Raw genomic sequence first — 121896 nt, forward strand, 5'->3', positions numbered from 1 at the left:
ATTATCAATGCTTCCATGAATAATTTTTCTTAGAAATTAAACTTGGACTTACAAAAAAAAATCTTGTGATAAAAAGTATAGAGTTTCTACTAGATAAACAAAAATTTACAATTTATTGAACACATTGTATAGGAATTTAATTATATGTAGTTCTATATAATTATATATAATTTTTTTACCCGGGACCTTGGTTAAAATGGATGGTCTAGTAAATTTACAATACAGCATCTTGAAATTACAAATCATTTTCAACATAAATTGCTTACTAAAATTACAACATTTGTACTGTAATATATTAAACGAACTTTCGATAGATGTTTAGTAAAAATACAATGAATATGCTGTAATTTTTGTAAACTTGGTTAAAATAGTTTGTCTAGTAAATTTACAATACAGCATACTGAAATTACAAATCATTTTCAATACAAATTGTTTAATAAAATTACAACATTTGTATTGTGATATTGCTAAACAAATTTTCGATAGATGTTTAGTAAACTTAAACAAATATTTTGTAATTTTCCTAAATGGAGTTTGAATAAGTTGCATAGTAAATTTACAAAACGGAATGGTATTTTTACTAAATTGTTATGCGTTAAAACTTCCTACACTTTTGTTGTAAATTTACTATAGAAATTTTTAACAGTGATAATCTTGCACCAGAAATCACTTATATTAACGCATAACTTGCACCAGATCTGCTCAAGAAGTGTCATATTATATTATCTATCTCACTTCTGTCTCTGCCACTTTATCCCCTCCATCGGCACACGGTACAGGATCCTGCGGTCAAGTGGCAGAGATAGAAGTGAGATAAATAGATCGTGTAATATGAGACTTCTTGAGCAGATCTGCCGCAAGATATGCATCAGTGTCTGCAAGTTATTTCTGGTGCAAGACTCGCTCGAGATACGCTTAAGTAACTGTATTAATACATTTTGAGCAAGACTCAATGTTCTTTTGTACAATATCATGTCAGGGTCCTACAACAATCTTGTCTTTGAATCTTGCATTAATATCTTGTGACAGATTGATAGGTATGTAAAGACGTAGACACCTCGAGGTCTCTTGCAAACTACTTTCATAAAAATAGTATACAAGACTTTTACCCCTGATTAAAAGAAATGATTTTATCCATGCTAAGTATATTCCTATGTATTAGTCGATTCAAATTCTCTTAAATCATTTCAAATCATTTTACTTAATCAGGGACAAGATTATGTACGTCTTCTTGGACAAGTTCATTTATAGTATCTGTCAAAAGATTTTTGTGATTTTGACCAACAACTTAGGATGGATATTGTTACACGAGATATTACAAATTCTAGAACTTGAACATGACAGAATTGTTTTTTATATGAAAACAGAAGCAAAAGTTAAACGCATTACACCAGTAAAATATTCACAAACTTATCAGCTTATGACAATATCAAATTTAATACTTTACCAAATTCTTAGAGTGGGAAATTATAATAGCAAAAGATCAATTTGTTAGAACAAGTTTGGTAAGAATAACATTTTTTTGTTATTAATTAATGAGGTTATACTTAAAATTAATAATGAAAAAATATTATAATTTTAATAATAAAAAATAAATACGAAAAACTGAAAGCAAACTAATCTGAATTTACTTCCGATTTCTTGCAGTATACTTGCGGTAATTCTAAATAATGATAAAAATAAATTTTTCATCAACAGAAAGTAAACGTACAAAATTCTATTGCAAAAACAAAATCCAAACTAGCTATAATGTCAATATAATTCTGACAATCGTGCAACTGCTGAACTACTTCATCACGCATACGTGCTATACTAGTTCAACTTTGGCAGTAAATAACAGCACCGTGTGGGGTAGTATCATGATACGAAGTAATCGCGTTTCAGTAAGCGCCGCGACAGCAGTAGGAAAAGAACTATTATTGTTCAAATTTACTATTCAGGTGCAATAAAACTAAAATTAATATGAAAAAATCCAAATAAAATTTCAAATTAAATAAACTTTATAAATATTTAAAAATTTTATAAATATATGTATTAATTGAAATGTACTTAAATGGGGGGTAGTGATAATTATTTTCGTGTAACAGTTTCACTTAAAAAAGAACCAAATACTGGGCCAATTTATTGTAAAATGGAAAAATCAAATAAATATCGACAAAAAAAAACTGTTAAATTATTTTGTGATGCCGTCTACCGTTTCGATGTCAGCTTTAAACCACCTCAACAATTGCAGTAGGTAGAAATAAACATATTCTATGTTGTTGTTGTTATACATATATAACGTATAATTATAAATACAACCCAATATAAAAAATATTAAACCACATATTTAAATATCGACAACCAGGCCAGTAAATAAATTACCGTAGTAAACTAAAATGAAAATTATTTAAATTTTCTGAAGATATAATCAAAATTTATGGTCTAATTATATAATTAAAAATATTTATGAGATTCATCAAATATTATTATTTCATATATTTAAATTATAGTGTTGAAATTTTTTCTGAATATAAATAAATGCAATAGTATTTATGTACTGCCTCCAACGTTCATTTATTGTTCAGCCATTAGTTTTTTTTAAATTAATTAATAGAACTTTTAATTAACTAAGCTATGAAGTTTTTTTATGTATCAAGCATGAGTTGATTTTAATATCGACAATTTGCTATAAAAACAATCTACTATTACTTGAAACAACTAATCAATGTTTTTATTTGCATAATTGTTTGCTATTTTGTCAAGCGTTTATTTTATCGCAGCTTAATATCCGTTCGTAAAGTTTTGTTTGATTTTTATTGTTCACGTCTGATGAATTATTTAAATTATAATTGTGGTTATGCATGTTTCATAAAATAAATAAACAATTACAAAAGAATATTATTACTATTGTGTCACGAATCACGCATAAATTTATTATACTTTAATAAGTTATAATGATTATCTATTTTTTCAGGGTATAGTAAGTAGTAAGTATGTTATAAGAACGTGAGAATATTGAATATATTGCTATATGCCAACTGAATTAGTGACCTAGAATTAGCTTGCGATCGACATCTAAAAATGCAACAAGCTTTTAAAACTCTCATCAAATTTTTAAACGGAATCAAACTTTTATAAATGTGATGTATTCACATACTTAGCTTACAGCTTTATGAATCTACTTTGTTATTATTTTGGTTTTTTCTATGATTTTTTTTATTTTATAATTTATGTATTATTAGGGCCAAGTGATGACTATAAATTTTCGTCAATACATAAGTTAAGAGAACTTTTAAAGTTACTTTATAAACATTACCAAACTACATGACTTTGTATATAAAGAGAAAAAAAATTTAACGAACTAAAAATTTCGCTTCTTCGAAATTGAATTTATGTTTTCTTAAATCAAGAAAATATTCACTTGCATTAAGGAGATACGCCACTGGACCTCTTTCTCACACTCAGAATAAATATAGGGGATTATCTTTGTTGCACTCGTAGAGTAAATGATAATTTTATAACAATTTTTCTCGCAGATAAATTAGAATTTTTGAAAATACGAAATTTTTAGTCTTCTATTAAGATTTTGAAAAACGCTAAAGACTCTGTTTTAGGTTTCCAGTGTTTGTCCGTGAATTGAATTGAATTAACCCTCGGAGTACACTGGGGGTCATTTTGACCCCAGAATTTTTTTCTATCCTAAAATATTTCTCAAGTTAGGTTTGATTTTAATTAGTTTTTTCACCATTAAAAATTAGTTAATTCGAAATAATGATAATTATATTCGAAAGAGCATTGTTTTACCTCCAAAAAACGTCATGACCTTCATTCCGATAATATGCATAGTTCTTGAGATATAACTCTTCAAAAATGAAGTGGGGTCAGTTTGACCCGGTGTGTACTCCGAAGGTCTATTCGGAGGTGTGTACTCCGAGGGTTAATAATCGGTTGACGTTACCCCTTAAGAACTATAAAATCCTCCCTCAAAGATTCCAATTTAACTTGAAGAAAATTCATTCTTAAATTAAGAATTTTAATATTTTGAACTCTGTTATTTCATTCTTTAACCAAAAGCGCGGTATTCTTGTCCCAAGAATATCATTCTCTTGATTGAATACACTAGCGATTTGATTCAAAACGGGACTTTATCATACTAAACGTGTATTTCTTTTTTAAATGAAAAAATTATGGCAGCGTTACTCAATACTTTTATGTTCCACCTAAATTTTGTAAAACACTGATTTCAGGCGGGATCGAAACCACGTCCTTTGAGTTAGAAGTCCTGTCTGCAATTTTCTAGGCCGGCATAGTTCCGAGATATTGGGATAAAAAACTTTAACTATACCCGAGTCAAAAAACAAATTCGTAAATACTATGAAAACATTGCAGGTCTGTCTATTCTCCACCGCTTGGATAGTCAGAAGGGGGTATTCTAAAACCAAGAGACCGATATTCTTGAACTGAGTTCTTACTAATCATAATATAATCTGAGTCAAAACTATCATATTTAAGAAAAACTATTCTTGCACCAAAAAAAATGATTTCTCTATAATGATATTCTTAATGGTTTAAGTAAATTTTTCTTGACTCAAGTTAGTTTCTTTTTCAGTGTATACACATTGAAAAAGTCTGAAAATCGATTTACCCTGCAGGCCAGCCCCGAAACTTTCAGCTTATTGTCACAACATGTTCGAGTTTTTTGAGCTCGACAATACCTTCAAATACTTTTTTATTTTCGATCCCTTCGAAAGTAATCTCAGAAAATTCGAGAAATTGATAAAAATCAATAAGAATCGTTTTTTTAAGTTTCACTTGATGAATCCAATGTTTTGAACAGAAATCGATAAAAATGATCGATAGGAAGAGTCACGTGAACTTTGAATTAAACCAACGAGTTAATACATAAATCATTCGAAAAAATATGTTAGAACTATGGTGATTTTTCATAATTTTTGATGTATTATCATTTTAACTAACGAACCGATTGCAATATTTTATGCAGCGATCATCGAAAACTATGAAACCAAAGGACTGGTATAAGTTTTAGAACATATGAAGAATTACAATATGCGTCATTCGAAAAAAATGAGGCAAATTATTATTATTTGAATTTTCCTTCACGGGTATCCTTCGAACTAATTAACCGATGTTGATGTTTGAGGTGGTATTAGAATCAATGTTTTGTGAGTTTTGAGTTCATTAAAAAAAACTCTTTTTTCAAATCCTTTCGACAACGATATCTCTTGAATTTTAGAACTTTTTACGCTTATAGAGCTTCGGAACTGATTAGATTTTGAAATCAATCCATAAGTATACTAAAAGTTATAAAAAAAAAAGAAAAACATTTTTCAAAAATTGTTATTTTTGTAATAACTCTAATCATACTAAATCGATCAAGCTCCGTTTCTCACAGTACTTAGGAATTAATGAGCTGCTTCGAATGCCACCTCAGAGATCTAAATCGGTTTATTCAACTCAAGCGCGCTATTCACGTTTTATCATGCCTAAAATGTGAACCTTAAATGGCCGTTTACCGACTGGTGAAAAACTATTTGTCAAAACGCAATAAAGATGTCTACTATCCCGGCCACTGTGACGTAATGAAAATAAACGTAACTATCTTTCGAGCTCTTACTGAATATGAGATAATTACAATTCCCTGTTGTTACCCATTGAGTAGCCAAGATTGTGATGTCGAATGTCTTTTTCCACCATGTCACTAAACAACTATTGAGATTTCGCTTTTTAGGCGATTAATAAAACGTGAATAACGCACATGAGTTGAATAAAATTATGGGCGCAACATGTAGGGTGTCATAATCCGTCACCCGCGATGTGTTTATAGCACTCGTCTCCGGTGCGCAGAATGCACTCGCTTCGCTCGTGCCTGCGCACCTGCGACTCGTGCTAAACGCATCGCGCTGACACATTATGAATCACTTACCCTACTAGTTACGCCAATAACTATTGTCCGTTCAAAAGTTATAGAATATTTACAAACATACGTACATGCACACAAACACAGACACATACTTGAACATCCTTTTAAAAATAGTCAGGATAGCTTTCTAAGGCCTTACAACATCGAAATCTTTTCGGAACTCGGTTTTCGAAAATCGGACCGAAACCAATAACTTCCCTTTTTTTGAAAATTTTCAATTTTCTTAGCAGAAAGTTAAAAAAACGATAACTACTACCATGTTGCAATGGAGATTGATTATCATATTGCATGTGATGGCAATCATTATCGTTTGTATATTAATCGTTTTATTTTATCGTATAGTAATATTCATTATTCCCGATGGTAACAGGAGCCATTTTAGATCGTGATATTTCCTTCATCGAAAAATTTTTTAATTCTGCCATCTGAGATAATTATGAATATTATCTCGAATAAAAAAGATTACCATCTCCAATAGGAAAACTTAAGAAAAAAGAATGAAAATCTTTTAAAAATAAAGATCAAAATATTTATTTTGTTAAGTTGGGAGGTACTTCCGTAATACGGATTACCACTTTTTTTTCAGCGTGTATGTTTTGACTCAATATACTTTTAAATTGCATTGTCAAAGGTTTAAGATATGAAAATAATAGAATAATATAACTCAATATAAATATTAATAGTTTTTTTTTTTTTAACTCAAAATATATTTTTACTAAAATAAAATTACTTATGAACATATCCAATTAATGGCTATACTATTTAATTAAGAGGAATAAATCAAAATAACAGCATTTTAAAATTTGAATAAATAATGAATTTTTAACAAAAAATTTTAATATGAATTTAAAAAAATCCGATCATAATATATCAACTATGCAGATTTATATACAATGCAATATATCTTATGAATATCCTCGTTTTGTATGAAATTTAATCTTTATATCTTTCGGTAATAATAGAAAAAAAATAAATAAATACATATTAAAATTATTTCTATTGTGCATATTTATAATTTTTTCATAATGCTCGATATTAAATTACAAAAGTGGTAAAATTATAAATTTTTTAATTCATTTTTAGGTATCATTATTTACTAAAAAAACTAAATAATTTATAGAAAATGTATATTTTTCAATTGAATTTAAATTGTCATACTGTAATCACAAATGAAAAAATGGTATTATAGCTACATACGTTGAATAATTGATTAATAAAAACTAGTAACACTGCATTGTACATTCAGCACCTGGCAGTACACCAAAGTATCGATCATACACGGCACGAGATTTTCTGACCTAAAAAGAAATGCGATTACCCAAAGAAAATTTAAATAACTAAAATCATGCTATAATTATATGCATGCAATAAAGTTATTAAAAATAAAAAAGACTACAAATGTTCATGTTAAATTCATATTAAATGCTTGAAGTTTTTATTTAGAGCATTTGTTCATTTCAACAGTTATTATATTAGTATTTATTTTTTTTTTTTTTCATTCTTGTTAAATATTATACTAAGTTGAAAATATTATCTGCTAATATTATCTTAGAAATACAACTGTTTTACTAATAAGTGTTTTAATTTTGAAAAATAAACTAGATTGTTTTTTATGTTAATTTATAACAGACATTTCTTTATTATCATTTCAAAAACGACGACCGTATACAATCTGGTTGTAAGAAACTTCCTCGAGATTTTCTTTCGCTCACCACGAAAAAGTACCCCACGCTTTCGCTCTGTTTATTCAAACGGACTCGAGTTCGGATGTGCATTCTTTTTATAAGCCATGCACAGAAAAATTTAGGGTAACAATTACAATTTATTTTAAAAATGATTCCCATATCATCTGGTAACTGGTTTTTTTTAAATATCGACCATAGGAACGACACCTATAGAAATTATGGTAACTATTTTCATCTATATAGTTTTCATTCCTATACGATATGGCAATAGTTCCTATAAAATTATGATCATAACTCCCATGTCATTATGGTAATTGTTCCTATACTACTGTAGTAATGATTACAATAATACTACAGTAACTATTAATATATATTGTAGTGACCATTGCTATAATATTATAGTTACCATTACAAGGTATTATGGTAATGATTCCTATACATTGTGGGAATCATTGATATAATATATGGTAACGTTTACTGTAATACATAGTATGGTAACGATTACTATAGTAGTATATAGAAACGATTACCATGATTATAAATATTATGGAAACGGTTACTCTGATACATAGGGTTTATTTCGATACGTGCCTGGTAACCGTTACAATGTTAATATAGAATCTATTCCTATATGTGATTGTATGAACTATTTCCAAGAATATGGTAATTATTATCATAATTCAGTTATCATACGATATAGTAACTATTAGCATAATTATAGGAATTGTTCCTATAATTATAGAAATTTTTCCCAGAAATTATAGGCATATAGCTCATAATTCCTAATAATTATTACCATAACATTACTCTCTAAAATCGAGTTATCAAAAATCAGGTGACAAGCACTATTTGGCAGTGAATAGTCACTTATCGCCAGTGAAAAGTATACCACTATTTGAATCAGTGACATACTTTTCACTAGTAAACAGTGAATAGTCACTATTTTCACTATTTCAAATTTAAGAGAGTACCATGTCATACTTATGTCATTTTTTGAACATAAGATTCATCTGAAATTTTTTAAAAATGCGTATATCATTCGATATATATCTCAGTCTACGCGTAGTTTCTGTTTCTTGTAGACTTTTAAGAATATCACATTCTATGGCAAAGAATGAAACAAGAAGATTTCAGACGCGAGCGAGATTGGCAAAATAATTTGTGTATTGAAAACGGTTCAGACAAAATTTAAGTTGTTTTTCAATCAAAACTATCCAAGTTGAATTTTAACACTAAATTAATGTTAAAGTTTAAACACAAAATTCTTTCAGTATCAGAAGTAAATTCAAATTGATTTGAAATATTCAAATGTTTTTATTAATCACAAAATTAGATACCACCAACCAGCCAACCCAAATATGCGAATAACCCTTTTTTAAAAAATTAAAATGAAGTATTGCTTTTGTTTCTATTAAATTATTTAAAACAATTACAATGAATGAATGCAATAGTAAAATCAATCAACATCCTTACATTTTTTTTTAAATTGATTTTTTACAAGGAAGATCATATATAGCTCGTACTCACTTGTGCTACCCCTTAAGTAACTTCAAATTTGAATAAAATAATGTATTAAACGATATTTTATACCATTAAACATTTCAATATATTGTAAAATAAATTGACGAGTTTTTAATGGATATTTCAAATCTCTTCTTTTTTTTCAAGTAGGCCACTTGTTGCTATTAATTCCATCCATTTGCAAGTGAATCACAATAAATATATATATATATATATATATATATATATATATATATATATATATATATATATATATATATATATATATATATATATATATATATATATATATATATGTATATATTATGAAAAAAGGCCATTCGGCATCTGAAATGGAAGTAGATTTCTCATTATTCATTTATTTTGGAGTTTTAAGATAAAATTGAATTAAAAATTAATTTGTATTTGCGTTTCTAAAGAATTTTGAGGTCGAAACCCGTCAACGATAAGATACTAAAATTTTAATGATAATACAAAAATCGAGCATGTAACTTTAAACCTTTATTAAAATTCAAAAAACTATTGTAAAACATAAAGTAAAAAAAGTAAAATACATAGCTTATTTTCTCAGCTTTGGCGTACTTGTTACATAATGGAGATAGACGTTAGAAAATTATTTGAGAAAAAAAACGGTATAATAGTAGCGTTGTTTGTTGATTTGAAAATTTCAAATCGCCACGATTTCTAAACTAGTTGACCGATTTTGCTAATCTTCAAACTTAACAGAAATAATCATTTATTGAATGCGAGTGCTAAGATTCATTAAGATCTTTTTAGGTACTATCGTTACAAGGTGCGTTATATTATATTTATATTTATATTTATATATATCTACAAACTTTTGAACCAATAGTATTTTAGGAATCTACTTGACGAATAATGATAAATTATAGCGAAGTTATTTGAAAATTCTACCATAAGGACAGATGCAATAGATCGATTGTTATGAAATCTACTAAAAACACAAAAAAAGAAATCGTGTTTTTGCAATACAGATAATATGCCAGTTTTGCACAGAAAAACTAAACTTTCAACAAATTTTGTTAATTAAATACCAATATTAAACTGAGTATTAGAGTTAGAATATGAGAGAATACTCTTCTCAATTCAGCCCCAAATAATTGCAGGAATCTATTCATATTCATTAAGCGGAAACTGCAGTTGGCATGAATAAGCTTAAAACTACGAATTTGATGTTATTCGTCGCAATTTTAAGTACTTTCGAATTACAACCCAGTAATTTTGTATTGTTGAATAAAACAAATAAACTTTCTCAAAAAGTAATAATATAATTTCATATAGAATTATTAATTTTAATAAGGTCACTCAGCCACCAAAATGGAATTAAATTTCTCATCATTTATTTATTAATTTTCAAGCTTTCCGATTAAAGTTAATTAAGAAAATCTGGGCATCGGTTGGCCCTGCCAGCCCTAAAACTTCCCGTTATTTTCGAGCTCGAAAATACTCTTAGATGCCAATGGTTTCTTACGAGCTTTTCAAACTCGAACACATTATAGTACATTATATCATGATTTATCCGGGGAAAATGACATTAAATATTATTTTTTCAACTCTTCATCGTCGATATCTTTTAAAATAATTGACGTATTTTGATGTTCAATGTAGCAATCAGCGTGTTTTACTGAGTTTTCGAGCTAATTAAATGTTGGAAATGATTAGTGCAGCTGTTTTAAAGATATTCGCGAAAAACCGTTTTTTACTATTTCTTTCTCCGACGATATCTCTCGAACGAATAAGCCCGATTGAGATGATTGAGACGGCAATCGACGCGTCTCTTATCAAGTTCTAGAGCTGATTAGATTTTGGAATCGATCGTTGGAATCGTTTTCGAGAAATTTAAAAAAAACAAATTTTTTTCCGTAATTCTCAATTATCTTCGGGTCTACTTGTTAAAATGATCTGAAATTTTCAGGAAAGTTGACAGCCAATAACCTCTTTAGATTGCCGCAAGAACGATTTGAATCGATTAATTAGTTTAAAAGTTATAAACGATTCACATTCGCACATATACACACACACACACACACACACACACACACACACACACACACACACGCACGCACGCACATACATACATACACTCGGACATCATCTTGAAATTAGTCAGAATAGCTTCCTAGAACCTCAAAACGTCGACATCTGATGAAAATTCGATTTTCGAAAATTGAGGTAAAACAATAACTTCCCGAATTTTTGAAAATTTACAATTTTCTTAGCGGGAAGTTAAAAAAACAAATTTTTTAAATAATTTTATGTAAAATTAAATGCCATCAAAATTTATAAAGAAATCGTCTAAATGGCAAGTGGAGTGTCAGAAATGGAAGCTAATGAAAAAAGCTTTAAAATATCTCGAATGATAATGCACTATGAGTTTTGGCTTCAGGTTATTTATATATAAAACAGCAGATGATGATTTTTTTCTAAACTTGTAAAATTTCAAACACCTATAACTTCTAGACTAGCCGACCAATTTGGCTCATTTCTGAACTTGATCTAGTTATCGAACCAAAAAATATGTGTGTCAAGTTTTATCTATATATTAGTCGATTCAATTTTTTTTAAATCATTTCAAATTGTTTCGAATCATTTCAAATCATTTTTCTTAATCAGGGTCATCTGCATTACATCCTCATCAATTTCTCATCTGAAAATACTGATTTACACCTTATTAGATTATAAGGTGAACGTATGAATTCTATAGTCGTATATTTTAAAAAATAATTCGTAATAAAACGTTAGAGATTATTAATTTTAAAATAACCGCTAATGAAAATGTAAAGATTATCAATTTAAAAAAAAAATGTTTGATATTTCCGTAGAATTGCATTAGCAAAAAGTAATGCATTACTTACAACCCTATATATTATTTGAAGTGACATTTATTAAATAAGTAATTTAAATTTAATGTTTACAGATTACTAAGTATCGATGGAAAATTAATCGAGGTAACAGAGCAATTGAGGGATGGAACTGCATGTGCTTACAGCGCTTATTATAGCACAAACAATGCACAACCAAGTCCTAAAAGTCATCGTCAAGAATTACCCATTACAATTAGAGTACTTGGATCCGAAGATCTTAAAACATGTCTACAAATAAAATATTATAAATCCGATGATCATAAACACTGTGAATGGGGCTCAAAATTGCATTGCATCGAATTAGATTGTTCAAGTTTTGAAGGCAACCTTGCAACAGTAAACAAAGAAACTTATCGAAAAATAGGTGCTGAACCTTAAGATTAATATTCAGTGATACTTAATACACAAGATTAATAATATATATAAAAATAAAAAAAAAATTTACATAAAATTTATGATGTGATTCCTATGCTTCAATTACAACATTTGATTCTACCTCAATTTACGATTTACATTAATTAAAAAAAATATATAAAATTTTAAATGATACTATCCTAATTTATTGAAATAAAATTTAAACTTTCTGTGTATATTCTTATAAACAATAAAATTAAAAAGCAAAAAATATATATATATATATTCTTCATTATTAAAAAAAAAATAATTTAATCGAAGTAAATATATAGTGATATACTTGAAAGTTAAAAAAAAAGTTATGATGTTTTTAAATTATTATATATCATAAGTATAAAATTTAACCGAATTTATATTTGTTGCATGCTTTGTCTGTAAGCCGTCCAGTACAAAAAAAGTCGATATTTCATTTGTTCACAATAATAAGTCATCGAAATAATAGATTATTTTTGTAATGCTCTACTGAATTACTATTATATTTATGAAATCGATAAGTGGAGCGATTGTTTGTTTTATTTAATAGATTATAAGTATATATTTGATGAACAATATAAATTGATAAGTTGATATTGATGTTTATTGTAAAATAATCAATGCCACTAAATCGATTGTAAATGTAATTAAAACTATATAAAAATATTATAATACTATTTTTCATAAATTATGTAAGAAAAGTGAAAGAATTTTAAATATTTTTATTTTTATAATTTTATGTTTTATAAATTCAGTATTAATTCTTATGAAGAAATTTAGAATAATATTTTATTATAAAAATAATATATTATTAAATAATTTATCAAATAAATTTAACATATGAAAGAATTAATTAAGTTTAAATTATAAGCTTATAATTTAAAAATATATTTAAATTTATACTTTTGTTATAAATAACGAGATATTTTAAATAGCAAATTCGGCTCCTTGTCTAATGTACACAACTTTATAAAAGCTAAAAAGTATTTTAGAACCAAGGAAAGCTAAGATGGAATTATATTTATGTGATATAAGTGTGTTATGTGTTTTTAACAGCCTAAAGAAACAAGCTCAAGTTGCTATAAGTACGTACGAGAAATAGAACAGAAATAGCTTTCATTACTATTTTATATGAATTGCTACAAACAATTTTCGCTGTGAATAAAACATTCTTATCAAGTATTTATTTTCTAAGGTCTACGATTTTTTTTTAATAAATAAGAAACGGTTTACTTAAAAAAAAAAAAGTTTTATTGAACATTGGATTCTTTGCAACAGACGTGAACATACTTTCTTTTGTGTATTTAAACTAAAAATGTAAAATAATTTTAAACGGTATTGTGAAGATATACAGATATAGTCCTACCTCGTTATAAGACTCAATTTGTTAAAAATTGTCGAGAACATTTCCCCCACTAATCACTTTATTTACATTTTGCGACCAGTCTTTCTTAAGACTAACTTAGTAAAAGTAATGAGGAAATGAACAATTTTTGAAGAACACATTAATAATAATTTTAGTCAATATTTTTTCACCATCCCTGCACTGAAAGTTTAAACTGCTGCCCTGTTTAGAGATAAGAAAGTCGTTCTGTTCTTTTATTAGAAAACAAATGATAAAAATTAGTGCATGTGCCATTTTTCCCCCAGAAATAAAAATTTAAGCTTTCAAGTGCAGATCTGGTGAGAAATATTATACATAACGCGGAGGAAGGTAAGACGTTCTAATCCGTGTGTTTGCCTCGCCTTAGGCTCGGGTAGAATTATACACGCGGGATGAAATGTTTTACTTTCCTCTCTTGATGTGTAATATACTACAGTAAAATTCTAAGAATTTTTTCCGCTACCCTCCCGAACAGTCTTATAACGAGATTGGGATATATTCATTACTTTTAGACAGATTTCAGCTTAGAAGTTATTATAATTAAGTTCATAATTTTCATAAAAATTGTACGCACGCATATTTTAAATTAATGAAATCCATGATTTTAAATTTCAAATTATTGTATCTTTCTTAATCTTACAGAGATCATTTTTATAATGAGTTTGTCCTACAATTTAAAGTATACTCGGGCCGAAAATAAAATATGAAAGAATAAAAACTAATATTTTTTGTTTCATTTTTTACTTGTTTTTGTTTAAAAACTACTTGAACTTGATTTTTTTTTATGACAATATTTTAGTTACCTCACTTTAGTTACAGTTGTGAAGTAAATTTTTTTTTTGTAATTCTCTCCATGTACTGAGTTAGATTTTTGTAACATCATAACAATAATTAATTTTCTAAAATTAAAAATTTTTAACAATACATTGAATTGATTGAAATTCTGATTTTCGTATATGCATTCAGTTATCTATATTATTTAATAACAATCCACGAGATGTATGAAATACTATTAAAATATTCCTGCATATTGTTATAATTTAAAACGGTATAAAGATTGAAATTAAGTGTAACATAAAAACGGAAAAATAAAATATATTAAACTTCATACATGGCATATTTAAAAATTGAGTATGAAATTATTAATGAACAAATATTGCAAATATTTTTTATACTCGGATTATTTTATTTATTTAGCATTATTTCATGGAACAAAATAAAGTTTGTACTGAACTGAACAAAACTAAAAATAAACAAGTTGAGTATAATGCTACCCTCGACCTAACATTTTGGTATAAAGTAGGCCATAATAGTGCTACAATTATTTATGACTATTCAGTAGCACTGTTAGATATCAATCTAAATGCAGTAAAATAATAATTGCAACAAAAATAAAATTTAAAAACAATCGGTTAAAATAAAAGTTATATTTATAATTTATAAATATCATCATGTTGCTATCAAGGAAATGGTGCATTGCTAATTCTTAAAGATCGTTTAATTTATAATTTATTTTCGAAATAAACTTTGATTTGTGTTTTCTATAGATTTTGAGCTAACATAGTTTATTTGCATTTTTTTTTACAATGTCCTTTGAGCTGTAACTCAATTTTAGAAACTTTTTCCGCCAATACGATATATGAAAGTGCTTTGATCTCGAATAAGCTATTTTATATAAATATCAAGTTCAATTTTTTTTCGCCTTTTTGAATGATCATAAAAATTGCTGGTAAATGAGATTCTGTGAACATTGTTTGAAGAAGTTTATAAATAAATAAGACAAGTTCTGAATTTAATCGTCATCGATTCATGCTATTTTTTTATATTTTTTTTTTTCGTTCATAATATATGAATCGCGTATAAAAAAGTGATGAATAAAAAAATTAGTACGCATATTTATTTAAAGTAACACAAATAAGTAATTCATCGAGTCTCGTTCTTCATTTAGAGTTTAGAATTGTCGTTTGAGAGAAAAACTTGGGCAAAAATAACTTTCGACCCACCTAAAATCTTTTTTAATCATAGTCTTTAACCAAGGTCGTGTAAAATGAAATTCATTTCACTGCGCGCCTCATTTGAGGAGTGAATTTATATTAAAACCTTGTTGAGAATGTATATAGTGGAATACTCGTGAAAGATTTGAAACTCATTAGTAATAAGACAAAAGTCTATGCTACTTCCGTCATTAAGTCTAGATGTACGTTAATAAGTGATTTTAATTGATGTCTTAGGGGTTAATAATGTGTACAACACTAAACTGATTCAAAACATCGACTATTGCACGCCTCGAACGCGAAGCGGAGAGGTTGTGCTTTATATCGGACTTGTCAAGGTCACGCGATTTTTCCGCATTAAACTGTATATATTATTTTCATATTACACTTACACGTTTTAAAAAGCACATTAATCTAAAGAGGAAACACTAATTAATAAGACTGATACTTTCATTAAGTTGTCCGATACGTATTATAATAAAAAAAAGTTCAATAAAAAATATGTATCGTGGACGTGAGTTAGTCTGTAGTTCAAAAAAAATCTGTGGCACGGATATCTCATAAGCGGCTTCACAAAATGACTATTTTTTTTGTTCACTGTCTTCAGAATTATGTAAAGAAGGTCCTTTTCGAAAATGAGTACAAAAAAAAGTTTTTTCGAAATGTGTGTCCACTTCGATTTTTTGAAAAAATTCTCGAAAAAAATTGGATAAATTTAGAAAATTTTGAGACCAATCCGATCGTGAGCAAACAATTCGTTCTATTTTTTTTCTTAATTCAAAAAAATTGTTGTTCCTTATATATTATTTTTCGACTTAATTTGACCAATAAACATTCTCAGATCGGTTTATTTAGCTGCTATGATTTTTTTTTAAATACTGTGCCATTCGGAGGATACTATTCATTGAAGTTTTTCTACTCATTTCCCTGATTAAAAAAAATGATTAAAAAGTATTTAAAATGATTTGTTTTTTAATCATTTTAAATACTTTTTAATCCTTCAAATCATTTCTAATCCTGTCTCTTATGGACATTTAACGTGTGAAATCATTTTTAATCATTTTTTTTAATCAGGGTTAGTAAATGAATTTTAAAAATCAACTAAGAACTACTTATGAGCTTATGAGTTATCTTTATGACCCAGGAGAGGTGGTACGTGGCCTTATTGAGACGATAGCCAATAATGGAAAAAAAAACCCCAGGAAAAGATAGTGAATTAAATTGATCCGCATTTAAACCCCAAAGTAATGAACGATGTTTATTTTTTCTGACGCTTAAACAATTTTTGAATTTTAAATTCAGTTGAATTTGAGTATTGTTTTACAAGTAAACTTCCATCTTCATTTGGTATCACACAACGAAGTTTAATAGGACAGCAACTACAAAAGGAACTCAAAAACTTCATTGTGTGATACCAAATGACGATGGAAGTTTACTTGTAAAACAATACTCAAACTCAACTGCATTTAAAATTCACAAATTGTTTAGGCTTCAAAAAAAATAAACATCGTTTATTACTTTGGGGTTTAAATGCGGATCAATTTCATTTACTATCCTTTCCTGGGGTTTTTTTTTCCTTATTGGCTATCGTCCCAATAAGGCCGCGTGCCACCTCTCCTAGGTTATAAAGATAATTCATAAGTAGTTATTAGTTGATTTTTAAAATTCATTTACTAAATGAATAGAAAAACTTCAAAAAATAGTATACTCCGAACGGCACAGTATTAAAAAAAATCATAGCAGCTAAATAGACCGATCTGAGAATGTTTATTGGTCAAATTAAGTCGAAAAATAATATTTAAGGAAAAAAAATAGAACGAATTGTTTGCACGCGATCGGATTGGTCTCAAAATTTTCTGAATTCATCCAAGTTTTTTTGAGAATTTTTTCAAAAAAATCGAAGGGGACATACATTTCGAAAAAACGTTTTCGTTGCTTAAAACTTCAAATAAACAATAAATGAATTGATTAAGAATAAAAACGTATTTTTTCCTTGAAAGTAAACTCAAGAACGAAGATTTTGAAAAAAAAAACGATCCGATTGGTATATTTTTCGCGAAGTTATAACCGTTTCAAAAAAAAACCTCGTATTTTGAAAAAAAAATCGGTATCTCAGAAACGAGTAGTAAAAAAAATTTGAAAAAATTCATGAGACCGTTTTTTACCAGCCTCCAAAACATAAAAATTTTTCAAAAATATCAAAGAGGGTGACTTCAAAAAGTGGCCGATTTGGTATGGAATGCCCCATATATTTTATTGTAATATGAGCGTTCGAGGTGTGCACTTTTGGATTTTCCAAACTCTTTCAAAAATTATACGGATAATATTGTTAGAGATGATGAAAAAAAAATTGTATTAAAGTTTGACTTCTTAATATTAATGTTAACAACCTCCTCATCGCAATTTTCGATTTCCTTTTTTAATATCATAGGAAAAATTTTTTTTAATGTTTGGAATTTTATCACTCACCAGGGAATCAGTGTATCGGAGAAATCAATGGGTATTTTTGTTGAAAATTGAACGCTCTACAAAAAGGTCTCTTATCATTTTTGATAAATTCAATTTTTGAAAAGTTATAAAAGGTCAAAGTTGGATTCACAGTAAATTTTAGCATTATTTGACTTTTTCGGCGAAACTATCAGACTTATCATAAAATATCATAGAACCTTCTTTGTAGATAATTTTATTTCCTAAAAATTATCTAAAATAAAGTTTTCGAAATTTTTGAAAGTTCTTTAGTTATTTGCATTTAAATGTTACTTCCTTTCAAGAAATCGTATTCTGGTTGATTTTATTTACTTGAAAAATTACAATAATTTAACTTTACAATAATTGCACACTTTTTACTTTATTCGAGATTAAAATATTTAAAATTTTATTTATTAAAGTGATGATATTATTCAAGTAGAGCTTACAAAAATATTATTCGTATAATAAATCATTAATATAATTTATTTTAATTATAGGTTAAACTTTAAATCAATTAAATACAATTTATTTTAGCGATATATTATAAATCTTAGTAAGAAGATTATGTACAACAAGTATATACAATAATTATCATGTTACTGATCAATATAGAGAATCAACAATAATATACTTTGATATTCGTAATTCAAATATCAAGAATTAATTGAAGTACTCACTAACTATTTCACATTGCACCAATAAATATATATTTTTTACAGTAACACTTTTTAAAAAAAATATTTATATCAGTGAACTCCAAAATCCGAGACAATTGTTGACTTTGATATGATAAATTTTTGGAACTTCGAAAAAATTAAAGTAAAAAAAATTTTGACTGAGTACTTTTTAGAGACTTTTTTCAAAATTTTTTTAGCAAAATTAATTCAGTTTACAATTTTTTCCGGTTTAGAAAACGTCAAAGAAAATACTTAAATTAATTATGAACGTTTTTTTTACCTTTATCCGAACTATTCAAACTACTGCTGAATATAAATTTTAAAAAAATTTTAATTATTTTTCGTCACAACTTAATATAATTTCGTCACAAATAAAAGTTTACGTCTCTTCAAAAAGACAGCAGTCATTGAGCTCTAGGAAAATGCAAAGCTCAAAATCTATAAGCTTGGGGCATTGATCCTTGAGTATAGTGTGATTGGTTAATGCCCAGTGTATAAACAGCAGAACTAGATGGACCTGCTGCTTGAGAAAAGTTTTGTAAAGTCGGAAAAGTTTGAAATCCAGAACTAGCCGCAACCTGTGATTGGGAGTACTGTCGCTGCTGATCTAATCGCATTTCCGTACGATTTTGAGGTTTTTCATGAATTTCTCTTTGAATTTTGTAAATTTTTTCTGCCAACAAATAATAGTAGTCTGATTTCGAACTAGCCATTTTGTATGCATCAACTTCAAGTCTTTGTGCATAAGAAATTAAGTTATTCAATCTATCTAAAAATGGTTCTGGATGACGATTTGAAAAAATTTCAAGAAATAATTTACAAACAAGATGATTTCTGAGACCTGGCGGCAAAAATCGGTGCCATTCTTTAGTTCCTTGTACTGCTTCAGCTGATATTTTTTTTATAGCAGCTGCCAGTTTAGACTCTTGCAAAGAATTTCTATTTGATGTAGTAGACTGGTCGAAGTCATTATTCCGAAGCAATTGATTCATAATGTCCAGTTGTTGTTGAGGAATTGCAGTTATCGCTGCTGCTGCAGTATAGTTTGAACCTGCCACTAAAGTAGCTTGATTGCTACCTACAGCTACAGTTGGCTGATTTGAAATAAATGGATTGGTTGCATTAGATAGCTGTGGATCATCAACTATCAATTGGTCTTGAGTTTGGGTATCGCATATTTGACGTCTCTCCTCAAGTATATTTAAAGATTGTTGCTGAAGATTAGTAGTCGCTAATGGTCCAATTACTGAGCTTGATTGATTGATATCAATAGCTTGACTTGTTATAGTAGAACTGGCTGGAAGAGATACATTGGATATATTTTGCTGTCCTTGACTATGTACCCATTGATGGACTCTTGATTGAACTTCAGATTGTGATTCTATATTTGACATACAAAAATTTATTTTATTATTTTACAAAAGATTTGATTAAGCTACGAATCAAGTATCTAAATTTATTATTATTACAAATTTAAAAATAATATTAAAAAATATATACTAACCCTCAAGAAAATTAATACGGTTATTTCTTGTTATCTGTCTTAATGATGAGCAAATAAGACAGTTATTATTTGGACATATCTTCCAATGATTGATAATACTTTTGAATGAATAGCAGTTTGGTATTGAACACGATTCGCCTCTTATGCAAGTTCTCATGTGAGTTAAAGTGTATTTGGTAGGACCGCATTCTCCTACTGAACATATCTGTAGGCCACCATTAGCGTGCTTGTCTCGTTGTAGACATTTGTGAGCGTGGAATATAAGTACGAGTTGGTGCTGCATTACTTGATAGTAGTTTTTAGCATTACCGGGTGTAGAACCTGGTTATTATACACCAAAAATTAATTACGATACATTAAATTATTTTATACTAAAAAAACTATTGTTAAATTTTTTAAATTATAACTTACAAGACTGCATGGTTGCACCAACAATTGGTCCCTGTGTAATTTGTTGAGGGTTCAGTTGGTGATCCATTGGTAAAATTGATTATAATAGAGCACGTTTTATAGTTTCTGGTGAAATTAATTCGTCAAGATTAAGAATTGTTGTACCCAACGCAGTTGGAATTGCTATGATACCTGAAATAATAATAAAAATAATTAGCAAAGTAAACTATTGTTTGTATAAAACAATTGTTGGTCACATTTTCTTAAAGGGGGAAACGGGTCTGATGTACAAAAAAAAAGCGGATATTTTTGGAATTTTTTTTGCAGAGTTTCTTCGTTATTAAAACTCTTAAAATTTGTAACATTATTAAGCATCATTCCAAGAATATTCTGCTAAATTTTCATAAAAAAATATTTTAAAATAAGCCAGTGGTAGTGGGGAGAACCAAGTCACCTTTAAAACAAGTATCCATGCCGTAGGTAGGATAACTCATGGCTGCTTCATCTGAAATAAAAAAACCAAAAAGATTTCTTTAGTACATAAGTTTCTTAGATTTGAACGAAGGATTTTTTTTTCAATAACTATTTATTTTTTAATTAAACAAAAGGAGTAATTTTTGACAAAAATCAGAGTTTTTTTATTGCACCTTTACCAAAAATTCAAAAATGAATATGTTGTTTATTCTTTCGTTCAAATCCAAGATAAACTTATGTACTAAAGAAATCTTTTTGGTTTTTTGATTTCAGGTGAGGCAGTCATAAGTTATCTTGCTTACGGTACAGAGACTTTTTTTTTTAGTTGACTCGTCTCTCCCCGCTACCACTGGCTTATTTTTCAATATTTTTTTATGAAAATTTAGCAGAATATTCTTGGAATGATGCTTAATAATGTCACAAATTTTAAAAATTTTAATAAAGAAGATACTCTGAAAAGAGAAATCACAAAAATACGCTGTTTTTTTTGTATCTGCGCTTAAATTAATAAAAATACAGTTCCGAATAATTTCTAACAACGTGACCAACAAAAAGTTAATAGAATATTTTAATCTTAAATATGAATATTTAAATAAAAATTATCATTTACTTATTTCTATGAAGCCTAATTTTTTTTAAACTGACAGTAAACAGACAAATTTCGGCGTTTATATCTTCTACAAACGGATATTCAAATATAATTAAATATAAAACCTACGTTCTCTTGTTTGCCAATTTGGGCCTAGTAAACGATGTCCTCCATTTTGCGTGTTCGATTACGGAAGGCTTATTTTTATATAATATAGAATATTTTAGTGATTTAATAAATAATTAAATATACAAATTTTTTTATATGAATAATTTCTTTTTTTGTGTTCTATATTTTATCAGGACAATGTTGAAAATTGTTTTTAAAAATATAAGTTGAAGTAAAATACGAACCACACACTACACAAGCCAAACAGGAAATAAAGCTGCAGTAGATGAGATAGGCTATTTATAAGTACACTCGTTGTCATTAATGCCTAGTCTCCCTGTAGGCGCCAGACTATGGAATCTTAATTAGGCAGGGCCCAGGTATTAATGACAACGAGTGTATATGAGGCATTCCACGCCAAATTGAACACCTTTGAACCCGACCCCTCTAGATTTGGCTGAAAATTTTTTCTCTTTGTCTACCCCATCAAACACGTTTCTCATAATTTTGTCAAATTTTTCCACCCAACCAAAGAAAAATTATAAGTTTTCCAAAAAAATGCCTTTTTTTATTTTAAATAGCTATAAGTTTATAAAAATTTTTGTTTTTAAATTTATTTTTCGAAAAATATATATAATACAAAAAAATTATTGCTACCTATCTTCATTGTTTTTTTGTAGATTTTTGGAAAAAATCAAAAATTTTTCGATGTTTGCCATTTTTGATTTTTTTTTTTATATAAAACTTTGACATTTTCTACAAATCTCCAAATTTTTTCAGAGTGGTGTTTTTCGATTTATATTTTTTTTTTCCAATTGAAAAAAAAATTTTGGTTCAACTAGCCTTATTTCTCATAACACCATGCAAAAAAGAATTATTTTGACCATAAAGCAATGAGAGTAGAAGAAATTTTTTTTGAACTCCCAGCACTTGTCCAAAAATGAACCAAACGAAAACTTTTTTTTTCATTTTCTTCGTTTTTGAATGTAGTTTTCAGAAAAAAATACGAAAAAATTTTTCAGAAAGTCCTTCTATTTTTCAACTTGATTTTTCGAACAAAATTCGAATCATATCGATGATTACCATTTAAATTTATTGTTTTTATTATTTTTTTCTAAATTTAAAAGTGAGCACTCTCAAAAATTTTAAGCATGGTGTTATGAGAAATAAGGCTAGTTGAAGAAAAATTTTTTTGTGTTGAAATAAAAAATTTTGGATGTACAAATTAAATTACTATATATTATACAATTGAAAAAATTCGATGATATGAATACAATAAAACTTGATATTATTTTATAAAAGTATTAGGTGGCTAGTCTGCCGACTCTAATTTACAATAAAACTGTTACGATAAAATTCGTTTCAGTAACTAGAGAGGACTATAGAATTTTGAATAAAATACAACTTTTTACGATAGTTCCGTGTGTTGGAAATGTTTTTGTATTTTAACATAAAATAAATTTAAATATTACAGTACCTGGATTCGCAGCAACTTGATTGTGGTAATTTGTTGATACACTGACTCTACTATATTATTCGCGTTATCACAATTCTATTTACTTTTAAATTTATTTATAAACAACGACGAAATGAGGCAATAAATCTGGACACTTGTAAAATAATTAATAACTTAAGTGTGAGAACACTTGTATGAACTAGTACGAAATTAGTGTAAAATAAATTTAGGTGTGAGGACACTTGTAAAAAAAAGTAAACTAGTGCGAAATTAGAGTAAAATAACTAAAAGGCACTGTCACTTGAACTTCACTGCCTCAATGGAACTCTTGTCCGGGACTAACTATTTTTTTGTTTAACGACCCTTTTTATGTTTTCCTATCGGATCCTATTTCGTCTATTGTTTGAGGGAAAACTGCATCTAATCGGAACACAGTTCCTATGGGTCCTTTCCCTTTTTCTATGATTTTTATCCTAGGAGAGCGTTAAGGGTACACCCCGATGTGGGCCTATGCACGTGCGCAACTACACATACGCTCACATATACAATATTTTTTTATTTATAACAATATCTTAAATTTATTTATAATATTATATAATCCAAAAATTTATTATATTTTAGAATTTATTATTGTTTATTGATACCATATTGCAGAATGACCGATTGCCTATTCGTTTATTAAATTTCATAAATTTTTTTTTTATTCAAAAATTACTCATTTTAGTAATCAATTATCATTTGATTTGTATAAATTTTATTACTGAATGGCGATGAGCCTATTCTTTTATTTCACTTATTTCGTTTATATGAACAAGATCATTTTTTCGTTTAAAAATTATTTTTATATAAAGAAAAATTTATTATTGAATATTATTTCGGCAAAACTATAATTTATTGAATATTTGTTCGGTTTAAGTTTTTATTTATGGAATTAACATTTATTATTTAGTAAATATTTTTTTAGTTGAAAGTGAAAATGATTTATTTGAATATTTTTTGTTAAAATTATATTTTAAAAAGTATTTCGTTTATAATTTTAAATTTTATTTTCCTAATGACTATTTCGTCATTAAAATCTATGTTCGTCTATTTGTTCTATGATACCGAGATGTCTCGACAAAAGTGGACTTAAATTGAAAGTAAGGGATTAAGATTGTGTAAAGATTACTTCATTTATTTATAAAAACATTATAAATAAGTTTATTTACTTCTTACCCATTATAAGTACGCTTTTACTGATGAATATTTGCGATTAATTTCTAAGTAAAGTATTTCCAGATCGCCTTTGGGCCTTTACAATTACTTTAGGGGTCATTAAAATTACATTGAGGTGGTTACTCTAGAATTGTAACGAATGTCAGAACAAACAACCTCGGCTTATTTGAAAAGCATACTCAAAATTACATTATGTCTTATCAGTCTAAATTTATTTGAAAGTAAAATTTGGTCGCCTACTAAATTTTTATAATAAAATAAAATTGAATATAATAAAAAGAAAAATACAAAGATCAGCGTCTGAGCTGGACGTAACAATAAATTTAAAAACAAAAATTTTGAAAAAAAAAACGTCCCAATCAGTCGAATTTTGAAAAAATTATAGCTATTTGAAATAAAAAAAAGCCATTTTTTTGAAAAATTTATAACTTTTCTTTTGGTTGGGTGAAAAAATTATGAGAAACGTGTTTGATGGGGTAGAAAAAGAGAAAAAATTTTCAGCCAAATCTAAAGGGGTCGGGTTCAAAAGTGGTCGATTTGGCGTAGAATGCCCCATAAACACCAGAGGGTTGCCAGTTTGGACATATTGCCACAATATGGGCGAATTTCAGACGTGTCGTGCGCTATATACAAATTTTTTTGGGTGATTTTCCACAATTTGGGCTATTTTGAAACTCGTCTGTATGATTTCTAATCATCTAAAAATGAAAAAAAATATTTTCTGAATTTCTTACTCTGTTCTCGGCTTATTCCCACGTTTTCATAATTTAATATATTTCCCAATCTCCAAATTTGGTCTCCAGAAAATTTGCATCTGTGAATTGCGATCAACTCGTCGACAACTCGACTAATTTATAATATTCGTCATTTGTTATTTATCAATATATTTTCAAAAATAAACTATTTAAAAATAAAAATGCCTATTTATTTAAAATTATTAACATTCGACGTTTTTTATTTTTAGTGTACGTTTTCTCGGTGAGATCGCGCTACTTTCTGTTGAACACTTCTGGCATGACATAGTAAACTCAGTGTTGAATAACTCACTTTAAGTAGTATCATAAGTTCGTAAAAGTACTTTCTTGCAATATTTTTACAATTTTAAGATATTTTTATTCGAAATTTTCTGAATAAATGAACGGAGTAACTAAAGCAGATAAGCTAATTCCGCAAACTTCATTGTACTAATAAAAAAACTATCTTGATTCAAGAAAAATTTTTTCTTCAAAATGTGATTCTTGTTTCAAAATTTTCAATTGTTTTAATTCAAAAAATAAGTTCTTGGATGGAAAAAAAAATTCGTACGAGAGTTTTATTCTTTAATGAAGCATTTATTGTTTCAACACAAAATACTGATATATTTCGCTCAAGAATTTCTTTTTGTTGGATTAAGATAGGCAAAATGTAAGTTTAAGACATTTATTACCGACTTGTTTCGAGAACGGCGCGATTTTTAAATCATAATGATTTATTTGCCTCAGAAAAAAAATTTTTTATTTTAAAAATTAAAAATTGTAAAGTGATTTTTTAGGATTACATTTATTTACTTCAGATATGCTAAAGCAAGAATTTATTGAAAAAAAAAAAATTTTTTTTTTCATTAATTTAAAAACATCTTTCATCAAGACATTACTACACAAAAAAAAACAATAAAATAGTGGCAACTCTCTGGGATAGTACTGAGTATGTATAAAAAAAATTTCAGACAGTACTGTATGCTATCTAGACTGTATCCACTACTGTCTGAGATAGTATGTACCCAGATAGCCACACTTAAAAGATAATTGCTCAGCAAGTTCTGCAGTGAAACATTTTCGGCTAATTTAACGACAAGTTTCTGGTAAGCCTCGGCTGGGTGGTACTTGCGTGAAAGTTGATGCAAATCAACTGCCGTCATCTGAATGTAATTTGACAGAAAAACTTGCCATCAATTTGAAGTGAAACTTTCAATCAACTTAACGTCATTGACTGACAGTAATACTTGTAGTCAAATTGAATACAAAGTTACAGACAATTTACTGTCAACTTAAAGGTAACTGCTTGCTCTCCAACACTTTCCTTTAAATTGGCTTTAAATTAGGGTAGTAGCTTGAAGTTAACTCGTGGTTAAGGTGGCTATCAGGGGGGTGGTCTTGCTTGAAGGAATTGATAGTATCAATTGAAGATAATATAGTTTCGGGTGAAAACACGAGAAATCCATCAAAGATAGAATATTTAGAGCCAAGAAAATCTAAATCAAGACAAAAATTTCTCGAATCAAGAAACTATTTCTCAAGTCAATATACATTTTCTATCAGTGTGCGAACCGAAGGAATCAATAAAATGTTCAATGATAGATTGCAAACGATTATATCGTATTATTAATTCTTAAAATATTGTTATGTAATTTAACCAATGCCTGGTAAAATGTGATCTTTAAAACGTGTAATACTGCCATTTGGCAAAGTATAACGGTGCGACTTTTGAAGACACAATAGCTCGTAATAAGTTCAAAATAAAACTGCTAATAAATAATTACATGAACGGGTAGATGAAAATTAGGTCTTAGAATAAATGACTACATTTGTGATAACGTTTTAATAACAACCTGATATCATAAAGAGAATAAGTATTTATTTATTGTGTTACATATGATATTTAATCATAATAATAAGGAACTAAAGTTTAAATATGTATGACAAAATTATTTTTGTTCCATAACTTATTGAGCCACACCGTCCTTCTTACGGTAATACACCATTTTACATAGTGGAAACCTAAAACATGCAAACCTCTCAATAAGACAATTTATAGATAAATTGAGAAAAATATAGATAGCCCGAACTGGGAATCGAACCCAGACCAATTCGGTAACGCGCCGAGTGCTCTACCAGTTGAGCTATCCAGCCCTATACTATATTCCGTTCAATTTGATCTATAACTTATTGAGCCACACCGTCCTTCTTACGGTAATACACCATTTTATATAGTGGAACATTTACTAATTTGTTAAAAATTATTATAATTATGTACTAGAAATATATTAAAATAATTATCTGCTCTGTAAGAATAAGTTAGTAAAATTCACTGGGAATCAGTGCGAATAGTCACTATTCCTCCGACTATAAGTATACTACTAATTCAACCAGTGGTATACTTACAGCTGGCCCTCAGTGCGTATTCACTAATTCGTAGTGGATGTCACTAATTCATTTTCAGAGTCTAGAAGTAAAATCTAATTTTCTTTTAGCTCAAAAATACTAATGTATCAAAGGGTATCGTTGAACTTGAAAAACCCGAATATACATTGCCAATAATGTTTTAAAGCTCCTTGTTTTGAGCGAAATTTATATTTGTGGTCTAGCCGTTTTTTGAGCTCAAAAGTTTACCAATAATTTTTTTAAGCTCTTTGAGCTCACAAACCGCAGGAACGTTTGGGGTTGGGTCACAGGGTAAACCGTCTTACAGATTTTTGGTAATAAACTAAAAAATCACAAAATTGATTGATTCAAATAATGCTTAAGCGTTAGAGGCTGGAAAACTGCGTTAAATGCCGCTTTAAACATCAATTCGGTTATTCATTTCGAAGGTTATCAGCGATTAAAAATTAATAAAATAAAAATTCACTTCATTTTTCTCGGATAACGCATATTGTAATTCCTCATACGTTCCAAAAATTATACCAACCTTTTGGCTTCATAGTATTTGTTGATCGCTACATAATTATTGCAATAGGCTCGTTAGTTTAAATAGTATTATCGTCAAAAATTATGAAAAATTACCAGTGCTAACATATTTTTCCAAATATTTCATATAATAACTCGCTAGTTTAATTTAAAATTCACGTAATCTTTATCTTGACCATTTGTATCAATTTTCGTCCCAAAATATTGGAATCATCAAGCATAATCTTGAGTGAAACTTGAAAGAACGATCCTGATTATTATCAATTTCTCTAATTGTCGGATATATATCCGAAACTTCACCTTTTTCGAGGTTGAAGGGCTCAACGATACCGTTGTACTTGAAGATATTAATGAGCTCAAAGTTTGTCAGATTTTTTTTTTTTAATTAATTCTCAAATCACACTAGTGCTACTACGAGTAATTGGTAAGATAAAAACCTAATATCTGATTAGGGTATGTCGTTGATTAATTGTTGTTGATAAATTTGCTGTAGTAAACGATTGAAGGGTGATGGAATTTGAGGAATCGTTAAAACGGCATTTGGTATTGGTGAACCAAGTTGTTGTTGTTGTTGATGCTTTGGCTGCGGCTGCTGTTGTTGAGGAAAAAGCATACCATTATGTTGCATTGCTAATCCTTAAATGGTACGTACTTGATCCATTCCCGGTGAAAGACTTCTCAAAGTAAGAAGCGCTACTCTGTGAGTAGGTACAGCAGCTGGAACAACTTGTGGAAATGCAATAGCTTATAATCTAGAATTTACCGCAAGTTGCATTTCTTTACGTTTTTGACGTTTCTCTTCAAGTTCTTTTTGAATTTTACGTATTTTTTTCCCCAATAAATAATAATATTCAGATCTTGAATTAGCCATTTCATACATGTCACCTTCAACTTTTCTCGCATACGCCACTATAGTATGTAATCTTTTATCGAAGATGACTTGTGGATTAGGACCTGGAATTATTGCTTGAACAAATATATGAACGAGAAAATTTCTGAAATCTGGCGTCACAGACCGATGCCATTGTTTAGTACCTAGTACTGGTGAAGCTGCTATTTGAGCAGGTTGACTTGAGTCATTAAGACCAAATAATTGATGCATACTGCATACAACCGACGTTGGACCCGTCGTTGAAGCTGGTTGATTAGTACTTACGACTACAGTCGTTGGATCGGAACTTAATGGAAGAGGTACATTAGGTGCGATTGGATGTCCTTGAATACCTACGGATTGGCCTGGACTTTGTTCAGCTTGAGACTGTGCAAGTCTTATTCCTGCAGTCATTGAACCAAGATGACCTTGCATACCCGGTCCAGGCATTCTGACATCATGACCCACTGCCTCATTTGATAAAATACCAGCTGTATTGTTTTGACCCTGTGTTATACCCATAGTGTCAAGAGGTTGATTTGCTGTCACATCTAGAAAAACAATATTTTTTAATATTTTAAATATATATTAAATTCTATAAAATAAAATACAAACCAGCACGAGAAATAGCAGACTTGTTTTTATCCGCTTGTTTGATAGGTAAGCAAACAGGACAGTCGCTTTTTTGACACTGTTTCCAATGAGTAATAATTTGTCTGGATGAACTGCAATGTGGTATCGTACATTCTTTGCCCTCTTCGCAGGTCGTCATGTGAGTCAAAACATTTTTTATAGTTATGCAGTGTGGCAGAGAACATATCCGTGCTTCACCATTGGCCTGTCGCTCTCGTAACTGGCATTTGTGGGCATGGAGTAGAAGTACGAGCTGCTGCTGGATTAGTTTATGGTGATCTGGATCATGAGTAGAAGATGTAGAACCTGGTTATTATTTACCGACCATCATTTAACATACAATAAATCGTCTTGTGAAAAGAACGATTTTTTGATTACTTAAAACTAAAACGTACCAGATTGCGTACTTCCTCCAGCTACTGGTCCCTGGGTTGCTTGTTGAGGATCCGGTTGACCACCTGTTGGTGCCCCAGACTGTGGTTGAGCAGGACTTGGAGTAGGCTGTTGAAGCTGCTGGGTTATTTCGTTGTTATTGCTCATGGAGTTACTAACACCAATTGGACCGCTTAAACCTTGAACAGGATTGCCAGGCAATACTATGTCACAAGTATACCGATTAAATCTGCATACTCTATCGCTAATTTTGACCTTGGTCTTTCGTGATGATTATAAACTTAATAACTTACCATCTCCATGAGGACTTGAAACACCCATTTGACCCGTGTTTGGAATATTTTGCATGTTTGGTGGTGCTTGCATTCTTGGACCACTTTGATCAGGACCTGCAATTCCTCCATGATCAAATCGTTGATATGGACAAGGACTCTGACCTCGTGCTTGATTTACCATATGAGTTTGCTGTTGTTGCTGAATTGGCATCTGAATAACACCATTAAGACCCTGAGGACGATTAACTCCTTGTGAATTAGGAGACCCATCATCGTTACCTGATAAATAAATGGAAAAAAAATAATGAAAAATAAAATATCTCAATAATCTATTTAAATAATTATTGTTTTATAGATTTTAAAAAGAAGTCAAGTTAAACAAACTGTAGTTAATCGCGGTTTGTTTAAGATGTTGGGATAGTGTACGTATGTACGTGTATACATATTATATAACTTTTGAACGGATTAACCGATTTAGATCGTTAAGGTGGCATTTGAAGCAGCTTATAAACTCCTACAACCTGTAAAGAATGATGCTTAATCAGCACAGTACGTTCGGAGTTATTTCAAAAGTGAAATTTTTCAAAAAATGTTTTTTTCAAATAACTTCTAACTTACTCCATGATTCCACATCTATCTGCTCTAAAACTCGATAAGACGCGACAAATGCCATCTCAAACGTCAAAATCAGTCTATTAGTTCGAAAGATATTAGCGCTGAAATTTTTAAAAATAACTACTGACCTCATTTTTCCTGTATAACTCATTATGAAATTTACCAAATGTACCTAAAATTTAACCGATCCTACCATTTCATAATCACTTTCGATCGCTACAGATTTTATTGCAATTGTTTCGTTAGTTTAAGTAATATTATAGATAAAATATCGGAAAAATCATGACCCTGAAGTTAGCAAGCAATTTATCATTTTAGAATTCATTTCTCAACAAATCAATAACGAAAAAAAAAAAAAAAATATGCACATGTAGACAATTTAAAAAACCATCGGTGCAATTTTTTCAAATATTTTTTTTTTATAATTTATTGTTAAAAAAAGAATCCAAAAATTATTGGACGTCGGCTAACTTCAGTATCGTGAAAACTACTATTTTTTACACTTTTCTTGGATATTTTATATATTAACTCTCTGATCTGGTTCAAAACTCATTTAACTTTCTATTTTGATCGCATTTATTGATTTTTGTCCGACTTTATTGAAGCCGTTTGGCTTCATAGTATTGATCGCTACATAAAATATTGTAATGGGTTTGTTAGTTTAAATAATATCATCGTTAAAAATTATGAAAAATGACTAGTAACATATTTTTCCAAATGTTTATAATCTTAACTGGCTGATTTGGTTTAAAATTCGACAATGTCTATCAATTTCCGCCAAAAAACATTGGATTCATCAAACATTATCTTGAATGAAACTTGAAAGAGCCATACTTATTGATTATTATCAATTTCTTAAAATCTCGGAAATTTATACGGAACATCACTTTTTTCGAGCTCAAAGAGCGTGAGATCGATAAGAATTCTACACGGAGCAAAAAGAATAGTTTTGATTCTTATGCTATAATGGTAAACATTACTATGTTACATAGTTACGAAGATTTTTGTGAAAATCCTGTGTTAATTTGCTGGAAAAAATCTTTAGAATTCAGGCAAAATATGCGTGATAACTCATCCCTGATTAAAAGAAACGATTCAAAACGATTAAAAACAATCCAAAACGATTCAATTTTACGACTATTATAGATATACATTCATTATTGAGTGAATCTTTTTGTCTGAATCAAATTTTGAGCAAGATGTGTTTTTTATTTATGGAAATTGCAATTTTTTATTAACAAAAAGAAAAAGAAATAAAAAACACATCTTGCTCAAAATTTGATTCCGCATCGAATGAGCTATCACTCATATTTTTGCTACAATCCTAAAGATTTTTTCCAGCAAATTCACACAGGATTTTTACAAAAATCTTCGTTTCTATGTAACATAGTAATGTGGTTACGATTATAGCACAGGAATCAGAACTGTTCTTCTTTCTCTTTGTAATTTTTTAAGAGCTCCATATTGAAATGAAAATAACAAAAAAACAATGCATAATTTCAAAAAACTTTACTAAAAATAATTTGTAGGGAATGAAATTCTCTACAAAAAATTTCTTTTGAAATTTTGTGATAAGTCTGATAGTTTCGCTAAAAAAGTAAAAAGATCTCGGAATTTATTTTAACCTGACTCCGAGCTCAAATAACTTTTGAACAGATGGATTTATCAGAAAATGATAAGAGATTTGTTTTTATGAGCGTTTAATTCCTGACAAATGACATCCCCTACTTGTCTGTACAATGAGTCATTGTCGAGATATAACTTTCCAAAATTCAAATTTTTTTTCCCGTGTTACTTAAATGAGAATATTAATATTAATATTAAGAGCTCAAACTTTACCGGAATTTTTTTTTTTCATAATCTCTAACCATATTGTCACGGTAACTAAAGAAAAAAAAATTAGTTTTTTTTTAGCCCACCCTAATATTTATTCTTTAGGCAATAACCTCTGTATTTTCTATGCGTTTCTAGTTTATTTTCCTATATAATTGTTTATTCCGAAGTTTTTTCTTTATAAAGTAAAAAATATTATCGTCACTGCGAAAAATAAAACGTAAAAAAAAAAAAAAGAAAAAAAAATTCTTTAAATATTTTGATTTTAAATTTTCTTTACCTGATATTTGCTCTTCTTTATTGTCCATAATTATTATCGTTATGAAATAATTTGCAAGATACAGCAGTCGAGATCGTTGAATGTTCGACTGAACAAAAAGATGTTGAACTACGCAGTTTTATTCTTCAAGCCTGAGAGCCGAGCTGTTGGCTTCAAGTAGATAATGGGAGTAAATAAAATGAGTCGTAGAGATAATTAGACGTAATACCGCAGGAGGGAGAACATCGCCAGTCATCAATTTCACCCTAATATTACCAATTTATGTCGTTTGCTGTAATGAAAATATACCTGCTATTAATTGTATTGCGTTTCTGAGGCCGAAAAAATGCCACCTATAGTTTTCCCACCAAGAGAGTGCGCGTTCACGTCACTAGTATCACGACATTGTTTTTCTATACCCCCACTATTAATTCTAGATGCATATCATCTCCCTAGTTCTCCCTATAGTATTCATTGTTTTTCTGATATGACAAAGTTAACAATTCAAGGGTGGGCAGTACAGACCAAATTTTCTAAATAATTACACCCCAATCAATTATGACACTCGAATGGTGTAAATCTTCCGAAAAATTTTGTCACACATTTTTTTGCAAGCTATAAAAATTGCTGTGACAAAAATCGATTAATAAATTGAAGAAAAGTAAAATTCGAGAATTCCGTTAGTACGGTCCAGCCTCAAGGGTAATGTTCGATGTTACCGACAAAACGCTATCTTTAGGACTTGTTCAGAAAAATAACCAGGAAGATTTAACAGGTTATTTATCTTTTTCTAACAAACAAATGTTTATTAATTGTCAATTCACTCTGAGTAAACTACGATTTGCATTCCGGGATCGTGATAATTTTCTGAACAATTTTGCATCCGCCCAATATATTTTTTTCAAACATCTATAGTATATGTTAGAGTAGCCAATTAGGTATTGAGAAAAAGTCGATTCTCATTCTCGTCATTACTCTATTTTAATTTTCATGACATGACTCCTATAATAAGATTAATTGTAGTATGACGTCCGTATAAAGGGTAAAGTTTTTTTCTCTATCACCCTCAAGTGGATGAACGGTAGTCTCTTTGTTGCATCTGCGCAGTAAATAGAAACTATGCCCACGTTTGTCTCTTCAACAAATCAAAATTTTTTAAAAATAAATACATGTATTACTCGATTAAAGACTAATGCATTGAGTCTTATTCTTTTTACGTTTGGAGTTTTTGTTCGAAAGAAAAGCTTGGGCAACATTATATTTACTGACCCTCCTGATATTAAATTTTACATATTACTAATACTATTAATTATTATAAATAGTTTAACTTTGTATTTGTTTTAAGCTTTTGGAAGATGCTAATCATATTAAAATTGATAAGCTAAAGAAAAAGTAACAGTAATTAGAAGATTAGACGCGTGATTGTAGAATTTGTCTTATGATGTGACGTAACTAGATGCATGGTTGACTAGATAGAAGCATGAAATATTAATATATGTAGTATACATATTAGGGTGCTTCGTTTCCGGCGAAAGTCTTTTTTTCGTTGCTCATCAAGCAAAATATTGTTTTTTATGCCGAAACAAAAATCCCTGCCAAGTTTGAACTCTTAATTCCAATTCTAAGTACATTCCATTTGAGTTCAAAGATTTCTCATTTAAAATACATGTAAATTAAATTGCTTTTTTTTTAACTTTCTTATACTCAGCTGCATTTTATGATTTCGACACGGTTTTGGTCGCAAATTGTAGGGCATTTGGTGTTCTTCAAAAGTGCCCGTAGTTACTTAGCTGTAATTCCAGCTGTTTTACTAGTGTCCGTTGCGGAAGTTATTTTTCCTATGAAATTGACCTTTATTAGCTTGCAGAACGTAAACCAATGAAACTACACTAAAAATGCTAATGGAAATTTTATAGGAAATTTTATTCCCTTTAAAAAAAGTCCTATGAGTCAAGTCGCTAAAGTCCATAGTTTCCGAGTTATAATCATTTTAATAATTTGAAAAATAAAATATAAAAAAAAAACAATTACAATTGATATTTTATTTTTCAAATTATTAAAATGATTATAACTCGGAAACTATGGACTTTAGCGACTTGACTCATAGGACTTTTTTTGAAGGGAATAAAATTTCCATTAGCATTTTTAGTGTAGTTTCATTGGTTTACGTTCTGCAAGTCAATAAAGGTCAATTTCATAGGAAAAATAACTTCCGCAACGGACACTAGTTAAACAGCTGGAATTACAGCTAAGTAACTACGGGCACTTTTAAAGAACACCAAATGCCCTACAATTTGCGACCAAAACCGCGTCGATATCATAAAATGCAGCTGAGTATAAGAAAGTTAAAAAAAAAGTAATTTATTTTACATGTATTTTAAATGAGAAATCTTTGAAATCAAATGGAATGTACTTAGGATCGGAATTAAGAGTTCAAACTTGGCAGGAATTTTTGTTTCAGCATAAAAAACAATATCCTACCAAAAACAGATTCTCTGTATAAAATCGCGCCAAGTACACGTTTAAAATTTTTTTCAATTGAGAAAAGATTCTTTTTACAAAAAAAATAAATCAAATCGAAAAAATACCAAGTACCTAAAATAATTCGGAATCATGAAAAACATTTTCATAGAATTGAAAAAAAAATTGAAAAAAAAATTTCAATGTACTTGGTGTGCCTATAAACTGGAAAAAAAAAGAAAATTCAATTTTATTAGAAAATAATTTATATGTGAAATCAATTCTCGAAATTAATGTTGCTTGAATAAATTTAATAATGCACACCAAGTACATTGAAATTTTTTTTTCAATTCCATGAAAATGTTTTTCATGATTCCGAATTATATTAGGTACTTGGTATTTTTTCGATTTGATTTATTTTTTTTTGTAAAAAGAATCTTTTCTTAATAGAAAAAAATTTTAAACGTGTACTTGGCGCGATTTTATACAGAAAATCTGTTTTTGGTAGGATTTGTCTTTTTTTTATCATGTTGATTGTTAATGATTTTAATATACACTATTTGAAATCGATTTATAATTTAAGACAAGTGAGCCTATATTGTTTATAGTATTATCTTGTAAAAACAATAAAATTGTTTGTTAACAATTGTAGTAATTTTGTACTGCTAAATATCATAACCTGATTAATTAATTCTTATAAGACAAAGAGCTGCAAATGTATAACGAAAGTTCCCTTTAAAGTTAACGTCAAATATATCCGTCAACGTCGGACTTTTCTGTTAGTAATTTAAAACATCAAATGGCTGAGTAGTTTGACCTCTCAGCACCTTCCACCTATTACAACTAGCATATGGTGCTAACTACTTACCCTCCCGCCCCTCTGACCCAATGAAATGCATTTTTTTCAGAATCTCAAAGGATTCAAACTAAAAAAGGGTCTACTTATGATTTTTATGCGTGTTATTTAGGTTTTAGGTATCGGGTGACAGGAAACATTCCAAAACCACTCAAACTAGGTTTATATTTTTCTGAATACAATATAATGATTTATTTATCTATTTATTCCAACTTTCTTAAAAATCTGATAATCTATTTAATTTTATAATTAAAAATAGATAATCTAATAAGTATGTAATACATTGATTTATTATTTAAATTATCGACTAATTATTGATAAGATGCAATAAATGTTGTAAAATCTCAATATGTAAATTTCAAATGGAAGTTAAATGCACGCCTCTTTATGTTTTTCAAGTTCACTAATTAATTAATAGGTGGAGGCACTTGAGACCACTAAGGACATAACATGAGGAAACTTCCCTTATAGCACAGCATGGAGACTTCCGAAGTCTCCATGTAGCACAGTTTGCTTTGACAAAAGTTTACTTACAAAAGTCTCCTTGAATTTTTGGTCAAATGTCCGTCAACTTCGGACTTTTCCGTTTTTGACGACAGCTTATTTACAACCTGCTATACAATTTGACGTACATTTACTACCCGAATTAGAATGCAAATTTACTTCAAAAGTTAACTAGAAAAAATTTATCTTCAATTATCAGGCAAACTTTTACATCAATTTATTGTTGACTTGAAAAATTGTAAAGTATTTTACCGTCATGTAGACATTTTTATGTATGAATTCGCTTATCTTCAGCAATAGTAAGAACGAACATCACAGACTTTTTTTTTGTAGTAAAAATTAACCTTTAAATTGAGGAAAAATTAACCGCAAATTTTTCTTTCCAACTTTTGCTGTCAAAATGTCAGCAAATTCAGGCAATTTCAATGTCAAATTACTGTCAATTTCAAGCTAAAGTGGTTATTAGGGAAGTACCCTGATAGCCACCATAACCGCAAGTGAACTTCAAGCCACAGCCGTATTCTGAAGCCAACTTGAAGGAAAATGTTGGAGAGCAAACAGTTACGGTTAAAATGACAGTAAATTGTCTGTAACTTGAATTCAACTTGACTACAAGTGTTACCGTCAGACAATGACATTAAGTTGATTTTTCCAACTTTTGCTTTCAAATTGTCGGCGTATTTGGGCAGCGAATTTCGGTAATTTCAATTGTCAAATAACTGTCAGTCCCAAGCTAAAGTGGCTATTAAAATATATGTATATATGTATATCCTTATGCATACCCTAATAGCCACTTTAGCTTGAAATTACCAGTAATTTGATATTAAAATTGCCTGAATTTCGCTGCCTGAATTTGTCGACAATTTGACAGCAAAAGTTAGAAAGAAAAATTTGCGGTTAATTTTTTCTCAATTAAAAGGTAAATTTTTACGATAAAAAAAAAGTCAGTTATGTTTGTTTCTACCATTTCAGAAGGTAAGCAAATTTATACATAAAATTGTCTACAATTATCCGGTAAAAAAATGCTATACAATTTTTCAAGTCAAATTAACAATAAATTGATGTAAAAATTTGCCTGAAAATTGACGAAAAATTTTTTCTAGTCCACTTTTGAAGTGAATTTGTATTTTAATTCGGGTGGTAAATTGACGTCTAATTGTTTAGCAAGTTGTATGCAAATCGTCGTCAAAAACAGAAAAGTCCGAAGTTGACGGATATTTGAAGAAAAATTCAAGGAAATTTTTGCTAAAACAAACTGTCCTATTAGGGAGGTTTGGTCAAAGACAGCCAATGACAACACCCTAATAGCACAGTTACCTTTAGCAAAAATTTACTTACAAAAGTTTCGTTGAATTTTTCGTCAAATTTCCGTCAACTTCGGACTTTTCCATATTTGACGACAATTTGTGTGCAACTTGCTATTGAATTTAACGTAAATTTACTGCCCGAATTAGAATGCAAATTCACTTCAAAAGTTGACTAGAAAAAAGTTGTCGCCAATTTTCAGGCAAATTTTATGTTCATTTATTGTTAATTTGACTTGAAAAATTGTTAAGTATTTTTTTATCCTCAAATTGTAGACAATTTTATGTATAAATATGCTTACCTTCTGAAATGGTAAGAATGAACATTACAGACTTGTTTTTTTGTAGTAAATTAACCTTTTACATTGAGCAAAAATTAACCGCAAATTTTTCTTTCCAACTTTTGTTGTCAAAATGTCGGCAAATTCAGGCAGAAAATTTCAGGCAATTTCAACATCAAATTACCGTCAATTTCAAGCTAAAGTGACTATTGGGGCATCTGTATCTGTCACCGCGCTAAATATTATACGATTTTTTGATACCACCTAGCGAATATAACTAGATAGAACTTAAGAAAATAAAAAAAAAATTTTTTAGCAACCCACAAATAGTATTTCTGTGGTATAAGTATATATGTCTATATATACTTATATATAATATGATATGTACTTATATATAAGTATATAGGTATAAGTACATATATCTATATATGTATGCAAAATCAGGAAACATTTAAAAAATACAAGTAAACTTTGAATGCACAATGATTAAAAAAAATCTTAGACATTAACAAGGATTTATTTATATCATTGATATCTAAAACGTTCTTACATTCTATTGATCGTCATCTCCTGGTATGATATCGATAATTTAAGTACGGATTGTTTGAATTTTATATCAGAATTTCTATATAACTCAATGAAACTATAGTAAAAAATGCAGACTAAAGCACCGCTGGTGGCGTAAAAATGAATCATTGCTATAAAAAAATTTCAATGTTTTACTGAATCATGGCATTTCTCGCAACTTTTTATTCTCTGGCAGTGCCCTTTTTGCATGAAAAAATTTACAAAAGTGTCTAAATTGGGGGTGCTATAGTATATGCTGGCCTAATTTCATTATTTAAATTAGTTCCCATAACTAAAATGAATAAAGTTTTATAATTTTAAGACGAACAATCAATCATCTTTCGAATGAAGAAGGAATTTTCTGAAAATTTATTATTTTAAAAAAGTTTTTAATAATGAGAGCTAAAAAGAGCCAAAAACCACTATGTCTACGGAATAGATACACGGCAGGCTCGCGCCATGACACTTCACACATATACATGTGTTTGAACGTGTACTTGGCGCGAGACACTACCGTGTCTCCTGATTTTGCTTGATGAGCAACGAAAAAAATACTTTCGCCGGAAACGAAGCACCCTAATACATATATATTATGTCTTTTATGAACCCAGACAGCATTCAAGTCGGAATGACTGCTTTACTTGGTCTTTTTGAAGGCGTCCTCAAGGAGTCTTATAATGACTTCTTAAAGGTGTCACTTTTAAGAACTCTTAATTGAGAGTTCTTGAAGACCCCATAAATAAGACGTCAGTTTTGTGACGACTAAATGTATTCTTTTTAAAACTTCTTTATGAAGTCAAAATTAGGAGCTCCTTAAAGACGTCATGGTAAATTCATACTGAAGTCTTATTTGCGAAGTCAGAAAAAAGAACTCTTTTTAAAGACATCTTACTGAGTTCGCTAGGTGGCTCATTCGACATCTTGAAGACTTCTTAAAGACTTCTTTAAGATGTTGATGAGACGTCCAAATCATAAATAGGAATTCATTCAGAACTCATCAAGACGTCATTTTGCTATCTGGGTTGCCAGATTAGGCGTATTGCCACAATTTGGACGAATTTCGGACGTGCCGTGCGCTAAAAATTTTTTTTGGGTGATTTTCCACAATTTAGGCTATTTTGAAATTCGTCCGTATGATTTCTAATCATCTAAAAATGAAAAAAAATATTTTCTAAATTTCTTCTTCTGGTAAAATGTGATCTTTAAAACGGGTAATACTGCCCTTTGGCAAAGTATAACAGTGCGACTTTTGAAGACACAATAGCTCGTAATAAGTCCAAAATAAAACTGCTAGTAAATAATTACATGGACGGATAGATGAAAATTAGGTCTTAGAATAAATAACTAAATTTGTGATTACGTTTTAATAACAACCTGAAATCATAAAGAGAACAAGTATTTATTTATTGTGTTACATATGTTATTTAATCATAATAATAAGGAACTAAGGTTTAAAAATGTATGACAAAATTATAACATTTACTAATTTGTTAAAAATTATTATAATTATGTACTAGAAATATATTAAAATAATTATCTGCTCTGTAAGAATAAGTTAGTAAAATTCACTGGGAATCAGTGCGAATAGTCACTATTCCTCCGAATATAAGTATACTACTAATTCAACCAGTGGTATATTTACAGCTGGTCCACAGTGCGTATTCACTAACTCGTAGTGAATTTTACTAATTCGTTTTCAGAGAGTAGTAATATTGTATGATTTTGTTTATCAAATATGTAACTTAATAGTAAAACTCGAATGACATCAACAGTGTTTTTTTCGGAATAAAATCAAAAAAATTTTAACTGATTTTTTCCAAAACAGTTCTAGCGTTCAAATTAAAGTACTGCGTCGAATGCCTTCTCAAACGTCAGAATCAATCGGTTAGATCAAAAGGTATCGGTGATGAAATATATTTATAAAATAATAGCTGTCCTCATTTTTCCGGTATAACTCATTCTATAATTTTTCTAATGTACCTGAAATTTAACCGAATCTATTATTTTATAGTCACTAGGTTTCGTTTCTTAAAATAATATAATAGAAAAAATATAAAAAAAATCATTGTTTTTTTTTACTGATTTCTCGGATATTTGATATATTAACCCTGATATAATTAAAAACTCATTCATCTTTTTATTTTAATCACATTTATTAATTTTTGGTCCGAATTTATTGATTTCAATATGCAAAATCGTGAACAGCAATTAAATAACCGCTTGTTCATTGTTTTCAATTTTTTGAATTTTCAAAGTCTGACAGTAAAATCTAATTTTTTTTTAGCTCAAAAATACTAATGTATCAAAGGGTATCGTTGAGCTTGAGAAGCCTGAATATACATTGCCAATAATGTTTTAAAGCTCCTTGTTTTGAGCGAAATTTATATTTGTGGTCTAGCCGTTTTTTGAGCTCAAAAGTTTACCAATAATTTTTTTAAGCTCTTTGAGCTCACAAACCGCAGGAACGTTTGGGGTTGGGTCACAGGGTAAACCGTCTTACAGATTTTTGGTAATAAACTAAAAAATCACAAAATTGATTGATTCAAATAATGCTTAAGCGTTAGAGGCTGGAAAACTGCGTTAAATGCCGCTTTAAACATCAATTCGGTTATTCATTTCGAAGGTTATCAGCGATTAAAAATTAATAAAATAAAAATTCACTTCATTTTTCTCGGATAACGCATATTGTAATTCCTCATACGTTCCAAAAATTATACCAACCTTTTGGCTTCATAGTATTTGTTGATCGCTACATAATTATTGCAATAGGCTCGTTAGTTTAAATAGTATTATCGTCAAAAATTATGAAAAATTACCAGTGCTAACATATTTTTCCAAATATTTCATATAATAACTCGCTAGTTTAATTTAAAATTCACGTAATCTTTATCTTGACCATTTGTATCAATTTTCGTCCCAAAATATTGGAATCATCAATTATAATCCTGAGTGAAACTTGAAAGAACGATCCTGATTATTATCAATTTCTCTAATTGTCGGATATATATCCGAAACTTCACCTTTTTCGAGGTTGAAGGGCTCAACGATACCGTTGTACTTGAAGATATTAATGAGCTCAAAGTTTGTCAGATTTTTTTTTTTTAATTAATTCTCAAATCACACTAGTGCTACTACGAGTAATTGGTAAGATAAAAACCTAATATCTGATTAGGGTATGTCGTTGATTAATTGTTGTTGATAAATTTGCTGTAGTAAACGATTGAAGGGTGATGGAATTTGAGGAATCGTTAAAACGGCATTTGGTATTGGTGAACCAAGTTGTTGTTGTTGTTGATGCTTTGGCTGCGGCTGCTGTTGTTGAGGAAAAAGCATACCATTATGTTGCATTGCTAATCCTTAAATGGTACGTACTTGATCCATTCCCGGTGAAAGACTTCTCAAAGTAAGAAGCGCTACTCTGTGAGTAGGTACAGCAGCTGGAACAACTTGTGGAAATGCAATAGCTTATAATCTAGAATTTACCGCAAGTTGCATTTCTTGATATGATTTCTGAGTTTTATATATTTCATCCGCCATTGAATGATAATACTCCAATTTTGAATCAGCCATTTCATAAACGTCACCTTCAGCTTTTTTCGCATACGCCACCACAGTATGTAATCTTTTATCGAACATTAAATGTGGATCAGGAGCTGGAAACATTGCTTGAACTACTTTATGAACGAGATGATTTCTAACATTTGGCGTCACAGATTGATGCCATTCTTTAGTTGGTTGTAGTGATTGAAAACCACTTGAAAGCATATTATCTTGTTGTTGAAGATTGGCAATCGCTGCTGCTGCTAAAGCTGACATTGGACCCGTCGTTAAAGCTGGTTGATTAGTACTTACGACTACAGTCGTTGGATCGGAACTTAATGGAAGAGATACATTAGGTGCAATTGGTTGTCCTTGATTAACTACAGATTGCCCTGGACTTTGTTGAGCTTGAAGCTGTGCAAGTCTTATTCCTGCAGTCAGTGAACCAGGATGGCCTTGCATACCCGGTCTAGGCATTCTGACATCATGACCCACTGCCTCATTTGATAAAATACCAGCTGTATTGTTTTGACCCTGTGTTATACCCATAGTGTCAAAAGGTTGATTTGCTGTCACATCTAGAAAAACAATATTTTTTTAATATTTTAAATATATATTAAATTCTATAAAATAAAATACAAACCAGCACGAGAAATAGCAGACTTGTTTTTATCCGCTTGTTTGATAGGTAAGCAAACAGGACAGTCGCTTTTTTGACACTTTTTCCAATGAGTAATAATTTGTTTGGATGTACTGCAATGTGGTGTCGTACATTTTTTGCCTTCTTCACAGGTCGTCATGTGAGTCAAAACATTTTTCATAGTTTTGCATTGTGGCAGAGCACAAATCCTCCCTTCACCATTGGCCTGTCGCTCTCGTAACTGGCATTTGTAGACGTGGAATAGAAGTAAGAGCTTTTGCTGAATTAGTGTAGGATCATCTGGATCATGAGTAGAAGATGTAGAACCTGGTTATTATGTACCGACCATAATTTAATATACAATAAATCGTCATGTTAAAAGAACAAATTTTGATTACTTGAAACTAAAACGTACCAGATTGCGTACTTCCACTAGCTACTGGTTCCTGGGTTTCTCGTTGAAGATCCGGTTGGCCATCTGTTAGGGCCCCAGACTGTAGTAGAGCAGAACTTAGAGTAAGCTGTTGAAGCTGCTGGGTTATTTCGTTGTCATTGCTCATGGAGTTACTAACACTAATTGGACAGCTTAAACCTCCAAATCGTCCAAAGTGCATGGCTCGCATGTAGGGTTCAACTCTTCTTCGATGATAGGCAACTGGGAAGACAGGATTGCCAGGCAATACTAGGTCACAAATATACCGGTTAAATTTGCATACTCTATCGCTAATTTTGACCTTGGTCAATCGTGATTATCATAAACTTAATAACTTACCACATCTATAAGGCCTTGAAATACCCAGTTGATGACCCATGTTTGGAATTTCTTGCATGTTTGATAGTGCTTGCATTCTTGAACCACTTCGACCAGGACCTGCAATTGCTCCATGATCGAATTGTTGATAAGGACGAGACCTCTGGGTTCGTGCTTGATTAACCATATGAGTTTGCTGTTGTTGCTGAATTGGCATCTGAACAACACCATTAAGACCCTGAGGACGATTAACTCCTTGTAAATTAGGAGACCCATCATCGTTACCTGATAAATAAATGGAAAAAAAATAATGAAAAATGAAATATCTCAATCATCTATTTAAATAATCATTGTTTTATAGATTTTAAAAAGAAGTCAAGTTAAACAAACTGTAGTTAATCGCGATTTGTTTAAGCTGTTGGGATAGTGTACGTATGTACGGATATACATATTATATAACTTTTAACGGATTAACTGATTTAAATCGTTAAGGTGGCATTTGAAGCGGCTTATTAATTACTACAACCTGTAAAGAATTATGCTTAATCAGTACAGTACGTTTGGAGTTATTTCAAAAGTGAAATTTTTCAAAAAATGTTTTTTTCAAATAACTTCTAACGTACTCCATGATTCCACATCTAATCAGCTCTAAAACTCTATAAGACGCGACAAATGCCATCTCAAACGTCAAAATCAGTCTATTAGTTCAAAAGATATTGGCGCTGAAATTTTTAAAAATAACTACTGTCCTCATTTTTCCTGTATAACTCATTACGTAATTTACCAAATGTACCTAAAATTTAACTGATCCTACCATTTCATAATCACTTTCGCTCACTACAGATTTTATTGCAATGGTTTCGTTAGTTGAGGTAATATTATAGATAAAATATAAGAAAAATCATGACTCTGAAGTTAGTAGACAATTAATGATTTCCGGATTTATTTTTCAACAAATCAATTAATAAAAAAAAAAAAATATGCACGTGTAGACAATTTCAAAAACTATAGGTGCAATTTTTTCAAATATTTTTTTTTTATAATTTATTGTTAAAAAAAGAATCAAAAAATTATTGGACGTCGGCTAACTTCAGTATCGTGAAAAATCACTATTTTTTACACTTTTCTTGGATATTTTATATATTAACTCTCTGATCTGGTTCAAAATTCATTTAACTTTCTATTTTGATCGCATTTATTGATTTTTGTCCGACTTGATTGAAGCCGTTCGGCTTCATAGTATGTGATGATCGCTACATAAATTATTGTAATCGGTTCGTTAGTTTGAATAATATCATCGTTAAAAATTATGAAAAATGACTAGTAACATATTTTTCTAAATGTTTATAATCTTAACTGGCTGATTTGATTTAAAATTCGACGATGTCTATCAATTTCAGCCAAAAGACATTGGATTCATCAAGCATAATCTTGAATGAAACTTGAAAGAGCCATACTTATTGATTATTATCAATTTCTTGAAATCTCAGAAAATTATACGAAACATCACTTTTTTCGAGCTTAAAGGACGTGAGATCGATAAGAACGCTACACAGAGAGAAAAGAATAGTTCTGATTCCTATACTATAATCGTAACCACATTACTATATTACATAGTAACGAAGATTTTTGTGAAAATCCTGTGTTAATTTGCTGGATAAAATCTTTAGAATTGTGGCAAAAATATGCGTGATAACTCAGCCCTGATTGAAAGAAACGATTCGAAACGATTCAATTTCACGACTATACAGATATGCATTCATCATTGAGTGAATCTTTTTGGCTGAATCAAATTTTGAGCAAGATGTCTTTTTTATTCATGAAAATTGCAATTTTTTGTTAACAAAAAAAAAAAAAAATAAATAAAAAACCCGTCTTGCTCAAAATTTGATTCCGCATTAACCCTTTAGAGTCTGACCTTGAAACCCCACTCTTCGGTCTGGCGGAGCCCGATAGAATTAGAAAGAGCGCGAAGCAAATGTGTCAGGGCCGTATTATAAGAGAAAAAATTTCACCTAAGCGGGAATTGAAAATTATTTAATTTTTAATTTTTTATTTATTAAATAATAAATATCAAAGGACTTAAATTCGAAGTAAGAACAACATTTGGTTTCATTATAAATATATTTAAGTAATATTGCAATTACATAGCAATGTATAAAATTTTTTACATTTTTCTAACCTTACTTTTGGAGACTATTTCCTCACGTCAACAATACTAACTACGGTTCTGTCGATGAACGCAGCGCGAGATTCAAACGAGTGGAAGGGTACTCACAGACACACTACTACTCTCACATGTCACTCATACAAGCTCACGGGACTCTACGATTCGCGCTCTCCCCACTAGTCTCACACGGAGACGTTTCGAGATCCTCTGACTCTAAAGGGTTAAATAAGCTATCACTCATATTTTTGCCACAATCCTACAGATTGTTTCCAGCAAATTCATACAGGAATTTTCTACAAATCTTTGTTAATGGTAACTATTCTAGCATGGGAATCAAGACTATTTTTTTCTCTCTTTGTAATTTTTAAGAGCTTGATATTGAAATGAAAATAACTAGAAAACAATGCATAATTTGAAAAAACTTTACTAAAAATAATTTGTAGGGAATCAAATTGTCTACGAAAAATTTTCTATGAAATTTTGTGATAAGTCTGATAGTTTCGCTGAAAAAGTAAAAAGATCTCGGAATTTATTATAATTTGACTTCGAGCTTCAGTGACTTTTGAACAGATGGATTTATCAAAAATTGATAAGAGATTTTTTTTTATGAGCGTTCAATTCCCGACAAATGATATCCTGAACTTATCTGTACAATGAGTCATTGCCGAGATAGAAAATTCCAAAATAAAAATTTTTTTTTCCCATGTTATTTAAATAGGAAATCAAAAATCACGAAAAAGCATCACTTAATATTAATATTAAGAGCTCAAACTTTACCAGACTTTTTTTTTCATTATCTTTAATCATATTTTTACGGTTACCAAAGAAAACAAAGTTAGTTTTTTTAGCCGACTCTAATATTTATTCTTTAGGCAATAACCTCTGTATTTTCTATGCATGTCTAGTTTATTTTACTATATAATTATTTATTCCGAAGTTTTTTCTTCATAAAGTAAAAAATTTTTTCGTCACTGTAAAAAATAAAACGAAAAAGAAAACAATTTCTTTAAATATTTTGATTTTTAATTTTCTTTACCTGCTATTTGCTCTTCTTTATTGTCCATAATTATTATCGTTATGAAATAATTTGCAAGATACAGCAGTCGAAATTGTTGTTTTTTCTCTCCTTGTGGCTATCGTTCCGGTAGGGCCACGTGCCACTAGTCGAGATTGTTGAATGTTGAACTGAACAAAAATATGTTTAACTACGCAGTTTTATTCTTCAAGCCTGAGAAAGCCAAGCTGTTGGCTTCAAGTAGATAGTGGGAGTAAATAAAATGAGTCGTAGAGATAATTAGACGTAATACCGCAGGAGAGAGAACATCGCCAGTCATAGATTTCACTCCAAAATTACCATTTTATGTCGTTTGATGCAAAGAAAATATACCTGCTATTAGATTGTATGGCGTTTCTGAGGCCGAAAAAATGCCACGTATAGTTTTCCCACCAAGAGTGTGTGCGTCCACGTCCACTAGTATCACGACATTATTTTTCCATACCCCCACTATTAGTTCTAGATGCATATCGTCTTCCTAGTTCTCCCTATTGGCAGGGAGCGCGACGAAAACGACATCTGATGGTTACAAAAAATCATACTCGAGAATTATAAAAGATATATAAAATCAGTGTAAAAAATAAAAATTCGTTACAAAATCAAAATATAAAAATTAATTATGATATAAATAAAAAAGTGCAATAGTATTTTTGATAGAGAAAATTAAATTAAATATATTTCGATAACAAAATTAAGTATAAAAAATTTTAATAAATAATAAATACTATTATTTTAGAATAGAATAATGTTAACCGATAAAATCAAGACAAATAATACATGACAACTACAATAATAAAAGTTTAAAAAATAGTAGAATAGTGACTTGAGTTTTTTAACAAAATTGAAAAAAATAATTTCATTTTAATTCATGATAATTTGCTTGTGAATCGTAACTAAGAAACTAACTTATAATGTTTTTTTAACTTTCCGTTACACGCGCTTTTTCTAGTGTCTTACTCGTATTCACGCCAACTCTATTAGGTTGAGTAGAGTTGTGCGGGAAATCGCCGTATAGCGCGAGTAACGAAGGGTTAAAAAATCATTTTTAGGCAATGATAAAAATCATTATTCAAACCGGATATGAATCAATAAATTTTAAAATATTGTTTTAACCTCAAACGATGAGCAAAGGCAAACATTGATGACACAATAACTGTTATGAACTATTTTTAAACTTAATTTTCACGTGTTTATTTTCAATGAGAGCATGATTCAACGAAATTGTGCCCACAGCGAGCGCTACCATCGATTCAGTTGTCCCCACCATATACTAGACTCCCTGCCAATATAATGTTCATAGCTCTTCTGATATGACAAAGTTAACAATTTAAGGATTGGCAGTACAGACCAAATTTTCTATATAATTACGACTCAATCAATTATGAAACTCGAATGGTGAAAATCTTCTGAAAAAAATTGTCTCACACATTTTTTTGCAAGCTGCAAAAATTGCTGGGACAACAATCGATTAATAAATTAAAAGAAAAGTAATATTCAAAAATTCCGTTAGTACGGTCCAGCCTCAAGGGTAATGTTCGATCTTACCGACAAAACGCCATCTTTAGAACTCGTTCAGAAAAATAACCAGGAAGATAAAACAGGTTATTTATCTTTTTCTAACAAACAAATGTTTATTAATTTTCGATTCACTTAAAAAAAATACGATTTGCATTCCGAGATCTCGATAATTTTCTGAACAATTTTGCATCCGCCCGATATATTTTTTATAAACATTTATATAGTATATGTTAGAGTAGTCAATTAGGTATTGAGAAAAAGTTGATTCTTGTTCTCGTCATTACTCCATTTTAATTTTCACGACATGACTCCTATAATAAGATTAATTGTAGTAAGACGTCCGTATAATGGGTCAAGTCTTTTTTCTCTATCACCCTCAAATGAATGAACGGTAGTCTCTTTGTTGTATCTGCGCAGTAAATGGACACTATGTCTACGTTTGTCTCTTCAACAAATCAAAATTTTTTAAAAATATAAACATATATTACTAGATTAAAGACTAATACATTGAGTCTTCATTTTACGTTTGAAATTTTTGTTCGAAAGAAAAGCTTGGGCAACATTATATTTACCGACCCTCCTGATATTAAACTTTACATATTACTATTACTATTAATTATTATAAATAGTTTAACTTTGTATTTGTTTTAAGCTTTTGGACGATGCTAATCATGTAGAATATGTCTTATGATGTGACTTGACTAGAAGCATGAAACATTGATATATATATAGTATACACATAAATATTATGTCTTTTATGAATACGAAAAAATATAGCCCAATATCACTTTAAAACCAAATGTGTAGACAAAATCTACAGGCTTGCCCAATAACGTTGAAACACCATAAGCAATCTATAGATGTTATGATTTAACACACCGTAAAATGTCTCAAGTGACTACAAAAAACTCTAGTTTTGCTTATGGCCTTAAACATGGAACACAATTAATGTGTGTTATCATAATATACTTGTAACACACTTGGTTTTAGAGTGAAACTCACATACTTTATGAATAATCCTCCCAATGCCTATTGAAGATTCTGAAAATCACTTTTTTATGATATTTTAAAAATTTTCAGAGATCAGTCCAAGTGTTACAAATAACACAAAATGGCGAAGAGAAAAAGAAAATTCAATTTCGTGAGAAAAATCGCTCCAAAAAAAGTTCAACGTGTGAAAATTCTAAATTCGAAATAGAACTTTGGAACTTCGAGTTGAAATTCTTTCAAGGTTTTACAATTTTGTTAGGAAAAATTAAGTTGATTCGGAACTTTATGTGGGTTAATTTCGAGTCAAATAGGAATTATCCTTTGCAGGACTTGAAAAAGTCTAAATAAATAGACGAAACGTCGTACACGGGTATAATATAACATCTAACTGTTTTTCCTTCTTTGGTCCACATACCTACGATTTAAATCATTAAATAAGAACATTTTCATAAACTGATTCTGAAAACGTATATTTGCTAAATTTTTACCTTCAGATATAGAGACCTTTTAACTTTTTCTGAACAAAGTGTCTACTTTTCTATGAACCTACCAATCTGTCACAAGACATTAATGCAAGACTCTAAGACAAGATTGATGTAGGACTTGCACATGATATTGTACAAAAGAACATTGAAGATTTCTTGCTCAAGACATGTCAGTAAAATTACTTACGCGTGTCTTGAGCGAGTTTTGCACCAGAAATTACTTGCAGACATTAACGCATATCTTGCGGCAGATCTAGTTAAGAAGTCTCATATTACACAATCTATATATCTCATTTCTGACTCTGTCTTTACTACAGCATCGTATCGTATGATAATTGAAGAAATAAAGTGACCGAGGCAGAAGTGAGACAGATAATTTAATACAACACTTCTTGAGCAGATCTGACGCAAGATATGCGTTATTAAAATGCAAGCAATTAAATTTCTGGTGCAAGACTTGCTCGAGTCACGATACCAATGCACCTTGAGCAAGATATCTTCAATATTCTTGCAGGATTTTTGAAGTACAACTCAACACAAAGTTTTTTTTCAAGTCTCGTACAAGACTTGCAATTTAAAACTTTGTACCAGTGTTCGCAGGAAGATCCTTAGTTATATAGAGACGTAGACAGTTAGTGTCTGGTGACCAGGCTTGGGTAAGATTACTACAAAATTGTTACATGGGCTTCGGATGAAGAAATTTTTGAAGACTCCACCCTTTAATCAACTATACTTTTATAGATTTAAAATAAAAATTTTAATTAATTTAATACTTACCTTTTTTTCCTTATAAAATATATAAATAATAAATAGTATAAGTACACAAATTCATACATTTAATAAAAAGCATTTAAAATGTCAAAAAAAGCAATAATAATAATAACTATAAAAAGATTAAAAATTCTTTGAAATAATATCAACTCATGAGATTAAACAATAATCCGATAGAGAGAAAAAGTAATGAAAAAAAGAAAAGAATAAAATAAAATGTCATATAAGAGATTTTCTTTAATTAAGAAATAATACTATTCCAAAGTTTTATTTTTTCACATTATTATATTATTATTATTATTATATTCAATATAATCCACAGTACAAAGGACAAAGAATGTTATATTAATTAATATATACGTATATCTGTACATTGAGCGCATCGAGCCCGAGTCGCACGAGTCTTTTTTGAATGTTATCAATAATCCATTCGTCGTACACATTTCTTTAATTAATTATTTACATTTATAGTAACGTCAAAGAATTAACTCCTTTGAGTATAATAAAATTAAAAAATTTTATTTGACATGTAATATATATATGTACGTTTTGTTATTATTTGACAAGGATATTCTTATATTTAATTGATAGTAAAATACACCAACTTGCAAATAAATATGAACGTCAAATATTTATACGATTTAACGTCTATTTTAAATGATTAACAATTATATTATATCATCGATAAACGGACTATCGAGGCTTTACGCATTAATATATTTATTTATTTATTTATTTATTTACAAAACGGACGATTTTTAATTAAGAAATTATATGAAAAATAAAAAAAAATTAAATATTACTTTTTTTTTATTATTATTTTTAGAGTTTAAATAATAATCTATTAAACGACACGAGTTTCATGGCAATTCACTTAATGCACATTATTTATATATATATTTATAAAATAATTTTGAGAATAACTGTATACTTATATACCTAATTAAAATGTTAAGTAATATAATTAAATACATATATTTATATACAATTAATTTTTCAACAATAAGGAATAATAATATGATGGGACATATTTTATGTGAAGAAATTATTAATATTTATATGTAGTTATATTTTTTTCTTTTAACATAAACATTAGAAAATTTTTTTTATACATTAATTCTTATGAAATACAAGAAGATTAACGATTATCTTTAAAAATTATTATTTATGCATTTACTCTTCTTTTTTTTTGCTAAAAATTTATTATTATTATTTATTTTTTTTTTTTTTCGTTTTTTTTATATTTTTATTTGGTTTATAAATCTCAAAAAAAATTAATCAAGTAATAAAAAATAATAAATAAGATAATATCTATATGTACACATCTTTTATCATACATCATATATAATAAACAAAAAAAAATAAAAATAATGCAGTAAAGAAAAGTAAGAGTTACTATAAACTAAAAGAAAAGCATAAATTATATCGATAATTTTCAACTAAAATTCTTTAGCACAAATTATTCTTATAGATTATTACATTATTTCACTTAATATTCATCTTAAAACAAATTATTAACTACAGATTTAATAATAATAATAATAATATTAAATGTAATATCTGTATTTTTATATTAATTTACCTTCTGTTATTAAATATTTTTTTTTCTTTTCATTTAACCGGTACGTAGTGAAGTTAATTAATTAATTTATCAATTATAATTTATATGAAGGTAGACTTACATCACTTACGTTGGTTTTTTCAGTTTCGTTTTTTAAAAAATATTAATCGATATAAAAAAAATAAGTATAGATGAAATAATTATAGTTTTTTGTTGTTGTTACACAATAGCAAATTGCCACGAATACTTCGCGTACCAACGTATACTCAAACTAAAATAACAAAATATGTATAAAAAAAAAAAAAGTAAAATAAAATATTTAAAATTACCATTAAAATATAATCTAGATAAATTGTTATTATTTTTATCGCCGTACTCACCAGTTATTATTAATATTATGTAATTAAAACTCTTAATTTACGCGATGCAAGTACAATTAATTATTTACGTACACATATACTCAACCTCACGTTTTGTTATTTATTATTTTTATTAATAATTACTGCTAATATTATTTAATAATAATAATCTATATGCGTACTAGCAAGTCTCTTTATATATTAATTATAAATCTTTAGCATAGGCCAAGTTTTTTTTTCTTTTCTTTAAATTGAGAAATAGCTTAACAAAAAAATTATACAACACAAAATTACCGTATGCACAACAATAAATTGATACTGAGTTACTCTTAATTTAAATCTTCGTATTATTTTTTTTTTGTTTTTTTTTTTTTTATAATAATTATAATTTACATTAATCTGAGATCGTTAAATATACATATATATTCATGTATAGTTTAAATTCAAAATATAAAAGAAAGAAAAAAATATTGGCTTAATTTTAAATCGTTGGTATGCGCAGTGTTCGAACGTCTGTGTTATTATTATTATTATTATCATTATTATTATTACTATTATTTTAACAATTATCTAAACTACGATAGATAAAACACTCATTACTTTATTTAAATATTATTATTTTATCTTGTTTTCAGATTTACAACACTGCCCTAGGCACAGCCATACTAAGCCAAATACTTTTGGATTTTTTGTCATTACAATAACTTGTCTTCTAGCTATTTTTTATTTATTTATTTCTTTCTTTGTTACTCTCTTTCATACATTTTCTCTATCAATCTCTTAGTCTCTCCCCCGTCTGCAATTAAATCATTAAATTATATTATTAATACTTACAACCTAAATTTAACTTTATTTATGTTAGATTTTTTTTTAAAAGTTTATTTATTTTATGTATCTATATATACAACAGTGTCCTTTGTGGGAAACTGATAAATTAATTAATATTATAAGTTAAATTAATATAGCAAATAATTTAATTTTATTTGATTTAGATTTTTTTTTAAATTAAAATTTAAAAGCACACTAATTAATGTGTAAAATGAATTCGGCGATTTTTTTTTATGTATTTATTTATTGTTTTTTATGTAAACAATTCAAAAATTTAAATATCTACAAATGCTGGTGCCTTTGTCAAATTATTGGGCTCTTTCTTTTTTTTTTTATATATTTTTTATTTATTTATAATATTATAAACTATTTTTAAGTTATGTTGTTAATAAAAAAAAATAATAAAATAAAATAATAATAATAAAAATAAACAGATAAATTCGTAAGAAAAAAAAAAAGTCAAAGTATTTACTTTTGTACAGCACTGGCATATTAAAATTAGCCTTAATTTAAGGGGGATATAATTTTATTATATATATATGTATATATACATATATATTGCTAATTTATATCTCAAATATTAAAATATTCTTTTACTACTAATAATATTAATATTAATAATAATAATCATTATAACTATAATATATAATATTTAATAATAATCAATAAATTTATAATACGCAGATATATTAATAATAATAATAATAATTGATTGTATAGTAATCATTGTATACTATGTACAGAGCGGGATATTTTTTATATAGTTGTTATAATTACGGTTTTTTTCTTCAATACCGTACAGGATTTTTAAAATTATTATTATTATTATTATTAAATTTTTTTGTCAATGACATACAAAGTCGCCGTGATTACATTTTGATTAATCTGTACAAAGTGATTTCGATGACTAATAAATAAGTGATATTTATTTAATGGTCAAAAAAAAATTCACAAACGTTTTTTTTTATATTTATTATTTAGTTTCCGATATTTAACTAGCAGCCACTGAACACATACTATAAACTTAATATATTTATTTTATTAAATAGTTCATTTTTTAAATATTTTATTAAATAGCAGTTTAAAATGAACCGCAGCATAAAAAAAGTCATTAAAAAAAGAAAAAAAATTAAAATAATAATAAAGAAATATATATATTTATATATAGCTTTGAAAATTGATTAAATAAATCAGAAGTGAATACAGTTCATGCTGTTTTAAATCACAACTGATTTATTATTTATAATTTAACATAATTAACATCAAGCATATACAACATATTTGTACGATTTACTTCGATCTTTTTAATATAAAGTCGAATAAAATAATAATTATTATTATGTTTATTAATGTTAATTTAAATGAGTGTCAATGTATCAGACATCAGACAAATTTTAAGTTATAAATAGAATAAATAATTAACAAAATGAAATTTTAAAAAATGCATTTAAAAACTTTTCAAATTAATAAGTGCATTTTTTATAAATATTATTTTTTAAATTATTTACTCTCTTTATTTATAATTTTAAATTTGATGTCTGCTACATTGACACTCATTAATTTAACACTAAAGATGTAGATGCTTTAGCAATAGTCCATTATTATTATTTTTCATTAATTTAATTTTTTTTAAATACTTATTCCTTGGAATTTATGTCACACATAATTGTATCAACAATTTATCAATGATTTATTTAACGAGTTGTTGCTGTTATTGTTTTTTTTATCTTAAATTAAGATTTAATAGTCTTAATATTTATAGTTTTATTTTGCACAGTTATAATCTTATTGAGATTGGCACGCGCATATGTCAAATTCAAACTAAATATGAGTCATTATTGTTATGATAATAATAATAATAATAATAATAATAATAATTAAATACTCTAATTTTTTTATAAAATTTATAATTCTGTTTTGGTTTAACCCAAAATTAATCTCATGTGCACATTTTCATGATTGTTCAATGATACTATTACAACTACTTTATATTATTATCACTATTCCTACAACAATTATTACTACTGCTGCCGATACTATTACTGTAATTAATAATAATAATAATATTTAAAGTAATTAAAATATTAATAATAATTATAAGTAATAATTAGTATACAAATCTACAGTCGGGGGAAAGACCGCGGGATATAAAAAACGAAATTGCATGTGCAATATCGCATTAAATCTCACAAAGATCATCCCCTTTAAATTGGGTGTCACAAAACACGGGGTTTACCAGTATCATACTGACATTTTTTTTGTTCATGTTCACTATTTATAACTGGTGTTATTGATAATAGTCACTACAATCCTTCAACAAACTTTGATAATTGATCTTGCGGTGTCATCGGCGTTACTTCACCAGTTTCACCACCACCAGCATGAAGCATCATTTCACTGGGTCCTCCTAATTCGTGCGCAGGGGAATGAGTTGGCGTACCATGGGGTGGATGATGAAGTGGCGAAGGTACAGGTCCCGCTCTGGGAGAAGGTACTGGTTGATTACGAGGTGAAGGTACAGGTCTCGGCGACGGATTGGGCTGAGGTGAACGAATTGGCGGTGGTGATCTTACAGACTGCATTAATTGCTGCTGTACTGAAATTCCGGGTGGTCCCATAACACCTTGCGACCCAGGTACAGTTGATGGAGTTGGCTTAAGACCAGGTTGCCCGTACGCTTGTTCATTGAAACCACCGTAACCTAAAAGCGGCCTCATTGGTCTTTGTTGACCGTAAGGTGGTGCCGGTGGTTGGGTAAATGGTTGTTGAGGTTGCTGCTGCTGCTGCTGTTGTTGTTGTTGTTGCTGTTGCTGCTGCTGTTGTTGCTGCTGTTGCGAATGCCTTTGCATCGTTAAAACTTGATGCTTGTACCATTGCTGATGTTGGACATTGGTGACCTGTCCTGGTTGCTGTTGATTTAACATCTGCATTTGCATTCTATTTTGTTGCTGTGGTTGCTGCTGCTGAGTATGCTGTGGTTGGAGTTGTTGCTGCTGTTGTTGTGGTAACATATGCGACAAACCAGGTTGCTGTTGCTGTTGTTGTTGCTGCTGCTGTTGTTGTTGTTGCTGAGGTTGCGCAGGACCTAATAAACCAACACCACCACTGGCTCCACCACCAGCACCACCAGCATGCTGACCAGCTTGGGCTTGTCGTTGTTTTATAAATGCTGCCATTAAAGGTGGATTACTTTTAAGTATATGTAATATTTGATTTTGCTGATCTGGAGTACTTGGACTTCTTAATGTTTGCATAAGCTGTTGTAATGCTTGTTTTTGCCCTGGTGGTGTATTACTTTGACCTAGAGGACCTACTTGACCAACGAGTCCACCAACAACATTAGTTTGTCGCGGCATTTGACCACTGATTCCCATTGCTGATTGACTTTGATGCTGTTGCTGTTGAATTATTTGCTGAGGTGCTTGTGGACGGAGACCTGGATTTTGTTGCATTACAGCATTGGGTTGATACCTCGGTGTCCACTGATCCATTGAAATAAGATGAGTACCACCGGTATTTTGCATTTGTACTGTCATCGGCCTTTGCATTTGAGGAGGTGGCATAACACCACCTTGATTACCAACATTAACACCAACACCAACCCCAGGTGCAACTTTACCATAATTAACATGTGGGGTTTGCTGCCTTGCAGCTTCTTCTTGCACTTGTTTAACAACTTGAAGAACATGAGCTGGTGGTGTTTGTGTACCTGGTTTAAGACCAATACCCGGTTGATGGGGCGATGGTAAATTCGTTGGACTAGCGCCAGGTTTTATGGCAATACCAGCAGCCATTACAGCATTAGACGTTTGCTGTCCAGTTTGCATACCGCTTACTGGACCAGTTGGTCTCGTTGTGTTCATCACAGCCATACGTCTTCTTAATAATTGAGCCTGTTGTAATCTCTGCTGTAATTGTTGTTGTTTCAATTTATGTTTTATATTTGAACAGAATGGCACAAGACATTTTGTCTCTTGGCAATGTTTTGCATGATAACAACATAATGCAATAAGTTGTTTACAAATAGGACAGCCACCATTTGTCTTCCGTTTACAAACTTTTGTATGCGTAACCACCCTCTTCATCTTTTGACAGCTGGGTAACCGACAATTGGCGTCTCTGCACTGGCAAGCGTGAACCAAAGATTGTATGCACCTTTGAATAGACAATTTTCTTGCTTCTTGAGGGTTTGCTTGTTTAGCGTCTGCAGGTGATGAACCATCATCCAGATCCAGACCAAGTTTCTCCATGTGATGAGGATGACCGTCTTTTTCTTTACAACTTATACAAAGATCAAAGTCCTGAAAAACATAAATAATTATTAATTTTAAATAAATTTCATTACAATAAAACAAAAATATTAAACTCTTTTTTTTTGTTTACTTACATCACAAACTGTGCAATGATATCTTGTTTCAACATGACTCTTACAGTTGTTACATGTGTATACAAATTTGTCTTGGCCTTGATTGTGTAACTCGTACAACATTGACATTGAACTAAACTTAGCTCGTCTGAGAGACGAAAATTCGTAATGCCTTTCTCTTGCCATTGTAAGGAATGCATCTCGTCCGTCCATAAGATCACAATTAATAACGGGATCAGGATCTTGAATAGATGCTAAACTTGCAGCACTTTGGGCACTATGTAGTCTAATTACAAAAAATACTTCTTTATGCTTTTCCATAGTAGCAAATATTTTTGCTGAAAGATCGTTGCCTGTTTGTGGCGTATTTGATTTTTTGCTATTTTTACGTTGATTTGCTTTAGATTTGTTAGATTTTTTTGCTTTCTTTTGACCCTTTTTCTTGCCATCTGGACCCGTCTCCGAGTCATCGGCCATCGAGAATATCTGTGAGAAAACAAATTTATTCATTTATTAATTACAGAACTAATATAATAAAAAGAAAAGGCCATTTGGCAGCCGAAATGAAAGTAGATTTCATGATATTTATATGTATAAATAGATATATATGTGAAAAGTTGTCACATTCCAAAGTCATTGAAGAAAGAGACAGTAAAAATATGAATTTTTGACATTTTGAAAATTTTCAAATCCTATAACTTCTAAACTAATTGACCGATTTTGCTCATCTTCGAACTTGATCTCGAAAATCGTCTACAGAAAATGTGTGCTGAGTTTCATTGAGATCAGTTAAGAATTGTGGACGCTATCGTCGTGACAAGCTGCGTTCTATCGCATAAATATATATATATAAACTTTTGAACGATATGCATTTCCTGACTCAGCTCGTCGAGGTAACAAAATTTTTCGAAAATCCCGTCATCAAGGCAAATGCAATAGTTAGATTTCTATAAAATCTACTAAAAGAGCCACCCAGCCTGACACGGAATAGAAAAGTAGATTTCTTATTTAGATACAAAAATTTTTTAAACCTCATAAAAAATGAACTGAATGAACAATACGCTACAGTAGTGTAATTAAGACTTATTTTGTAAGCTACGTTATAAGAATTTCCAGGATTTGAGTTATGCCTTATCATTCAGAAGTTATTAGAGGACTAAGCTGCATAAATAAGCTTTTTTATTTTTTTGTGAAATTTTCGAAATCATCAAATGGTCAAAGAAGATTTTTTACAAAAACAAGTAATACAATGAACATTAAAGCTAATCGTACGAACTTTAAAATACATTTTACAGAATTAACTCAACACTTTAAGTTCGAAAGTTATTTAAGGATAAAGCCAAAAAATTCATTTTCATGAAAATAAAAAAAAATTCAAACACCCACAACTTCTTAACTAATCGACCGCTTGGGCTCATCTTCGAACTGGATCAAGGCAATAGTCCAATAAATAAGTGTATAAAATTTCATGAAGATCCATTAAAAATCGCGGGCGCTATCGTGATGACAATGCACGTTATATCGTATATATACATACATACATAAATAAACTTTTGAGCGGATGGTATTTTTTGGCTCTACTAGATATAATAAGACATATAATGACAAAATTCTTCGATAATTCCATCACGAGAGCCACTGCAATAGTCCGATTTCTAAAGAAATCTACCTAAAAGAAAGTTTCCATCCAACTTACAGCATTAGCAGCAGCAGCCGCTGCCTCAGCAGCTTCAGCTTGTTTTCTTTTTTCTTCTTCCTCTTGATCGAGCTCCTTGATGCTTTCCTCCAGTACATTCGGCCAAAAATCACCTTCGAAGTAGGGCAAATCAGCAGCAGAAGATAATTTGTCTTCCATGGCTTGTTTCAAAATATCCTGGTAAGAAAACAAGAAAAAAAGAAATTTAATTTAAATAATTTTTAATTTTAAATTAATATTTATATCACGTGTTATTAATTTAACAAATGTATCACGACAATCCTATGTTCAGAAATTTATTTATAAAAATAAGAACATTAGCTTATGTCTGATATTAATTTAAGTCTCTCTTGACAGCCGATTGTGAAAATTTCACAAACGGTTAACACAGAGACTAAAAATATTAAATAGTAATTATTATATTTATATTATCTTACCTTGTAATCAAGTACTATTCTTTCAACCATTCCTTTATCAAGCATCTTTTTATACCACTCCTGTAATCTCTTGGGTTTTGGAATTTTCTGTTCCGTAGGGTGGCAGTGGAAAATGTAATCGTCTCCTTCAGATGGTGGACATGCCCAAATGTGAGCCATCGTGTAACTAAATGATGTAAAAAAAATTTGTTAGATAAATTGTTTAATAAAATAAATAAAATGAAAATAATTATTGATGAGTTACCCTAGTTGCTTAGCATAATCCAAATATCCGAGAAGAATTTCATGATAAACAGCAGTCCTGAATTGTTTTGGTCGGAAGAAATGTACAGAGTCCAAATACGCAATATACACTCGCCTGGTGTTGGGTGGCGTACATTCACTTCCGTATTCTTGAACATGCATACCGAAGAAACAAACATCCGTACCGTCAACTTCTTCGAATGCAAATAATGCTTTTGCACGATAAGGAAATTCACCAGGCATATCACCATTTTCAACAAATCTACTTCTCATACCAGGTTTAACTTCAACAACTTTATCACTAGAGGCAACAACACGAATTGCAACTTCACCCGCACCAGCCTCTTTTTTCTTCAAGAAATTATTAACTCTTGTTTCAATATAAGTTCCTAACTTTGTAACTGGCAATCTTTTAGCATTAAATTTATTCTCTTTTCGTTTTTGTCCCTTCTTTTTGAGACAATTATCACAGGTAAATCTAATGAGAAAAAAAAATTTTATATTTTGATTTAATTATTTATTATTTAAATTTAAATATCGTCGATAATACTACAATGCCGCTGATATTTTAGTAATGTCGCATAATTGTAAAAAATATAATTTTATAAAAATGAAAAAAAAACATGTAAGGTAAAAGCCCCTATACCCGCTCAGTACCATTAGTCGCTCACTTTAACTGAATCGTTTTTTATAGAAACTCCATAAGTCATGTTTTTTACGAAATTGGGTTTTTTGCATTTTTGGGTTCTTTGGATGTCCCTCCATAGAAATCAATCAAAATAAGCATCAAATCAGCGTTTAAAAAAAATTAACGAGGTGACAGCAATTTCATTTAATTAAGAAACCCCATAAATTAATTTCAAATGTTGTTTTATTGTTGACTGTTTTATGACTAATTAAAATGTTTAAATTAATTATAATTTTTTGTAATTTCTGAGTTTCAGAGTTCAAATACATATTTAATACTTCATTTCATTAGTGTAATAAATGGTTTGAGTGGAAACATTTAAAAAAACAATGATTTTATAACTTTTTTTTCCGTTTGGTTGAGAAACCCCATAAGTCAATCAACTTTAAATAATTTTTCTAAGTAGATTTAGTTGAAAAATTAAATTTTTCTTGTTGGAATCGTTTTCAGAGACGCTAACAATATTGTATTCAATTATTTATTTATTATTTTAATGTAAAGTTTTTCCAAAAAAATGTTTTTTGTGTTTCCTGACAAATTTTTTTTCTTGACTTATGGGGTTTCTCAAATAAACGATTCTACTGTTTTATGCGTTTTTTATAATTTTTATAGAAAAAAAATTTCAACTAAAAAAATTATTATTGATAAATAATTATTTGTGAATCTAAATATATTAAAATATGATGCACCAAATTATTTCATAATAGATTATAAATTTAAATCAAGTGATAGTTTTCAAAATCACACTCAGCCGGGCATTTTTTACTTTAACGTTCATTCGTTAGATTGAATTTAGGTTACGTCAAATTTTTTAAGAATTGTGATAACTATCTTATTAAATATATTTTTAAAATTCATGAAAATTTATATTATGAAAGAATAAAGTAGTATAATTTATAAATTGTTTTCCAAATCAATAAACTTATCATAGTTTAATTGATATTGTCTTTGAGCGACTATAGAGCCATGTGTTGGTCGAGTAATGGTACATCGCAACTTTTAGTGAGCGACTATGGGTACACTCACGGACCTTATTTAAAAAATTAATAATAATTAATTATCAACATTATTCTTCAAACTAAAATTTTACTCTAATACTTAAAACTACAAAAAATAAATATAAAAAAAAATATGGTTTTTCATTTTGTTCAATCATTTATGTCGAATGATTTAAATTTTAGTGATTTAAATTTATAAAATCATCAATGGATTGATCGATTCGCCTGATATACTAGGAGGCTTTGGTATAGTCTGTAATAAACCGTGTCTCAGGAGCAATCGAATAATTAACACGCTAAGATCTAACAAAAACTACGTAATTAATGGGTCGTACAGTAGAATAGCTAACCAAGTCAACGAGTTCAATTCGGACATCGATTTTTTTTTGGTGGATCTCTATCAGTTTTTCACTCAATTATTGAAAATCTTCTAAATAATTAATCAAGTTTTTTCTTTCCTCAGTCAAAAAAGTCAAAGTTGAATTATAATTGAATATGTTTCTCCTATCAGATCATAGTTTTCCTTATATTTGTAACTATATATTTTATAACCAGTTGTATATAGTCGATTGGCGTATGATATTAATAAATACATTAAATATTGAGTGATTTGATCTCACTTCAATTAAAAGTGAGCGGGTGTAGGGGCTTTCATCTTACCTGAAGATCGGAACGTTTTTCATGGAACGAAAATGAAAATGATTCATGAAATTTGTGTCTAATGGCGACTAAATGGATAGTTGAGGGTGGCCTATTATTTTCGGGTAACGTGCGAAACATTTACGAAATCTAGATCCAGTAGATTTTTTTACTTTTTATTTCTTTTTTCTTATTTTCGTTCCGCGAAAAACGTTCCGATCTTCAGGTACATAAAAAGACTTGAGATTTTTAAAATTATTTAACAATTTTTTTTTTACTATGAAATATACTAGCGCAGATGAAAATATTTTATTATGTCAAATACCCAATTTGTAGACAATCAGAGTATGCTAATAATATAAAAAAGAATTATTGGTCTTGAATTGAATATTAATGTTCGATTAAAAATTATAATTAAATAATTTGAATTTTCGGTATCGCGCTTAAATGACTATGATAAAATGTTAAGAATTAATGAAATATTAATAAATAATGCTAAAAAAAATAGTAAGGATACCGTGAAAATGCACTATTATATACTTTGTTTTTTTTTTTTTTAAATTATTGTTCACGAAGAGAAAAGAATAGTTCTGATACCTATGTAGAATGGGAACCATTACTATGCTACATATCGTATTAAATAAAAAATAAATAAAAGTACATTTAATTAATGAATACAATATTACTTGTAATCAATAATTTTTTCAAATGAAAATACTTGGCATTATATTTTTTTATTGGTTCAGTTATCAATTGTATTTTTTTAAATCATTATTAAAGAAAGTTAGTTGATAATTTTCGAAGTTGATGTTAAATTGATAAATTTTAATATTAAAAATAGTTATTGGGTCATTGCTAACTACAGATCATATGATCGGACAATATATGAGCTTCGACCTATTCGAGCTTCGATACTAAGCGGTGTAGAAAATAACTCACACCGTGAGAAAAGTACACCGCTTGGTGTTTCATACCGTCAATTCACACCAAGGAAACCGTGTAAAAGTCCTCGGGAACCATTTTCACACCAAAAATTTTTTACAGTGTAAGAATTATTCATTAGTTTTAATTATTCATGAATTTTCAATTTATTTGTAAGCTTTCAAATTAATTAAAAAACTCTAATTATCCGTAAATTTTTAAATTATTTCAAAAATTTTAATTATTGGTAAATTATTGTAAAAAAATTATTTATAATTTATAACAAAAGTTTCATAAAAATTCTATGTTCCTACTTCGAATTATTTGAAAATTCAAATTATTTGCCCAACTCTATTATCATGTGTCCGGATCGTTGAGACTGAACGCCCTAGTAGTGTACTGAGGTGCTTCTGTCATTTTGTTTTCTCAAAAAAAACCTTTAAAAGACACACTGGGTAAAACTCACTCCGTCTTTTTTGCACATCTTGAATGCGATGCAAAGAGCTAGTGCTCTACGGTCGCCAAATTAAAAATCTGGGTTTCGGTAGACTTAAAACATCTCGATTAGTTTTTAATTTCCGCCATTTTGGGCCTCATATTTTTGAGAAAATTTTCTATCGATTGAAAAAATAATTAATTGAATTCGATCTATTCGATCACGTAATATATGCTTTGAAAGTATCGCCGGGTAAATTATCCATATGTGAATCTTACGTTAGTTTTTTGAGTGTCTCTCAAGGGTTAAAAATACATAATAATAAAAATAAATGAATTCAGTACTCACGCGGTATTAAAGTTAATTTTATAATAAGCATCGTCAGAAAGTATAGTATATTTATCCAGTATAAAAGTAGGTATTTATAGTAACAAGGATGTTTTTTTATCAAATTACGTTTTTCAAAAATATATGAAATTTATTGTTAAAAGATTATTTTTGTCATACTTACAAGTAAATACTCAAAGAATACCAAATTTTAAAAATGAATAAATTAAATTAAATTATTTGTTGCCATCTTAACTGTATAACTTCCGTTTTCTAGTTTATTTTGTACTTTACAAATTTTTACATTACATAGTCTTTATGTTACATTGCAAGCAATTTATGTCCCTATTTTCTTGGGTAAATATTTTCCGTATATTTCTAACAAACTACTCTAAACTTTTTCGGACTATGACTCCTAGCCATCTTTTTTTTTTCTATTCCGTACCTCATTATTAGCGATCTGTTCTTATCTCTTTTTTCCATATTTTTTGCAATCACAGAGTGTTTTTAGTGGGCAAGATTGCAAACAGATGGCAATCTAGTGGCTATATGGAACGAATTTTCACAGGGCAATGCATTAAAATTAACTTGTGAAAAATAATTTAATTTTCTCTCTATGGGATTCGAACCTGAGCCTGGTCAGTGCTTGAGTTCAAAGACAAGAGTGTTATCCACTCGACCACAACTACTGATTATTTGTAAAATGAATATTTTATTTAATTTCATATTTTAAATAATAAAAATTTAAGTAAAATTGATAAAAAATTATTATAATAAATTGTTTAATTTATTTGTACCCACACAGTTTTGAAAGCGGTTGCATTTTATAGTAATGTTTTGAATATTGACTTTTTCTTTGTTATTAAAAATTTTATGATAAAAATAAAAAGTATGAATGAAAAATCTCATTTTTGCTATCGTTAAAATTACACGGTATAGTAAAAAAATAATCAGCGACATTACAATATCACCGACGATAAATATTTCAAGCCATTTACGATCATAATTTTTTTGTAATTTTGTAATAAAAATCTCACATAAAATAGCTTGTAGTAAATTTAATTATTAAAATAAAACTTACCCTAATGGCCAAATTGATTCCATATGGAGAACACAAATTTGGTGAACTTTTCTACCACAATCAGTACAAACAACAAAAGGTTCTAATTCCAAATGATCGTTTTTCATCTCTTGAAATTGTTCCTTCTTTATTGCCCTGTTAAATAAATTCAACATATTAAATAAATAATTTATTAATTACCAAATGTATAAAATATTATGCTGTGACAAGGAATAAAAAGACGATTTCGGACGAGAGTGCTGGCAGCTTGAGCCAAAGGCGTGGGCTGCCATCACATGTTTCAAATCGTGTTTTATTTCGCGCCAAAAACTATAATACCGGCATTTAAATAAATTAGAGTGTAAATGTCTGTCTCAAGTGAAAATAAGTAAATTAAAGACCAATAGCGCGTCGTATAAATTTAGTTGTGAATTTAATTAATTAAAATGACAATTTTAAACCCGTAAAATAGTATAGGTCTATAATTAGTACGTTTTGATTGACTAAATAGACATTTAAACTCTAAATTGAATATAATTATAAAAATAAATAAATACTTACGTTTGTGGTTGCGTCGGATCATCACCCAACGTCACAGTATCACCAGGAATGTCATTGAAACATTTTTGACAAAACGTGTATCTGTTGGAAACAAGACCATAAGCCTTTAGACTATAATTCCATTATTTATTTATTTAATCATTTAATTTTTTAATATCCAGTTCATCATGGTGATGTTATTTAACAGAGTCCAGTTGATGATTGTCCATAATGTAAATGATTTTTTTAAAATTCAATTTTTATTTTTATTTTTATTATTATTTTTATTTTATAGTCGTCCATTGTAATTTATTATTTGCCAATAAATAATTAAGTATTATTTTATTTTCGTCCATTATCATTCCCAATTTCCAAACATCGGTTATTATTTTTATTTTTTTTTAATATATTATGAATATTATTTATTTATTTATATCCAAGGCAGGGTTGGGAATAAATAAAAGAACACACCACAAAATTTTAAGGGCCAAGCAACAGACGAGGATGTGTGTATGAGTGAGTGTGCAGGCACGTCCATGGTAGTAGAGTGAAGGTAACATATAAAGAGAACAGTGCATATGTTAGAAGTGATTTTTATGAAAAAGCTCTATGACTGCTTTTAATTTTATATTTTTAAAAAAATAAATAATAATAATAATAATAATAATAACAATAAAAATAAAAATAAAAATAAAATTTGTTGGTCAGGGGACTGGTTTACTACAGTATCATTTAACTGTCATAAACTAATTAACCTGCCGTTTTAATTTTGCGCATTCGGTGATTGACAATTTTTTAAATATTGAAAATTGACAAATAAATCAAATGCGCTGATATATTAATTATGTTAGGCACCAAAGGTTAACTCATGCAGTCGTTTGTCTCAGAGAGGGACTTTGCCGGCTATGAAAACGAATCACAGACTACTGTGGGGATCGAACCCATGCCTGACAAGGACTCCTATTTAAGAGCAAGCGTACTAACCACACGGCTATGAGTACCCAATTTTAAAATGATACATATTTAAAGAATCAGTCAAGTTATTCATAAATTTACAAGTGGACGTAGATGAGCAATAAAGTGTCGACTAACATAGACGCCATTCTGAGATAATTTTGTTTAAATTTAAAACTGTTTTTAATAAAATTTATCTCAAAATTATTTGAGCATAAATTGCTTTTCTTAAGGACGTTCTTGCGCGGCTCGTGGGTCAAATGAAGACTAACTTTAAAATTTAATTCCGAGGCGATTAAATTTTTGAAAATATCTCAATAATTTATAAATTTTTTTGAACTATTGAAAATATGTAACAGTTATTGTAAAAAATTGAATTTCTTAATTAGACAATACTTTGACTCAGATTTTTTTGTCATAATAAAAGCGGCAATATAGAAATTTTTAAATCTCAACATATACATATATATGTCAATATACGATTCAAACGCATAATGGATAATAATAATAAGAATAATTATTATAATGTAAGAAATGATAGATCTTTTGAAAGGAAAGTTGTTTAATTATTTGTGATTGAACAAACTACTTAAACACTATTTTTTTACAACAATTATATCATGAGCCTAAATTAAAGAATATTTTGAAACATTATTTGTCTCTGTGTCTATTCCAATAATTTTTTTTTTTTAAAAGTTGAAACACAAAAAGTTATAGTTTCCCACAAGACACTGTGTTAAAACTTTGATTTTCAATCGTTAATAACTTCTTTGAATGATCGATAACTGACTGAAATTTTCAAGAACGATAATTATTGATTCATTTTTGCCAAAAATATAAAAGTTGGATTTTTATCTAATAGTTAACTTCACGCAAGAACGTCCTTAATAAATGTTCAAGAAAAAAATATTATAGCTTGAGAATCTATAACAAGCGAATCTATAAAAAAATTATCTTAAATTTTTCATTACGAAATATAAAACAGTCAAACTAATTATCAAAAAAGTTTCATTAGTCTTGACTCGGTTTTTCAAAATTCTTTATCATACTAGAGCTAAAAGGCCTAGTATCCGATCAGGGTAAAATTTAGTAAGTATAGATATACAAATACATGAGTGATCGGTTACTAGGTCTCTTACTTTACTCATTAAATTCAATTCATCTCAAGTAACTTGACACTGTTCTGCTAAAATTATTACAGCAAAAATATTGTTTCGTAAAAAGTTAATTACAATAAAATTTTTACTCTGTAATAACACAACTTTTTTTTTAGTATTTGTTGCAATCTAATATTCTAACCCAAGTTACTTTAAGATATTCTCAAATAGTACCCCTCACTTTTTATAAAATTATTCCATGACTGTTAACTGCCATAATCGTATTAAAGTTTTATTTATTAACTAAAAAAAGTTGAAGCATTAATTGAAAAAAAGACGACGTAGTTATAATTGTCGCCGAGATATAGATTTAAAAAAAATTACTAACAGTTGTTATCAATTAAGAGTCAAATGAAAATTGGTAAATAAATTTTAGTCGAAAAATTTGATAATGAATTATAATAATGACACGATGATTTTACTGAAATTTATTTGCCAAGTTTCGTTTAGCTCTCAATTGATATCAACTGTAAGTTATTTTTCTAAAATTCTATATTACTACTACGTTGTCTTTTTTTCTATTCATGCTTTAATTTTTTAATTAATTGATAAAACTTTAATACAGTTATGACATTTCAAAATCATGGAAAATTTCTATAAAGTGTGGGGGGGAGGTTGTCTGAGAATGATTTTAACTCGATTTGCAAAAAACTTTATCCCAAATAATTAATTTGTCAAAAATTTGTTAGATTTCGATTTAAAAAATTTTTTTTTTAACACTAAATTACTTGAAAAAAAAATTTCAGTTACTGAGGAAATATTTGGTACAAAAATTAATCTTTTGTGGGTCAAGACGTTATTGTTTATCTACGTCCGAATATTTAAATAATCAATGACATTATCCATGAATTCAAAAATATTAAATGACTGGATGACTAATTAATTTTAAAAAAAGCGTTTTCTCGATTTATAATTAAAAAAAAATGGCAAATAAAGCGTAAATGTAAAATAAATATGAAAACATAATAAATGATAAACATAAAAAAAATGATATAAATAAAATAAAAATAATTATTTAATACTGACCTATTTTTGTAGGAATAATATTTAGCGTCTCTTGGTATTGTACAGAGTTGTTTGCCGTAACAGCACAGAACCTGAGGATTAAAAGTATATTTTCGGCCGCAACAATAACCTAATGCTTGCATTACAGGATCAATCTCTTGTTCGAATACTTCCGACAGCTAGACAATAAATAAACAATAATAAAATAAATATATGAATAATTAATAATGTCAAGTTTTTATAATAATTTAAGAGAATTAAATTTACCTTTGTACAGTATCTGTATACTCTAGATGTTTTACGATTATACAGCCATGCATTGTCGAACATCATCCAAACATCATCGACATATTCCCATGGATCACTATACTGATTGGTATCAAGTTTTCTTTTGATTGTTGACAGATCCATTGGATGTTTTACAATATCAAAGTAATCGGGAATACCAAGTGCTGGTGGATCAACTGGTTGTCTAAATGGTAACGACTCTGGATCTTGACGATAAAGTTTTTCCAAAGTTGGCATCAGCGCTTGTCTTAATTCATCCGGTTTGAAAAGACAAAGACGTTTTTTGTCTGATGAAGTTCCACTAGGTTGAATAGGCTCAGGCACCATGGGCTTTATATCAGACGTCGAACCATCGTGACTTGACATTGGTGTAACTGGTTCCTCTTTGATATGAGGTTCTTCTTTAATAGTACCATCTGCCGATGACTCTTCCATTGGTTCTTGTTTTATTTCCGTTTTAATGACATCATTATTTATATTTTTTCCACCATCCATTCTATGATTTTCAGAACAGTCTTCTTGTTTTATTTCCATTTTAATATTTTCTTCTTTAATAGAATCTAATTTTCCTTTATTATTATTCGTTGGCGGACTAGGTGAATTGTCACGATCAAGAGCTGCTGTAATAGCAGCCATTTGTGAAGACATTGAAGAACTTCTGGGTGCATTTAATGCTGCTCTTTCTTGAGACGACATACCTTTACCAAGACTAGCAAGACCTGCCGGTGATGGTGTTGTACTTGGATGAGGTGGTGTTTGATTTGACGATATTGCTTGGATTGGTGTCATTAATGAAGGAACAAGCGGCGTTGAAGGTGTTGAAGCAACCGACTGTGGGCCATTTGTCGTTGGTGCTGGTCCAGGACTAGGTCCACTTGATGCCGGTGGTATTGTTTGAGGTGTATTTACTGATATTCCATTATCAACAGGTGTAGTTGCAGATAATGGTCGAGTATTAGTAAATTGTTGTTGATTACTTTGCTGTTGTAAACTACTGAAGGGTGATGGGGCTTGAGGAATTGTTGAAACGGTATTTGGTATTGGAGTACCAACTTGTTGTTGCTGTGGCTGCTGCTGCTGCTGCTGCTGTTGTTGTTGTTGTTGCTGCTGCTGTTGAAGTTGCTGCTGCTGCGCTTGCTGTTGCTGTTGCTGCTGCGCTTGTTGTTGCTGCTGCTGTTGTTGTTGTTGTTGTTGTAGCTGTTGCTGCTGCTGGACTTGTTGCTGCGCTTGCTGTTGCTGCTGTTGCTGTACAGCTTGAGCCTGTGCTAATCTCGCTTTCATTAATTCTGGAAACTGATGTTGGTTTTGAACAGGAGAAGTGTTTGGTAAACCGGCAGTACCATTTGATGTCGGGAATTGACTAGTTGTTGCTGACGTTGATGTGGTCGTTAAGTTTGTCTGCGGCATTTGTTGTGCAAAGGGAATGAGAGGATTTGATACCATGGGTGGATTTGGCGTAGATTGACCGTTTGAATTAGGTCCGGAAGGACCGACAAGCATACCAGGTTGCTGTTGTTGCTGTGCCTGTTGCTGTGCTTGCTGCTGTAATTGCTGCTGAACTTGTTGCTGTTGAACTTGCTGCTGCTGTTGCTGTTGTTGCTGCTGCTGTTGAGGAAATGGCATACGATTATGTTGCATTGTTAATCCTTGAATAGTACGCAGTTGTTCCATTCCCGGTGAAAGACTTCTTAAAGTAGGAGGAGCTGCTCTTTGAGTAGGTACAGCAGCTGGAACACCCTGTGGAGGTGCAATAGCTCGTAATCCAGGGTTTGCCGCAACCTGTGCTTGAGGTTGCTGCTGCTGTTGAGCTAGTTGCATTTCTTTACGTTTTTGACGTTTCTCTTCAAGTTCTTTTTGGATTTTATATATTTTTTCCGCCAATAAATGATAATATTCAGATCTTGAATTAGCCATTTCATACATGTCACCTTCAACTTTTCTCGCATACGCGACTAAATTATGTAATCTTTTATCGAACATTGCTTGTGGATCAGGAGCTGGAAATATTGCTTGAACTAATTTATGAACGAGATGATTTCTGAGATCTGGCGTCACAGATTGATGCCATTCTTTAGTTCCTTGAACTGGGGTAGCTGTTACTTGTCCTGGTTGAAGACCACCTGGCAGTTGTAAATTTGGCAAACGATTTTCACCTAATATAGCAGGCTGACCTGAGTCATTAAGACCAAATAATTGATGCATATTGACAGCTTGTTGTTGAAGATTGGCAGTCGCTGCTGCTGCTACAACCGACGTTGGACCCGTCGTTGAAGCTGGTTGATTAGTACTTACGACTACAGTCGTTGGATCGGAACTTAATGGAAGAGATACATTAGGTGCAATTGGTTGTCCTTGATTAACTACAGATTGCCCTGGACTTTGTTGAGCTTGAGGCTGTGCAAGTCTTATTCCTGCAGTCATTGAACCAGGAGGACCTTGCATACCTGGTCCAGGCATTCTGACACCACGGCCCACTGCTTGATTTGGTATCATACCAGATGTAGTTTTTTGACCCTGTATTATACCCATAGTGTCAAAAGGTTTCCTTATGTCAGGATTTGGATTTGGTTGACTTGCTGCCACAGCTAGAAAAACAATATTTTTATTTATTATGTTAAATATATATTAAAAACTATAAAATATAATACAAACCAGCACGAGAATTAGCAGCCTTGTTTTTATCCGCTTGTTTGAGCGGTAAGCAAACAGGACAGTCGCTTTTTTGACACTGTTTCCAATGAGTAATAATTTGTCTGGATGAACTGCAATGTGGTATCGTACATTCTTTGCCCTCTTCGCAGGTCGTCATGTGAGTCAAAACATTTTTCATAGTTTTGCAGTGTGGTAGAGAACATATCCGCGCTTCACCATTGGCCTGTCGCTCTCGTAACTGGCATTTGTGTGCGTGGAGTAGAAGTACGAGCTGCTGCTGGATTAGTTTACGGTGCTCTGGATCATGAGTAGAAGATGTAGAACCTGGTTATTATTTACCGACCATCATTTAACATACAATAAATCGTCTTATAAAAAGAACGATTTTTTGATTACTTAAAACTAAAACGTACCAGATTGCGTACTTCCACCAGCTACTGGTCCCTGGGTTGCTTGTTGAGGATCTGGTTGACCACCTGTTGGTGCCCCAGACTGTGGTTGAGCAGGACTTGGAGTAGGCTGTTGAGTTTGCTGGACCATTCCTTCCTGATTACTTATGACATTACTAACACCAATTGGACCGCTCGGACCACCAAATCGTCCAACAGGCATCGCTCCCATATTGGTTCCCACTCCTCTTTGAAGCGGGGCAACTGCGCAGACAGGATTGACAGCTCGTACATTTACTCTAGTACCTGGACCGCTTCCAGGCGAACCTATCTCACAAGTATACCGATTAAATCTGCATACTCTATCGCTAATTTTGACCTTGGTCTTTTGTAATTATTATAAACTTAATAACTTACCATATCCATAAGGACTTGAAACACCCATTTGACCCATGTTTTGAATATTTTGCATGTTTGGTGGTGCTTGCATTCTTGGACCACCTTGACCAGGACCTACAATTCCTCCTTGATGGACTTGTTGATGTTGATGAGGACTCTGACCTCGTGCTTGATTTACCATATGAGTTTGCTGTTGTTGCTGCTGCTGTTGCTGTTGCTGCTGCTGCTGTTGTTGTTGTTGCTGTTGTTGCATAGCCACTGCTCTGGCATTTATTATTCCTGGACCATTTTGCATCTGAGCAACACCGTGGGGACCCTGAGGATGATGAACTCCTTGTGAATTAGGACCCATCATCGTTACCTGATAAATAAATAAAAAAAAAAATAAAACATCTCAATAATCTATTTAAATGATTATCATATTATAAATTTAAAAAATAAATAAAGCTAAACATACCGTATTTAATGGCTGTTTGTTTAAGCTGTTAGAAACAATCAAACCACCACCAGCCATTCCTCCCAAATTATTGTTCCCCGTGGCACTACTTGTCATCACCAAATTAGCATTCATACCACCAGGCATTGACATTGCTGGATTACTACCAGCCATGCTCATTGATGACTGAAGACCAACCATAGAGTTAACTAGAGTCATCTGATTGTTGGCTAACGAGCTTGCTATACTACTTTGCAAGTTTCCCAAACTCACTGCCATTTGCGGGTCTACGACTCCTTTAGACACTGAGACATTAGGTGGTGATTGCATGTTTGGACTTTTACTACTCATTGTTCCAGCCGCCATAACCAATGAATTTGATACAAGATTTTGTTTATTCTATTTAAACAAATAAAATTACATATTTATAAAATTATATTTTTCTTGCATACAATTTTTATTGTATACTCAATTTTTTTTTCTACTCATTGTAAAATGTATAAGCAAAATAATAAATGAAAGATTAAAAATTAACCTGCTGCTGAATAAGATGATGAGAAAGTTGCTGCTGCTGTTGCTGTTGCTGCTGCTGTTGTTGTTGTTGCTGTTGTACATGCTGTCGCAGTTCTGAATCAAGTACACCATTTTGTTGCCCAGGTCCAGGACCTGTTGCCGGTGGTTTTTCAGCTGCTGAACTCCAAGACCCCGATGATAATAAATCGTCAGGAAGATCATTTTCGAGGTCATACATATCTGTGTTTGTTATGAAATCTGATAAATAATAAAATAATTATAAAATCAAATAAATTACTTACTATTATTATTTATTTAAATAAATTATTGAAGGTCATGATCAGTTCATTCCATTAATTTTTATTTTTTAAATTTAAACTTTAATAAAAATTATATATAGCAATAATTAAATAAATATAAATAAAATTTTAACGGAATGGAGAACAATCGCTTCGAATAAAAATTTATAATGTGCAAAAATAAATAATTTTTTAAATTTTATTACAACACAACGTATTGTATTTTTTATATTGTGAATAAAATTAATGGTGTGCCATGAGGTACCAAGGTTATGATTAGTAATTTAATGAGAATAAAATTAATACCGCCACCATAGATTTTAATTCAAAGCTTAAATACTTTGTTATATTATTTATAAATTAAAAAATATAAATAAAGAAAAAAAAAAAACTTTAACCGACAATTGAATTTGAAAACAAAAAAACTAAATTGCAAAATATTATAAATGAAAAAATATATATCACAACGCAAGGGGCACTCGAATTCAAAATAATTTTTATCAGATTATAAATTTACAAAATAATAAATATGATTATTATTATCCTTATTAATATTATTATTATTATTTTTATTATCATGTAATAATTACAATTGTGGGTAAAAAAAAAAATAAAGGAACATACAAGAAATAAAAACTGATAATAACAAAGTATCTACGTTATAATTAATAATAATATAAGTGATATGGATAAATAAATATGTAAAAATAAATTAAGACATGAGACATACACCGCACGAGCAAAACTTAAGGGAGCTACAGCAGATAAAATAATTAGTTTCATATAGTAAACTCGTGCTCAACTATTAAAAAGCAGCAAAGCTACGATATACAAACTATATAAAGAATCATGCTTAGAGATCTAACAGTCATTTTCTGTTTATATATAAATATATATCAATAATGGATCTAAACCGAGCACAAACTAAATAATAATTAAAAATTTCAAATTTTAAATTTAAATTATTAAAAAAAAAATTAACTAAGTTATTATTATTACTAATATTCTTTTTTGTATTGGGTTACTGCAATTTAAAAATATTATTTATTAATAAAATATTAAAATTTTTGAATCTTTTATTAAATGATTATTGGCCTCGTTGATTTGCTGAAACAACTTGATGTTAAATTTCATTTATTTCCTATCAAAATAACCTGCTATTCCCTATAATGTATAGAAAATATAAATATATATAATTATTCTAAATAATTATTGTGTACAATCGATATACTGGATCGATCGTGGTACCTAAAAAAAACTCATTATAGTATTTGTGGATTTAAATTTGGAGCTCTGTGAATGTTTGCCGCATGTCTCTCAATTTAATTGTCATTTTTTAAATTTATCGTTCGATTGCCCAGCATGAGAAGTGTCTGATTACGATGATAATATAATTTCTTTTTAAATTTGTTTCTCTTGTTTAAATAATCAACATTATTATTATCAATTTAGTTTTTTGCGGCGATTAAATTTTAAATGAACGATGGTAACGGTGACAGAATGGGAGAACAAACGAATGATTTTTCTTATAAATATATTAATTTTTTTTTTTCACTGGTAACGTTCGAATCAATTGTCACACGTTTTTTTTTTATTTTATTTTCATTTTTTTTTTTATTAATATTTACTTCTTCTCTGGGTGGTATTGTTGTTCCAATGCTGCTGCATCTGATGTTGTTGCAGATGTAGTTGTTGCGGCGGGCCCTGCATTTGTTGTAAGTTACCACTGCCACCTCCCCCGTAGTTTGAATAAGCATGGGGCATCATTAGAGACGCCATACTCACTACATATATCATAGTTTATGATTTTAAAATGTCAATTTTATATTCCAATTGTTTTATTAATTTTTATAATTATATTAAATATTTTTTTTTTTTCAATTCTTAATTTATTTTTGTTATTGAACTTTTTTTTTTTTTTAATTAAAATTTGTATTGTTACGATTGAAATAAAGAGCAGATTTTAAATTGAAATTTTATTCACAATAACAGAAGCGAATTTTAAATAAAATGATGATTATTTATGAATATTAATTTGAATTTTTTTTTATGAATGTTAAAATTCGATTTACGATTAGTTTTTACTGATAAAAATACTATAGGTGCTGAATGAAACTTTTTTTTACGATTAAAGATACTAATTGTAATAATAAATTTTTAGCTGTTAATAAGATTTACGTAGCGCTGGGATAAATATATAGTTGGAATATAAATAATAGTTAGTACTTAGCTCATGCGATAAAAATTTTATAAACCGGAGTATTTTTTTTCAAAATGCTTGTACTGAACATCCAGCATGCGCTACATTTTTTTTTTAATTAATTAGGCATCAAGAATACTATATGTATATATAAATATATATATAAACAATACAAAATATGCCAATAAATTTTTTATAAACTTTAAATTAATTTTTTTTTTTTTTGTGAACACAAAATAAAAACGATACTTTAAATTTTTTTGCAGGCTTTAATTTTTGACATTTGAAGTCTCAATAATTTACACAGTAAAAAACGAATCGTCAAAGTGTAAAAAAAAAAAGCGTGTGTCAAAATTCTGAGTGTTGAATTTTTAACACTTTTGTGTGTAAATTTAACACACAGTATTTATCTTGTTTGGACTAGCAATCGATTAATTTTTTAACACACAAAATATTTTAAAAATAATGTCGACCATCACAAAAGAATTCTTGGAAAATTTTTACTTTTTACATGTACGTGTGTAACTTTTTTAACACTCACAATATGTTAAAATAACATATAAATAAGTGTAAAACGTTCGTTTTACACACGATATGTGTTGATTTTGACGACTCCTTTTTTACCTATAGGTAAAATAAATTGGCATTTATAAAATAACTTTTAAATATTTAATATTACTCAATAAATAGCAACAATTAAAAAATACTACAGACATTTCATTGCATTAATAGTTAATTTAATAAAAAAAGCTTTGTGAAAAAAAATGAATAAATAAAAAGGACAAGATTTTAGCAGTAAATAATAACGTGAAACTACATTAACATGACAATTTAAATAAAATTTAAATATATATATATATTTATATTATATATAGTTGAAATATAAAATTATGGTTTAATAATTTACAATAAAATCTAAAAGTTAAAATGATAAACAATAAAAAATAGAGAATCGGTTCTATAGAAGTGTAACAGGTTGGAGATAACTCTTATTGTCGTTGGGTCGAAAAAGTGACATACACGTTATCCAGGTATTGGTATCCATCCTTTAGGTTATCCCGCGTTATTGTTTACACAGTAGTGACAATTAAAAATAAATAAGAAAAAAAAAAAGTTGAATAAAAAAATAAATAAAAGTAACAACACCGTAGTTGGAACTTTTTGTTGTATCCTATGGATTTATAAAAAATATAATATTTAAAATGGAGTATCTTGCTCACCAGAAGAATCCGAGGGACCTTGGAAAGCATCTCCAAGCTTTGGCCGCTTGCTAGGCGGTCCATCCACTAAGTGGTCGGCCATTTCTTCAGAATAAAGAATCTCCAATATAATCAGAGTTATTAAATTGACGTTAATGTCACGGTACCAAGTAACTGGGATCCTCAGGACACCAAGTTGATGGTATTAATGTTGATGATGTTGATGGCAATGACGACGACGACGACGACGACAGGAACCAAATGGATAAACTGGACTCCACGACGCGGTAGCGGTGGCGGCTAGACTTGGAGCCGCCGAAAAAATGATGATGAAAAAAATGACAGAGATTCAGATGATAAATAATTTAGCGACAACGACGACGACGACGACAGTAGTACGACGTAGTCGAGTACGCGTTGGTAGATATTTTTCACCGCATAACAAACATTATTAAATTCACTAAAATAACAATTATAACAATAAGCGCGGCGCGCAAAGCGTCCATGTACATGATTTACCGCAACATCAGCCATCGGGCATCCTCATAGAGTTTTAAAAAAAAAATTACCGAGGGCCCGCGACTCCGAGGTAAACTCGGCGGGCCACGATCCACGACAACCCTCACTGTTGATTTAAGCTGCAATAGCAGCAACTTTTTACACTCTGTTACAGAGTTATCACCAGCTGATTTATCCACCAACAGTTACAACACTGGATATTTAAATTTACTCAAATAAAAATTAATATGGTGACTGTGATGATGATGATGCTGATAGTGATGTCGACGGCGACGACGACGACGTTTCACCCGGACGCGTACAACCAGATCACGTACACACACTTGTTAAATAATAACTGGATAACTGGTATATGATAACACACATAAAATTTTGACGCCTTGACTTGGGATACCTTTTATAAATTAATAAAAATGCACTTATTAACAACAATAATAATAATAATAATATTAATAATAATAATAAAAAAGCACGAGTTAAATTTGTACTGACACCAAGACACCACGCACACCAATCATCCTGTGTCACACTGGCTGGGAGCACGCCGCTAACAGCTAGCAGCGACGATAACGCACTCAAGGGCCGCTGGCACCATCTTAACTATCTCCACCTCCGGAGGCTCTTCCATGTACCGTGTACCGTCTACCTCTCTCTCTTGCAAACTTAATGGGCGCGCGAAATTTACGCGAACGAGATGAGTCTTATGTATTGTAACTCACACGTTATATTATCAAACAACGCGATTCTTGGTTAATGTAATCACCTTAGAGCACCGTCTTATTAAGACAGCCACAACACTAATTTTAACGAAATAAGATACGCCGATGGGATTATAGACCGTGCGAGTCGATCGGCTAACGTAAAATGGCGGCGGCTGTTGACGACAAGTTTTTCTACGCTTGTCAGAAAATGCCCGACTACTCTCCGTTGGATAGAGGTCGCATTACCACGATACTCTTATTGGACAATAAAACCATGTGACTAAATTAACTATTTCCATTGGCTTAATACAACCGAGGCCATCAACGCGACCACTGTATCCACGTTTCCGTTAATTTAGAAATAAGCTTTTACTTCACGTCTCGACCTCTTAAATACATTCAAATACTTTTTAAAACTTTAAACAAACTTTTTATAAACGTCAAACTTACACTTTTTATTTATTTATTTACTATTTACACTTTACCTTTTCATTATTTAAATAATTATTTGCCACGTGCTTTTTGTTCTTCATTATATTTATCAGGTAAAAATATAAAATATCTTTTATTTTATTTATAATTTTTAAATTTAAATTTTTGAATATAAAAATTGACAGTTTTAATTTTTGTTACAATACTTAATAATAATTATTAACTTAATTTACATAAATTTTCAATGCAATAAATTATAATTATTTATTTTTTAAATAAAAATTACATTTTTTAAATTTTTAAATTATTTATTTTCATTTTTTTACAAATTTATTATTATTATAACATTTTTAATAACAAATACAATCGCAATTTTTAAACTAGTTAATTTAAAAATTTGAATGAAAATTTAAAAATAATGAATGAATTATTAAAATTATAAACAATACAAATAGTATTTAAAAGTAATAAAAATAAAAACAAAAGTAACTAATGAAAATATATATATCTATATTACATATAAATGTGTATACATATATAATAATATAAGTTGACTTGCGTGATTGTAATCATCGCGGTTGTTACTGTGATTGGCGAATGAGATCAGATGGACGTAAGTGCGATGTCCCGACGCAAGATGGCTAAATTTCACTGATCCCTTTTGACTCGATCGTCGATCTCTCTTTCCATTTCACTTTATACATATATACATATACATTTAATCAACACACTACATACATCTCACTCCTGACCACAAGTAAGATTGACGATTGACGTGACCCTAGCAGGTGACCGGACAAGGTCACGTAATATATAGGTCGAAATTTTAATTGTTCTTCCCTAGAAACAAATAATACAAATTCAAATAATGTCATATGTTACATCAATTACATAATTACAACATTAATTCATACTTTTGACTCTTACTACTCCGTTTTTAAACGTTTATAAAAAATATTTATTTTAAACTAAATAATTAAAAATTTAAATAATTATTTATCACAATGAAAATTTAAAATGTTGTGATGATAATAATAGAGATAAATAGTTTGTAAAAAGATGATAAAACAAAATAAAAAGGATTGATATAATAATAAAAGAAAAGAGAAGGGGCTCGCCATGCGCCAGATTGCCTCCCAGAAAAAGCGACGTGCGAACGGCACGCGACTCGACACAACGGGACAACGGGCGATACTTGCAATCAGTATATTTATACCTATACATATTTTGTTTATATATAGACAAGTTGATTCATACATGCATACATACATGGATATATATACATATGTATGTGTGAATATACTAGAAGAAATGAACTCTATGGTTTACGTTGATCTCATACCTATAGGCAGTATGATAGTAGTCAGAGTGTCAACAGATAGACGGCGTGACGGCCTTGCGCTCGCTAACGCGAACGTGAATGCGAATCAAGAGGAATCACTACATACATGCTCTTTTACACTCTGCAATTCTCGCTCTCTCTCTTTCTCTTATAGGACTGGGCTGGACTGCGGTGTACATATTAGACAAATACATTATACTCGATGCTCTCTAGAACACAAAGTGAAGCCGTGAATCAAGTGACATGACGCCGTGGCAGCAACCACTTGACAAACATCATACACTTAGTTATATTAACCCTGTACATACATTACTTTACTTTCTGCTTTCCTCTTTGACTCTTTGTGGTCCAAAATACTATACTTGATATCCCTGATTGAGAAAAATTATTTGAAATGATTCAAAACAATTTTAAATTATTTAAAACAATTTGAATCGACTAATATGTAGATATACACTTGGCATGGATTAAATTATTTTTCTTAATCAGGGTCCAGGGATGGTACTGATATTTATGTATATGTATACCAAGAGAGAAAAAAAATGTACAGGAGCTAAGCTGTAAAGAAAGAGATTGTTTTCACTTATTATTATTATCTATATCTTTGCTAGCCTTACATTTATTGTATATTGTTTCGAAATGCACTCTGGGAGATCATAAATGCTACATTTTGTTATTAGTTTGTAGAATTATTTTTTTATTTAATTAATTATGAGTGTGAATTGAGCAGATATGAGACTTTATAAATTTTATATTAATTAATTAATTAAAATAATGAAGTTTAAAAAAATCCGCGTAGATTTTTTAATTATCTAAATATTAATTTTTTATTTTTATTCTAGTATTTTATTTGTTTATTCCAAAATTTTTAAAACTTCTCATCGTCAGCTACCTCAGTCATTTAATTTTCAAATTTTTAGCTTTATGAAAAACAAATAGAAAATTAAGAAAATTAATAAAGAACTCGAAATTAGATTAAAATTTCATTTATATTTTAATGTTTGTAACTAAGGAATGATTTAAATATTACACGAAAAAAATTTTGTTTTCTTTGTTTTTCAGTAGTTTTTAGATTGTAATGCTTTTTTTTTTGTTCCATTGTTATTTTATATTATTTGAAATTAATAATAGTAATTTTTTAATTATTAATTTTAAAAAACTTATGATAATTGCAAAACGTAATTCAAACGTTTGTTTTCAATTATTTGAAACAAAGACATATAAGTTGGTTGTAATCTCGTTATATATTGACGTGATTAAAAATCGTTGTGTAAACGTACGCGACATTACCTATGGGATGTAATTTTCGGTAATTTAATAAGTATTTAAAATTATTATCAGTTAAGAACATTTTCAAATTTAAAGAATAAAAATATATTTTTTTTAATATAATTATAAATAATATTTGTTAATTTTTTTAATTTTAATTGTGATTTGGTTTAAAAAAATAAATTCTTAATGATCATTTTGAATTACAAGAGATTTTTCAAATATTTGAAATTAAATATAAATTAAAAGGAAATATTCATAATTTGATCAAAATGGAGTAACTATTTTGTTAAAAAAAAAATTTGTATTTTGATTTTCATTAATTATATTTTTTAGTTTAAAATTGATTTAAAAAATATTGTTGAACTTTTATTTACAATAATTTATCTGAAGAATCCACTAATTATGTCTGATGGCGCGCCGTTGACCCAATTTTGCAATAACCTATTTGAATGCTCTCAGTAAAATAATAATTTAAAGCAATATATATTTAATATTTTACGTTCCCTCAGTGAAGATAACCGTTAATTTTTATTTTAAAATTTTATGCCCATGTATCTGAAATAACAAAAAAAAATAACTTTTTTAAAGGAGTTACAAAAATTAATAAAATTTAGAATACACATATATGTTAAAATAAATTCATTATTAAAGATTTTTAAATTTTAATTAAACAAAATATTTTTATTTACAAATAAGATTTTAAAAAGTATTACAGTAATAAATTATTCTACTTTATACAATAAACAGTTATATAGGGTAGAAGTAGCATTTGTGGCCACTGCTCCAGTTTTGGATATTTAATACTTTATTTTAATTTATGAAAAAGTATAAAATAAAATTTCAATTTTAATAGTCGGATAAAAGTATCTTTGAGCACATTTTGAAAATTAATTATATCATTGCGTCTTTTACAAATTATTTTATTTGAATTTTCCAAGAGTCTAAAACTGGCCAAAAATGGTACTTCTACCCTATTTATAAGTAAAATTTAAAATTTTAATTTCTCTAAGATTCAATTGTTTTTGAATTATTGTAAATAAAATAAATGTAGCAGATATGAGATGATTTAAAAATTTTATATAATTAATTAATTAATAAAAGTAATGAAGTCGAAAAAAATGCGCGTGCTGATTTTTATGATACTAAGTTAACTGACGTTTAATAATTTTGGGATTTTTTTAAAAACGATAAATTATGAAAAAAAAAAATCATGCCCATAGCTTTTTTGATTTTCTACATATTTTTTTTCTTTTTTTGTAATTGGTTTGTTAAAGAATCCGAAAATTATTAATTGTCTACTAATTGCAGGATTACCTGATTTTTCAATTATCTAAGTACGCATTTTAAAATTTTTAATTCAATTACATTTTATTTTTTCATTTCAAAATTTAAAAAATTGCTAATTGTCCGGTACAACCGGGGACATTAATTTGAGTCGGTTTTAGTTGGTTTTTACGTTTGAATCTATTTAGAAACCGACTCAAATTAATGTCCCCGATTGTACATTCACATTCATATAAAATGATATTGAAGTTAGTCGACGTCTAATAATTTTTGTTTTTTTTTTAACCGATAAATTTGAAAAAATAAATTTTTTTTTTAATTAATCCTATAGATTTTTAATTTTCTACTTGTACACATTTTCATTTGTTTTTTTTTTTGTGATTAATTTATTGAAAAAGAAAATCCAAAAATTTTTAATTGTCTACTAAGTTCAATCATTAAATAAAAAATATTTTTCCACTTCTAATATTAAAAAATTTTAGCATTAATGAAACTTTTTATCTGAAAATAATCGTTTTTTTTTTTAGACACAAAATGATACTACTGAAATTTAGCTTTTAAATTTAAATTAAAAAAAAAAGAGTTGATTTTTGTTCAATTTAATGTCTTCATTTTACCTGATTATTTATTTGTTGGTTTTTAAATAGGTATTGAGTTAAGCTATCCAGCCGTTACTCCTTAACACCACAGATCACCTGCATTGAAATTTAATGTTGGAGTCTCAATGGCTGTTTAATCAGTCGAAACAAGTTAATTTCAGACCGATGCGCGATTTACCGAGTTGAAAATCATCGGATTTTTTCCTAGAGGAATAAATTTCAAGTTTCTGCAGGCTAAATTTTTTTTTGACTTCATTTTACCCTTGTCAGAATTCATAATCGCATTCGTTTATTGTAAATCTGAATAATTTTTCTATACATATAATATTGGTCTTCAATACCCACATAACAATCTTTTTCAATTCTTGAACAAGTCTGCTCTTAAAATCGATAGATGCTAGTTTCTTTTTCTACGTATGTGTCTTGCTGCAGATACTTGTGACCAGATTTAAATAGCAAGCTTTACCCAAGAAATTCGCGCCAGATTATAACTCAATTCTGGAGAAAGACTGTAGTTGAAAATAGTTATGCATGACTTGCTCAAGGCTCAAAATTGACCTTGAACCTTGAGCAGATCTTGAGCAAGCCATGCCTAAGTACCTACTGTAAGTTACTGGTTCAAGAAATGCATCAGACACTTTTTCATTGCACCATGTTCAAGATATCTTTAATATTCTTGCGTACGATACCATGAGCAAGACATACACAAATCTTGATACATGATCTTGCCAAAGACACATACGTAGAAAAAGATACTAGCAGCTAGGGGTCTTGCTCAAAATACTTGCTACAGAATCTTGCTCAAACACCTGTTACTAAGGTATATAATTATCTCATTTTCCACTGGCTTCTGACATCTAAACTCTAATTTATTTAAATGCTAGCAGTTATGAAAAATTTAATGGATAAAACAATAAAAATCTATTTCAGCGGATGATGGCAGCCTTTACCACCAGCTCGGGCAGCCAACTTCACTCTCGTCTGAAATTATTTTGTTTTACTCCTTGTTACAAAATGAACTATTTAATAAATTAGTCCATAAAAAGACTTTACCAAATTAGTTTAGTATTTTTCTTTAAATTACGAATTATTAGCTGATAACAGTGAACTTGAAAAAACAACTGATAATTAAAAGTTTTTTAAATTTATCTTATCTCCAAAAATATTTTCTTGCAGTAATTGCTTATAACTAAAAAAAGTAATGACAATAAAATTCATGTTTTTTTTTTTTTTTTTTATAAATAATTTTTACGTATTAATTATTAAAATTTTAGTTGAATAAATTTTAAAATGATAATCAACGACAAATTTTTTTCATCTATTTTTTTTTTTAAATTTAAATAATTTTGTGCTTTTGAATCCAATGTAATGTTTTAGATTTGTTGGAATGAAGCTTACATTAGCTTTATTTTTATTTCATTACATTATTTCCACCAAGTTCCTGCTACTAGTGATGAAATCTGATCGATCGTCCCACCCTCTTTTAAAATTCTCTAAGTAGACTTGCGCGTGGAATGTGTTCTCACAAAACTTGACTAATATCAAAGTTTTGTTTCAGATATTGAAATTTATTTATTTCCTTTTACAATCAAAGATTATAATCATCGTTTTTTTTATTAACAATCATTTTTTAAATTTAAATGCATTTATTTGTACTTGTAATTATATTTATACTACATATGTTATTATTAATAATTAACTTATTAATATAAGTAGCTGAGTCTTTAATTTAAGAAAATATAAAGATATAATATTTATATAAACCATCTTTTTGATGCTATTGTATATACGTCAAATATTAATTGTTATTTAATTATTTAAAAAATATGAAAGTATAATTAATGTTTATATTCTAATAATTTTGAGACAGTTTTAAAAAAAAAAATTTCAAAAATGTTTAAAAAAATTTTTAAATTATGGAAAGATAGATAAAAAATGTTTTCGATCTTTAAAAATATTGATTTTGTAGCCGATTAATTTAAAATTAAAAGTAAATTATTTTTAATTTCTAATGTAAAATTTTATAATAAATTAAAACATTTAAAAATTAAAATATAAATGTTGTAAAACGTTAAGCTAGACATGCATTTGTAATTGTTATGTTTCTTTCCAGTCATTGTTGGTCGATAAAGTCATAGTAATTTAGGGGTACAATTTAATTATTATTCATATACATAGTAATTAATTCTTTTACGCCTATACTATGCTTGATTAAAAAGAATGATAAGTTTTTAATATTACTTTAATTCCACCAAAATATATTAGAATCTTCCCGTGTAAAAAAAAATCTGTTTTAACCGTGATACCCGTGTCAAAATTTTATTAATTGATTAAAAAAATGAAGTATTACTTGAAAAAAGACAACATTGTTACAATTGTCGCAGAGATATAGATTTTAAAAAAATTACTTATAGTTGCTATCACTGAGGAGTTAAACAAAATTTGGTTAATACATTTTAGCCTAAAAAATTTGACATTTTGAATTAATTGACATGAATATTTTACTGGAATTGATTTAACAAATTTCTTTTAACTTCTAATTAATAACAACAGTAAGTATTTTTTTTTTAATCTATTTCTCGGTGAAATTGCAACTACGTTGCCCTTTTTTCAGTTAATGGCTTCACCTTTTCTTTAATTAAATGATAAAATTGTAATATGGTTATGACTCTTTAAGATCATTGAATATTTTCAAAAACTGGAGTATTGTCTGAGGATGCTCTTCAACGATTTTTAAATTTCTGAAAATGTAAAGAAAAAAACAATTGACTTTATTTTATAAATGAACGTTAATTTTTACTTTTGTGCAACCTTTTTTTGACTCTCCATTAAAAGTCCTAAGTTTCATCACTTTTTTCACTGCAAAATACGTTCAAAAAAAGATGATTTTAGTCTACTTTTGAACGTTTGTTTGTTTCCTTTTTTAACATATTTTAAAATTATTAAGACTCATTAATTTTTCCCTTGAATTTTCAAAATTTTAAAAAACGTTCAAAAAAAATTCGTCGTTGTGTCACATTTTTAGGTTTAAAATAGCTTCCAAAAATTTGTTTTACGCAAGTTACTTTTTTTACATTTATTTTAAAAAAAACCCAAAACAGATTGTTTATTCGATTTAAAACGATTCGTAATATTAAGTGCGCATAAAAATTATATTTTAAAAATTTAGTAATCATTAAATTTTTAAAATTAATTTTAATTAAGTAATTTAAATCTTGAAGAGTTCTGTTAGTTTTAGAGTTACTATTCATAATTTAATGAAATTTGGCATATTAATAGATTAATGATATTTTGATCAGACAAAGATCTAATTAAATATTTTAAGAACTATTGGGAACTAGTTGAGTATTCGAAGATTTAATTGGATCTTTTCTTTATCAGAATTTACAAATACTCAAATTTTGATAATTATCAAAAACAAGTAATGGTTCATTTCTAAAAATAATTATGAAAAAATTAATAAATATTTGAAAAAACATAAAATTATTATAATTATGGAAGAAACGATAAATATTTATATTCTGATATTACAAAAATTTTAGAAAGAATAAAAATACTGTAATTAGATTAACCTAAAAAAATTATAGGATGGTCAATAATTTATTGAATTATTTAAAAAAATTAAATTTTGCAGTTATTACAAAATAAAATCATAGTTTTGAAACAAAAAGTTAAACACTTTTTTACAATATTTTTTATTGTTTTTAAAAAAGACCTCGAAAAACTAACAAATAATTAACAGAAGTAATTCCATTTCTGTTTTTCAAAAATTACAAATATTTAATAAAATTTTATATTTGATTTAAAAACCTCAATGGATTAATTATGACAAGAGATCAAATTTGTTCAAAAATACGAAACTATTTGAACACATGGATTTATCAAAAAATAATAAGAGACTTTTTTGTAGAACATTTAATTCCCTACAAAAATATGTCTGTAGATTTTTCCTACGAGGTATCGTTAGCTAGTTCTAAAAATCAGAAGACGAAAAGAAAATTATTTCCATGTTATTCTTATGGATAATAGAAAAATGCGATCCGGAATCTCTTAATGTTAATATTAAAAGAGCTCTAATTTTCATAGGTGTAATTTTATGTCTAAATGAAACTTTTGATCCTGTTTTCGAGAAAAAACAAACTGATTTTTTTTAAACACCCTATTATACAAGCATGATGTTAAAGTTAGCCAACTTCCAATAATGTTTGGATTTTTTATAAACATTAAATTTATAAAATAAAAAAAAAAAAATATTTGAAAAAATTACACCTCTAGTTTTTCAAATTTCCTACATGTGCATTTTGTAGTTTTTATTTTTTTGGATTTGATTTATGGAAAAAAAAAATCCGACAATTGTTAATTGTCTGTGAACTTTAGGATCATTATACAAACATGTCATATATAGCTTTGTCATTTATATCCTCAATTATTTAATAATCTGTTGAAAACTAATAAAAAAGTTGTGAGCTATATTCAAGAATATAAATCATCCAGAAGTTAGTTTTAAATTGATTATAAAAATTTGTACCGAACAGTAAACAAACAAATACGAAAGCGAGTTAATGTTGCATTGTCCCGGGTCGAAATTTCGTACATTGAACGCAATCTTTCTTGTTGTTTTTCATTTTCTTGCATTGTCATCTAATTCTGAGCTTTGTTTTGAATTTCAAGTTCTAGCTCATTCGGCAGTTACTTTAAAATCAATTACAAAATTCCACTCTAATAGACATATGAAAGCGAGTTAATAAAAACGTGATAGAGTTAAAACCATAGGAAGGCAAAATTCAAGTCGACATTTACAACGATACCAAATTTAATGACATCAACTAATTTATCATTTAGATATGGCTGGAAAAAAATTTTCCTTATTCTCTTAACATAAATTACACATTTATTTATATAATTCTAAGACATTTATTTAAATAATAAAATTTTTTAAAATTATAATTATTTATTGTAAATAAAGAAATAATATAATAACATAAGCTCATAATATTCTCTTTGTTCTGACAGATACATTTATTAGGACATTCATCTTTAAATAATTTTATGTATAAACAAAAATTAATAAATAATACATAACTATGAGCTTTCAAATGTACTTAAAAAAAAAAAAAAAAAAAAAATAACAATGTAAATTACAATTTGTTTCTGCTTTACAAATTATGAATTTTCCAGTTCAACGGAAGACAGGCGTAGGAAATCAGCAAATGAGTAGAACAGGAATTAATATCAAAGCTTTGATCATTCATTAGGTAAAATCAAATTATCTCTATCTGGTATTATAATTTAAAATAAAAATCTATATTATTTTAAGTAAACAAGGAAGTTATGGCAATAAATTCTATAACAAAAGAAAAAAAATATCATTTTTTTTTATCAGTTGTCCATATTATAAGGCCTCCATATTAGTGAGTGTAATAACTAAAATTAAAGACAGTGAAAGTATTTTGACAGACTTACAAGGTCACTCAATTCACATATTTCGTGCAATTTAAATATACATTAATATTAATATAAAATTAATAAGCCATTTTAAGCCTCAACCTATAGTACCATTTTTAAAATTTTAATAAAAATATTTAAACTAAAAAATAATTTTAAAATTTTTAATTAACTTTGTCAATATATTTTACACTGTAATAAATTTTTCGAGTGAACGAAGAGTAAACTCGGAGTAGATAATTTTTCATTTATTGAATCTTCTTGGAGTCTATTTCACTCTGAAGGAGAGTATTGAAAAATATTGATTATAAAAAAACTCCGAATGAAATCGTAGTAAAAATTGCAGAGTAAATTACTAATACATAGTAAGATTTGTTCTTTTATATTTAAACATTATATTGTACTGAAATATAAAGTATTCCCACAACAACTATGCCACAGCCACTATAACTACTAAATAATTTCATGTATTCACTGTGTATTTTATAAAATTATAATTTAGTGAGCTACCAAAAGATTTTATAAATTAAAAACAATATTTTAAGTTTAATTATTCATTCTTTAATCAATTATTTTGCGTCAATAATTCTAAAAGGACATATTTTTATACGACTTTTTGGCTTTAGTCACTAAGTTTAAAACCAAAAGGGCATACATTTTTTTTTTATTTGCTCATCATATTGTAGACTTATTTTAAAGTTGAAATTTTTTTTTTTCAATTTTTAGCTGTAAAAAAAGTATACAAAAAAATTGGCAATGAAAAAAAATTATACGACCTCCTGATTTAAATCTTAGTAACTAAAGCCAAAAGGGTGTATAAAAATACGTCCTTTTGGAATTAGTAACACGATTTGTTAAAATAATTATATTTCTTATAAAAAAGTTATTTCTATTAAATTTTAATTTATTTGGGTTAAAACTCCGAATTGGAGTGAATGCGGATTAGAATAAAATCAGAGTCATTCCGAAATAAAATTCATTTTTACTCTAGATTCACTCAGATTTTTTACAGTATAGTTTTTTGCTATTATTTATTATTAAGTAAAATTATTACTCATTTAGTAAATTATTCAGTTCGATGATACCAATAATAAGTGCACGCTCTAAAGATGCGTGATGATTTATTTATTTTTTCTTTCGAATATTTATTATAAAACGCACCTTGAGGTAGTCATTAATTTAAAAAGCCATAAGAGAATAGATTTGTGATTACATATATATATTTTTTTTTATTTGTTTCATTTTTAAAATTTATTTTCATTCGAGTTATTACCTAAGATGTTTGAGAAACAAAATAAAATCGTTTGTTATAACTTATTACTGTATATATTATACATATCTTAGCAGTTTAAAAAAGTCGATATAAAAAACTGACAACTTGTAAACTTTTTTTTATTTATATACTTATAAAAATATTTTGAATATTAATTTACTTTTTGATTTTATTTATTTATTATTTTTTTTTTTTACAAAGGGATAGTGGAAAATATCAAAACAGTTGATATATATTAGATATTTGCTTTAAAATACTTTTAAAAAAAGGAAGTTATTTTTCAAACATCTTAGGAGTAATTTAATATTGATTTAATTTTTAAATTGCTAATAAATTTTATAATATTCGAATAAAAATAAAAAATTACTAATTAATTAAAATATAATGTAAAGTTTTTTTAATAAAATTATAAAATTAATAATTTCTAAAATTCTCATAAGTAATAGATTTTTTTTTTAAGATTTGTAGAAAATCTGTACACATATTTTAAATTATTTTATGTATTGAAAGAGTCCACGTTATTATGATGAACAAAGCAAGTTTTCATGTTAAGAATACCACTTTCAAATGTATATATAATATATATATATATTTATAATATTTCACACAATTACGAGGTATCCCTTTACTTTTAAAATTGGTAATTGACAAGTGCTGATGATATCCACTGTTTTAAAATCGATGTGTGACAGATGTTTAAAATTTATCAGTATGCTTTTTATTTTATTTTTGAATGGTCAATCATCCTTAGATTTAGCGTCGGATTCTTGTTGACTTCCTTCATCTTCTTCATCAGAATAATTTGTTGGTGCTTCACCAGGCTTCAATAATTTACCAACGTAGTCGTATCGTTCTGTAAGATAATAATATTTTAATGTAGTTTATAAATTTATTACTATCCACAGTAAAAAATATTTTATTAATAACAACACAATCTCCCTTGTTAAAATAAATGATTTGCAATGTTAAATGCCCAGAAAGGTGATTCAAAAGTATTCATTAGACCGATTCAAAAAAATCGACTATTTTTTATTATCAAGGACACACACACTAAAGTTTCAGTGGGATAGAAGAAGACGCCAGTTAAAATTTGAGCTCTTAAGGGGATACGCTACCGGACCTTTTTTTCACACTCAGAAAAATAAACGGGACCATCTTTGTTGCACTCGTTGAGTAAATGAGAATTTTAAAACAATTTTTCTCGGAGACGAATTAGAATTTTTGAAAATACGAAATTTCTAGCCCTCTGTTAAGGTTTTAAAAAACGCTAAAGACTCTCTATTTTAGGTTTCTAGTGTTTGACCGTAAATTAAATTGAATTGAAAATCGGTTACCGTTACCCCTTAATATTAATATTAAGTACTCCCTGATTGCGATTTTCAATTTCCCATTTAAAAATCATGGGAAAAAAAAATTTTAAGTTTGGAATTTTATATCTCCGTAATGACGTATTGTACAAATAAGTCTGTAAGATATAATTTTTCAATGAACAATTTTTTATTCTTAATTTGAAATCCATGTTTTTATATAACTTACTCCATCATAAAATATAAATAAATTTTTCATTTTCACTAGAATAAATTTCATAAATGAGAATATTTCATAGAATATTAATAAAGTATTAATGAAGTATGCGAATAATAACTATAGTGAAACTTATCAGTTCATTACTTATGTATACTTTAAATGTTTTTGGTTTTTTAACTTGTCAATATGGATGTTAATCGCTTGAAGATCCTGACGATTGGTTTCTACTAAGACTTTTTTTTTCTAACAACCTTAATAATTCTAACTGCTTCATTTTTTCGCTATTGGAATCAATTTCTACTAATTTTTTTTCAAGACGGTTTTACAATCGCATTCGCGCCGCGTCACTTTTTGAACAGATTTGACAGAACTAAATTTGTCGGATTTTTTCAGTCAAAAGAAAGAAAGTGAAAATTTTTCCAGCTTTGTGTCGAAATTCCTTGACATTTCCCTGACTTTTCCAGTATATTTATAATTCCCTGAGATTTCCAGGTTTTCCAGAAATGTGGCCACCATGTAAAAAATGTTATGACGTTTCCAGAAAATTTATTAATTTCATACTAATTGATATGAAAGTTTACAACCTTTAATTTTCCAAATAGAAAAAAATTTGATTAAAGCCTTAGAAATAGTCGGAATTTTCAATTTTTCAGATTTTCCCATAGTTTTCGACAGTACGAAAACTTAAAAGAAGTCAAAATTTATTTCAGATTCCAAAGTTTTAGTGGTCAAACTTTTTTTTTTTAAACAGGAGTAGCTACCGGAAGGAATAAGTAGATTTTTTCCTAACCATTTTTTAAGTACTTGAAATCACTTGAGTTTACTGCTTAGATTATTCATAAATTAAATTATTTTAGAATTGTATTATAAAAAAAGAAAAAAAAGTAGGATCGAATCGACAAAAATAGATTTTTTAGTCACTATTTATTTTTTAAATTGCCATTATTTTTAAACTACGCAGCCGATCAAGCTCATCACCAAATTCCACCAAGATATTATTTATATAAAATATATCAATCCGTCAAAATTTACGAGCTACTGCAATGAAAAGGCGCTTTATATCTCATACATAAACTTTTTATTAACCATCAGTATTTATAAAATCTACTCTACGAATTAAAAACTATAAAAAAACTTTTGTAAAGTTGTGTTCTGAAGGCAAATAAAAAAAAATTGATCTGTATAAAAATCAACCTAAAAATTAAGTAAATAAATTTTATACTATCGACGTCAATGTACGTAACTTGTGTTTGAAAAAAAAAAATAACAAGCATCAATTAAATTTAAAATTCAGAAAGAAAAAAATGGAAAATAATCTACAGATTTAAAAAATTTAAAATAAACTTAAATAATTGAATACATTACAGCAATAGTTACGTCAGATTTGACCTATAGTCTCATAAATAATAAATGATACGTTACATATCATTATAAAAGAATAAAGTAGTAACAAGCGGCGAATAAAATCACTAAAAAAACGACAATAATTATTATTAGCTATTTTATGTCGAACATTACTCTATATATAAATATTTGTTGATAGTGATAATAATTTTTATTTAGTCTGTGGTTATTTTAAGTACAATAAATCATTTTTTAATCCAATTATGTTTCCGCCATATAATTGATATGATTTTTGAACGTTTCCTTTCAGTAGTATTTTAAAACTGTTGTCTGTTAATTTTTTATTAAGGACGTTCTTGCATGAGGTTTACTATTAGATAAAAATCCAAATTTTTTATTTTTGGCAAAAATGAATCAATAATTATCGTTATTGATAATTTCAGAGTATGTTTTCGATCATTCAAAAAAGTTATTAACGATTGAAAATCAAAGTTTTAACACAGAGTCTTGTTGGAAACTATAACTTTTTGTGTTTCAACTTAAAAAAAAAATATTATTGGAATAGACACAGGGACAGATAATGTTTCAAAATATTCTTTAATTCATGCTAATGATATAATTGTTGTAAAAAATTAGTGTTATCGATGGTTTTAATTATTTATTAATAATTACAGTTAGTAAAACTGAAATTATGACGTCACGTTATTGGCCATTTTAAAAACCGGCGATAGCGCACGGTAAAAAAAAAATACGTTTGTAAACGTAGACAAAGGAGATCATAAAATTATAAGAGGTTATTTTGAAACTGTAAAAATATTTAAGTAGTTTGTTCAATCACAAATAATTAAACAAATTTCCTTTCAAAAGATCCATCATTTCTCACATTATAATAATAATTATTATTATTATTGTCCATTATGCGTTTGAATCGTATATTGACACATATATGTATTTATTGAGATTTAAAAATTGCGATATTGCCGCTTTTATTATGACAAAAAAAATCTGAGTCAAAGTATTGTCTAGTTAAGAAATTTACATTTTTTACAATATCTGTTACATATTTTCGATAGCTCGAAAAAATTGATAAATTATTGAGATATTTTCAAAAATTTTTAATAGCCTTGGAAATAAATTTGAAACAGTTAGCTCTCATTTGACTCACGAGTCGCGCAAGAACGTCTTAAGTAATATCATTACGAATAATTATTTAATTATGATAAAATATTCAAAAATTATACATCGCAGTTATTTTAAGCCCAAATGAGTCAGCAAATATATATATTTATATATATAACACATAATAATAATTGATATTACCTTTAAATTGTTCCTCCCACTCTAAAATAGAATTCATTTCTGTTGTATTAAGATCACTTAAATCATCATATTCATCTTTGCCTGGAACTACTGAAAATGTGGCAAGTCCTCTGCTGGCATCCCGCCCCCCGAATGCGGCATACGGTCCATCTGCATTTAAAAAAACGAATTAAGTTTACGAAACTATAAAAAAACTAAATAAATAAAGACAATAAAAAAAATAATTGTGTGTTGCAATGCATTTACTACAATCGTACTAATACTACTACTACTAAAATGATTATTTTTATTCTCTGAAGCGTAAAATAACTTGATGACATCCACTCGCATTGACTAATAAAAATAAACTGATAAAATTACCATTAGCATAATAATTAATTAGTGTATTTATTAATGAGTTTGAGTGTTGCAGACATCAGACAAATTTGAAATAATTAATAAATAGAGTAAATAATTAATAAAATAAAATTTAAAAAATTTTGAAACTAATAAGCTTTATAATTTTAAATTTATCTGATGTCTTCTACATTCACACTCATTATTTATCATTAAAATATTTATAAATTATAAATATACTAATATTATAATTTTTATTGGAGTTTACATTCAGCATCGATAATTACAATCAATCGATACACGAAGTCATTGAGAAATGACGTAAATACATGCATCAATTATTTACACGATGGCATGACTGAGTAGACTCATTGAGCAGAAAAAAAAAATATTTAATCAACTTAATAACAATAAATGTATATTTTTAAATAAAAAGTTTCAAAATTTACTGATAAAAATTAAAATCTATCACATTGATGACTGGCAATGTTTGATTATTTATGTAAACAATTGTTATCAAGGTGTTATCTTAAAAGAAGAAATTTTTTTTTATTGCAACATTTTTTTTTCACAGCTCTGAACTATGTGCACAGTCACGTTATATTATTACGCGACAAATAAATTTTATATAAATCTTACAGCAAATAAATAATTTGTTGATTTAAAATGATTGTGAATGTAGATGACATCAGACAAATTTAAAATTATAAATAGAGTAAATAATTTAAAAAATAATATTTATAAAAAATGCACTTATTTATTTTTAAATTTTTCAAATGCGCATTGTTTTTTTTATTTCATTTTATTAATTATTTACTCATTTATTAATAATTTGAAATTCGTCGGATGTCTGCTTCATTCACACTCATGATTTAAAATAAAATATTTAATAAATAAATAAAATAATTTTATAAGAATAATTAATTTACCGGGTCCGTAAAATCTACTGCCTCTGGTAACATCATACACACTCCCATTAACAGCAACAAGAATTCGTCCATCTGGTCCCCTGCCATCGTATGGTTTTAAGTCTTCAACATTAAAATCTTTACGAATTTTCGGCAATGGCTTGTATTCTTGTACCGGTGGATCTGGTTGAGTTTTACTTCGAAATATTTTATAAACTAAAAATGCAATAACAATAACAAGAAATATATTAAGTGGACTTTTAACTATTTCCGAAATAAAATTCGATATAAATGACTCTTGTGTTATTTCAGATGAATCTGATGAGCCAGAAGCCGGCGAAACACTAGGCTCAGCCATTTTGACCACTATCTTGGTTGATGCCGCGCGTTCTTTTGCCAATTTCTTCAGAATAAATAACAACGTTTAACTTAAAATTTTATGTCAACACACACGATAATACGACACGACACACACGCTTTTAAAGTCTATATGATTATAAGTAAATATATAACTGTACATACTATATTACTTTCTTTGGGTGTACATGCTTACATACACGTTTACAAATATCATATGTGAATCACGTAGAGAAAATTCAACTCAGTGGCGTGGCAAATTTACAACAGCGCCATCTTCTAGCAAAACTTTTTATCAAATAAAACTAACTCGGGTAAAATTTCAAATTCAAGTAAAAATTATACCCAAGTCAGAGTGCATTTTGAAATGTACTGCGAGTAGCTGTATCGTAGCGCAGAGCTGCAGACTTTTCAAATGCAGCGTAGTCGCAGCACGATTTTCCCGCGAAATATTTGCGTGTTTTCTTTTAAATATTTTAAATATTTCTATCATATTCTGCCACCATTTTATTTTGACGTGCGAGTCAAATACAGCGACACGCAGTAGCGGCAGCGTGGCGCCAAATTTGAAAATTGAAATTTAATAAACTCTATCTACACTGTAAAAAAATAGCGGAGTAAATGCGGAGTGAACCCGGAATAAATGCGGAGCGGATGACTGCGAATTCCTTCGAAGTAAAATTCATTCAAAATCAGTTTATTTAGATATTAAAACTCCGAATCAGAGTGAATGCGAATTGAAATAAAATCCAGAGCACTCCGCTGAAATAACCAACTCCCTATTACCCCGCATACAGATTAATTTTCTATAATATATAATATATAAAATAAAAAATTATTTCTGGAAAAAAGAAAATTTTATCGTTTTTAATTATCCAAAAATATGATTTTAAAAAAACTCAAATTAGTTACAGCTTCTTAATTAATGATCTAGAAGAGATCCACGAAGATATTAAAATGCCAATATAATAATTTATTTATCTTTCTTAAATTTCTCTTTATTAAATAATAATTGATACAAAAAGTTAACACAAGACCCCCAGTTTAAAAGCAGTAACCCCTAGATTTTCTAAATTTGTGTTGGGGTGAATCATCACTTTTGTAATAATTGAATAATTTAATTTTACTTTCATTTATTCATTCTTTTATATAATTATTTAACCTACTTTATTAATAAAATGTTTAAACAAAAATTTTACTGTTTGAACTTAGCGCTATGTAAAAATGATCGCTGTAGAGATTTGAAATATGAGAGATATTCTCATGTAGAGATGGAACGATGTAAAAATAATTTTCTGTTGAGTTGTTGCGAGGTAAAAATTTATCTGTAGAGTTGATTCGTGTAGGGAAAAACTTTGTGAGGTTTTATAATCTAGAAAAATTCTCTTAGGGATGCATCACACCCTTTCAAAATTTGTCAATAAAATAAATAGTTAAATTTTATTTTTTAAATTAAAAAATGTAAACATCTCTCAGTCAATATTAGATGATAATTTATGACAATTTGATAAATTTTTAGATCACACATGATAAATTATTATTATCTTCAAAAAACGATACTTGAGATTTCAAAAATTTATCTTCATTTATTGTAACTATTAATCGTTTATGACCTTATCTATTTCGATTATTAAGAATTCCTGTTTATAACATTTCTCTGATCATATCAGAATTGAATTTTGTCTAAAATGATGATTGATTATTAAAAGCTAATAAAATCAAATTATAAAATCTCTACGATAACGAGCGGGATGACAAACTATATAAATACGAAATGTGAAAAAAAAATCAGTACTAAAGTTGCCAGGCATTACGATGCTGAAACTTTTTGTCCTGTTCATTTTTTCAGCGGCCGCAAGTATAATTTCCTCAAATAAATTTTTTATTCTCTATTATATAAATCTATAGTTAAACATGAGTGTGATCATTCAATAAAAATGCAAACTTCTAGAGATGAATTTTGTAAAACTTCGTCCACAGCTTTTTTGTTTTATAAGTTATTTAAGTTATTAATTAATTTTGATTTTGATTTTTGACGATATCCATATAGCAATAACTATATAATTTTTTAGTAGTGTTTCTAGTGCTTATATGTAAATAATAATCATAATTATTATAATGATTATACTTGCTTATGTAGTTAAATAAATAAGTTGTGCATCAAATAATTGTGTAAAATTTATTTAATCTAAAACATATGGAAAATCATGTTCTGTTCTCGGCGCATCATACAGTTCGATGAGTTTCTTGTGTGTTTAATACGTCGTAAATTACGTTTAAAAGAAATTAAATAAAGATTAAACTAAATTACGTCTAGACTCAAATCCAACCGAGTTGGAATTATTTTACTATCCCTTAATTTTTTTGAGTAGTGTAAATAATTTTTAGAATACTAAAGTACATTTATCGAGTAAAAAATTACTTTTCTTTGTATCTGATACAAACTTTTAGATTTTTTAAATTGAGAAAGATTATTTATCCGAGCATGCTCATCTATATTATTAAGAGAATAAGGAAAATTTTGTTCCCGTCATATCTATATGATAGAATCAGTTAATGTTAAAGAAATTGGTATCATTAGATAGGTCTTGACTTGAATTTCTGCCTTTTCATACTTTAAACTTTTTTTAATTGCCAAGTATTGAGATAAATAGATTTATCTATATCATTCGAATTACATTTAAATTACGCGAGAAAAAAGACGATCGTATTTATTTTCTTGAAATAAATTAATATTTTAATTATTATGTCACTATATATGACTGAATGTCACTGAATATATAGCTATATTATTTATATCGCGTTACGTATTCCACAATGACAGATTTTTATACTCCTTTTTGGTTTTAGGAAACTTCTCAAAGCCAAATAAGTGTACATAGAAAAAAAAGGATTCATTAACACAAAAAATTTTTACTCGTTCAAAGAAAATTTTTACTTACCCCAAGAAATTTTCTTGTTTTGTGAATTGAAAACAAAAATTTATTTAGAACTAGAAAAAATTACTTCGTGCAAGGAATTAATTCTTGACCAAAAAATCTTTTCTTGCCCCAAGACAATGTTCGTATGTAATTGATAATGCATAAAATTTGTTGGTGCAAATTAAAATTTTTTGCAGCAAGAAATCCTTTTTTTCTGAGTGTTTTATAAATTTAGTAGTGATATTTGGGCAGGTCGCTCGTTTTAATTAGAAAGCTATCTCATGATACTAAATTAATTTATAATAGTATTTTACAAGTGGTTTACTTTTTCTCTCAATCGAGAGTCCGACATGTGTTCTCTTTTATTTTTGATTTTTTGCGGACTCATGTTCTGACCTAACCCTTCCGGTTACAATTCGGAAAGTTAACATTAAGTCAGGGAGTCACTACGAGAGAGTTGTAAAGTCTCAAGGTGGAATTATTCCACACCACCCCCAACGGGTTGTTGTTGGTAGGGTGGGGAGCTTTATGCTGTCCATGAATGCGTGAGCATTGCACGTTCTAGGAAGGAATCAGAGGAAATAAAACCTCTAATGACCTAAGCCTATAACAGCAGGATCACTCAAATTATATGATTAAAGTCACGAATTTAACAGTTCTAAAATATCTTTCTTACCAGGAAAATTACAGGCACCTAAGCGCGATCTCGTGGCAAGCGCCGAACTACTCTCACTGCTGCTGCTTAGCACTGGTGACTTCTCCTTCATCCATACATTTTTTCTCCTCAGAAATTTATCTTTTGCCCCAATGGAAAAATTTATTTAAAAAATATGTTAAAATGTAAAAAATATATATTTTTAGTATAAAAAAAATTTATTGAAAATGCATAAAAAATATATTTATAATATAAATAAAATTTAAAATATAATATAAAAAAAAAATTTTTCTCGTTTTTTTTTTATTTTCCGAAAACTGTCAAATCGATCAATTTGAAAATCTTAGCAGCTCTAGGACTTGATAAAAGCTTTTGACTGCCACCAATAACGTTTCAATCGGATATAATCCGTTCGAGAGATATCGTCGACGAAAAATGAAAAAAAATGTTTTTGTTTTCGTTCTTCTCGAATATTTTGGAAACTAGTAAATCGATCTATTTCTGAATCTAATCAGCTCTAAAACTCTACAAGCTGCATCGAATACTGCCTTAACCAACAAACCTGGATTAATCGTTCAAGAGATTTCAATGTTGAAATAATTTCAAAAAAGTTTTTTTTTTTTTAATAAACTTGAAAACTTGCAAAACTGAAAGACTTTTTAAATACTTTTTAGCATCAAAGGTTGAAAACTCGCTGCAAAAGCTGCCCTAGACTTCAACATCGACGATGAAAAATTAAAAAAATAACAATTTACTTACTAAAATATAAAAGTTCTCGAAGGTATTATCAAGCTCAAAGAGATCAAACATATAAGGTAAAAAGCCCCTATACCCGCGCTCAATTATCATTGGAGTGAAATTAAATCACTCAATATAAATTAATAATTCAAATGAAAAACCATATTTTTTTTTATAGTCATTTTTTGAAGTTTCGAGTATTAGAATAAAATTTTAGTTTGAAGAATAATGTTGATAATGAATTATTATTAACTTTTTAAATAAAGTCCTTGACTGTACTTATAGTCGCTCAGTAAAAGGTGTGATGTACCATCATTACTCGATCAAAACATGGCCCTATAGTCGCTCAAAGACAATATCAATTAAACTGTGATAAGTTTATTGATATGAAAAATAATTTATAAATTAAATTAAAAAAAATTTTTTTTTCCAGAAAAAATTCAAAAAACACATTTTTTCTAGATGCCATTCCGGATCGTTTATAAGCCATCAACCATATTTTTAGGAGACCTGTAACTATTTTTCGCTGGTTTTCAACTTCTCGACTAGACTAATTGTGCCCTGATTAAAAATATTAATTGAAAAAAATTAGAATTGAATCCTTTTGAATACTTTCTATACCCCAAGGTTTCCATTTGAACATAAAATTAATACTTTTCAATCCCAAAATAATATAAGAATTTCTAAACTTCCGAGGAATTGGAAAAGATTCAAATGAATTGATATTTTTAATCTTTCTGAATACTTTTCAATACCAAAAAAGATTCGAATTTTAGTCACGTATGGGATTGAAAAAAATTCAAATGAATTGAAGTTTTTAAATCTTTTCGAATCCTTCTCAATACCAAAATAATTCCATATTGGAAGGTATTGAAATGATGAAAGATTGAATTCTTTTCAATACTTTTGAATTTTAAAAATTAGAAAGTATTCAAATGATCGAAATTTCAATTCCATTCAATACTTTCCAAAACCTCCGTGGGATTGAAAAGAATTAAAATAATTTTCAATCCTTTTCAATGAATATTTTTAATCAGGGTGGTGTTGTTATTTCTAGTTTAAGTGTCTTATCGTGTAGTGATATGAATTCATAAGGTACCAGTTACTACAACATATATATATATACATAAACTTTTGAACCAAATGTATTTCCTGACTCAGCTCATCGAGCAGAGTTTAGAGTATGGAGGGTATAGAGGTACCTCTACCCTCCATAATCCGAAGTTAATTTTTTCTGGCGGCCATTACAGATCACAGCCATAAGAGTGATAGGGTATACGTTAACAAACGTTTTAAAAGTGAAGACAAGTTGATATATAGTTTCTTCATATTTATTATTCTAGAATAATAATTACTGTAATAAATTTTTAAACGTAGCTTGTTAATAATTTACTTCAAAATGGAAAAATCTCAAAAAATGCCTGAAGTGGTTGAAGTAAGTAGATAACCTTTCAAATTTTGTTTTAAATTAATATTTAATTATTTTTTAAACCTATTGATTGACTGAAAGTTTATTAAATATAAATATCATTGATCTTTATATTTAATTCTTCGATCTTTAATATTTTTTATTCCATGAGTAGTTTGAATTTTTAACTCCACGTTTTTTTTTTAAGTTAGAAAGCTTAAAATTTTTAGCTTAGGATTGAATACTCGATTGCCAGCGCTCATATATATTTTATCAATAAAATCATTCAGACAATCATTAATTATTTCACGGACTGGATTTACACTTAAACCAGTTATTAAACACTCAATAAATTATTTTTTGATTAAAAAATTAAAGGGGCCAACTATTGATAATTTATTTCTTTTAATTTTTAAAATATATCTTGCCAATATTAATTACAATTTATAGAATAATGATACTAATTAATATTAATATATTTCAGGCTGAAAATGAAACCCCAGCAGAAATTCAAATAACAGCTGAGCAGCCGCTACGTGAAGCCAAAGAACATGATTTGGAGATCCTGCCACCACCACCGAAGCAAAAAATTTCAGGTCCCCATGAACTCGCGGACTATCAAAACCGTAAGCGTAATGAATTTGAAGACAACATACGTAAAAATCGCATGGTGATATCAAATTGGGTAAAATACGCACAATGGGAGGAAACACAAAATCAACTTCCCCGGGCGCGTTCCATCTACGAGCGTGCATTGGACGTTGATCATCGAAATATAACTCTGTGGCTGAAGTACGTCGAGATGGAAATGTTCAACCGTCAAGTCGATCACGCACGAAATTTGTGGGAGCGTGCGATCACTATTTTTCCGCATGTCAGTCAATTTTGGTACAAGTATACGTCCATGGAGGAGATGTTGGAGAACACAGCGGCAGCCCGGCACATATTTGAGCGCTGGATGGATTGTAAACCTGATGAGCAGGCATGGCAGACGTACATTAATTTTGAGCTTCGATACCAAGAACTAGACCGGGCTCGTCAAATTTACGAACGTTTTGTGATGGTTCATCCAGATGTTAAGAACTGGATACAGTACGCGCGCTTTGAGGCCAGCAACGGATTTATACAAGGTGCTCGTAGTGTTTATGAACGCGCAGTCACATTCTACGGCGATCAAGTGATTGACGAGAAACTCTATCTTGCGTTTGCTCGTTTCGAACAATCTCAGCGTGAGCATGAGCGTGCTCGAGCAATCGACAAGTATTTGATAGATCACCGAAGAAATATGCAAAGCGTACACGATTCATGAAAAAACTATGGTGACCGTTCGGACATTGAATCTGTAATTGTCAGTAGAATGAGACTCACAAAACCACCATAAAATTACTGAGAATTGCGAAGAACTGGAAAAAGCTCGCTGACAAAACTCCAGAAGAAAATTAATTTTTCGTTATTTTTTAAGTTGAATAAGGATTTAATTTAAATTATGGCAATAAGTTTTCTTTTGTAAATAACTGTAAATAAAAATAACTTGTTTTTCTAAAGAAATTGTAGTATTGAATTGAATTTAATTATTTTTTAATATATCCATTTACTGAAAAATTAGAATAATAAAAAATAAACATTTTTTATCGTAGATTTATTTTTATAAAATAATTATTGGTTTTGAATTTTGTTCGGAGATTCCAAATTTTATCTTCGGTCTATTCATTAAGATTTAGCGTCAAATAATTGCATGGAAAATTATAATTAAAACAAAAATTTAAATCATGATTTAATGAAAAATATTATTCATCAAATCTGCTATCTTATAAATATTGCAAAGCCATGTGGGCTACTTGGGTAATGAGCTTTAAAAAAATGAACTTGAAAATTTGAATTTGGAAATATTGACTTACGTAGATATAATTTACAGCAAATTAAATTTTGAATATGAGTGTGAATGTAGCAGACATTAGTCAAATTTAAAATTATAAATAAATAGAGTAAATAATTAAAAAAATAATATTTATAAAAAATGCACTTATTAATTTCAAAATTTTTTGAATGCGCATTTTTTAATTAGTATATTTTATCAATTATTTACTCCATTCATTCATAATTTTAAATTTGTCTGATGTCTGCTACATTCACACTCATTTTTAAATTCATAAAAACTGTTGATTGCTGCTTTCATTATCATTTAATTTAAAATAATACTGTGGGTTTTATAATGACTGTCCAAATTTTAATAAAATTCGGTATATTAGTAAATAATGATAAATAAGATCTAATTAAATTTTTACAAAACTACAGAAAAACAGAAAAAATTCGAATGTTGACCCTCGTGATAAATTACAGGTTTCATTAAATTTATCGGTTTTTTTGTAGTTCTTCAAAAATTTAATTGAGTCTTTTCTTTTATCATCTATTAATATGCTGAATTAAAATAAATTCTGTACGATAATTCTACAACCGACAGTCCCTGGTTGAGAAATCCGATTCACTTCAATAGGATTTGATCGGAAATTTCCGATTGAATCTTATTAGAGTGAATCGGAAATTTCCGAAAAATATATTATTTTCTGATTGGAACCGATTAAATCCAATTCAAAATTTTTAATCGACATGAATCGGTTCCAATCGAAAAATAATATTTTAATTTTGTTATTATTTTTTGGTTCGAACAGATTCATTTCGATTAAAAATTTTGAATGGGATTTAATCGGTTCCAATCGGACAATAATGATGAAATAAAAATATTATTTTACGATTGGAATCGATTCATTCCAATTAAAAATTTTGAATGGAATTCAATCGGAAAATAATATTTTTATTTTCATGCACTTTTCCGATTGAAACCGATTCATTCCGATCATACTCAATCGGACTCAATCGGAATTCTTAACCAGGGCGTATTTTTCAATCAAATAAAAATTAAATCTAAAATTAACCAGTGGGATTTATATAAAAAGGGATAAATAAAGAAATCGTTAGATAAAAATAACTACTAGTTTATTTTGGATGAATTTAATACAATAAAATAAAAAAATGAGTGATTTAAATTAATGAAATTTTTTAAAATATATTAAATAAAAATAAAATGACATGATAGTATTTAAATTATTTAGAATGGCCAAAATTTATTAACTAATAATTCGATGGATTGTACTTTAAGTGCATTGTACTGTTAAAAATTCAATGGCCTCATATTCAAGATAAATTATGGCTTACATTTAAAAAAGAAAAAAAGTTTCTTTACTAAAAAAAAGTAAAAAAAAAATTTAAGTAGATTGAAGTCTTTGAATTTTACGCTAATTTTATTCTTTTTTTTTTTTCTCAAGTGTTGCAAAATATTTTATATACAATATTGTATTTTAATGTGTGTATAATTAAGTGTATACTCACGTGAGTATAATTTCATTATTTAATATAATATTTAAGGCTTTTCTTAAGATTAGTTATGGACGGATTGTTTATATTATCACTAAAATATTTAGAGTTTTCATTTGTGTATTAAGATTTTTAAAATAGAAACTCAAGGCTTATTCAATACGTTTAGTTATATTTTTTCATCTTGAATGTCAAGATATGGACGGATACTTATATTTTGTGGTATCATTTTTAAGTCAACTTTTTCATTACACATCGGACATAATTCGTCAGTTTCAATAATTCTGTAAAAAAATATCATAAATTAAAAATTTATTAAACATGTTTATTTAAAAAATTTAAATAAATGTACCTTAAAAATTCACTTTTTATAGATGGGAAATCACATTGAGGACATGCTGTAAAATCATTTTCAATTATATGACGACCCTGAAACAAAAAATTAAATAATTTAAATATAAAAACTAAAATAAAATGCCTCAATTATTGAGATTGTAGGAAAGATATTTCGGTGTGAAATAAGATGAGTTTCGAAAATTTTTTCATATGAGGAGCTTTTAAATTTAGGATCATTCAGAAGTTTGTCTAACATTTCTTAGTGATTTAAAAAAATTTAAGAGTAGAAATGAGTAGAAAAGAGTAGAATCTATATTTAGCTAAGCCGGTTATGAAAGTCAACCGGGTTAATTAGCTGGCTAGGTTATCAGCTTAGCTGATTTAACCAGTTAACTTAATTAGCTTGGTTAATTAGCTAAGAGTTGAAACGGTTTAACGGTTAATTAAATTTTTTATTAATTTACCATATAATGTTAGGAGACAGGTAGAAATAATCAAATTAAATAAAATTTTAAGCTGAAGAACCAACTGTAATATAAAAACAAAACAATTTTAAAATAAAATAATTACAATTTATAAGATTGTTGAGTTAAAAGTATAGCTTTGTTAATTATTTTCATTTAGTAAATCACTAAGTCCTTCAGTGATATCTCTCTCTATTTTGATAGAGAAATATTAATAAATTCGCATTTTCTGACAACAAACAGTTTTTTTAGCCGAAATAATGTTTTGTGCTGTCGAAAAATAGAGATATCACTGAAGGACTTAGTGATTTACTAAATTAAAATTATAAACAAAGTTATATTTTTAACTCAACAATCTTATAAATTGTAGTTATTTTATTTTAAAATTGTTTTATGTTTTTATATTACAGTTGTTTCTTCAGGTTAAAATTTTATTTAATTTTATTATTTCTACTTGTCTCCTAACATTGAATGGCTAATCAATAAGTAAATTTAGTTAACCGTTAAACCGTTTTAACCCTTAGCTAATTAATTTAACCGGTTAAATCAGGTAAGCTGATGAGCTAGCCAGCTAATTAACCTGGTTAACTTTTGTAACCGGTTAAGCCAGTTTAGATGTACAGCCCTAGTATTTTTTTATTTAAAAATGATTGTATACTTACTGTTGCTATACAAAATGGAATCGTATTTTTACATTTATCACAAGTTATTTCTGTTTCTGGTATTCGATTTTTACAATAAGGACATGGAGTTAATGGTTCATCTTCACTTTCATGATCTTTAGATCTCGGTGGTTTACGTACAATAGCTTCTATTTTTTTACTGTATTTAATATCTACTTGCATGCGATATTCAGGACGCATGAGCATGGCTGCATAATTAAAAGCCGCATATTTTAATCCTGCACGATGACACTCAATGACAGTTGACGTCAAAATTGGTACGATATCTAAAATATTATCATTATTTTTATAATTATTTAATTATAAATAAAATAATAAATAATAATTACTTACGTGATGGAAATTTAGATATATTATTTGCTACTCTGATCAACATTCTCGCACCCCGTAAATGATCATTTCTTTTGACATGCAATCTAACTAAAATGTATGAATGTAAAAGACGTAAATTGTCATTCATCTCCAATGGTATTGTAATTTTGTTGCGTTTCAATTCTTGATACATTCCAAATAAAACATCATGAGCATTACGATAATTTCCTTGGATAAACAATTAAAATATTTAATTTAAAAAGATTTTAATTATTTTATTTATTAAATATGAATAAATACCATTTATTTGTTCTTCATTTGCAATTATTATCGCTGTCTTAGCAGCTTCTTTGTATTGTTTTCGTGCCATATACAAACGAAATAAATATTTTGGATCCTAAAATAAAAATATAATAAATAAAAATTTTTTTCAATGCCAAGTTGCTCAAAAGTAATATGTATTAAATTCAACAATATGAATAGAATGACTTATACGTATTTTATCGAGACTACTTATCTCTTTAAAAAATAGTATACATCTACTAATTCTTATTGAATGATTTGTTAAATAATAAATAAAATTTCAGGAAATTCTTATACAGTAACTCCTAATTTTTTTTAATTTCCAACGACCTTGAACTGTTATAACCGTATTAAACTTTTATCAATTAAATACAAAAAAGTTAGCGTAGATTGAGAAGAAGACGACGTAATTACAATTTTGCCGAGATATAAATTTAAAAAAAAATTACTTACAGTTATATCAATTGGGAGTTAAACGAAATTTGTTAAATAAATTTCAGTAAAATTACCAAATTTCATTTAATTCTTAATTGATGACAATCGCAAGTAATTTTTTTTAAAATCTATATCTTGGCAAAATTGTAAGTAGGTATTATGTTGTACTTTCTTCAATCAATACTTAAATTTTTTTTTTAATTAATTAATAAAATTTTAATACGGTTGACAGTTGATAGTCATTGAATATTTTTAAAAAGTGGGGGCACTGTCTAAGAATAAATATACCTTTGGTAAGCCATCACCCCCGAGTAGAAAATCAATTAATTGATTAGCAAGTTTATCATCTTTTGATACAGCAATAGTATCGATAGCCAATGAAAGAGCAGCATCATCATCAGTACTCAATTGTGCAGCTTTTAATAAATGTTTTAAAGCCTTAAAGAAAAAAAAATATTAATTTTAATTATTTGGTTAATAATTTTTAAAAGGTAAATGATCCAGTTATTAGCCGTAGGCTAGTTTCTGACCTTTTCAACATTTTTTAAAATTTTTAATATGAAAATTTTATGTAAATAAGTAAATTCATGTTATAACGTAGTATACTAACGTATAAAGCGACAAAAATTGATCATTTTTTATCATAATTATAAATAATTATTGTTTGCATGAATTTTTCCTCATAATTTTAATGATATTACTTATAGTACTCTGGATATTAAATAATATACGTTTATATGATTTGAGTATGCAAATAAAATAAAAAATATATGTATATGTTTGAAATTGATTATATATGTTTAAAATCGTCATTAAATTAATAATAATTAATTTAAATATTAAAGTACTGGTGTCAATAATTGGTACAGTGATCAGCGGGTATGTCGCTGTTAGTGGGCCTTAAGTTTGAATCTCAAAATAATAATTTATACATACATAATTATGGTGTATAATTATAATAATTTATTGATTATTATTATTCTTTTAAACATTAATACTATGAGTAATTATAAATAACAATAAATCAATAATGTTTTAATCATTGCTATATTTATATAAAAATTTGTCCACAAAAAAAAAATTTTATTTAAAATATTAAACTATTTTATATTCTAATTTCTTCAATCGTTTGTGTTGTCGCAACAATTTGCACTAAAAATTATAGAAGCGACCAACAGAATTGAATTTAAAACTGGGTCTTTTAGAGAGTTAGAGACTGCAACATTAACTATCACGTATTATAAAAAAAGCTCATGGGAAACTCTTTTATAAATAAATTAAAATGATCTTTTTATTTTTCTCAACGATAAAATTCATTAGAAATCGATCATAAAATACTAAACTACGTTTTTAAAAAATAGATCTTTGTTTTATAATTGATATTATAACACAAATATTTATAAATTATCATCTGCACTTTTTAAAAGGTCAGAAACTGGGCCATTTATCTCAGTAAAAAATAAAAATACAAACCTTGTGAAAATCTTTGGCATAAAAATAATATTTACCAGCCAACAGACTATTTTTTTGTGATTCAAAATGTATAGCAAGACTTTTAAAGTCTTCTAATCTTATATTATCATCATCTAATGTATTAACTAAAATATCACCATACAATTCCATTTTACCATGTTGATTAGCCAATTGAAAAGCTTCATCATGACAATTAGACATTATTAAAAATTTAATTGCCGAATTGTAATCATTCATTCTTTGAAAATAACGCGCAACCATTTTAGCCCCTTCAATGCTTTTTGTTTGCTGTACTATTTCAACACTACGACCGGGATTATTTAAATATTCCAAATTAATTCTAATAATATTATCATAATCTTTAGCTATTTCGTAAGCTTTTGCAGCATCATCATACTTTCCTTCAGCCTCTTTAGCTTTAGCATACTGAATATTTATCTTTGGTGCTGATATTTTCGGTAATAATTGTCCCACTTTGATCCAATTTTTTAATTTAATGTAAGCCAAAGCTGCTTTGTCAAAATAATCAGCTTTTTCATAAAGAATAGCAGCTTCGTTAAATTGTTTCATACTTTCTAATATCTCTGCGCATTCTTTTCTCACTGAACGCGGGGTATCATTTTCCATAGCAATGCCTACACCTCGACGACTATCTCCGCATCTTATTGAAGTTCTAGCGATTCCACTTAAACACTGGATTCGATGATTGTAATATTGATCAGCTGGTACTGTCGCTTCATTAATATCCGATAGCCCGCGTTCATAATTAATAAGAGCCTTTGGATAATTACCAGTTAATTCTAATTGCTGCGCATATTCTTGTGATATAAATGGTATTTCCTGAGGTTTATATTTTTTAGCTAAATTTAATGCCTGTTCCCATTCCATTAAATCACGACGTAAATACAAGGCCTCAACAGGTTCCGATGATTCGATAAAAAATTTTTCAGCTTTATCATAACTTTCTAATAAGACACAAATATGACCACAAAGTAATGGCAATTCTTCAATATTTTCAAGCTTTTGTAATGCCCAAACCATCGATACATCTGGTATTTTACTGTAAGCTCTTATACCCATTTCAATATCTAAATTTTCTAATGCATTTTTTCCTAATTTTATCCAATTATTTTTATCATTTAAAATCGCGCACGTATTCCAGGCTTGTTGGTATCGATGACAATTTATTTGATTATCAAGAATTTCAATTATTTTTTTATTTTCAACGATATTACCAATATCCTCGTGTGACGATAAAGTTATTTTTAATAATTTACCACCCGCGACACCCAACGTTACTTCACCCCCGTACATTAAAAGCGGTACCGTTTCAGACGGTAATTTTGTTGTTGTTATTTTAACAACTTTACTTCCTTCAATGCTATATTTTACAAATATATATGTAGTAATAATATATTTATTGTAAACAGCAAATATTGAGCTTTCATATATATTTTTATCCCAAATAATACCTTCTGCAGAATCTGGACAATCTTGTACAGTTATTATCTTTTCATCAACTGGATTATATAAATAAATATCATTTTTATCATCGATAAAACATATATTTGTACCATTGACATCCATATATATATTTTTTATTCCGCTATTATGAGAATATTCTGTTGAATTATTAAATACATCAAGATAAAAATATATGATGCGTCCCATATCTGTACCGTAAATTAAAAAATCTGATGAGAGAGCATGACAAGTTATTTTACCATCAGATGAATTGTGATCAGCGAATACTTTCGAATCTTTTTCTTCTTTTATTAAATTTGGATCTGTTTTAATAGAATGTAATTGGATTTTACCATCAAATAATACTGATGTATAAATTTCATTTAGACAAATACTTTCTACAGTCGCTAAATAATCTCTTTCAATATGAATGGGACGATCAGTTTTCCCAGCAGATAGATTCCAATAAAGTCCGCGATTATTAACAGCCACCGCAACGTGCATTGGACCCACAGATAATATTGATGGTTCAATAATTGTATTTATTGTTTGCGGTTCTGGTTTTTCATCGTCTAATGTATAAAGATAGACAACAACTTCTGTTAAACTTGCTAGTAATGCTATTCTATTGCCACAGACACTTGTCAATTTAGGTATTTGAGCAAGATAAATTAATACATTACCGCTGTGAGTTACAGCAGCAATCATAGTACCGTCTGCTGACCACTCGACACTATTTACAGCAGCTTCTCCACTTACTGTTATTATTTTTTCAGTTTCTTCTAAACTCTGTATGCTATGAATTTTCAATGTGTTGTCGCCACATGTTACAACTTTTTTAGCTGTCAAACTCAACGATATACCATTCAATGAATCGCGATGATTTTTAATTTGCAATAGTTCTTGTCCAACTTCTTTGATGTGAGTTGATATTGATATTAAATAACCAGCTTCAAAACCTAATAGTATATAACCATCTCCATACCATTTGTATGTAACTATTGGTCCGTATCTTTTTTGAAATGCTAATTCTATTGGATTGTCTGGATCACGTATATTGTAAATCAATAATGTTATTTTTCCAACAATTAATGATATTGTGTTTTCTCCATTGTTACGATTATCTGTTTTCATTTCACCAAATTGTAAATCTTGGGGGTCACCTTGGAGCTGAATTTCACGGCGAGTATCACCATCAGCTGTACTTATTGTTAAAATTCTGTCCTCACCAGCTAATGCTAATATACCATCTGAAGACCATGCTCCGCATATTATTTTTTTTTTGTGCTTTCCTAAGATAGGGATCCGTCTGAAATAATTAATAATTATTGTGCAATTTATTTATTTAAATGAACTAGTTATAAATTAGTTGAGAGATCCAATCTCTGATCGCTTTTCATTGGAGTTATGTGAGGTTTTAAGTTTGAAGCAAATAGTTATTATTAATAATGTAAATAATTAAATTGAATGCGCCAGTAGCCAATTACGAGGTTGTAAAAACTATACTCTAAAAACTAGTTGATGCAAATCGTATGAAAAGTAAAAAATTGTTGGATTTCGGACTTCTGTACGATGATTATAGTTTGAAAAAACTTAACATGTTTTAATAGTAGATTGACAAGAAGTTATGATAAGAATTTAAGATTTGAATGCAGTATTATTAAGCGGGAAGTTAAAAAAAAGTGTCTTTCAGATGCTTAATCTTAATATAATTATTTAGAAAACTCGAAATATTGAATTAATTTTTTGAAGAATTTTCCAATAATTCCAACATTTTCCTTATTAATTTTTTAATATGAATTACATAAAAATTAATCAGCCATTACGTATGTCAAAAGCTCAGCGAGCAGGAAATACGTCAAAGACGTTGTATTTTTTCATAAAGTGATCAATGGGTTCAAAAATTCACCAAAAGTGTTAAGAAACTTTGAATTTGTTTCTCCCAAAGTTGGTCTACGACATTATAGTCTGCTTAGACAATCATCTATAAATTACATCTGATTACGGTCGAAACAGAATAGTTAACTCAGTCAATGTACTTTGTTCAGACATTAACGTCTTCGGTTCTCCATATTCATCTTTTATTACAAAGGTCAAGAAGTCAATACTAGTTTATAGTTAATTATGTGCAAATTTAAAAGTGCAATCCACTGTATATTAAGTACATTGTCTGTATATATATTCCTCTATTATTATCTTTCTGTATTTTCCTTTTATGTGTCATGTCGCTTCTCAAGTAGGACACTTGGCTTTGTGACATTTATAAGACAGAAGTTTTGAGGCTGTTTTTTGACCTATCGATAAGGCACCAAAATGTTGACAAAACAATCGAAAATTTATGTCACCGAAAAAATATCTGCTTAAAAGACTTGACACAAGTGACAACAAAAAGTAAATTACACATAATTATCAAATAAGTCATCATCTAAATGATTTTTTAATTGAAATTACTTTTTTAAGACGAGAAAAATAAGACAAATTTTCTACAACTCCTAGGACCAACATCTGTACGTTTTATTTATTTAAGAAAACTATTATCTATATTATCTATTTAAGAAAACAAAAAAACTAAAGTCAAGCTTGACTTTGAGACAAAATAAAGTTTGTCCAGTCTTTTTAAAAAACATCTTAAAGATATCTCTGTGCTACTTGGGTTGGCTTAAAGAAATAAATAAGTAGATCACAGCTGCCTAATTTAAAAACTCCATAGAAGTAAAACTTTGAATAACTCATTTTTTTGGGATCTTTAGATTTAGTGATTTTTTTAATCCTATTTTTATTGAAAAATAAATTGATTTCAAAATAAAGTGTAGGGTATTTTCCTGTTCATTTTCTCTAGGTTTTAAGGAGGTTCGATACCAATTATCTAGGGGATCTCGTAGATTTATTTTTGTATTTTTACAAGATTACAACTTCTACACACCAAAATTTCATTAATAAAATATGTTATAAATTGACTTACTTTTAGGAATTAATACAATATATTTTCATTATAATTGCATTGAATCATAAAAAATTTTTTTTTTTTATAAAATACTTTTTTTTAATGAAATAAGTGATTAAAAAATAAACTCGGAAGTACGGCAACAGTGCGCTAGTATTTAGTAATTTTTTTGTGTATTGTTGTTAGTCACAAGGTTCATTACTAGCTGGAGCTCAGGCTCGACGCCAATGATTATTAGTTATTCAAATTTCCCGCGGTTGTGTCATTTTACGCGGTTGCCGTCGTTCCTTAGTTTCGCGACATATGTGACGTCATAAACTAAAATTCGCCTCATATTTCACAAATAATTTAATAACAAACCCATGATTAAACTTAAAAAAAATATTCATGTCTTCAGAAATGTTTAATTATTTGATACTGAATAATTTATATCAATGGTATCATTGTATCAAAAACTATAGCACTTTTAAAAATGACTCCCATTTACGCCCGTGTATAAGAACGAATTTTGAAAATTTATTTCTAGAAAACGTTGTAGTGAATCGATTGGAAATTTTCACAGTGATCTTATTTTTTTTTTGTAACTTTTTGAATGAAAAAAATTTCAGAATTTTGGTATTATTTCAAAAATTGGTATCGAACCTCCTTAAAATTGATCAGCCAATTAGTTGATGAGTCTAATAGCTTACCTAGCATTAGAATGATCATACAAAATAAGATTTCCTTTTTGCGTTCCTACTGCCAGAATACAAGCGTGTTTTGCCCACATCATACACGTCAATGTATCCCGTACACCAGCATCTATTTGAGATTTTTTGTTAGTCGTAGCATCCCATAAAATAATTGTAGACGAATTGTGTGTTATAACAGCCAAAATATCTCCATCATAATCCCACCCAAATCCACAGGATATTCCCATTAATTGTACCCGTTCTTGTATCTCTCCCTGTCTATCATAAATTGATAAAACTCCATCGCAACCAGTTGTTGCAAGATGTGTACTATTACCGGGTCTCCATGAAATAAAAACACTTCCAGGACCATGGGGATGATCGAGTTTATACAGAACCTGACATACAAATTAAATGTTAATAAAATATTTATTAATTTAAAAACTTATTATATTTTATAAATTATTTATTTTTTGTTTGATTTTATAAATAAATAAATAAAAATATAACCTACTTTGTCAGACGTCATGTTGTTTACAAGATAATTATTTCCATGAATTAAAAAAATAAAAAAAAAAACAAATTCTGGCAACAACTGATTGTATTTTTTTTTTTTAAACAATTAACGTAAGTAGATTACATTATATTTCAAATTAGAATGAGAGTATCTCTCACTATTGATTTATTAAAGTGACTTGTTGACTAGTAAAAAATAAAACGCGTTTATGACAACGTCCATGTTGACATTTGAATGAATCTGAGCGTGCGGATACTATTTTTTTTTTTTTTTCAATGCGATATAGTATTGACGACATTGTAGGTATTTATATACATATATGTATATTTATGGTTGTGTAAATTGGTACTTACATATATAGGAATTTGATATATACTCGTATTTAGGTATGTATATATTGTAATCGATATACAATAAAAAGATATTTTTTAAATTTTATTTAAATATTATAGTGAACAAAAATAAAAATAATAATTAAAAATAACTTTATTTTGTTGCATGAGTATTTAATACAACAGTAAATTTGAATTTACTTCGGTATTTGGAATTCTAACCTTATATTTGGGTAACTAAATAAAAATACTAGAGAAATTATAATTTTTAATTATAAATAATAAGTAACAATTAGAGTTATTTTATTATTGTTTTTTTCATATATTTAATTGTTTATTATTTTAATTTAAAAATTTATATGTTAAGTATAAAAATTATTTTTATTTAAAAAATTACCAACAGTTAATAAAAATTATAAACAATTATTGAAACAAAAGTAATAATTGAATGGAATTTAATTTAAAAAATGATTGAATAATTAATTGTTTTATTTGAAGGCAATCTAGGACAGTGATTTAACTTTAAGTAAAAGAATAAAAATTAAATGACCTTGAAATGGTGACCTTGGGTATATTTTGCCAATATTTAAAAGAAATGAAATCGGCAATTATTGTGTTGAAAATTTTCCTGGAAATTTAAAGGAAATTACTTGAAGTTAAAATCAGTATAAATATAAAATATAAATATCGTTCTAAAATAAATTATTTCTGTACTTTGTTGGTACATGACTTTAAATTTCCAAGTTATGAGTGTCATTAAAATTTAAATCACGATGTGTTTTGTTTTATTTCGTATCAATAAGTTTTTCTATGGTCCAAAAGTCAATTAATTTTAAATATTTTTAATTTTAAAGCTGAGTAATTTCATAAATCACAATTTTAATTGAAAATTATTATTTTATTTTTTGTTTTGCACAACGAGTTTTTAAATACGAAAATTTTCATAGCAAGACTTGAAAAAATTTAATTATCAAAAATGAGTTTTACAAAAAAGTTAGTACTGTATTTTTTAAATTAAAATCTAACTCAGTATCTTGATTGATCACATAGAACATGAGTGTGAATTTAGCAGACATCAGACAATTCCAAAATTTCAAATAAATAAATTAATTAAAATAAACGATCCTGAAGTTAGCAGTCAGCTACAAATTTTCGGATTTTTTTTTCAACAAATTAATTACAAAAAAATAAAAAAATGCACATGTAGAAAATTTGATAAACTATAGGTGCAATTTTTCAAAATATTTTTTTTTATGGTTTATGATTTTTAAAAAAAGTTCAAAAACTGTCAGACGTCTGCTAACTTCAGTATCATATTAAAATAATGAAATTTAAAAAAATGCGCGTACTAATTTTTCATTGATCTGGATACGCATTTTTATTTTTCTAATCCACTTACATTTTATTTATTTACTCAAAAATTAAAAAAATTTCCACTTGTCAGTAACATTCACACTCATCATAGAACATATATTTTTAATTGGTCACATTGTATTAATAATAAAATTAATAGAGGGTACATTCTGAAATGCATTGCGTAGCAATAGCTCTAGTTTGCCGCGGAATTTAAAAATTAGTTTCAAAATTTAATAAGAACTCATTTAAGTGTTAATAATTAAATTGATTACGCTCAAAAACACGCTGATTATTGTTGCTTAGGCACACAAAGTTATAAAAGTTCATTATCATAGCGAATGTAAAGAAAAATATTTATACAAATTATCTAAATTAAAATTTTTAATTTTCGCCGCAAGATCGCATCACTGCTACAAAAACCGCGCAAAATAGTATATTACACACTAAGGGAGGAAAGTAGGACATTCCTACCCGTGTGTGTAATTGGCGGATTTGGACGCCCTATTTTCCTCCGTGGTGTGTATACGATTTTTCACCAAATCTACATCTAAAAGCTTAAATTTTTGCCTCTGTTTAAAGGAAGAATGGCACATGCGCTAATTTTTATCATTTGTTTTCTCACAAAAGAAAGAACGACTTTCTTCCCTCTAAACAGGGCAGGAATGTAAACTAAAATAGTGAAGAAATGTTTTTGCTTAGTCTAATTTAACAAGTGATTAGATTTTAATCAGTTGTTAAAGGGGATAGCCACTGTGAAATTTAAAAAAAAAAAAATTTTTTTTTTTTTTATTAAATCAAAGTGTATATGTTCAAAAATATGTATCTAAAGTTTTATATGAAAATTCCGAATATATTTCAAGTTATAGTCATTTTTGTGACAGCGCGTCATCTGACCGTTGCATCGACTAAAAACTTTAAATGCATTTTTCTCGAAACTACTTTTTTTGAACTGGTGGCATCTGTAATTTGCATAAATATGAACCGATTCGTAACTTTTTTTTGCCGTATTCGTCTATTCAGTAGCTAAAGTTTCACGTAGGGGATTTTGAAAATTTGGATTTTTAAGATTTTTTAGGGCTGTTTGAATCCAAAAAAATGAGAAAAAATAACGAAAAATTTTTTAATATGTCGCCATTTTTTTTCAAAATCCCCTGTGTGCAACGATAACCACATGCATACAGATTACAACGCCGTTTGGTTTTTTTGTTTCTGATAATCTGTTTTTGAGTTAGAGATGACACCGTGGTGGGGGAAATTTTTTTGTTGCTCCACAAAAATGCTTATAACTTTGTAACAACATGATATTTTTTAATGAAAATTTAGGAGAATTATCTTCAATGTATACTTTAGAAAACAATAGAAACCCGATTCCCAAATTCCTTTATTATTGCAGTCAAAAAAATTCCCGAAAATCACCAATTTTTTCGATCCTCACAGTGGCTATCCCCCTTAACTTAAATTAATCAAAAAGAATAAATTTTTCGCAACAAATTTCAGAATGTGCCAAAAAATAAATGAAACTAATTAATAATACTCTTTTTTGATTTATCTAAAAATAGTGCACAGAAGATCGGTGATCTTTGTTTCTGCTGCAAAGCACAAGAGGCCGCTACCAAAAACATGATGATTGGTTTAAAAAGGATCAGCTGATATTTGATTGGAACGGAGACGAAGAAAAGAACATTAGTGAAACTGGAATTATATTTTGGGGTTAATGGTGACCGGCACGCGTTGTTCATTAAAAACAATCATCAGAAGTAAACTACAAGTTAATAAATTAATACTTAGCACAAACACTCATATTACTGAATTATTAATTGTACTCAAGTTTTTTAAATTACAAAATTTCGGGTACTGCAATTAGTGTAAGTAACAATAGTCAATTTTATCATTGGATTAACAAATGTTAACACACAAAAAAGCCAACTAACTGTTAAATTTTTGTATATATTTATATTTTTTGAAGTTAAGTTGTAAAAATAGGTTTAATTAAAAAAAATTTTTTATGTGCTATTATAATTCAAGTGATATAAATTACAAAGATTGATTAATTAAACAAAACTGTAATTAAATTACTTAGTGATAAATTTATTACTTTTTTATATGAAAGTAATGATACAATGATTACAATGGATCCGTCAAATAAAAACAATTCCGAGCTATCAATGAAGAAAGAATGTACAGAAGAAAATACACTAGACTTTTTGAAAGAATTATTTAGTTGTCTTCATCAAACGGGTCAAGTGGTTGCTGGTCCTGGTGCAAAATATCTCAATCTTCCTGGAACTCTTGGTTCCACGTTACCAAAGGTAACATCTGAGCAAAAAGATGGAATCGAAAGAGCAAAGAAATATGCAATGAAACAAAGTATTAAAATGGTTTTAATGAAACAAACTTTGGCCCATCAGCAACAGCAAATGGCTAGTCAACGAAATCAAGTGCAGCGACAACAAGCGCTTGCTCTGATGTGCAGAATTTACGTGGGAAGTATAAGTTTTGAACTTAAAGAAGATGCTGTTCGTGAAGCTTTCTTACCATTTGGGCCAATTAAATCAATAAATATGTCATGGGATCCAGTTATTCAAAAACATAAAGGTTTTGCTTTTGTAGAGTATGAAATACCTGAAGCTGCCCAGTTATCACTTGAGCAAATGAATGGTGTAATGATTGGTGGCCGTAATATTAAAGTTGTTGGAAGACCATCAAATATGCCACAAGCTCAATCAATAATTGACAACATAATTGAAGAAAGTAAACACTATAATCGTATTTATATATCATCCATTCATCGTGATATTGAAGAAAAAGATTTGAAATCAGTATTTGAAGCTTTTGGACCAATAACACAGTGCACATTATTTAGAGGAAGTTTAGCAAATCGTGAAAAAAATTATGCTTATATTGAGTATCAAACAATGCAGTCTGCAGTTGAAGCTATTTCTTCAATGAATCTTTTTGATCTTGGAGGAGTTTGTTTAAGAGTAGGAATAGCTATTACACCACCAAATGTATTAATGGAACCTTCAAGTGGTACAAGTATGATGCCAACAGCAGCTGCTGTTGCAGCAGCGACCGCTACTGCTAAAATTCAAGCGATGGATGCTGTTGCTAATAATAATGCTGCCTTTGGACTTTCAAAATTAAGTGATTCTGATTCTCCAATTTTAAATCATACACTGCCTGATATTCATCGATCCACTTTATCGCCACAAACATCCATGTCATCTCCAACAGCAGCAACAGTAGCTCCAGTTATTCCTCCACCTGGAGTAGTTATACCACAAGCATTGACTCGGCCACCAGCAATTAGTCAGTTTAGTTCTGGACAACCTGCTGTTATTCCTCCACCGGCAGTTGTAGCTCCTACGGCTGTTGGTACGTTAGTTATGCCAGTAGCTAGTGCATCAATTGCTGATATTACTAGACGAACACAAGAACAAGCTCATTTGAAACAACAAGAGGAGTTGCAAAAAAAATTACTTGAAGAGACTGAATTACAGACATTACAGCAGCAAGAAAATTTGACAATAAAAGGTCCAAGTGCTCGGCATTTAGTGATGCAAAAATTAATGCGCAGAGTTGAATCTCGTGTTATAATACTCAGAAATATGGTTACACTTGAAAGCATCGACGAGACTCTGCAAGAAGAAATTCAAGATGAATGTTCGAAATTCGGAGAGGTCCGACGAGTTATTATTTATAATGAACGTCAATCTGAAGATGATGATGCTGAAGTTATTGTTAAAATATTTGTTGAATTTTCACAAATGAGTGAAGCGGAACGTGCAAGAGAATCATTAAATGGTCGATACTTTGATAAACGGATTATTAAATGTGAACTTTATGATCAAGCCCTGTTTGATTATAATGATTATTCGGGTTAAACTTTATAAGGCTTTATTTATTTACTCAAGTTATTTTAATTTATATGACAAACAATTTAAAATTATAAATCCGAAATATTATTTAATTTATGTAAATTTACATATAAAACACTACTGTAAGTTACATTTTTTTTTAATTTATTGGAATATTGAAAAAAAAAATTCATTTTTTCATTGAAAAAGTCTTGTAATTATTAAGATCTTAGGTAATAATTATTTTTAAATATATTTTATGCTGTAAAACCTTTTTTTCTTTGTCTTTGATTATATTTTAAAAAAGTCGACTGATTAAATAAAAAAAATATATTTACTACATATTACATTTATTTATTTATTTAGTCGCAAGTATATTTAAAGTAACTAAAAATTAAGTTATACAATGACTTTGTAAGTATTGGAGGTACGACATGACTATTTATTTAGTTATATTGCACACCTCAATAGCGAAGCAATGAGATGTTCTACTAACGCTTACTCGGTGCCAGCTGATCATTTAAAAGAAATTTTTTTAATGAATAAATCGAATATAATTTTGAGTCGACCGGGGCAAAATATCTAGCCTCATCGAATCCAGGTAAGCCTCAATCCAGCCTCACTGAGTAAAGAAAGCATTTTGAGACTCAAATGATGTTCAAAAAGCCTCAAATGAATCTACTACTCGACTGTGTAATTTAAATTCGATTAGTATTATTTGAGGCTCTTTGATCACTATTTGAGGCTCATTGAGGCTCTTCGAACATCATTTGAGGCTCAAAATGCTTTTTTTACTCAATTGAGGCTTACTTGGGATCGATGAGGCTAGAATGAGGCTAGATATTTTGACCCGGGTAATTCTTTAATAATAACGATTGCAAAAAAAAAAAAAAAAAAAAACTGTGAAAAAACCTGTGATGTCGGTTAATATATGTACGGATGTTGATAAACACAACAACTTCAAAAATATATGGTAAAAGACCTAGTACCCGATCAGGGAACTAGTACTCGATCACTCCATGTATTTACATATCTATATTTAGTCAAATTTAATAAATATAGATATACAAATACATGAGGGATTGGGTACTGGATCTCTTACCTTACAACCGATTGATCAATTTCCTTTTTTACCCTTAAAATCTTAAGTAGAAAAACCCTTTTTAAAATTACTATCCAAATCTTTTTTGTTTGAATAAATAAATTTTTATATTGCGTCTCTACATTTTTGCAGTCTTTTACAATTTATAAAATTCCTTAAAAATTAGATCAATATATTTTTTATTGGAATTTACCAACTGTATTCTTGA

General features: G+C 28.6%; 9 protein-coding genes and 1 long non-coding RNA gene across 20 annotated transcripts; 3 read left to right on the top strand and 7 right to left on the bottom strand.

Moving 5' to 3' along the window:
* Nucleotides 1-1837: 1837 nt before the first annotated feature.
* On the top strand, nt 1838-12629 carry LOC130671796 (CB1 cannabinoid receptor-interacting protein 1-like). The gene is made up of 2 exons (XM_057475875.1): nt 1838-2232; nt 12068-12629. The coding sequence occupies exons 1-2, from the start codon at nt 2054-2056 to the stop codon at nt 12390-12392; spliced, it is 504 nt and encodes a 167-aa protein (XP_057331858.1). The 5' UTR covers nt 1838-2053; the 3' UTR covers nt 12393-12629.
* Nucleotides 12630-19155: 6526 nt separating this feature from the next.
* Nucleotides 19156-20586, bottom strand: LOC130671092 (histone lysine acetyltransferase CREBBP-like). Its single transcript, XM_057474792.1, has 2 exons — nt 20430-20586; nt 19156-20306 (listed from the first exon to the last, which is right to left on the bottom strand). Exons 1-2 carry the CDS (start codon nt 20584-20586, stop codon nt 19357-19359), a joined length of 1107 nt encoding a protein of 368 aa, XP_057330775.1. The 3' UTR covers nt 19156-19356.
* An 8084-nt stretch (nt 20587-28670) lies between these two features.
* Nucleotides 28671-33549, bottom strand: LOC130670921 (histone acetyltransferase p300-like). Of its 3 annotated transcripts, none has more exons than XM_057474549.1 (5): nt 33227-33549; nt 30517-30777; nt 30226-30402; nt 29813-30136; nt 28671-29748 (listed from the first exon to the last, which is right to left on the bottom strand). In XM_057474549.1, exons 1-5 carry the CDS (start codon nt 33252-33254, stop codon nt 29072-29074), a joined length of 1467 nt encoding a protein of 488 aa, XP_057330532.1. In that variant the 5' UTR covers nt 33255-33549; the 3' UTR covers nt 28671-29071. The 3 variants fall into 3 exon arrangements, with proteins under 3 accessions (XP_057330532.1, XP_057330531.1, XP_057330533.1); XM_057474548.1 differs by having other exon boundaries at nt 30226-30426; XM_057474550.1 differs by having other exon boundaries at nt 29813-30109; nt 30226-30426; nt 33227-33545.
* An 8692-nt stretch (nt 33550-42241) lies between these two features.
* LOC130672248 (histone acetyltransferase p300-like) lies at nt 42242-47842 on the bottom strand. Of its 2 annotated transcripts, XM_057476686.1 has the most exons (6): nt 47666-47832; nt 47315-47463; nt 44130-44393; nt 43773-44039; nt 43361-43684; nt 42242-43295 (listed from the first exon to the last, which is right to left on the bottom strand). In XM_057476686.1, the coding sequence occupies exons 2-6, from the start codon at nt 47340-47342 to the stop codon at nt 42643-42645; spliced, it is 1536 nt and encodes a 511-aa protein (XP_057332669.1). In that variant the 5' UTR covers nt 47343-47463; nt 47666-47832; the 3' UTR covers nt 42242-42642. The 2 variants fall into 2 exon arrangements, with proteins under 2 accessions (XP_057332669.1, XP_057332670.1); XM_057476687.1 differs by having other exon boundaries at nt 43361-43657; nt 47315-47842.
* Nucleotides 47843-55336: 7494 nt separating this feature from the next.
* On the bottom strand, nt 55337-79109 carry LOC130672247 (CREB-binding protein). Of its 7 annotated transcripts, none has more exons than XM_057476679.1 (16): nt 77708-79109; nt 75916-76071; nt 74011-74228; nt 73497-73874; nt 73058-73400; nt 72665-72967; nt 72252-72575; nt 69579-72184; nt 69333-69490; nt 66217-66327; nt 65677-65811; nt 60588-61064; nt 60344-60509; nt 59907-60083; nt 58232-58696; nt 55337-58145 (listed from the first exon to the last, which is right to left on the bottom strand). In XM_057476679.1, the coding sequence occupies exons 1-16, from the start codon at nt 77787-77789 to the stop codon at nt 56148-56150; spliced, it is 8097 nt and encodes a 2698-aa protein (XP_057332662.1). In that variant the 5' UTR covers nt 77790-79109; the 3' UTR covers nt 55337-56147. The 7 variants fall into 7 exon arrangements, with proteins under 7 accessions (XP_057332662.1, XP_057332666.1, XP_057332664.1 ...); XM_057476683.1 differs by having other exon boundaries at nt 72665-72904; nt 74011-74246; XM_057476681.1 differs by having other exon boundaries at nt 72252-72548; nt 74011-74246.
* A 729-nt stretch (nt 79110-79838) lies between these two features.
* Nucleotides 79839-81281, bottom strand: LOC130671109 (uncharacterized). Its single transcript, XR_008990471.1, has 3 exons — nt 80989-81281; nt 80681-80889; nt 79839-80178 (listed from the first exon to the last, which is right to left on the bottom strand). It is a non-coding gene; the product is annotated as an uncharacterized LOC130671109 (long non-coding RNA).
* A 9063-nt stretch (nt 81282-90344) lies between these two features.
* On the bottom strand, nt 90345-96536 carry LOC130671374 (membrane-associated progesterone receptor component 1-like). The gene is made up of 3 exons (XM_057475226.1): nt 96010-96536; nt 94745-94894; nt 90345-91406 (listed from the first exon to the last, which is right to left on the bottom strand). Exons 1-3 carry the CDS (start codon nt 96344-96346, stop codon nt 91291-91293), a joined length of 603 nt encoding a protein of 200 aa, XP_057331209.1. The 5' UTR covers nt 96347-96536; the 3' UTR covers nt 90345-91290.
* Nucleotides 96537-101849: 5313 nt separating this feature from the next.
* On the top strand, nt 101850-103603 carry LOC130671192 (protein crooked neck-like). The gene is made up of 2 exons (XM_057474925.1): nt 101850-102094; nt 102552-103603. The coding sequence occupies exons 1-2, from the start codon at nt 102059-102061 to the stop codon at nt 103374-103376; spliced, it is 861 nt and encodes a 286-aa protein (XP_057330908.1). The 5' UTR covers nt 101850-102058; the 3' UTR covers nt 103377-103603.
* Nucleotides 103604-105086: 1483 nt separating this feature from the next.
* Nucleotides 105087-115260, bottom strand: LOC130670853 (WD repeat-containing protein 19). The gene is made up of 9 exons (XM_057474432.1): nt 115039-115260; nt 114543-114922; nt 109446-112218; nt 108261-108410; nt 107535-107631; nt 107256-107462; nt 106902-107188; nt 105792-105868; nt 105087-105723 (listed from the first exon to the last, which is right to left on the bottom strand). Exons 1-9 carry the CDS (start codon nt 115051-115053, stop codon nt 105609-105611), a joined length of 4101 nt encoding a protein of 1366 aa, XP_057330415.1. The 5' UTR covers nt 115054-115260; the 3' UTR covers nt 105087-105608.
* A 34-nt stretch (nt 115261-115294) lies between these two features.
* On the top strand, nt 115295-120704 carry LOC130670854 (poly(U)-binding-splicing factor half pint-like). 2 transcript variants are annotated; one of them, XM_057474433.1, is made up of 2 exons: nt 115295-115427; nt 118289-120704. In XM_057474433.1, the coding sequence occupies exon 2, from the start codon at nt 118850-118852 to the stop codon at nt 120611-120613; it is 1764 nt and encodes a 587-aa protein (XP_057330416.1). In that variant the 5' UTR covers nt 115295-115427; nt 118289-118849; the 3' UTR covers nt 120614-120704. The 2 variants fall into 2 exon arrangements, with proteins under 2 accessions (XP_057330416.1, XP_057330418.1); XM_057474435.1 differs by lacking the exon at nt 115295-115427 and adding an exon at nt 115499-115606.
* Nucleotides 120705-121896: the final 1192 nt, after the last annotated feature.

The sequence above is a fragment of the Microplitis mediator genome, chromosome 7 (genome assembly GCF_029852145.1).
Source record: "Microplitis mediator isolate UGA2020A chromosome 7, iyMicMedi2.1, whole genome shotgun sequence".
In the NCBI taxonomy this organism is placed as follows: domain Eukaryota; kingdom Metazoa; phylum Arthropoda; class Insecta; order Hymenoptera; family Braconidae; genus Microplitis; species Microplitis mediator.

Coding starts and splice junctions, on each gene's coding strand:
- LOC130671796 (XM_057475875.1), top strand. CDS start 2,054: ATGGGGGGTAGTGATAATTATTTTCGTGTAACAGTTTCACTTAAAAAA. Junction 2,233..12,067: donor AAACCACCTCAACAATTGCA/GTAGGTAGAAAT, acceptor TAATGTTTACAG/ATTACTAAGTATCGATGGAA.
- LOC130671092 (XM_057474792.1), bottom strand. CDS start 20,586: ATGAGAACTTGCATAAGAGGCGAATCGTGTTCAATACCAAACTGCTAT. Junction 20,307..20,429: donor CCGTATTAATTTTCTTGAGG/GTTAGTATATAT, acceptor TGTCAAATATAG/AATCACAATCTGAAGTTCAA.
- LOC130670921 (XM_057474548.1), bottom strand. CDS start 33,254: ATGGACAATAAAGAAGAGCAAATATCAG. Junction 30,137..30,225: donor TGGAGGAAGTACGCAATCTG/GTACGTTTTAGT, acceptor AATAATAACCAG/GTTCTACATCTTCTACTCAT. Junction 29,749..29,812: donor GTCTGCTATTTCTCGTGCTG/GTTTGTATTTTA, acceptor TTGTTTTTCTAG/ATGTGACAGCAAATCAACCT.
- LOC130672248 (XM_057476686.1), bottom strand. CDS start 47,342: ATGGACAATAAAGAAGAGCAAATAGCAG. Junction 44,040..44,129: donor TTCAAGGCCTTATAGATGTG/GTAAGTTATTAA, acceptor TTTGTGACCTAG/TATTGCCTGGCAATCCTGTC. Junction 43,685..43,772: donor TAGTGGAAGTACGCAATCTG/GTACGTTTTAGT, acceptor CATAATAACCAG/GTTCTACATCTTCTACTCAT.
- LOC130672247 (XM_057476678.1), bottom strand. CDS start 77,789: ATGGCCGACCACTTAGTGGATGGACCGCCTAGCAAGCGGCCAAAGCTT. Junction 76,072..77,707: donor AGGTCCCTCGGATTCTTCTG/GTGAGCAAGATA, acceptor TGATATATGTAG/TGAGTATGGCGTCTCTAATG. Junction 58,697..59,906: donor CGGCTGCTGCTGCTAATGCT/GTAAGTTGGATG, acceptor GTTTTCTCACAG/ATATTCTCGATGGCCGATGA.
- LOC130671374 (XM_057475226.1), bottom strand. CDS start 96,346: ATGGCTGAGCCTAGTGTTTCGCCGGCTTCTGGCTCATCAGATTCATCT. Junction 94,895..96,009: donor CAGTAGATTTTACGGACCCG/GTAAATTAATTA, acceptor TTTTAAATGCAG/ATGGACCGTATGCCGCATTC. Junction 91,407..94,744: donor GTGGGAGGAACAATTTAAAG/GTAATATCAATT, acceptor ATTATCTTACAG/AACGATACGACTACGTTGGT.
- LOC130671192 (XM_057474925.1), top strand. CDS start 102,059: ATGGAAAAATCTCAAAAAATGCCTGAAGTGGTTGAA. Junction 102,095..102,551: donor AAATGCCTGAAGTGGTTGAA/GTAAGTAGATAA, acceptor AATATATTTCAG/GCTGAAAATGAAACCCCAGC.
- LOC130670853 (XM_057474432.1), bottom strand. Junction 108,411..109,445: donor ATGCCAAAGATTTTCACAAG/GTTTGTATTTTT, acceptor TTTTTCTTTAAG/GCTTTAAAACATTTATTAAA. Junction 107,189..107,255: donor TATATCTAAATTTCCATCAC/GTAAGTAATTAT, acceptor ATAATATTTTAG/ATATCGTACCAATTTTGACG.
- LOC130670854 (XM_057474433.1), top strand. CDS start 118,850: ATGATTACAATGGATCCGTCAAATAAAAACAATTCCGAGCTATCAATG.